Source organism: Ciconia boyciana, chromosome 14 (genome assembly GCF_034638445.1).
Source record: "Ciconia boyciana chromosome 14, ASM3463844v1, whole genome shotgun sequence".
Classification (NCBI taxonomy): domain Eukaryota; kingdom Metazoa; phylum Chordata; class Aves; order Ciconiiformes; family Ciconiidae; genus Ciconia; species Ciconia boyciana.
This window is the reverse complement of record NC_132947.1, coordinates 2,524,320-2,658,065: the sequence shown is the minus strand read 5'-3', so window position 1 is coordinate 2,658,065 and position 133,746 is coordinate 2,524,320. Positions and strand designations below refer to the sequence as shown.

Here is a 133,746-nt window from a genome sequence, read left to right as displayed (position 1 = left end):
TGCCACCCTCCACCCAAAAAAAAAAAAAGCAGGCTCTGGCCTTTCCCCCCCAAAAAAAATCGGGATCTGGCATCATCCCTCCGACGAAGGCTCCAGCATCCCCCCCAAAGCAGGCTCCGGCATCGTCCTCTAAAATCAAGGTCTGACATCTTTCCCCTGCCCCCAAGCCAGGGCCCAGTGTCCCCTCCCAAAACCAGGCTCTGGCATCCCCCCACAAAATCACCACGAGTGGGCTCCTTCTGCAAAGGCCGGGTAACAGCCTGCGCCGGGATGCCCATCCCCGCGGCTCCGTCATGGTCCCACTGGCAGCGGGCGCAGACAGTGCCGCAGGTTCACAGAAGTCCATGCCCCATCTCCACATGCCCACTCAGCCACCAGACCTGCTTAACCTCACCACAAATCCCCTTCTGCAAAGCCATTCCCTTTGTCCACGCTTCCCCAAGGGCCAGCTTGCGCTCTTAAGACTTGGAAGTCCAAATTCAGCTTACTTCATGCACTGAAACTCCACCGTGATGCGATCACCACGATGCACAGAGACCAAGCTCCCAGCATAGGACGTCCATGCCCAGATGTGCTGACCCAAATCGGTTCTTTAACACACCCTATTGGTTATGGTCCAGCATTACCATTTCCCCCCCATACACCACGACTAGCTTCTGCCCCAAGGAATATTTCCTCCTGATACACTTTCACAAGACTCAGGAGAAGACACATAGGCTGCAGGAGCCTGAGATAAGACAGAGCTACCAGCCCCACACAGTTATGCTCCATGGAAAAGGGTCACTGTAGTGCAATGGGAGGACCTGCAACCAAACAAAATCAAGCCCAGGACCATCAGCTGCTACTGCAGTGAATTTTCTATCCCTTACAACCCAACAAGTCGCGGATGATCTGTGAACTGCACGCTTCTCCGTGTTCATTGTAAGTAAACAACGCTTTAGGACAAGGCTTTTTGTATGTAAATAAAACTGCAAGCGCAGATAGGCTGCTTCTTTCAACACAAAGTACTTTGCGGCAATATGGTTATTAGGGAAGCAGCAAAATGGTTGCCCAAAGTTTCCCGGCGTGCAGGAGCCACGCAGGGCTGTGTTACAGTTCCCTCTCTTGCGAGGGGCAGCAGTTGGAAAACCAGTCCTGCCGTTCTGTGTTGTTGACGTGCTTTTCCTGAAATTCATATTTAAATGAGAAAATCAACATAACCTTCCAGAGTGCATTTCCCAAGTCCTGGCTTTTTGGTTCTCTCCTTATGCCTCAGGAGAATCCCAACAGCAACTAATGGACAAGAGGAGCATTGAGACTAAAAGTGCTGCCGCTTACTCTCCAAATCCTACCATGTACGTTAAAAGAAGAGCCAGCGTGCAGCAGCCCTACATTTTTATGAACAGTATGTTTCCTGTGACCCATATTCTCTCCAATGCATGGCTAAAAGAGAAGTCATCTCTGCAAGGCAGGCAGAAAACTAAAGCTGGGTTAAATAACGAAAAAACAGATCTGCAAGTACGTCAGTGAATAAATTACTCAATTCAGCGAGGGGCCATTCTATTCATTATTTGTGAACATTTGTAAGATCATTAGTGCTCTTTAATAGGGTAGCCAATTACAAATGTGCCTGGCACTAATGTACAAAGTGCATTATTATAGATCCAGCGACGCAGTCCAAAAGCAGGAAATATCCCCCTCCACAAAAAGGCCAACAACAAACAGAGGAAGCAATTTTCAATTAACAAATTCAAGATTACTAATAGTCTGTGAGCCCTAAAGAAGAATCTAAATTCATCACACTCCTCTTTCCCTAATTAGTTGGTCATTTGCGGTGTCACACTGCAGCACAGCTTTGGGTATCGTGCATCTCCAAGACCATTAAAAAACAGGAGTGGGCCAAGGCAGGGGATGGGATTTCATCCTGTCCAAGCCACGGATGGGCTGAGGAAAGACACAGTATGGTTGTACGATGGTTGTTGCTTCACTTGGGAGGGAGGTAAAACCTCAAAGACAAGCAAGTCCTTGTGAGCAAGTGGCACCAAGAATGGTCTCCTTGTATAAACAGAGCAGGCCTTGGGAGGTGGAAAAGGCCTGAAATTGTGGATGAAGACCCACTCTAGCCTTGCCGCTTCCCTCTCTTCACCTTGAGCTCTTAGGGCATCTCTAACTCCTTCTCTACAGATAATATTTCATGGGTCAGCACTGAAAGTCGTAGTTGAGTGTTCAGAAGCAGCACGGCTGCTTGGAGAGGGCTTTGCCTTGGGTGGCAGGAGAGGGGGTCTGGGGTCCCTCCACCAAATCACGCTGAGACCCCGAGCACATGGCTTCCCGCTTTCCTTCCCGCCTCCCCAGCATACCAGCCTGCCAGCTCCCAGGAGCTCTCTCTTGATCCAATTTGCAAAGTGCCTGGCGAGTCGCAACTCTGAGAGGATCAGCGGCCTCTTGGGAACCAGTGGAGTCTAAACACGAATCAAGCTGCGATGTCCTGCCACGGAGTCTGCAGCAGGTAATTTCGAAGATGAAGTCGGTTGTGTTGCTGCTTCTGCTGGGGGGCGGAAGAAAAGGCACAGCCACTAACACTGTGCGAATTAATGAGGTATATAAAAGCAGTACTGGGAAGGTGCTTTTATCTGATCCAAGGACATTATGTCTCCACAAACAAACAGAATTACTGAGTCAGTTCTTTGCTTTCAACACTACTGATGGCTTTAAAACACGAATACCCTGGCAGCTAGCTTAGACCCTGAAGGTAAGATTAAATCTATCAAGCTATGTTAAGATACAGAAAGTCCATGCTCTGTCCCTTGGCAATTTTTGAGACGTAGTAAGAAATGACTGGTGTGAAATATGTAGAATGACTCCAGGGATATATTTCTGTTTGAAACACTGAACCAGAGCCCTTTCTCCATGCCCGCCCAGCTGGTGGTTTGCATGAACTGTGCTACCTGTACAATGGGTTTTGTCACTCACAGCTTTCTTCCAGTGCTATTTTCAAAACCTAACGCAGATGGCTTTATCTCCCCTTGTACGGGAGGCTACACCATCTGAACAAAACTAACCTGTCAAGAGCAAAGATGTGAACAGCTTGGTCTTTCTTAACCCAGTGTCCACCCATCTCCCTCCTCTGCTTCAGCTACCCCATGCCTCTCACCATCTCATCCTCTTCTCTGAGCAGCAAACAGTCCCCAGGAACCCATGTTTATTGATTAAATGTGTCTTCACTGCTTGGCTAACAGAGACTCTTTCAACACATGCCAAAGCATTTTTGGTTTTGAAACCAGGAGCCCTGACCCACGATAGAGGTTGGTTCATACAAGGAACTCAACCTGGAAGGCGATGCTTCTCCAGCATTAAGGTTTAAGCCCACAGGGGAAAATGCTGTAAGAAAGAAATTTTTGTACATAAATGGAGAAATCTGCAGATTTCCAAAGGAGAAAGATGAGTGTGACGAGGAGACGTACTTCTGGCTAGAACATAAGGCAATGCTCAGCAAAGGCTTCATCATTTGGGATGGGGAGATTTAGGCACAGCTGCAGAGAACTTCTGGGGTGGTGAAGGCAGCGTTTAGATGAGCGCCTGTCAAAGCAAACTGAAGGGAGTCTGCTTATCACCTCTGTCATTTGAACCCTAAGAAAATGGGGCTTTGGCGAGCGGCAGAAATCAGCTGAATAACCTTAAATTAGATTGAAGACCCATGCCCTGTTTATGGGATCGAGGCAGGGACTAAAAGCACATTATAAATCTGGAGTTGCTAAGGGGGTTAAAGGCATGGGGTTAAAGGCAGGTGTGGTAGCACTGTCTCACTGATCTAAAAATCTCTTTCCTGGAGCTACCCATGACTTGGCCTGAGCCTTCTGCTGTGGGCAACGCGGGGTCTGCAGCCTCCTGCTGCCACCAGAGGGGACGGTCACTCCAGCCCTTGGGGACGTGGCAACCAAGAGAAGAGGTGAAGACATTGGTGTGGAAGGACCACCTTGAGAACAAGAGGGTTTCAAATGGGACACTGGGCAAAGAGCAGAGGCCTTGGCACTCACTTTCAAACACACTATCACCACTGATTTTTTTTATTTTTTTTACCAGGCTAAAATGAAGATGCACCAGATGGTTGTCCAGTTTCAATCAAATCTGACAGTCATCAGCCTCAATGCTAATTAAGTTTGTGTCAATTTTCATGAAAACTAGAAGCCTAGAGAGAGGCAGAGGCTCCCTAATGCCTCCTCCTTCCCCCTCCAAAGGGGATCCTGAAGTGTAATCTCATCTTTATTAGACACCAGAGAAGATGTCCATGAGGAGACCACTCCTCCCAGCCACTAAAATGCTTCAATTAGAATTTGCAACCAATGCACTGGTAAGAAGCCAGGCTTCCTTCATCCTCGTGCTGACAGAGCTACTTATTTTATATTACATATTTACTGGATGCAAAATTTCTGTGCCACCATCCATCTTTCTGTCCTGTTCTTAGACAGCACCTACTTCCTTGGAGGCTGCTCCAGCAGAACGCAGGACAAAACATGCCGTACGAGATCAGCTTGAGCTGCAGCTGGAAGTGTCTGACTGCATGTACAGAAATCTCCCCAAGTTATGCTGAATTAACCCAGAAGGGAGACATACACACTCCCTTCTCAGCTAGAAAGTTTGTGGTTCTCCTTTCTAAGAGTGATTAATACTGCTGAGATGTAAATATTCATTTGTGCTGTGGAGGCCTGACTGTAAAGAAAATCAGTCACTGGAAGGAACAGCTACTTGACTGGGCGTGTGGAAGGAGAAGCAATGGGGAAAAGCAAAGTTAGGGTGAATTCTGTTGAATTAAACTGGGTTATGCTCAGAGCATCCACAAATCTAGAAATAAGCCCGTTGGTCACACTGAGACCAGTGCCCACCCCATTTCCCTGGCACCTCGCGACCACTCTGCTTCTGCCCCGCTCAGCCGCCCACAGCCCCTTCCCCAGGCACATTCCCCACTGATGAGGTCTCCTTCCCCATCTCCACTCCATGCGCTTCCTTCATTAGCCCCCAGCTCTGGCTCTTGCCCTAGCCTCCTTTGAGAGCACGCACAATTCCCTTTCTTCATTTGTATTATTACCTTGAAGGTATTTTTAGCCTGTGACCACGTTGCCCCTGAGCCTTCCTTTTCCCAGACTCTGTAAATTTAGCTCTCAGTCATTCCTCACATCTCCCAGTGCTCACATTCTTCCTCCTGACCTCCTTGGTTTTCTGCTTTCTCCTGCACTGCAAAGACCAAAGCCACACAACTCAAACTGCTGTCACCCCTGTGCTCTTAGAGCTCATTCCCCAAGACAAGGCTGCTCCAGGACCTCACCCCCCCCACCCCTAGGGCCACCACAAGCTCCTTGGGGGTGACCCCTCAGAGATGTGGATTGACTTAGAAGACTTCCCATCCCCAACCCCCTTCCAGTTTCTCCAAACCAGTGCTTTGCTCTTTACAACATACACCTTTATAGCAATAAAACTAACCTGGTTTTGTGTGGCAGCTCTTCCAGCCTTGCCAGGTCTCAGGGTCCAGCTCAGGACTAACTCTGCTCCTAGGACTCTAACTGCATCCCAGCTGGGACCCAGTCCCACAAAGCCCATTAGGTGCTTTGTTCCCATTCAAGCACCTGCCTCCCACCAACTTCAAAGCTGAATTGAAACCTGCATGAATATTTAGGGACTGGAGGTTGTCAACAGAAAGAAAAAGCCCATACTGAAATAGCTAACAACTCTGACACATCTGTCTTATCTGAGACATGAACAGTGCAGCAGCACAGTGAATTGCTGTGCTTTATTCTGCTGGAGGCAGGGTGGGGGGCAAAGCCAACTAAAATAAATAGGCTCCAGATGGTCCTGGGTTAGGAGGGGGGGACCTTCCAGGGCTGGGCTCCACTCCACTCCACTCCACTCCACTCCACTCCACTCCACTCCACTCCACTCCACTCCACTCCACCCCACCCCACCTTGGTAGGCTGCTGTGGGGGATACAAGGCAGTTTGGGGAGCAGGGCAGGAGATGCTGGTGCAGTGGGAATTCCTGCTCTGTTGGGGTGTTGCAGCACTTGGGGAGCTGTGCTGGGTCACAGGGGGTCTCCAGAGGAGATGAGCCCATGCTGTCCTGGTGGTGGGGGCAGCTGGGGTGGGTCAGCCCTTGGGGAAGAGCAGGGAAATGGGGTGTGATACCCAGGCTGGGAGGGTCCCTGCAAGCAGGAGTGGGGCAGCATGGGGAGTGGTGGCCCCTGGGGCTCTAAAAATATAATAGCTCCACACCTGCATGGAGGAAGAGTTTATCTTCTTTCCTGCTGCAAACTCTTTTTCTTTTACTTTTTTTTTTTTTCCTTGCTGAAATGTCAAAACCTCCAGGTTTGGCAAGCAAGACAACCAAACTCAATCACTGAAATACTGAAAAGCTTTAAAGCTAATTATTTTATTTTTCTCTTACTGAAAGAGAGATTAAAAAAACCCTTCCAAATGTAAAAATATGCTTTCCAATTTTTTCATGTAACTTTTTTCTTTTCAAAAATGTTAAAGAGGGAAGATTAGGTTTTGGTTTTAATTAAGAGGGTTGCTTCTGATCCATGTTACAGGTTAAAAACTGCAAGTATTCTGTTGGGAAACTGCTAGGCAGACCTGGCTGTCTTCATGCTCCTGCCTCTGTCACAGCATACAATGTGTTATATGCAAAGAAAAACTCTTGAAGTAACTAAATTCATAGTTTCTCTGCACCATGAGCTTTTGCTGCAGGCCTGCTTCAGTCTTTCAGCCTGGACATCTGGGAAATCAAGAGAATGTGAAAGGACAAGGGTTTATGATTTATTTATCTTTAACCTGAGTTCCTAAGGAAAGCTGGTGTATGTGCATCTGCTTCTCTTTTCCCTCCTTTAATAACTGTAGAGCTTATGGGCAATTTTTATCTTAGTTCATTAAAGGTAGGGGGGACATTTCAGATTGCTACAAGTGAAAATATGTGAACAGAGAGAGGACAGAAACCCTGAAATCCCCTCACTGAGGGAGATGGTGATGCATGCACACAACTGTACTGGACATCAGAGAACCCACTCACGACTTTTCAAAACACAAATCCATGGGAACTGGACCCCCTGGTTCTGCTGCTCATGAAACTGCTTCTTTGTGGTCTCCTTTTGGATCCCACGTGGGGAGCACCGGAGAGGCAGCGAGCCTCTGCTAAACATCTCGGTGCCCAGGTATTTGGCAAGGCAGGCAGGAGCCAGCCTGAGGGGCAGGTTCCCCTGGGCAAAGCCAATGCTGTGTCTGCAGGATGACACTTCCTCACTTTCAGCCTTATTTTCATGCAGCCCTTGTTTTGTTCTTGCAACTTTGTCTTGTGCACATAGGTCCAAAGGATGTTCCTGTCCTCTGGGCATCCGGATGCTCTGGCTGTGCCCGAGAAACGTCTCATTCAGCATCTCCGTGTACTCGCCTGTGTGCGCAGGCAGCGGGCAGAGCAGGGGAGGGCGGTTTTAAAAATGAGCTGTGTTTGTAGCCTGACAGCAAGCTGGCAATGGCTCAGCTGCCCAGGCCACCCTGCAAGAGGGACTTCACCACCACCTGAAGATGTGGTCAGCCCCAGCCACCCCTCCCTTTCCCCGCTCTCCTGCACATTTCCCATGGTCCCCATGGAGATCTATGGCTGGAGATGTCCTGAGGCATCAAAGCATATTGACCTGCTGGTGCACGCTTCCCTCCCAGCAATCGCTCTAATGGGAACCACTCAGACCATCCAAGATGCCGGTGCAGCTCCATTAATCACAGCCGCCTCCCGCCTGGCACGGGCTGCCCTCGCTTGTCACTGCGGTCCTTCAGGTCGGTGCCAGAGGAGAGGTCCACGCTGTGTCCTTGGAGACAGTGCACATCGGAGAGGATCTTCCCGTCATGTGAGCAGTGGCAGGAGCTGGCACAGGCAACGAACCCCCTTGTACTCCCACTCCACACCAAAACACAGGCTCAGAAACCTGCAGCCTTCGCTACGTAACTGCTGTCACCCCCATCAGCTCCCCACAGAGATGATACCTGGGGATCATCCTCTCCTCTTTCCCCTTCTTGCAGCCCCATCCCAAAGGCTGGCCACTTCCAGACTCATCACTCCTAAGTGCTCGGCGGGCAGGCGCTCGCTGCAGCTGGCCAGGATTGCAAAAAGCATTTAGCAGATATAAGGCATGAAAATAGTGCCAGGCAAGGGGTGATTAGAAATCATTTAGACTAGGCAAAAACAGGCCATCCTAAATTTGCAGGCAGCCTGACACACGGAAGGAGTGTTTGTGAACGGAGCTGAAATGAATTATTTGAAGATGCTGCAGTATCTCTACGTAAAACATCCGAGCTGTGGCTAAATGATACCCAAGCACTCGGAGGCAGGCGGGCAGGAGGGGGTGTCTGGCCAGGAGCTCGGCTCCGGGCTGTGTTACAGCTCAGGTTTCTCCTTCAGATCAGCAATATCTTTGCACAGGGAAGGGTGAAGGCACAGGCCAAGAGGAGGATGGGGCACAGCGCATCGCCCTGGCCAGAGCTGCTGCTTTGTGCTCCCCCGGCTGCAAACACACCTCGGGCTCACACCAAAAATGTGGATCTCAAATGGGGAGATGCAGAGGTTAAAGGAAATGAGTAAAACCCTCCCAGGTTTGGTCCTTGACATGGTACAAAATGCTGGCGGAGGGCCTGGCTTGCTACCCTCGTCCCTGAATTTGTACCTCTCTGGGCAGAATTTGGCCAATGGTGGCTGATGCACTTTGTGAAAGGGGCACGGTGTAAGCAGGATGGAAAGGTGAGACCCACCCAGGCATGGGAGGTTCTTCTCTGCCCTGATCAGCCTTTTTTACTCCCTCCTGATCTGGCCCATCATCTGTTTCCCGAGGAAGTTTACTCCAAGGGTCTTGTGTTAACAGCTTGCCGTACAGAAAGCCAGTCCCAAGGATGAAAAGCCCAGGGAGAACAAAGCTCCTGCCTGCAGCTCTCCTTAGTCCCGCTGGGCCAGGCACTGCCCAGGCTGGCGTGGGAGCCCCAACCCCGTCTGCTCGGACCTGGATGCTCCACACTGTGCAGATCTGCTCTGGGAAAGAGGCCAAGCCCAGCAACGTGGGCTGCGGAGCAGGGCAGCGGTGGTCTACATCCATGCCAGATGGAGAGCTACCCACTGGCTGCGCAGCTTTGCAAGGTGAAATGTGCTGCGAAACTGCCAAGGAGAAGGCAGGCGGCTGCTGTTGGGACACAGCTCCCAGGCAAAGATGTTGGTCAGTGACCAACATTCGAGACAGCCAACATGGCTTCACCAAGGGCAAGTCCTGCCTGACCAACCTAGTGGCTTTCTACAAGGGAGCTACCACATCAGTGGACAAGGGAAAAGCAATGGATGTCATCTATCTGGACTTCTGTAAAGCCTTTGACATGGTCCCCCACAACATCCTTCTCTCTAAATTGGAAAGGTATGGATTTGATGGGTGGACTGTTCAGTGGATAAGGAATTGGTTGGATGGTCACATCTGGAGGGTAGCAGTCAATGGCTCAATGTCCAGATGGAGATCAGTGACAAGTGGTGTCCCTCAGGGGTCCGTACTGGGACCAGTGCTGTTCAATATTTTCATCAATGACATTGTCAGCGAGATCAAGTGCACCCTCAGCAAGTTGGCAGATGACACCAAGCTGAGTGGTGCAGCTGACACGCCAGAAGGACGGGATGTCATCCAGAGGGACCTGGACAAGCTGGAGAAGTGGGCCTGTGTGAACCTCATGAGGTTCAACAAGGCCAAGTGCAGGGTCCTACACCTGGGTCGGGGCAATCCTCGGCTTCAATACAGGCTGGGGGATGATGTGATCGAGAGCAGCCCTGTGGAAAAGGACTTGGGGGTACTGGTGGACGAAAAGCTGGACATGAGCCGGCACTGTGCGCTCGCAGCCCAGGAGGCCAACCGTACCCTGGGCTGCATCCAAAGCAGCGTGGCCAGCAGGTCGAGGGAGGGGATTCTGCCCCTCTGCTCTGCTCTGGTGAGACCCCCCCTGCAGTGCTGCGTCCAGATCTGGGGCCCTCAGCACAAGAAGGACACGGAGCTGGTGGAGCGGGTCCAGAGGAGGCCACGAAAATGATCCGAGGGCTGGAGCACCTCTGCTGCGAGGACAGGCTGAGAGAGGTGGGGTTGTTCAGCCTGGAGAAGAGAAGGCTCCAGGGAGACCTTCCAGCAGCCTTCCAGTACTTAAAGGGGGCCTATGGGAAAGATGGGACCAGACTTTTTAGCAAGGGCTGTTGTCACAGGACAAGGAGCAATGGTTTTAAACTAAGGGAGGGCAGATTCAGACTAGATATAAGGAAGAAATTTTTTACAATGAGGGTGGTGAGGCACTGGCCCAGGTTGCCCAGAGAGGTGGTGGATGCCCCATCCCTGGAAACATTCAAGGTCAGGTTGGACGGGGCTCTGAGCAACCTGATCTAGTTAAAGATGTCCCTGCTCTTGCAGGGATGTTGGACTGGATGACCTGTAAAGGTCCCTTCCAACCCAAAGCATTCTATGATTCTGTGAGGAACCCACTTTCCAAGGTCACATAGTCATGGACTTTGTGCTGCATCTGCATCACTCCCTCCTCTACCATAGATGGTTCAGCACCTCCATCACCAGCAGGCGATGGCAGGACCCACTTGGGTGACGTTCCCTGGTGATGCTGGTATTCAGGAGACTGGAAGTGCACCTTGGCCTCCCTGGCAGTTGGTGACATCAGCTTCTAAGGGAGCAGGAACGGGATGGAAGGTCAGGAGATCTCTGCTTGGTCTTCCCCCGGGGGGTTAAGGTTCAGCAAAACATACTGGGAGACTGGTGACAGATGAAGGGAGCAATGGGAAAGGCGCTGCCTTAACTGGAGAGGCTTTCTCGCATGTCCAAGCTGCCACGCAGTGCTCCGTGCCGGCGTGCCGGAGGCTGGCAGCCTGCCTGGGGATGTGCTGCCTGTGCTGGGTTTCTGCGGGGACGTGCCCAGGCAGACGAGGGGTTGCGGCTGATGCTTTAACTCGTCTCCAAGCGCGGAAGGGCAGCGGGTGGCTCAAATTCACCCAGCTCAGCATCTGCAGCATGGATTCTACTTGCAGTCTTGCAAAAGCCTTATAAATTTTTTAGAGCAGGCCAAAGTGCCTGCTGAGTTGGCCGATCAGCTCTGGTGGATTAAGGAAACCTACTTTAAATTATTAACAGTGCACAGCCAGACACGAGGCCCGTGGGGTGGAGGTGGGAAAGGAGAAGTTACTCATTCCTCCTTCTCGTGGGTGCCACGAGAGCAGCCAGCACCGGGCTGGGGCTGGGCAGAGATGTCTGCTCACACCTTGGAGGATGGTTCTGTTTGTGGGTCTTCCCTTCTCCATCAGGAAACCCCAACAAGGCATCAGTGCCATGCTGTGCGCGAGGCGTGCTTGCATCCTGGAGGTGACATCCCTTTTGGAAACTGGATGCTGGTCCACATCCAGCCCCCCCGCCCCTCCCTCTCCTTCCCTCTTCTTCCAGATCCACTGGTTTCTCAAACACCCTCTTGAAGAGCTAATTGGCTGTTTGAGAGCAAGCCAGTCCTGATGATCTTTGACTTTCCTGCAACCTCTAGTAATTTTCCCCCCACGAGATTTAAATTTCAGGTAATATAATCACATTTGCAAACTCTGGTCTCCAAAGAAACTACAATAAGCACTTTGCAGCTCCCGAGGCTGTACCCTTCGCTTCGCTATGGATGTGCTGCCTGCCAGGGCCAGGCTTTGCAGAGGTGGGATGTGGGGCTGGATTTCCTCTCCTTGGCAGCTGCTCCAGAAGGACTTTGTCCCTCTTTCCACGAGATGGCATTGCTGAGACTGCTATGGAGGGGAAGCATCCGCTGCGGCGTCTGCAGGGAGGGCAGTGATGAAAAACACCTCCAAAAACCAAAAAGTTGCTAGGAAAAAAAGCCTCTGAGTTCTCGGTTGTGAGGTCCCAGCTCACCTGGCCATGACGGGGAGGAATCGGAGGAGAAGTCAGTGTTTTAAAATGCATCCCACCAGCACAGCCCTATATATCACCTGCCACGGGCCGCGCGACACCCACCTGCTTTCTCACAGTGTTGATGGCTCTCGAATCAACTTCAGTTCACTGCGAGGTTTGCTGAAAGCCATCTGTGGCCCAGTTCAGGGTGATGTTGGGTTGCTTATAATTTTGGTAGAACCCCAAAATAGGTCACCCACTCCAAACAAAGCATTGTCCCCAGTGTGCCTGCGAGCCCTATGGGGTCACGCAATGATTTGCACATGGTGGGTCATTGATCCAATCCCAAAACCCAGACCCACAATGAGTCTTCACACCCAAGTTTTGGGGGAAGGCAAGTCATGGCTTCATTTGATTTTGATTTGAGACCCCCAGAAATTCAGCATACTTGATTTTCTTTTTTGAACCTCACACTTTGAAGTGGGTCTAAATTAGAATATTTCTGTTAATTCTGTCTCTCTACAGAGCCTGACCCAAACCTCCCAAAACAGGGGATGCTGCAGCTGAAGATATCTCACTTCAGGGCCTGCCTCTTCTTTCTGATCCTGCAGATTACCTGGGGTACCAACTGCACTGAAATGAGGCTGAAAATCTGGACCTCCTGTGAGCCATGAGCAGGTTTGAGTTAAATCCTCTGGGTTTCATGGTTTTTTTCCTTTTCCACAGCTACACTGTTAATTACTGCACCACTTGTGCATCGCTCCCAGGGCATCTTTCACAGCTCCCCTGGCATATTTCTATGGAAACGTAGCTGTGGTTTTGTTAAACTTGTTTTTGCTTTTAAAATAGCTATGGAGGACCAGGTGCAGACTTTGCACCTGCTCTCCTCTGTCCCTCACCTGATGCCAAGGTTGTTTCTACTCTTGCTGTGCCAGAGACTGGCTTCCACTGGGGACCAGAGAGCTGGAGGTTCCTGCACAGCACGGGAGGGATGTTCCCACAGGAGTTCCTGTTCCTGCTGCTTTTAAGGATGGAGGAGAACCATGCACATTATCATGTTCTCCTGCCCTGCTTGGAAATACCCAGGAAAGGGTACAAGTCTCCCGTTCTGGCTCAAGGACAACGTGCCTTGGGAGCTGGGAAATGCAGGAGGAGCTAGAAGATGAGATTAAACTATCAGTGGGAAAACAGCCTTCTTCGGCGGTCGTGCTGTGCCTGGAGGGATCCCCAGATCCCCTTCCAATTTGTGGCATGCCAAGGACACGGCACTTCATAGAGCCCAAATGCTGCAAAGACCTTGGGCATCAAATCAATTTCTATGGAGGAAGCTGGTGGCTGCCGGGGGTGTGAAAAGAGACGAGGAGTCTCGGTGGCCTGTGCACACAGTTCTGGGGAACGTGGCTGAGTGAGCCGGTACGTGTCTGTCCGCTGTCAGACCGGGGCATGGGATGGGGACGGTGTTGGGGGAGCAGGCAGCGGTGGCTTCGTGCAGAGCTCTCTGTAATTCAGCTTGGCGTTGGCTCCTTGAGGCTCTGCCTGGGGGCACTTTGCACTGCAGAGCATCAGTTGTTAATTAGGATCATTAAGGGCTCCTGCAACACAAACAGTAATGATGCTTGTGCCCCTGGAGCTCTCCTGAGAAGGATCACGCATGATGCCATCCTTCACAGAGCCCGTGCATGGCATCCGCTCCCAGTGCTGTGGCTTCTCCTAAAAGCTGAGTCATGAGCACAGGCAACCTCAGGATGCCCCAGCATGCTGCTAACCCCACCTCCAGGGAGGAAATGTCCCTTGGAAATGTCCCCAGAAGCACCCTCACACCTGCTCCCTCCACCTCCTTGCCCCGCTGTACCACCTCCCGCTCCTCCCTGCGCTCGGTGCTCCCACCCTTTCCCCCCTCAAAGCACCCAGCTGTTGCATTTTGGTCAGTCCTAAACACTCGGCAACCACAACCACTTGGATTGGGACAGTGGACACCGGCTGGAGTGGGGAGAGGCGCAGACCTTGCCCCAGGCTGCAAGTTTGCAGCGGGAGCCAAGACACCATCCTGGGTGAAGACCATGAGTTTTGGGGCTTCTTGGGAGTCCTGAGTCACATCTGGCCTCCAGCACATGGCTTCAGTCAGGGAGAAACATTCCTGTCGTTGTTTGGAAAGGGCTGGAGGATCTGCCGTGTGTGAGGCAAAGAAATGTGTGAAGACAAGGCAGCCTTGGCCACTTCTCCCAAAATGATGGGGTATTATAAAGAACAGAAACGATGCTGCCAGCCCTTCAAGGAGGCATGGGGTATGGTATTTTCTCTCTTTAAATGGCCTAACTTTAGGGGGTTAACTTAAGCTTATTTTGCATGGAAAAAATGATAATAAAGGCCCTGATAATTGATATTGGAAGGTTGATCAGGTGAAGGACAATATCAAACCCCAGGATGCTATAAGAGCAGCCCCTGCTTTAGGCTGGGGGAATCAGACCAGACACCTGCATTGGTCAAGGGGTGAGAGCTGGGGAAGGGCTGGGCACTTGGTGACACCCTGAATATGGGTGCCGAGCTCTCCTCCTTCCCCCAAATTTCCATCCCAGCCCTGCCTGTGCCCGTCCCCACCATCTGATCTACGTGGGACTACAGGAAACCCATCAAAACCAGCCCCTCTCAATGACAGATGCACACACACAGCTGCACACCTTTTGGGTTGGTTGGTTTTGGTTTTTTTGTTTTTTTGTTTGTTTGTTTGTTTGTTTTTTTTCCACTGTGGATGTTGTACCAGTTTTATTGGTAAAATTAACATGAAGCCTCACAAACGCTGGAACATGCTTTTCCTTTTAAAGAATTTCCACTGGACCTTAATGGTGAGCATCCAGTCGTTGACATATAAACTCTTACAAGCTGATGTGCACACATGCGCCCGGGGGAGACGGTGGCAGCGTCCTGGTGTCAGGGATGGTTTCTGCGCGATGCACTGGGAGCCCACAATTCATTTGCCAGCCTTCTGGGCCTTCTGGGCAGACTTGGTGACTTTACCAGCCCCACCGCTTTTCTTCTCCACGTTCTTGATGACGCCCACGGCCACGGTCTGCCGCATGTCACGGACAGCGAAGCGGCCTGTGGGGTGGAGAGAGGGGGGACGTGAGTGAAACGCAGCTGCCTTGCCCTCCCTAAGGTCTTCTGGGTGGGTGACGGTGGGATCTACACCCACCACTCGTGGTGCCATCTGTTACCCCTGTCCTTGGAGCAGGTTCCTGCAGGAACGAGCTCTGAGCCACCAACGCTTGCTCTGACCACCAAGCTAGCCTCATGCTCCTCTCTGTTTAAATGGCTATTTATTAAACTTAAATCACATTTGCTTTCTGCAAGCTCCCAGCATTACTAAAGCTTCCAGATGTGCAAAATCATCCAAGGAAAGCACGGCACTTCCCTCCATTAAAAGGTGTCCTCTGCTGAGCAAATTTCCCTCTTTCTTAGAATCATACCATAGAATCATAAAATGCTTTGGGTGGAAGGGACCTTTACAGGTCATCCAGTCCAATGCCCCTGCAAAAGCAGGGACATCTTTAACTAGATCAGGTTGCTCAGAGCCCCGTCCAACCTGACTTTGAATGTTTCCAGACATGGGGCATCCACCACCTCTCTGGGCAACCTGGGCCAGTGCCTCACCACCCTCATTGTAAAAAATGTCTTTCTTAAATCCAGTCTAAATCTGCCCTCCCTTAGTTTAAAACCATTGCTCCTTGTCCTGTCCCAACAGGCCTTTTAGGGCAGAGATGGGGAAGCTGAAAAATATTTCTGCATTCAGAAATTAGCAGGGTTTAGGAACTCTGAAGGAAAGGCGCTGTTGCTCCCAGAGGGAAAACCCAGTCCTGCCTTTGGAAACCCAGCTCAGCAGAAAGCCCGTCCCACCCCATCGGCCCTAACGAAGTTCATGCATCAGATTTTGCACCCCCAGCATGTGGGGGAGCAACAAAACATGCTCAGCTCCCTCCCCAGTCTAACTGGTGGGGGATACTGGGAGAGGCTCAGCATGTCTAGTGTGAGCTCTACAATCATAGAGACTTCATGCTCCTCCACAGGAGACCTCAAAAGAGCCATTCCCTTACCAAGGGGTGGGTACTGGGAGAAGCTCTCCACACACATCGGCTTGCCGGGGATCATCTCCACAATGGCTGCGTCACCCGATTTCAGGGACTTGGGGTTGTCCTCTAGCTTCTTGCCGGAGCGCCGGTCGATCTTCTCCTTCAGCTCGGCGAACTTGCAGGCGATGTGTGCAGTGTGGCAGTCGATGACGGGTGAGTAGCCAGCGCTGATCTGGCCGGGGTGGTTCAGGATGATCACCTAGGGGACAGAGCAGTGTCAGGGCAAGGCTGGGAGCCGGTGGATGGTGACAAACCATGCGTGGTGGCACCACCAGCTCTGCTGACCTGAGATGTGAACTGCGCTGCCTCCTGCGGCGGGTCTGACTTGCTGTCCCCGCAGACGTTCCCGCGGCGGATGTCCTTGACGGAGACGTTCTTCACGTTGAAGCCAACGTTGTCCCCGGGCAGAGCCTCGCTCAGGGCCTCGTGGTGCATCTCCACGGACTTCACCTCAGTGGTGATGTTCACGGGCGCAAAGGTAACCACCATGCCGGGCCGCAGGATGCCGGTCTCCACCCGGCCCACGGGGACTGTGCCGATCCCTGAGAGACAAGGACAGAGCAGAACAAAATGTAACCTGCTTGGCATATTCCTGGGCCAGAGCCTGGCTGCAGCAAAAGCAAGATATCTCCAGTGGTTTTCACCAAAGACCACACTTGCTTCTTGCAAAACAAACCCCCCCAGATTTTAGCTGCAAGATCAACATTAGGGTCTTCAAAAATACCACAAGTCTGTCCTTTCTACCCAATGTTTTGTACAAAAGGAGTAACACCAGAATCAGAAGGCCCTGAGCAACGCACGTGCCCTGGAAGCTCTTCCTTTGCAGCAGCTGTGGCACCTCCTGTGTGGAGGACTGGGCACGTCACGGCGTGCATACAACAACACGCTCCACATCCCTGATGGCCACACCATTAGCATGGGATGAAGCCCAGCTGTGCCAAGGAACGAGGGTGGCTAATTAAATGAAGGGGACCTTTTACACCCTGTGTCATCAGGAGACGTCGGGAAAACTCACCTTTGGAGTCAGGTGAAGAATCATTAAGAGAAACAACCTTGAAAAGAGGTTGGGGAGGTTGGCTAGACCCATCCGCTCCTCCACATCCACCCTGCTGCCTCCACCTCCCACCGTCCCACGGCGTCTCTGCTCTCAAAGGACCTGCCTAATGGTAAAACCATATCTCTTCCCCCCAGCTGAGCTAAGGGAGGACACAGACCTGCTCACCACCTTTCATCTCCTTTCATCACCAACAAAAGACTGTGTTAAAAAGCCTGCTAAAACCCATGTTCGATCCCTGCCTGGTTTCTGCAGTGCACACGACCTTGGAAAAGTGTGGAAAAGGGCTGGAAACGGCTGTGCCTGCCTAATCCGGCAGCCGGGGAGTCAGCAGGGCTGCCCGCTGCTGCCAGCAGGTCAGAGAGCTCATGGGGTATTTATAGCTCAGAAAAGTGTCCCCATCACCGCTCCAGAGGGAAAGGGAGAGGCACTGACGGATGTGCTCCCTACATGGCTGGTGCCACGGTCCAGCTCGCCAGACGGAGGTGCTGGTGATGGACACCAGCATTTGGGAAGCACGGGCAGACCGCGGCCAAGCTGCCGCACACCAGCCTCACCGGTGACCCTCCCCGCTGGCCTTGTCCCTCATCCGGGCCCCAGCACGTTTTTGCTGTCTCCATCTTGCCCTGCCAGCCGTGACCTCTGGGACACCCAAATTTGCAGCCGTTTTGGCATCGCGTATTTCCTGGGGAGAGCTCACAAACCTGCTGCTCCTCTCCGATCCATGGGCACCTTCAGGCATATCACCCCCCAACCCCAGACAGCCCAGTCTCAAACAGGGTCTTTGCCCTGGCGCTAACACCCTTCTCTCCAACATGATCTCAAGCTTAAGTCCAATGCCTCCAGTTTCCCAGTACCTGGAAATGTCATTCCCAAATTCCCATGGAATGAAGACTCCAGTTACAGCAGAGGGACGAGGGAGAGTGGCAAGGCTTTTGCTCACCTCCGATCTTGTAGACGTCCTGGAGGGGCAGGCGCAGGGGTTTATCTGTGGGGCGGGTTGGGGGCAGGATGGTGTCCAGGGCCTCCAAGAGGGACACTCCGCTGGCGTTGCCTTCCTTGCGCTCCACCTTCCAGCCTTTGAACCAAGGCATCTGGAAACAGAGCAGCAACAACATGCACTGAGTGTGCCCGTCCTCAGCATCCAGACAGACGACCATCCAGGTGATCCCAGAAAGACGTCCCACCAGGACAACCTTCATGGAGTCAGTCCAACCATGTCCTGGCTTTATCTGAGGATTGGGGATCTCTTTTCACTCCACCATCCCTGCAGGCTTATCTGCACCCCCTTGCTCAATCTCCCCACTCTCTCCTAGAAATGTGCAAAACATCCCTTAACAGGAGAAAAAGGACGGAAGTGGTTAAATCCAGCAAACTCACAGTCCCCATTTCCAACACCAATCTGTGGATGTTGCCTTCCCATGCCAGCTGCCTGGATTCTGCCCTCCAGCAACAATGGCACAGGGACCACAGGGTCTCCAGCCACGTCACAGCTACAAAGCACCCAACCTTCAGTCCTGCAAACTGAGTTTCTTCAAGGAAAGCCCCAGACAGACCCTTCTCCCCGCTTGCTCCTGCTATCACCCCTCCAGGGTTTGGCTTTTAAACCCTGGCTTGGAAGGATGCTGGAAACCTGGCGCTTGCACTAGGGCTGCTGAGGGGCAGGATTGTTTTTCACAGACGCTTTCTGCTCCTGCCCTAAATTGGACCCTTGAAGCTAAAATTGGCCAGAAAAGGGGCAGAGAGGTAAGGAAATGTGCTCAGCAGAGGCCATGATTTGATGCGGGGAACCACAGTGCTTTCTTGGGGTGATACTGGACATCTGGAAGCTGTAGCAATGCCTGGGACTTGCTGGCAAGAAAAATTAAGTCCTGGGTCTGAAACAACCCTGATGCAACAAACAGAGATCAGAGTCTGCAAGGTCATTCCCCCTTCCTCTGCACAGAGAGCTTTAGACAATATTTTCCCACTCAGATGTAGAAATGCTGCCCATGTACCCCAGCTCCATCGCCCATGTTATGGATGTGGCTTTTCCCTTAGGCACTGACGTCAGTGGCACAGTGCATTGGGTATGGGGCTGGGGCTAGGGGTAAAAGGGGACCCCCAAAGTGCCTCTGGTTTCACAGCCGTCCCTGGAGGATATGGCTATGCCAAGGCTGGTTTCCCATCCTGCAGTCTGCACCGCTTTCGGGAAGGAGCGAGGGGAAGAGCCGGGTCCAACCAGGGAATTCAACCTGCATCGAACGTGTTCAGGTCAGCCTCCCTCGGAGGGTCACATCTGACACCGCTTGCCCTCCTCGGTGACAGCGGCAGGAGAAGCCTGAGGACACTTTTGCAGAGGGATCCTTCCCAGGGCACTGCAGCTATTGCCACGCAGCTGGCCCCAGCATCAGGCTAACAGCTCAGCGAAATGATAAATCCATCCAGCCGGTGACGGAGCCGCATGTGATGCGCAGGATGACTCAGACCTTCCCCCAGCCTGCTGTCGCGCGGGCCGAAACGCCGGGCGGGCGCCCATGCGAGCAGCTGCCCCGGCGGCTGCCTGCCCACGGGCTCTGCTCTCGAGGGTGACGGCCACCCGCGTGCCCACAGCTCCCGTCCCTCTGCCCCTGCATGGCCTGGGGACATGGAGAAATGGCAACCTCTGCCTCATGACGCCTGGCTGTCAGAGCCATGCTTTTTATTTTCGATGCTTTAACCAGAAAACTTCTGACATCCCAAGAATCAGATAAAAGATGCACTTTGACACCTTCTGGGAGCAAATTCACTCTGAGAAACCTCAGCAGGGCCCCAGGATGAGAAGCATTTGCAAAACTTGGTTTGTGCTGCCTCCTAGGGCCGCCCAAGTAAAACCTCTCTCATGTATTCCTCAAATCTGCTTCCCAAAGAGCAATTCCTATTCTACCACTCGTATGGGAAAAGCAGGATCTGACCAAACCCTGCAGCCAGACCGGCTAAACTGCAGGCTCAAGTCCCCATAAATAACAGCTGAGCTCCAACTCTTTTGCACCCCAAGTGCATTTTACAGAGCAGTCGCCTTTCTCTGACTTTACCCAGCCTGTGAGAATCCCAACGCACCCGCCCCGCACACCCCAACATTGAGGCTGCAGCCCTGGGCCACCGCGCTCCCTTGCACGGCAGATCAGGTGTGTTTGCATTGCAGCATCCCGTGGGGTGAAAGGCTCCCAAACCACATCGAACGGCCCAGTTCTGTTGGCTGCAGCAACAGAAAGCCAGCTTCACATAAAACCCCATTGCCAAAAAGCTCTCAAATGTCAAACTTTGATGCAAGCGCAGCCCAGCCGTCATTTTTTGCAGTTTGCCTGGGGCTGCTGTGCAACAGGGACATGGGTTGGAGTCTTCCACGCAGAGCTGGCCCCAGCCTGACGTACCACCACGCCTCCCCTCGCCCGGAGGTGACAGGAGCTGCAGGGACGTCACGGCTCTAATCCCCACTTTCTGATAAGTCCCCTGACAGACAGACAAGTCACTTGACTGCCTTGTGCTTTAGTGAAACCCTGCCAGAAATTACGAGTTAAAAAAATCAGAGCTTTTTCGGGCGAGGAATGAGAGGAGAGATATCTACAGTGGCTTCCTGCTCAGGCTTTCTTAAATGGGGTGCAATATGGGAAAGAGGAGTCTGTCCCAAGCTGCTGTCCTGGCAAAGGCAGGATGGGGACCTCCTGGGGACCACAGCATGGGGAGGACCCTGCACCCTCTCCAGTAAAGCTCATGCTGATCCAGACCTCTGGCCAGGCTTTATTGCCAATTCCCCAGCTCAGGCAGCTCCTGGAAGCCCACCCTGGAGCCAGCTGCCTCCTTACGGCAGAGGGGCGAGTTATTTCGGCCCCTGCCTTCTCTCGGCCAGCACATCACGTTGAGAACATGCTCTGAGACCCATCCAGAGGAAGGAGGCCAGCGAGCCCCATCCTGCTCCGTGCCTCCCCTCTGCAGCCTATTAATAGGGGAATTATTCAGGATCATCTTCCCGGCCCAGCAGCTGCTGACATTTGGAGCCGGTCTGATTTGAGGCACCCAGGAACTATGCGGCTGGGTTTGGCATGGCCGCGGCTGACCTTCATCCTAACTCTGCTCTGCAGGGGACAGGAATCTCCCAAGCACCCCCCAAAATTCCTTCCTTCCAAGCCAGCCTCCAGTGAGCTGCCTTTCCCGTGCAAGGCTGTAAGCTGCATTTCATGACGGTGTGAGCCTGCACGGCAGCACTCCTCTAGCTCAGGCTCCTGATCCCTGACCTCCCTCAATTGCTGCTATACTCATACATGGCCTCCCTCGTCATGGAGCCCTGACCCATAATCCACAAGTGAAGTCCTAAAGCCCCTTCAAGCATCAAATTTCCCATTGCTTCCACAAGGGATGGCTGGGGGTTTCTGGTCTGAGCAACTTGCTCCAGGTCACCCAGAAGCCAGCAGGAGAGCAGGGACCTTCCTCTGGCCAGAACTCTCCAGCTTATAATTTCTTTAGAAGTCTAAAACTGGGGTAGCTTTTTCTCCAAAAAAACAGTGTCAGAGTAACAACTGCTACTGGCAGCCTGCTGGCCAAGGACCTCCCATCCTTCTTCAGGCTCTTTCTCTCCTGCTGTCATATGAAATAATGGCAAGGGCCCACCCAGAGCACCCTGCCTTTGTGTCCCCACCATCCCCATCGCTGATGCACAGAGGGAGAGATCTTGTAAAAATCAACTGGACAAAGTCCAAACCTAAATAGATGCTCTAGGAAACCATGGTTTTGGCATGGGAAACTTGGTACCTCCCCAAGCCAAAGTCACCTTAAGAAATGAGATCCCAGCACTGGAACCAGAGGTGTGGCCGTCAGAGCGGCATACAGCACCGATGGGAAACAGCACCCGACACCCAACACGGGACAGCCCAGCTGCGTGGTGGGAGCCGTTAACAGCCTGCGACCAGATCGTGTTATTTCCCTCAGAAAACAATGCCCTAAAAACCCACACGATATTCCTGCTGAGAGTGACAATTGCTGCGGATGGCTCTAATGTCACCATGGGTCTGATGATGTGAAACCTTCAAATCACATCCCAGAAGCAAAGCCATCATCTCTTGAAGATGCTCATGTTTAGCCGATGGGGTGTCTGGCCACGGTACAGCAACCAGCGTGCCCATGAACAGTGCACCCATTCATCCTGCCTCGGCGCAATCAGAGCTACGTGACAAACACATCTATGCTGACAATGTGGGCCATTAGGCACAAGGGTGCATGAAACATGCCTGTGGTTTTCAGACCACGGAGGTCAGCTTCAGCCTGGATCAGGATAGTTGGGATGGGGGGAAAAGTCTAACACAACGTACGCACTTACATTGGGAGAGGGCTCCAGCATGTTGTCTCCGTGCCAGCCCGAGATGGGCACGAAGGGAACTGTGGCTGGGTTGTAGCCGATCTTCTTGATGTAAGCGCTGACCTCCTTGACGATCTCATCGTAGCGTTTCTCACTGTACGGGGGCTCTGTGGAATCCATCTTGTTGATGCCCACAATGAGCTGCTTCACCCCCAGTGTGTAAGCCAGCAGGGCGTGCTCACGAGTCTGCCCGTTCTTGGAGATACCGGCTTCAAATTCACCGACACCGGCAGCAACGATTAGGACAGCGCAGTCAGCCTGGGAGGAGAGAGCTAATGAATTGCTTCTGTCCCCAGAGAGCACCGCTCCTGGTGACATCCCTGAGAACTTCAAGTATGAAGATGAACACCACTCATGGCTTGGACAGACTCCCTGCCAGTTGCTACCCATAACCCTGCTGATCTACCTCAAAACTGACCTAACTCTGTTATTTCAAACTGGCCAACTGTGCGTGGTTTTGCAACATGGGTTGAAACCAGGGTGGGTCCCTCCAGGTTGCATGACTCTAACCAGGACCTCATCTTGATCATCTGGGGATGCACAGCCAAGGCCTTATCTAAAACCCTACTGAAGTCTTGCAAATAATCTCCCTGGGTGACGGATGAGACTACAGCCATGCAAACTGTGTTCCCTGGCTTCTGTACCTAGAGTCCACAGCAGAATCTGCCTGGGTTTGATGGAAAGTCATGCCTGGCCCAACCGGCATCACAATGGGAATGTCACTGGGCATGCAGCGAGGCTCATCCAGCACCCGTCAACCACAGTGAGACGCAGAAATGTCCTGCAGTGCGATGAGGGGAAACTGCCCTACCCTGGAAGGGTAGACCATGGAGTTTGGCAATGTGATGTGGTTTATGGGACAAAGACAGCTGTTTCGAGAAAAAGGAAGGAGAAAGGACCCACGGAGTCTCCTTTAGCCAATAAAACCTAAGGGATTGTTGGAATTTTCTTGTGTACCTCAGTTGGCTGAGTCTCAAACAATGTGGGAGACACCCTCACACAAAGGCCTGTAGGTCATAGCATCCCACCTCCCAGAGAGGCCATATTCATCCCCACCTCCTCCAAGTAGGGGACATGGGGTGGAGAAACCATGTCTCTGTGACCAAGGAGGCCCTTTCCCCCAGATGCACAGAGGAGGTGCAGGACCATGGTGAGCTGGTGCTACCCAGCCTCTTGCATGGACCCTGCTCAACGCCACTTGATGTCTGCTGTCTCAACTACCCACCTCCAAAATGACTCCAATAGCACCTACGTGACCCTGGGCTCATCAGCAAACCTCAGACTCCCACCTCTGGCAGCCCCCCACCCCCTGGCCAACATTTCTCACCTGGGAGGTCCCAGTGATCATGTTCTTGATGAAGTCCCTGTGGCCAGGTGCATCAATGATGGTGATGTAGTACTTGGTGGTCTCGAACTTCCACAGCGAGATGTCAATGGTGATGCCACGCTCGCGCTCGGCCTTCAGCTTGTCCAGCACCCAGGCATATTTGAAGGACCCCTTCCCCATCTGGCCGACACAAAGGCAAGAGCTGGTGAGAAACCGAAGCCCACAGCACTGGTACCAGCAACCCACCCTCCAGGGCACATCCCAGGCTCACAGAGGCAGAGGGTCACGTTGCAAAAACTGAAGGCAAAATGCCCTAAATCCAATGGCAATGATCTATTTACTAATAAATACAGGTGGAAGGAGATGTTGCTCTCAACATATTCCTCAACAGGATGAGGAGAGGCTGGAAGAAGAGCTGTGAAGTGAATTTGTGAGTGGATGGGGAGGAGCTGGAGCCAGTGACTCATGAGGTCTCCGCCATGGTCCTGCACTGCTTCTGGGAAATCATGGTGCTACAGTATTACACAGCAATGGTGGAAAGCTTCTTATGGTTGCTTCTTAATCTATTAACCAAACCTGTGAGAGAGCCTGTTAGTGGGAAAGGGCATTGCTCTATGAGTGAGCCCATAACTGACAGGGGTGTAGGAGGGGAATGGGTTAAAAGAAAATGAAATGCGAGATGGTTGCTATGAGCAGAATAGAAACGTGATTGATTTTTGCCACAGTGTGCGAATTCACATGAAAAGCTACTGTGAGCTGCAGCCAGACCAACTGTTGTTGCCAAATGGCCAAAATCTCAGCCAACAACAATCTCAGCCATGCATAAAATCATGCTAGGTGAGATTAGCTACAGTAAATCTCTCTCTCCTGTGGTAAAGCACATTCCTCGGTAAAACCCCGATGTCACTTCTGAACTGCTTTCTCCTTTGGGTTGGTGTCCTTTGATGTCGTGCCATCAGGGAGAGCCGGACTTCCCCCCCAGCACGGAGGTGATGCTCCCAGCCTGAGCTAGGATCCTGCCAACGCGGAGACGGGGCAGGACAGGACCACCCCTTGCTGACCACACTGCCTGCCTGCGCAGTCTGGGGAGCCCAGCCGAAGCAAAGGGTTAATGGGCATTGATCATCAGCTCTTGGCCTCAGATCCAAGGTTTTATTTAAGACGGAAAATGGAATTTAGGTCATTTGTGGATGATTTAATGGGCTCTAACCACTGTGCAAAGACAGAGCTGTGACACCCCGCTCCCATCCATCCATCCCGATGTTCTCTGCAACCGTGGTTTCTTCTGGAGTATCAATGTGTAAAATTCATTATGGCCAATTATAAATCACTGATCCAGAGGGAAGCACTTCCCGATCGCAGCGAACGCTTCAGCGATGCTCCTCGCCAAGAAGGCTAACGCAGCATCACATCTGAACCTGTCCTGCCCGTGCCGTGCCCGGGGGCTGGTCTGCCCCGGCTCCCGCACTCCAGCCCCGTGCCTGGGCAGCACCAGGAATTAACAGTGCTGGCCCATTTATGTAACAGCCGAGCGCTGCGATGACTTTGCAGCTTGCTCTGGAGGATTACGGGCAAAATCCTAAAGCCAGGGGCAAGCCTCCGCCTCCGAGGAGGGGACATCAGGTCGAAAGGGTGATGCCCCATCCTCATCTCAAGCCTGCAGGAAGGGCAGCTGGGGGGGTGAGGGGGGGAGTTGTGTGTGTGTGTGGAAAAATCCAGAATCAAATCTCTGCTCCTAAGCATCCTCCTGGCATGGGGACAGAGCAGGGGCTTGGAGGTTAACCCTTTCCAGCATGCACATCGAACCCCTCTCTCGGCAGGGGAAAAGGGAAGGGGTCATTAGAGCGTGCTCATTTACTGCTGGAAATGGCAGAGATACACCAAGGAACGGTGCATTTTGTGCAATGCATTAATAATGAGTAGCTCTCGGGCAGGAGCTCAATCAGCACGTCCCACAGCCTTTCACCATCGGCAGCCTATTCCTTCACTTCTGGATGGGGAAACTGAGGCACGGAGCAGACCCCTGGCTCTCCGAGGGAGCTGAGTGGGAATCAGCACCTTACTGCAGGCACCCGCAACCACGCACACAAATAGCCGGTCATCTCGTGTGAAAGGCCCCCAGAACCCGGCATCATACGTAACTTGAAGGCAAATGAGATCCTTTATTTAGCAAACAGTTTCCCTCCTTTCACGGGGTATATTCAGTTACCCAGAGCTGTTGTTGAAAAAAACCAGGGTATTATCTAGCTTTGCACAATACCTTCCCTGTTCAGTGCCAGAAACAGCCTGATTTTCCTTGATCAAACCCCAGCGGAGCGACAGCTTTATTTGGAGACCACAAATACTGATTTTTTTTTTTTAAATAGAAAAACTCTTCTTTTGGAGATACTGTTACCTCTGTCCCCAAGTCAAAAAATAATAATCCTTTCTCTTTTCTCTTAAAAAAAAAAAAAATCAGACCCTGGTTTTTTTGTTGGCTTTTTGGGTGCACACAGGCCTCCATTTCCTACGAATGCCACCTAATGGAAGAAAACCCTTCCCCAGCCCTGCATCAGAAAATGGAGTCTGTAAGCTCAGTCAATAGGCTATTAATAGCAGCTTCCAGTCCCCGCGTATTCTGGCGAGTCAGTGAAAGTGTCTGTTCAATTAAAATAGCCGCAATCACATCTGCAATAACCTAATCATGCCATATCCGATCTGTAGGTAAAGGGGGAAATATATAGAGGGATATCAGTGATCATTTTAAACCAGAGGGGAGAGATCATTCTGTATGAAGAAAGAAGCTCTTCACTAAAGGGCTGGAAAAAAGGGATGACAGTGAGGCAGGAAAATAGGTGGTTTAGCTCGGATGCTATGGGCAAATTCAAAGGGTTAAGACAGACAGACAGCAAAACACCTAATCAAGACTGGCAGCTCTGTAAACATTTTTTTTTCATTGAAATGTGGGATCTTGTCCAGAAAAAAAAATAAAAAAATCAAGGGATATCTGCATTAAAGATTCCTGGAACGATGACGACAAGCCATCTTCTGAGAGACCAGATCTACCCTATCAATAACACAGCCAGGCTTTTCCTGGCTCACTCACCTCTCTAGAATTTACCATCATTAATTTCTGAGAGCTTTCAACTCACGTTTTTCTCCCCAAGACTATTTCTTCCTCTTTAATCATTGTGTTTGCAACATTATAGGTATTGGGTGGTGCTTTACTGTGTGATCGCCTGCTAAACGCATGCACAAATATTGCTACAAATGTCACCATTATAAGAGCTAAACAAAAGGATTTAACTTAAATGCTCGTACTTCATGCCGGCTTTTCTATATTAAAGGCTACCAATCAAGCTACCCATCAGGCCATATGTTTGAGAAAAATGCGAATGGGGTTTTTAACAAACTGGATCAAGCGAGTGGTCCAGCTGATGCTCCACCTTGTCCCCAGTAGGCACTGGAAACAGATGCTTCAGAGTGAAATTCAGAGAGTCCTGCACTAGGCAGTGAAGGATTATCAGGCTTTCCTCCTCGTGCACAATATTTAGAAGGAATTTCATGCCCTGAAGCACTACGGTTTGTGGCTCTTCCAGAACCCTAACCTCATCGTGCAGACCTCGCCGTGCCCCTGCCCTCATTAACGGCTCGCGGCAGGGAGTCCCCCAGCTCCGGAGAAGAGGGTGGCGAGTGCCCAAATGGCCTATTTTCCCAAGGCCAGAGGAGTCAGGAAGACCCAGGGGTACAGAGGGAAAAAAAGAGATGGGAACAAAGGGAGAAAGAGAAGGTACGAGAAGGGCAGCAGCAGGAAAAGGGGAGTATTGCCCGTGGGACGCTTGTGGGGCATCCGTGCGGAGCATCCCTGTGGGTGGGAGCGTGGGGTGGGGGGCACGCTGGGGGACGGGCTCCTCACCTCGGCAGCCTCCTTCTCAAATTTCTCAATGGTCCTTTTGTCAATGCCCCCGCATTTGTAGATGAGGTGCCCGGTGGTGGTGGATTTCCCAGAGTCCACATGCCCAATGACGACGATGTTGATATGCGTCTTCTCCTTCCCCATGCTGGTGGGCTACGTGGGGCTGGCCGGGGCGGGCGGCAGCGGGGAGGGCTGTAGGAAGGCAGCTGCGTTTTTGGGGAGGCTGCAGGGGAAGAGGCAGGCGTGTCAAAAGACCCCCCCATGACAGCACCCTCCCAGCCCATCGGGGATGGCTCTCCTCCCCTCACCCCACCTTCCCGCTGGACCACGGGCCCCATCCCGGCCGGGGGTGTCCGGCCTCGTCTGGCAGCTCTGCCCGCGCTGGGACGGAGCCAGTCCACCCCCGGAGGAGGCCAGCCGGGCTATTTCTGGCCGCCACGTACAGCCTCCAAGTCTCAGCAAGATGCCACGTTTTTCAGCGTCTTGCTCTCCACCGCCCTCCTGGAGACCCCCAGTTCCCAGGGCTACGTCATCGGTGCCTCGAAGGTGCCCTTCCTCCCCAGAAAACCTTCCTCCGGCTCAGGGCTGCTACTGCTGCCTTCTCGGTCTTTCCAAACCCGAGGGCATCTCCTCCATGTTGTGGGTGCTCTGGGAGGAGCTGTGGGTGCCCATCCCTGCAGGCTGCCCTCGCCGCTCCCAAGCCGTGCACGGTTCGGGTGACAACATGGTGTCCGCAAAATGGGACGGACAAAAATAGCCCTCGCCCGCTCCCCCGAGAGGGGCTGCAAATAGCGGGGCTACCGAAAGCTCGGTGGCGCGGGCTGAGCCTGCAGCGGGGGCGTTTATTATATTTTGCTGCCATGAATCTGGATGAAAGACAGGGAGGAGGCTAAAAACACAAATCGATATATCCGGGGAGCTGTTCTGGCATCTCCCAGCGTTACCATGGCTCTGCAGCTGCTACACAAACCCGGCACAATTAGGAGCTTTAATTTGACGTCTAATAAAATCCAATTTTACGAATCTGCCCATAAAGGCAAAGGAGGTCAGGAGGAGATTGCTGCTCTAATAGCAATTCGGTCTCGCAGGCAATAATATCCTCCACAAGAAGCCTCCCTGGCAGCAAGAGCCCTGGCTGCCCTGTCCCTCCCCTGCCCTTGAACAGCTCCAGCCTGGATCTGGCCATTTTGCAGCCCCGCTGCGATGCCCGCTCCCCGGCAGCACCCAGCCCTGGGTGCGGGTCCCTCTCCCCCGTGCGCACCCCCAGCACCCAGGGTGCGAGATGCGGGGTCGCTTTGGGAACCGGGAATTTCTTTTTTTTTTTTTTTTTCCTCCCCTCAAGGAGCCAAAGGCTGGCGGGGGGGCGGCGGGTTATTTCCCACCTGCGGGAAGAGGCACCTGCGGGATGAAGGAATGGCCCAGCCCCATCCTCGCCCTCCCTACCCGGGGGTACCCCCCACCCCGGGGGCCGGCAGCACCAGCAGCACCCCACGCACACACAGCACACGGGGGGGGTGGGGGGGGTGTGTGTGTGTGCACTGAACCCCCGCAGCCCCTGGGGCAGGACCGACACCCCCCTCCCTCCAAAGCCCGGTCCCCCCCGCTGCGGAGCGGCCCCATCCCGGCGCGGCGCGGCCCGGCCCGGGGGGGCCCGGAGCTCTTACCGGAGCGGCGGTCGGGGCGGCAGAGGCTGCCAGCTTGGGCTCCGGCGGCTTTATCTCCCCGGGAGGGGCCCACCTATTGACGGCGGCAGCGCAATGCAGCGGCCCCCCCGCACTACGGCAATGCGGTACCGGGCGGGGGAGGAGGAGGCGCGCCGGGGGGAGGGGGAGGAGGAGGAGGAGGAGGAGAGGGAGGGAGGGAGAGGGGAGGGAGCAGGGCGAGGAGGGGGGGGGAGAGACACGGGGGACGGGGCTGGGAGGGAGGGAAGGTGGAGGGATGGGAGAAATGGAGGGGTGGAAGATGGAGGGATGGGAAGGAGGTGGAAGGATGGGCGAGGAAGGGATGGGAGGAAGATGGAGGGATGGGAGAAACAGAGGGATGGGAGAAATGGAGAGGTGGGGGAGAGATGGAGGGGTGGAAGACGGAGGGATGGTAAGATGGAAGGATGGAAGGCAGAGGGTGGAGGGAGACAGCAGGATGGAAGATGGATGGGAGGAAGGTGGAGGGATAAAAGATGGAGAGACAGGAGAGATGTAGGGATGGAAGATGAAGGCATGAGAGGGAGATGGAGGGATGGGGGAGAAGGAGAGATTGGAGATAGAAGGAAGGGAGGAAGATGGAGGGATAGAGGGAGATGGAGGGATGGGGGCAAAGGAGAGATTGGAGATAGAAGGAAGGGAGGAAGATGGAGGGATAGAGGGAGATGGAAGGAAGGGCTTTTTGGAAGAGAAGGGAAATGATGGAAATCCTGGTCCAGGGGGAGTGGGGTAGATGGAGGCCAAGTGGGGCTTGGACCCCCATGGGTCTCCCTTGGCAGCCTGGGGGTGAAGGGACAGACCTGTCACGGGACAGGGGCCCAGGGCCACCAAGCAGCACAGCCCTTGCTCTGCCCCCAGTGGGGCCAGTGGTGCAGAAGGGCTGTTTTCCCACACGTGCTGGGAGGAGAGGGGTCCCTGCATGGCACACGGGGCAAACGCCTCCCTGGGCAGAGCCCCGCCGGCCCTGACCCGCATTTCTGCCTCGGGGGAAATGCATTAGCCCAGGAGCAAACAGCAAAGCAAGGGACAAATAGAGCAAACCAGATTTCTGCACCTGCAACACGTATGTTGGCTGCTCAAGAACCTGTAGTTTATTAACATCATCTCATTTAAAGGGAGATGGGGTTCAAGTCCTAGGAGGACAAGGAAACCATAAGTAATCTCCTTCGGTAATACCACGAAACTTTATTTGCATTAAAAAATAACATGTAGTGGTCAGAATATTTATACCTGTGTCAGCTGTGCAATTACAAGGCTAATGCAAAATTTTCTGTGTCCCAAAGCCAAATATAGGTCAAAAGAAAGCTAATTTTGAATGAAGCAATGTAATAGTCCAGGCCAATTTTATGGCCCAGACCATCCTTCCAATGGATTTAACAACTAAATCAGGTATTCTTAGGTACTCTTATGAAGGTATTCTTACCTTCATAGTCTAAGGGTTAAAAACTTACACATCATGTAGATTAAAATGTTACTAACCTCTCATTAATGCTTAAAGGGAGACTTTATTTTTTTATGAATGTTATAGTTCATTGGTATTTTCTTAGAAATATGACAGGAAAGATATCTTTTACTTTTATGCAGCATTCCTTGTGCAACATAAAATGCACTGAGTGCCAGAAAAAATAAAAAGAAACTTCCAAGAGGAAGGCTCTAAGACAGCATTTAAAGGGATTGACCCAGCCTTGTTTTGGGACAGGGGTAGTAGCGTTACCCCAGGTCTGGATGTGCCGGGGATGGACACCAAGTGCGATAACACGTAGGAGGGATCGGGATTTAAATCCCTTATTCTTCCTACCCATATTTTAGTGCTTTGCCAAGAAATAATCTCCCCTTTTTATACAAGGGCTGCGGGCAGGCTGGGAACTGCCCTCAGCCGGGCAGAGGCTGCGTTTGCTAATGAAGACTTCAGCCTTCGCGGAGATGGAGTAAATCCCAGGTCTCTCTGCCACTTGGGCCAGGCAAGCGTATGATGGAGTTCTCCTCTCTCCGTTCCTTCTCCAGTAAAGAGAATTTGAATTTTCACCCCTTTTCCCAGGCAGGGAAAAGAAAAAGGGGCAGTGCACTGTGCTTTACTTCTACAGTGAAACAGAGCTTGATGGCCCATTGGACTATAAATAGTACGGGACAGGAGTAGGAGAGAGGGCTGTCAGACCTGGCTAATCTTGGCTCGGTTAAGCCACCTTACGCCCGGCCTCCGAGAAGCTTAAAGCCACAGCTCTGTGCCCAGGTCCGGCCAGTGTCCGGAGAAAAGGGTTTCATGAAGCACCTGCGGTCCCTGTGGACCATCAAGCTCGATTGTCATGCCTGAGTGGAACTGTTTTCCCTCCTGGAAAATAGTGGCAATCTGTCCTTAAATGTTCAGCTACGTAAAATAAAAGAGACCTGAGCAGGCAAAATCCGGGGGCGGCTGAAGTTTAGCGCCTCGTCTCCATCCATCTGGCTTCACATTCAGGTCCCAGCTGAAACAATTCCTCTACCTCTTATTTAGGCTTGATTCCTCCCCCCCCAAAAAAACCCAACCATCACCAAATGATTTGGGATCACTCAAGCAAACGGAGACCCCCAAAGGGAAGGGCAGGCTGCACACATGCATGGCAGGTGCCTATTACACCTTTCCTCATCACTTCAACCCCATCCAGCCCCACAGCCCCTGGGTGAGGATCTGATGCTTTAAGCTGTGCTAAAATTCCCGTTGGCCCAGACATCATAATTGAGATTGTTTTTTTTTTCAAAGAGGCCCTGCACGGTGTGACTGGGAGAGTGAATAATCCGCAGTGGCAGTAATTTGTATGTATCTGGGATGCGAACACCCCAGGCTGCCTGCCTGAATTTGCCTGCACGTTGCGGGTGTTTCTTCCCGTGAGTAACGCGTTCAGCTAACTGAGCGCTTGTGTTTTTGTCTCCATAAAATGCATCAGGTCTCCTTTGAAGGTGGGGGTTTAGGCAGAGCAGACAGCAGCCATGAGGGATGCCTACCCTGATATCGCTCCAGAAGCTCTGCTCTCGCCAGGGAAAAGTCGGGGCTGGACACAGGAATGGCTATAAATCACTATTTTCTGCCTTCTTCCCATGCAAAGCAACAGAGATATTTTCCCTGAAAGGAAGAAATGCAGGGCTTCATGCTGGCCACATGCAACAGCCGTCGGTAAAGCAGATGAGAGTGTGTAGGGCAGCAGTTGTCCTCCAAGGGGCAGCTTTACGGAAGGGGTGAATGCTGTTAGGTTTCCATCTTCCCATGGTCAGGGTTTCAGCTCCTTCCACACCAGTTTTAGAGGCTTTGCAGAGACTTTGCGCCCAGATGTTTCAGCATTTACCATCTGCTGGAAGTGATCAAGCTCAAAACACCAAGACATTGGCCATCCTCTCCTCATCTATACAACATCCCATGGCAATCCCAAGTGTCAAAGCTGGTGCACATAAAACAGGCATTCCCATTTCAGTTAAACCCCATCTTAACTGGGCTTAAGATGGGATGGGATTCCCCGCTGCATCTCCCAGAGGTTTCTAGAACATGTTTACGTGGGGTTGGCTTTGAGGTCACTCTTTCCAGGCCCCCGTGTTGACGTATTGTGCCTCTCTCTGTGTGTTTGCCTGGCAGCACTCCCGGCCCAAGGCACCAAACAGGAGAAGATTTCATGAAACTTGTGAGCAGGTTTCTCAGCTCGTGCTCATGCTGTAGACCTGGAGAGGGGAGATGAAGACAGAAATGATAGGACAGAAAGGCATGGGAATAAGGAGGAGGGGAGTATTTTGAGGTCCTGCACTCAGCGCACGCTGCTGATACCTTTAAATTGGAGCCAGAGGTTTAAAAATAAACTTTGGAGGCGATAACAAGATGTCCAAGCCCTCCAGCCACCTGGCCAGCTGGAGGTGGTGTCTGGTGTCATCCCTGATGGGACAGCAGCATGACTTGTGCAAGGCGGGCTGCACCAGGCTGCACCCAAGGACCCACCATCATGCTCGCACCACCGGGACCTGGCCCCCGGGGTTTCGGTGTAGCCACAGCCATTGGGTGCCCGAGGCGATCCGAGGTAGTAGTGCCGAAGGGACAATGCTTAAAGGCCTTTAAAACTGTCACCATCCATCCTGGGCGTGGGTGGTAGCGCGTGGCTCCAGGCGTGCCACGGGGATGCTCCTCCAGAAAGCCCTTTTCCACCAAATGGCTGAGTTACGGGGTCGAGACGGGGAAATCCCTCCACCCTACAGCAGCCATGCCCCGTCGCCGGTGTTTGTAGGTATTCACACCTAAAACTCAGCTCTGCCGTGGAAAGCCTCTGGAGCCGTGGGTGCCGAGGCAGCTCCTACATTGGTTCCCGGTGCCCACGTTCCCCTGGGAGCGCAGCAGAACAGCTTCTCATTTTAATCACTTTTTAATAACGGCTGGACATCACGCATTCATGAGGTGAAATCCCTCCTCTGGTGGTAACTCACTGGTCTTAATAACTCTCCATCCTTTATTAAAATACCACATACGAGCAGGGGATGTTGCTAAGGCTCAGCATTTAGACTGGAAAGCGAGGCAGAGATGTCCCCAGGGTGCGAGGCGCCGGGGCCATCAGGGCAGCGCGGGGAGCAGGGGAAGATCACCCCGGCGGGGCTGGGCCACCCCCGGCTCCATTACCTGACCCGGTCAGTGGCACCTTAAGCTGTGAATCCCGTTGCAACGACGCAGGGGAGCAAAATCTCTGTGTGTGGCATAAATCCCCGATGAGCTGGCAGCCCCGCGCAGCCCAGGGACCCATCCACCAGCTTTCGCCCTCCAGCCGGCCTCGGCGGGTGCTGATACAGAGATCAGCCTGGCAGGCTGGGCTGATTTTTAATCCCTTTCCTTAAGAAACAACAACACACGCATGGCCTATACCTCTATGTCCCCAGCAAGCAGCTTGCAGGCTCTTGACCCAAATTCAGCCAGGTTGAGAGAGGGGTGGTGGTCTCAGAGATAAAATCATCAGAAACTCATCCCTGCGGGACGCAGCTCCTCCAGCACCCTCCGATGCTGCTCCCTCGTCCCACCTCTCCGAGCTCAGAAACACCCCAGGGGTTATAAGACACCCTTGGGTGCACATCCCCGGGTCAAATGCAGCAGCTCCTGACCTAAACTCAGATTTCCTCTGAAGAATTTAACTCCTGCACTGCTCTTCACCTTCCCCACGGTCATTTTAATATTGCTACTCTATTTCTTCCTGCTCTCCAAGATGCTGCTGGCAGCAAGGAGGATGTGGAGGATAAAACTGCTCAGTCCAAACCACTGTCCATCTGGGAAGCAGCCAGCATGGGCACTTCCACGCTCTGAAATCTTTTTTAACTCCAGGGGAGGAGAAAAATACCACTTCTAATGCATTTCTTTAGGGACACCCTGACATTTCTGACATCTGGACGTAGCATCTGCGAGAGCTGCGAGAAGCTGATCCTGTGAATCTCCCCGTGTGCCAAGGAGGGGACAGACCCTGATCTAGGTCAAGCCCAAGTGAGATAAGACACCTCTGCCCTGTGGTTTAATGCTGTTTGCAGGATGCTAGGGAGCTCCTGGACCACACTGGTTTTACAGCAAGGGAGTCTGGTGCCGTATCAAGCTACAACAGATTGATGTGTTTGTTTTGGCAGCCATGCACATCTCCGAGTTAGGAAAAGCCTACATTAATCCTGGGCACAGCTTTTCATATTAAACCACGGCCACTGAGCGAAAAGAGCCCTGGCTGTTCCTACCTTCTGATCGCTTTAGTCAAAGGGCTGTTAATGGAGATACCTGGCTAACAGCATAAGCTTTGGATGCATCCAGAGGGAGAAATAAGGATCAGGGAACTTAATGAGAAAATTTGATGGTGAACCAACCCCCATCAAAGCCCAAGGGTTTATACAGGTGAGAAATTTGTTTGCATATGTTTTGAATTCACTGAATGGTAGTGAAATCTCCCCTGGTCCCACAAAGGAGATGCTGGTCTAAGGGTTTTCTGTAGAGAGATGGATCCTGCTCAGCACCGCTGCTGGTTTCTGCAAGATGATTTTCCAGTTTTCCCAGAGGAACAGATGGGCCAAAAGTCAGGAACCCGTGGGATCAAGTTCACCTAAAGCCTCAGGATTACAGCAAGCAGCGGTAGTCTCTCTTCACTGCTTCTTCCAAATTGGAGACATCCCTTTTGCATAGGCAAATCAGGCAGCTTGTGACTTTCTATCTAATTCTCTCCACAATGTGCATATTTGCAGGCATATTTGCATATGGCCTGCTGCCAATTCCCTGAGCCTTTCGGGAAATCAGCCCTGGATGCCTGCACCCCTTGGCACAAACTGCAGGCGAGGACAGCAGAGCTGCTCCCATCACCGCAGGGACACTGGTGCATGCCCCAGTCTGACTTCGGTTTATTCTCCTGCCAGGGTGGCACTTGGGTCACTTTGCTGCATATATCCCAGACAGGCAGAGCACAATTTCCAGCCGATTGGTAAAATACGCTGCTCATGTTGTGCTTAAGGAAAGTCACCCCTTGCATTTCCAGGACACCCCCTTTTCCAATTTAAACATGTGCAGGCAGAGGAAGATGCCCAGGCATCCGTGTCGGGCCACGACACGACCATGGGTTTGGTTTTGCAGCTACTCTTGCTCTGACCTCAGTGTGGCTGCAAAGGCTCTGGGCAGAGAGGAGAGGATGACCCTAATGTAGTGTCTGGGGTGAACATTTTGGCTTTTTTTTATCCATAGGTGGCAGCAGCTGCCTGCGCTGGGCAGACGCTGCCCAAATCCCAAACCTGGCACTGAGCAACACAGCTGGCAAATGCAGCGCAGGAGGAGCAGGAGGGCAGAGCCTGAGCACGGGTCATGCCTGCTCCCTCCTCTGCAGCAAGAGGTCCTCAACAGAGGGAGAATGAAGCAAAACCCTCAGTGGTGCAGGATCAGGCCTTGTGGAACTATAAGAGAGCTCAATTCTGCATTTCTGCTGTGCCGGGAGTAAGCGCTGCCTTTACCTGGGAGGAAAATTGCTGCGTGCTCTGGTGCAGGGTGGTGGGGAAGGGGCTGCTGGGTGACTTTCTCACCATTGACCACATTCCTGAAGCCGGTGGGATGTCACATCCCCAGAGGGAATCTGGCAGCAGCATTAAGCCTCATTGGCTGGGCATTGGGGTGCCCCATCGCCCCCAGCATTAGCTAACACCCCTCTGTGATGTCCCGTGAGTGCTGGCGGTGTCCAGAGGCAGCAGCTCCTTCAGCTCCGCAGCCTTTGCTGGCTTCCAGACGTTTCTGCCAAGAACAAAATGGGACATGAAAGGCGAGTTCCCAACAGCACACACAACCAGGAGATAACAAAAGCCAGTTGCCAGCTGTTAACATGGAGCCCAGAGACCCAGATTTAAAAAAAAAAAAAAGAAAGCACAGAAACCTTGCTCAAAAGCAAACTGTAAGGAGAGTCGTAGTCAACTCAGAGGCTGTAATTAGAGGAAAATCGAAGAGAAAATCTATCCAAATCTTGTCATCTGCTTGCTTTTAAAACAACTGATTCTTCATCAATACAAATGAAATTTGTCTTCCTCTCCTCAACACACCCAGGACAGGTTTCGTCCTGGGAAACCGGACTGGATGCTCCATCAATCCCCCTCGGCTGCTCTGTCCCACCGCCGCTGCTCCCGCTGCATCATTAAGGCGAAGTAGATTTGGCTTCGGGATGAAGAGCAGAGCAAGACACGTTTTGCTGGAGGCTGTAATCCATCCGTGCGGGGAGACTGATCTCCCCCGAACCAGCGAAGCCCCGATTCATCCCCCATTGCTATGGGTGCAGCATCGCGCTCCTGGTGCTGTCTGCTTAATGAGCTGATCCTTTAAAAAGCAGCCCCAAACGTGGGTGTAAGTGGTGCCGTTGCACAAAGGGACTAGGAAGTGTTTGTTCCTCTCTGCTCTATCATTAATTAAAGCAATTAGCCCACTCAGGCTCGGTGGGGTACAAAGCCATCCTGTACCCGCTGGGAAGAATATACTCTGTTATAGAATATACTCTCTATATCAATATACTCTTACTTCTCCATAGATTATTAGAGGGACTTGGGGTGCAGGGATACGTCTCGCAGGAAGGATTTGAGGAGGAACCTGAGAAATTACACCAGCTTCACTACAACAAAAGTGACTTTTCAGATCTGAAGCACACAATTTTTAGTCTTGATATCTTTCCCTTTTGGGCTAGAAAAATCTTCTGAGCCGGTGCCCTAGAGGTCTCCGTGCTTTGCGGCTGGCACGGCTGGGAGTGAATGCTCCCAGCAGGGCTGGCCTGGGGGTCCCAGGGACCCCGAAATCAAACCACTGATCAAACCTGATCATGAGGCACAAAAGCAAAGCCTAATGCTGGGCATGAAAACAACCACGTGGCTGTTCAAACTGCCTGTTGGTATTTGTATATTCAAAGTCCATCACAGCCTTTAGCCAATTCCTTCCCTGGAAAGCGCTGAGTCAGTATCATCAATGGGGAAACTGAGGCACAGCGGGAGCGACTTGGTCCCGAGCTGGCTCATGCATGCTCTTGTGTTGGTCCTTAAACCTCTGGGGTAGACTTTGAAGATAAAAAATTTATTTACAGCCTTGTGGTGCCAAGGCTTTCCCAGAAGCTGTCCCGGACGATTTTTCTGAGAGCGTGCATATGGGCTGTGCACGGGGGAAGGCGCCCATCCCATTGGTGATGGCAGGAGTATTGCCTTGGTGCCGTGGGCCAGGCGGGGGGATCTGGGGACACGGGTCACATGGAGTGTCCCCATGTCAGGGGGTCTTGCCCCGCTGAGAAACACAGCCCCAAGGGCAGCTCGGCCCTTTTGCAGCCCCATGATCGGCACGGGGAGATCGATGTCCTCCTGGAGCAACCCAGCGCTGCCTCCCCTGGAGCTGGCTGCTCGCCCCCCGGTGCTGAATGAACAACTCCCGCTTAATAACAAAAATCACAGACGGGAGGAGGAATGAACCCCATTGCATGAAGAGCTTGCACAAGAAGCGCCCCAGGCTGGGAAATGGGCTCCCTCCTATCTCCAAAGCCTAAAATGGCTTAAAGCATCACCCCCCAAAAACAACATTTCCCGCACCTGCACCCAAACTGCAAGACTTTACTGGAAACCCTCAGCGTGCTGGGCCACAGCACTCTGCTCTGAAGTATTACCGAATTCGGGAGAGAGAATAAATGAGTAACACTTCAGCTATAGCAAATATCAAAACCGCCTTTGCGGAGATAACGCGAGGCTTCGCACCTCTCCTGAGTGCTGTTTTGACACTTAAAAGTGGATTCACTTTGTGTTCTCAACCGCATTTCCATTCCACGCAGCAAGCAATTTTCTGTAAGGTTTCTGTATTCCTCTTACGTAGATAAGACATCGCCTTGGCCCTCCAGGACTCGTACCCTGCGATACCGCTGGTTTATATAACAGCATCTATACAGTATGATGCCGGTACCCAAATACGGAGGAGTTGTGTTTTGGCGTGGGTTGTACTTAGAGGTTGCTGCAGGCCTTTTCCTTTAAAATAAAGCCTTCTCCCCACACGTTGATACAGCCCAGCCCGCTCAGGATCCCTGCAAATCCGTATTTATTTATTTATTCATTTACACGCTAGCTTTACAGGGCCCCCTCTGCCCCCCGGTAACGCTGAAACCCAACGCGCAGCGCGGCCGTCCCGCCGGTGCTCGGCGCTGCGCACGCGCTGCCCGCGCAGGCCCCGCCCCTCATGGGGAAGGGGCGTGCCCCCGTCCTCCCATTCCGATTGGCGGCGCGCCCCGCGGGGGCGTGGCCCGAGGGGCTATAAGGGCGGGGCGGGGGGCGGAGCCGGCAGCGCCGCGGCTCAGGCCGTGCGGTGCGGACGGACGCGGACGCTGCGTTCCCCGGGCGGCGCCGCCGCCGAGCGGCCCCCGCGGCCCTAGTGCCCGCCCGCCCGCCCGCCCGCCGGACCCCGCCGCCCAGCCCAGGTGCGCTGCGACCGGGCGTGCAGCCCCGGCGGGGGGGGGGAAACGGGGCGGCCCGTAGCGATTTTTGGGGGTTTGCTTTGGAAAGGGTCAACTGCAAGGCTGCAGCGATTCCCTTTGGGGTGAAACTCACGGGAGACGGCTCTGTGCCTCAGTTTCTCCACTAAGGATTAGTGTATTAATGGGAACGTGTGGAAGACCTTTTGTAGCAGGACACCCAACAAGTGGGTGCATCATTAAACCAGGGCAAGCCTCATTGAGAACTGGGGAGGATGTGGACGCCCGGGGGGTGGTGGAGGTCCCGGGGCGCTGGGTGCCTCTCCTGTGCCTGGCTCATAGCCCAGGCCGGTGCGTTCGCTGTTCCTGCGGATGGCAGCGGGGCTCGGTGTCCTGCAGGCCCAGGGGACTGTGGCTTCTACTGGCAGTTGGCACCTTTGGGTGTCTGAGCCTTTTCGGAGCTTGGTTGAACAAGAAGGGCTCAGACCGTGGGGCATGGGAAGAGTCAACATCCTAGCAGGGAGGTGCTTTGTACCAGGAGGAGAAAAACACTTCTCCAGCTCAGAACTGGACATGTTGTGGCCCGGGGAGAGCAATTTTCTTGCCCGTGCTGGAAGGGGACGTTGCAGGAGGGGGACTGTGTTGTGCATGATGGTGCAGGGCAGGCAGGTTTGCCCCCGGCTCGGGGGTGGTGGAGGCACTGCTGGGGACAGGCTGGGGCTGGAACCCCTTGCACGAAAACCCTCGGTATGTGCCCCGAGCAAAACACTCCTTTGCTACTTATGCAATCTCTGCCTGAGATTTCATAACTCCCAACTGTTGATACAGTGAGGGAAGCTGGATTTCTGCAAGGAAGCAAAACACCCGTGCGGGGTTGGGGAAGGTGCTGTGCAGACTTGCCAGGCCTGCGCTCTGTGCAGGCAGTCGTTTTTGAGGGAATTACTTTGGCTTTGCACGTAGCTCTTAGCCAGAGCTCTACAGCTGCGGATTTAAACCGTGCGTAGCACTACGAGCGCTGGCCTCCGTACCCAGTGCAGTGCTACTGTGAAAGTATGCATGTCAAATCTCTTGAGAAATCACACCGGTACTATTTAAACTCCTGCAGCTTTCTCATGTGTGGGTGCAGGTCGGGGCCCAGGTGGGCTGTGGCTGCGGGGGCTGTGCTGCGGTCCCTTGGCAGTGACGGCTGTCCCCCTGCTCGCAGGTTTTAGATCTGCACAAGAACCAAGATCGAGAACCATGGCGTCCATCCCATCGAGCGGCTCGCTCATGGCAACACACAACTATTACAGAAGTAAGGGCGTGCGCTCGGGGCTGGGGTGGGCTGAGGGCGGTGGGCGAGCGGGCAGGGTGCTCTGCCAGGCTTGGGGGGATGTGGCTCCAGCAAAGATGAAGCTGAGCTCAGGTGTGTGCTTTCAGCTGAAGCCCCATGAGAGCTGGCAAGCTCCTTGCTGAGAAGGAGGGGCAGCCAGCAGCCGTCCCTCCTGCTGCTTGGACCCTCCCTTGGGCCACTGCAGCCCCTGCCCAGTTGTACCAGCTGGAGATGGGTCTCGCAATCTCTTTCACTTGTTATTAAGGTGGTAGGTGAGGGGAGGTGACAGTTTCAAATGCATCTTGCACTGTTGCTGTGGAAATGAGCTGTAAAACCAGTCTGGGCAATGGTAGTGATAGGTACATTTCCAGGGGAGAGACTTTCTGGTTTAATGGATTGCCTAAACCAGAGGGGATTAAAGTATTCCCCTTGAGCTGAAGCTAGTAACAGGCTTGTAGCAGTTGGACTAAAACTGCATGGATTATCTGCAGGAATCTGCATCCTCTTGGCCTCAAGTCATCTGCAAAGGCCTCCCAAGTGTTGCATACAGATGCAAAGCCATTAAATAATGTCCTTAGTTGCAGGTGTTTTCCTACAGAGGTGTTCAGGTGCTTTTCTGCTACCTGCTCTTGGCCAGCTTGTAATCTCGCCAGTGTTTCCTTCCCAGTGGTTTTTGACTTGGCACTAAAGCTGGGCAAGTACTGGAGCAATGTAGTGATGAGACTGAGCCGTGTCACCCCAGGGATGGGCACATCAAGGCTGTGTTCTGCTTTTCACGGCACGACCGAGAGTCGGTGGTGGCTCTGATGGCCGTGGTCTCTCCACAGGGCGCCTGAGCTCCACATCCAGCAACAGCTCCTGCGGCAGCTCGGAGTACTCTGGGGAGGTCATCCCCCACCCCCCGGGTAAGTGTCACCTGTCCCGGCTTGGGGCCGTGGGGGGACTCTGCTCCCGGCCCCTCCACTGCAAATCTTACTGGAGGTGACCCAGCCTCTCCTGTGGGATGAGACTGGGGTGGTAGCGGGGCTGCCCAGGTTGTGTTGACCCACGCACCGTCCCACAGGTCTGCCCAAGTCTGACCCCGGCCACTGGTGGGCTAGCTTCTTCTTCGGGAAGACGGCTCACCCAGCCATGACGACCGTGTCCGAGTCCCCGGAGAGGTGAGTGCTTTCCTTGGACGAGAAGATGCAGGCGAGTGCCAATGCAGCACCCAGGGCGGTGGGGGACATCTCCGCTGCATCCCCCGAGGTGCATCCTGACCCAGTGGGTGACATCTTCATGCCCAGGGCACCGACTCCTTTGCTGCAGAAATAAATGCAGAGCGACAATGAAACGCCTTGATGTCAGCCTGACCCTTTCTCTGCTCTATCTTGCAGCTTGGGAGCACCGCGGGTGACAACAGGACCGATGGCATGTGGCTTGGTGCCGGCCCCAGGAGCAGGACGGAGGCGCCACACCAGCGAGCCCAGCTACGGGCCCTCGGCGTGAGAGGGTCGGCGGCTGCTCCCAATGCTGGCGGGCACAGCCCCCCCCCCCCCCTTAGAGTAGGCAGGCTGCTCCAAGGCAAAGGTGCTGCTTTGTAATAAAAAGTGCAGCAAACCCCTGACGATTCCCGCACCAGCCTTTTTACTCTTTCTTAATGCAACTACGCCCTTTCCATGCAGACTTGGTAACATGTTTTATTTACTTTGTACTTGTACAATAGCAACTAATAAAGCCAAGCAGCCTTTTAAAACCTTGTGGGTTGTTCTTCATCTGGGGTGGGAGAGCAGAGCGGTGCTGTGGATGTCGGTGGGGCTGGACTGGGACACGGTGCAGTGTCTGACCGCAGCACTTCCAGCAGGGTCTGGTAATGCTGGAAGGCACGGTTGTGCCAGTGACTAACCAGTATGTGTGTGTTTTGGATGTGAGCAAGATCAAGCTTGACTTCTTCCTTACTTGGCTGCACAGCCTGTCCCTGCTGGCACTGAACTCGCTCTGCTCCCTGAGCACATTGCTGCCCTGCCCTGCCCTGCTCCAGTGCCTCGTGGGGTAGGAGTGAGTCCCTGGGTCTGCTCAGGGCTGGGGGAAGGATTTGGGTGCAAGAGTGAGCCTTCCGTGCTGAGGGGAGAGAGAAGGCTTGCTCAGGGCTTGCATTTTGTAGGTCTGATGTCAGACAGGAGCTCATGGTGTGGATGGCAGCTCGGGGGGTGTGCTGGGCTGGGCAGCCCTGGAGCCCGGCTGGCCCATGTGCTGCACTGCTCTAAGCAGCGTTTTGGCTGATTTTTGCCTTGAATTAGTCAATTTGGCTGTTTGGTTCATCTGTGATCAGCCTGATAGCTGGGCAGTGCTGCTCGATAAAGCGCTGAGAAAATGAGAGCCTGCAGGTGCCTGCGTGCAAGGGGGGCAAGGTCCCTGTTCCTGCTGGAGGCGAAGAAAACGCTGGCAGGGGTGGCTTTAAAGGTGCCAAATCTTCCTGCTCCTGTCTGCTTTCAGCCCCAGCAGGAGATATTGGATGGTCCATGCATGCACCAGGTGCTGCAGCCTCGGGGGCCATGGGACCCCTGAGCAGTGACTTTGTGCTGCTTGCATCTGGTGCAGGCAGGGGCGAAGGGCAAAGCTGAGTGCAGGCAGCTCCCCGCTGCCTGGCCCAGGCAGCAGCTGGGAGGGAGGTGGCTGCTCTGCTTTTTGTCTGTGCTGCAGAGGCATCCAGGGTCACTTCCAGCTTCGCTCCTTGTTTCTGGTAGGGAAAAACATTGTGTAAGCTTTGCCTGGAGCTCTGTGTCTCCAGGCAGGGGTCCTTGTCCTCAGGGCAGAGGGTCTGTGTCCCCCCCTGTCCCAAGGAGGGGCTGGGACAGGAGTGGGACCCCTACTCCCCCTGCGTAAGCGTGTGCATCCAAAGGGAATGGCTGCGGGGGGTTCCCCAGGGCCAGCAACGTTGGGCACACAGTTTGGACCCCTGAGGCTGCCAGCACCCTGTGGGTGACCTCCATGTCCACGGCAGCCCATCATCACCCCATGACTGATCTGACACGGCTTCCAGCCGGGCAGCAAACTGCTGGTGCTGGGCACTGCTGGGGGGGACTGCACCTACGTGCATGTGGCTGTGTGTCACAGGAGGCACGTGGCAGCCTTTAAACTTCACAAAACACAGGAAAATCAAGAAAAAAAAATCCTTTCTGAGTAAGACAAGATGCATGCTGTCTGGCTGGTGAGCTGGGAAGGGTGGCTGTGGCACTGGCTCGTACCAGCAAGCACGGCTCTGGGGTCTTCCCATGCCCCAGCAAACCCCTTTGGCTGCTGCTTGCCCCCGGGATGCCTCGAGGGAGCAGTGGGGTCTCATCTGCTGCTGGTTCTCAGCGGAAGCCCCAGATTTTGGAGAGACAAATGTTTTTTCCAAGCCTGCAAGCTTCAAGGGCTGCAGATTAAAGTGTGGACACACAAAGGTAAAGTCAATATTGCCATATTTGCTTCTTGGTCTCGTGATCGTGGAGAGTCAAACCCAGCAACTGTCCCCGGGCACCCGGGGGAGCCTGTGGCAGAGCAAAGGCACCAGTCCTGGCATCCCTGGTTTTCTGCTGGACGCTTTCCCCGGCCTGACCCAGCTCTGGGTGAGCTGCTCCGGCTGCCTGCTGCGATGCCACCAGCACAGCGATGCTCCTCCATCCTGCTTTTGGACGCTGCATGGAGGTTACGCTCATTCCCACATTGCTGCAAGGCAGGTTGGATTCACAGCAGGGATCACAGCATCAGTGAGTGGCTGCCCTGGTGCAGCGGAGCAAAACTGCCTGAAAAAGCCCTGCTGAATTAAAGGGGATTTTTCCAAATGTCTCTGAAGTCTCACAGACTCAGGCTGCTGCTCTGCTGCGGACCAAAAAAAGGGAAAAAAACCCACAGAGAGCCTGGCCCTACCAGACTGTGCTCCCAGGCAGCTTCATGGCATGGCCAGGAGCAAAGACCTCGGCAGTGCTTTGGTTGCTTTGGGTGCCTGGTGTTTGTGGGGCCTTTCTTGCCCCGTTGTGGCACTCAGCTGTGTTTAGGAAAAGCATCTGACAGCCAAGCATGTTTATTTTTGTGCTCTTTCCATCCCCACTGCTGTTGCCAGCTGATTTCCAGTGTCTTGGGTCATCAGGCTGCCTGCTGGGATGGGACAGCAAGGGATTCATTGGGCAACAGACGTGAGACAAGCAAAGGGGCTCTTTATATACCATACCCCTCCCTAAGCATCCCCCCTTTCCATTGGGCTTGCTATAGGAGGGGCAAGCACCCACCTCCCGTGGCACCAACCCCCATGGGGGACAGATGTCCTCCCCCGCCGCTGCCTCGTGCTGCTGGATGAGATGCCGCGTTTTGACTGTTGATTAACTCACATATTTGGGCAAAAAACCAGCCGGTGCTTTCCGCTCGCTCTCGGCCCTTGCAGCGGCCCTTGTGCCACCCCACTGCCCTTGGAGGAGCTCTCGCCGCAGCCCCGGCTTGAGAACTCTTTCCTTTCATTGCCTGCCTCTTGCTGCTTGGGGAACTTGGTTTTTTTTTTACTTCAGCAGCTTTGCTTCCCCTCACCCTTCAAAGGCCAATGTGGGACCTTAAAAATAAAAACAAACTGTGCAGCTCAAATACATTGCATTAGCCTGACACTGTTTTCAAATGCCACTCGGTCAAGTTGAATCCGCAAATGGGGCACATGCCAGGGTGAAACCAGAGCAGGCGAATGCCTTTAACAACAGTATTTGCAAAGGCCACCCTGGAGGGGTTCAGAAAGGACTGGGACCCCAGCAGCTCTGCCTTTGTGGGATGGATTTTGGGAAGAGCCCAGTCCCTGTAGCGGCCCCAGGTTTTTTTTTTGGGGGGGGCTGCAGTGCCCAGCCCAGGCTGAGATCTTGGGAGAAGGTGAGAAAATTTGGGCTCTCCCCACCCCCCAACTCTGTCTACTTTTAGAAAGTAAGTAATGACTCAAAGAAATGCCAAAACCCAGCAGACCGTGCTGGGGCGCAAACCCAAGCAGCAGATCAGCTTTTAATGCATCTGCAGAGGAGGAAGGAAAAGCTGCTGCGGGCAGACCATGTCCACCACTTACAGGGTATTGCTGCAGCGGAGTGAGCTGCTTTGGGGGGGCCACACGTGTGGTGGGGCTGGAGCGGGCAGGAGGGCTGCCTGCAGCCCCCCCAGCCCCGCTGGCTTCTTGAGGGACCCCGGCCATGCACCGCGGCTCCCCACGCCAGCCCCACGGCCCCGGTCACCCCACGCACACCTTTCTTCTCCTGCTTAATTTTTAGCTCCATCTGGTGGCAGCCAGACCTGCAAATTTAATATCTTTAGAGCTGCAACAGCCCTGCACCACGCGTGTCCCAGCCCTTTCCTGGCGTGCAATAAATCCATCGCTTGCCGGACACGGCTTCGGTCTTTAGTTTCTCACAGGAGGCGACCTGGGCTGTGCATACGTGTGCCCTCTGCTTGGATGTTTTATCAGGCTGCAAAATGCTTTGCAAGATGAGGGTTTCCTCTTGCAGCCACGTCCAAACACCGTGGCAAACCCAACCTGTTGCTTTTTCCAGCTGTGAACGCTCTAACCCAGAGCTGCCACCTTCCCGGGGCATGGCTGCAGCTGCCCAGGGCTCAGCAACCGCCTTGCCCTTGCTCGCGCTTCAGAGGAAGCATGGCCGGATCAGAATTTATCACACACCTAAACCATGTTCCCACCTCCCCTTTCCAGGCCCCTCGTACATGGAGACTTGCTCAATTAACAGACAGCTCGTTTCTGCTATTTTGCACAGCACGGGTGCTGCTCAGGCAGGGAGAGTGTTGCATAAACTTTATTAACATTATATATTCCAACCTTGCTGTTGTTTCAGTCCTACCGGTCACCCCTTCTCCTGCAAACAGGCAAAATGGGCTTGTCAGGAGGAAACCTAAGCCCAGGCAGCCCCAGCTGCCTTTCACCCATGGCATGTACTCCCCGCCACCGCTGCCCCAAGCGTGTCGGGGCTCGAGCAGCCCCGCTCGGGCCGGCCCCAGGGAGGCTGCCGGCACCAGGGCCTTGGCACTGCTCCCGGTGCTGCTTTTCAGTGATGCCTTCCACTGCTGCCAAGGACGGCCCGGCCTCCGAGAGCGTGCACGGGGGTTGGACAAAAAGTGCTCGGCCGGAGCAAATGCTCCCCCCAGCTTGTGGGGAGAAGGTGCTCAAGGTCCTCCTGTATTGCCATACCCCGGGACTGGCGAGAGGGGCTCGGCGAGGAGCTGGGGGTGGTGGGAGCATCTCTTGGTTTTGCACCGTGGGTGTCATGAAGAGCAAAACAGGGCGAAGCAGTGTTTTACTGAGCGCTGCCTGCACCTGGGCTAAGCAGGCATTAAATATTTGATCGCAGACATATATTTTTCTTGGAGTAACTACACAATGGTGAGCAAGACAAAGAGCCAGAGCGGAGCAGCCCGGGCAGGAGCTGGCTGTGCAGGGTCCTTGGGGCAAGCAGGGCTGCTGTCTGGGAAAGGGGTGGCAGAGGCACACGGTTTAATGCACACCTGGATGAACAGGGACCAAAGAGACACAGAGATGGTTATATCTGTGGTTGCAAGAGCGGGACTGGTTGCAAACCATTGCTTCCTGGGCAGGGAGCGGAGCAGTGTGGTGAGGGCTGAACGTCCAGCGATGCCCTGCAAGGACTCACGTGGATGGATGCACACGCATTTATTGATAAATACACTGGACACACACTACAAGAAAAATCAAGCGGAGCCACAACTGAACACAAACTGCAGACCTTCACGTTGGCGTGGGGAGCGGCAGGGACCTCCCACCCTACTGGCTGAATGAAGATGTAAACTCTGGGTGATGCCTTCACTACCATGGAGCTTTTCCAGACTGCTACACAGCCAAGCGCTGGCAATGAGTTCTCCACAACTCGTTGCCTTTTCCCTTGGCCACCTCCCTGCATCCTGACCGAGAGGGACCATGGGCTGTTTTTGCAGGGGATGTGCTTTCCTTGGAGCCCTGTCAGAGGGCAAACCAGAAGGAAGGAGCTTCTTGGCAAGAGCTGGCCTGGAGGGGCTTGTGCAGGAAGGATGGTGGGAAGGGGTCCCTCAGGAGAGGGAGCTGAGCAGCCGTCTGTAGATGAAGCCCAGCTTCTCCCGCAGGGCCAGGAAGGTAGGACGCTCCTCTGTGTTGCCATTCCAGCACTCCAGCATGATGCTGTAGATCTCAGGAGGGCAGGAGCTGGGCCGAGGAAGGCGGTAGCCCCTGGTGATTTGCCGTACGGTTTCTTGGTTTGTCATTCCTGCAAGGAAGGAGAAGATGCCCCTGAATCTAATGTCCCCAAAGGATGCTCTGAAGTGGGCCAAGATGTCAACGGGCGCTGCTGTGAAACGGTGTGCCACGAGGCTGGTAGAGGAGAGGCTGTGGGAGATCATCCAGCCCATGCCACCTTCCTGCCTCCAGCCCTGCACCCCCTCTGCAAGCACTGAAAATCCCTCTAGGCGATCCCCAAAGTGGACAATAACTTGCTCATGCTCTAGAAGCTGCTTGCACATCCCTTGTGGAAGGGACAATATCACAATTCATGGCATGTTGGCTTTTGGGGACCATGGGCAAGCTGCCCGGCGTGTGGGCGGAGTGGTGCTGGAGGGGGCTGGCAGCCCTACCTTCGTACGGGATCTGTCCATATGTGAAGACTTCGTAGAGCAGAATCCCGTAGGACCAGACATCGGACTTGAGGGAGTAGGTGCGGTAGTTGGCTGCCTCCGGGGCTGTCCACTTCACTGGGATTTTGGTGCTGCTGCTGGTGGAATAAATGTCATCCTGAAAAGCAATGGGAGATGGGTCATGAGGGATGGTATGATGAACACAGCCGCTGCTTTTGGGGCTTTGCTGGGGCTGTGGGCTGGGAAAGGGGACGGCGGGGGAACAGCTGCAGCATGGGGCAGCTTGGTGGCTGGGGGTGATGGGAGGGACCACAGCATCCCACTGACCAACCTTGAGGAGCCGGGCAAGTCCAAAATCTGCAATTTTGCAGGTGAGTTCCTCTCCCACCAGGATGTTTCTGGCCGCCAGGTCCCGGTGGACAATGTGCTTCTCCTCCAGGTACCTCATCCCGTCTGCCACTTGGCAGGCGATGTTGAGCAGGTGGGAGGTGTCCAGGGACTTCCCCTCAGGACCTGTTAACCCAGACGATCCAAGCGTTGGGCACAATCTAGCAACATCTATTTTGAGTGTTCTGGTTTGGAAGGAGACCCTGTGCCGGCAATGTGGGACCAGGGGAACATGTAAAACCTCAAATTGGAGGTCCTGCCTAACCGTCCTGGTTGTGCCACCTGAGAAGTTCAGCACAGCCATGTGCTCCTCAGGAATGGGACCGGGGTGAGCTCTGAAGAGCACCCTGCACGCAGGGTCTGTGGCTCGTTCAAAGCTAAAGGTGACCTTCTACCATGCAGATCTCCAGCCGAGCCTTTCAACCCGTCCCACCTGCAAACTCCAGCTCCTCCGGCACCAAATGCTGCTGGAGCCCCAACCAAAAATGAGGTCAGTGTGGGGGAGGACGGGGGTGTACCCAGTAGAAAAACAGGTCTTGGTGGGAGCTGTTTGTCTTGTTTCTCTTCAAGACTGATTACTGGGTCAGGAAAAGAAAGGCCAAGAAAAATAAACTGATGGCCAGGTGATGAGTAGGACCATGGCCTGTCACCAGCTCTGCAGGTGAACAAAACCATGCCGCCGGGCCCAGGGGGAGGTTCGGCCGTTTCATTCCTAACGAAGGCAGAGTTGCCCAAACACAGCAGAGGGGTTTCTGTCCACTGATGGGAGCTGGCAGCCCACTGGTGGGTGAAGAAGGATGGATGAAGGTCCGTACCAGCACAGTTGGGCTCCCAGGGACTGACAGGGACCCAACCCACACGGACACCAAAAGGATCACGCCAGACCGTGTCTTTGGGTCTTGGGGTCACCCAAAACCACCTCCACCAAGTGCCCTTGGATTGTTCTGCATTACCACTGATCTAAGTGGGATGGAAACCAGGCTTACTCTCTCTTAGGGTCCTCACTTGGGTTTGTAGGGCCATTCCAGGGCATGGAAAGCACCTGCAGAGCAGCACTGCCCCAGCAGCCCACTCCCCACGGTGCCGGCACCAGTACTCACTGTTGAGGTAGCTGTGGAGGTTGCCTTTCCGCATGAGCTCAGTGATGATGTACACGGGCTCATCCAGCGAGCAGACGGCATGCAGCTGGATCAGCTTCTCATGCCTCAGGCGCTTCAGGTTCTGAATCTCCTTGGTGAAGTCTTCTGCCTTCATGTCGGCTGGGGGAGAAAGCCAACACGGCCGTTGTGAGCTACTTTCTCACATGGATGTTGGGAGCTCAGCACTTCCAACTGGGATGAGGACCTTTTCCCTCCTCACAGCCCACCCCTGCTCTCAAAGTTCATGTCTGCACACCCTTTGTCTCAGATCCAAACACCCAAGAGATGTTTTCTACGGGGCTTTGGATCCCATTTTCAGGATCATAGTCCCATCGGGATTTAACTTATCACAAACCTATTGGACTTGACTTGATGTGACTTATCACAAACCCACTGAACAGAGCCATTTTATAAAAGTGAAGCCCAAGCTTAGGTGGGTACACAGAAGTAGTCCAGCGGCTACTTGCCAGCTCCTACCACAGTTTGCTCGATAAGACAGACACAGTGTCCAAGAGGACTAGGAAACAAAAAGGGGTGAACGATGTGGCAGTGAATGAGAGACCCAGTAGGCCACCATTAACATCTGCTCCTCCACCTACCTTTTATGATCTTGATGGCCACAGGCACCGTGTTCCTCCACAGTCCTTCCCACACCTCTCCGAAGTAGCCCTCGCCCAGCTTCCTCCGCAGGGTGAACTCCCAGCGCGGGCGCTCCCAGCCGTCCCTCTCAGGGGGGGTCTGTGAAACGGCCATTGCACGCTTGCACCAGCCGGACCGACCCACCTGCACCAGCTCTTGGTGCCCACCAAGGCCCGGTGGCCACGGCGGGGTGAGCAGGACGTGGTGCTCCACCCCCTGCATTGCACTGACGTTGCAGCCTGTGCATTGCTTTTCCCTCTGCTAAATGTTCGTTGGGGGCACAAAGCATGTGGGGCACCCTCTGTGTTACCCCTGCTGGGAGCCAGCGTGTGCAAGGGGGGAGATTTTTGGAGACTACATGACATACCAGGAATTCAAGTCATAATTCACTCCTCATCAGAGCTCAAAGGTGGCTTTTCTCCATTTCCACCAATAAATAAAAATGAGTAAATGAGTATTATTGCATATAATGGCTGATTTAGACTTCAGCTCATTAAGCATTTCTTTTATCTTACACTTTTCAATTTCACTCTCGAATTATTCACATGTTTAATTGTTATTTCTAAGTCATAATCGGTGGATGGAATTCTAATCAGGAAATGAGTCGGCAATTTGGGATTAATACTCTAATTGGATTTATGAGTGCCACCCTAATTGGCATGAAAACTATAAAAGCAATGTGGTCTTATAATACTCTAGGAAAAAAATTGGAGGCGCAGGTATTTCCAGATTCAGTATCAAAGGGATTTGTAACAACGCGGTTTCTAGTCTTCAACGTGGAGAAGACATTTCAGAAAAGCCTGTGCATTTTGGCCAGTCAAAAATACATATAAATGCCATGCCCCGGCCTTAACGTGGCTGAGAAAAGGTGATGCTGGCAGCTATCCTAAACGTGCATTTTAAATTTAGCTTAATAAAGCTCAAATCCCAAATGGATAGACTAATTATTTCTATTTTTCCCTAATTTCTCTTTCCTTTTTTCCACCCCGGACATCTTTGGGACCTTGGCCGCGCCGCGCCATCGGTGTACGCACCGCGGGGCTGCAGGGCTGCAGCAAGGGGCTCTGGATAACCTTCCAGTGCTGGGTGTAGAAGGCGAGGAGCTCCTCCATGTCGGGGAAGGGATGCCCCTTCTGTATGTAGAGGCTGCCCCCGGGGCTCTTGCAGATTCGGAAGTGGCTGACCTTCGTGTGGTTGCGCACTGCGGGGAAGCCCAGGCGGGGGGGGAAAACTCAGCTCGTGCAATCGCCGGCTCCTCCCCACCTCCCTGCTGGCTCTCACCCTCTCTCCCTTCCAGGCACCTGGTTTATTAATTCACCCTAAAGCAACCCAGCTCACCCCTGGGGTATTACATCCCACTCCCCCTCACCCCCTTTGCTCCCACCTCCTGGTTCAGAAGACTCCTGGCCGCAGGTGAGGGGGCTCGTTTGGACCGGAGAGGCGATGCTTTATTAGCAGGGATAATTCCCCACGCAAACCAACTGTCTGTGACTGAGGTCGTGACTGCTCGAGGTGGATAAACCAGCGGCGGCTGGATCTCCTGCAGGCGTGCCGCAGCCCGGGGCCCTGATGGGCGGGATGCGGGGTTTGCCATGAATTTCTTGAGGTTGTTTTTACGTGGATCGGACCAGCTTATAACAGCGCTGCCTTGTCCGAAACTCCCTGAATTCAGATTTCTGTACGTGGGAGCAGCCCAGGCCCTAGCAACCTGGAGTGGCGGCGTATTTTTAGACAACCCTCAGATGACAAAAGCCGCTGGAATGAAATCCTGGGAGTTAGTGCTACAAAACCATCATTAAGCTGCTGTGAAGTGTTCATGGCTTTCATACCCCGGACGGGAGCAACGCACTTTCCTTTGCCACAGTAATTCGGCAATCCATACCTGCATCTATTAGCTTTCCCCATTCTCTCAGAAAGCAGTCAATTCACTTTAACCAGATGCTGTAAAGCACTTTAAACATATTTCCGTGTTTTTCACCCCGTGCTGACCAAGCCAGGAGCTGCCCCTAAGGAACAGCCTGGTTCCTCTCCCTATGCTCATTTTCTCTGGATAATTGCCACAAAGTTACCTGAGAGAGAGTACTCGCCCTTGCTGCTCTCGCTGTCCCGGACGAGGAAGGAGCCGTGCTGGTTGGGAGGCGAGAGGAGGAGCTGCTCGGCTTCGTTTCGACTGATCTTGCTGAAGTACCAGCTGGGGGACAGAGCGGAGGGGTCAGTGCGGTGAAAGGAGATGGTGCCCGGACGGGGCCGCGTCCACCCCGGGGGCTCCTGCACCTTCTGAGCCAGGGAGGGGGAGCAGCTCCCTCCCACCATTTGCTCACCCCCGGCAGCCACCGAGCGAGCGGCACGGCAGCCAGCCCACGGCTCAGAGCCTGTTAACACGGCTGCCACGCACGCCGTTGCCAGCCTGCGTCGGAGCTGCTTCATTAGATTGGTTTTGCAGGCATTTGCTGCATTTTATTGCAACCTGCCGACTGCAAAACATTTCCTCCAGCACCGTCTGGTCACCCCCGTATCGACCTGGCCAGGTCTCAGCTCCGTCCCAACCTCAGGAGGTTTACACCCGTGGCTCAGGGCAGCGGGGAGGTGAGCGCCTGCGGTAAATGAAGCACCAACCACCTGGTGCTGCGTGGAAGATGCTCTGGCGGGGTTGCACCCGCGTGTCCTGCCACGAGAGCAACAGCTACGGGCACAGGATCACTTTGCACGTCTGGACCTGCAGCTCATGGGCACAACCAGCTCTCAGAGCCCATAAGCAAATTACATCAGTGAAAACATCTCTGGGAATTGCTCTTTGCTGCTCCAAACATGGCAGCGCTGGTTGGGGACCTCAGCAGCACCGAGCCAGGAGGGAGGAACTAGCCAAAGCCCTCTTCTGTGCCCAATCAGCACCGAGATTTGTCACCAAATCTCCAGCAAGAAAAGACAGGTTGGCTGGCTGGGCCCCGACTCAGCAGGACACATGGGAGTGTGGGGAAGAGGCTGTTCCATCCAGCCTAATACAGCTGGGACGTGAGAAGCTGAAGGTTTCGTCATTAACTGGGATTGCCAGTGTCTGAGAAGCCGTGCAGGAAATTATACGTGATGGGGTTACACAGCTGAACAAATTACCACCCAGCTCCGACCTGCGGCTCCGCAGAGTCTGCGTGCTCGCGGCTCACTCCGGCTGCAAAGCCGCGCGTGTTTGCTGCCAACCGCCCTCCCGCGCCACGGCATCCCCCTCACCTCCGTCCTCGGGCACGAGCTGCGCGCAGGCTGCACGCACACGTGCATACACGCAGGCACGCTCAGCTGTAGCCTGCCCAGCTGTTTTGTGCAACGGGACTAAAGCAGCGAGCCGGCCCCGTGGTCCGCACCGGTGAGGTCCCGGCATGGTCCAAACCAGACTGGATTTCCCTTTCTCCAAAGCACATGCAGGGAGGCAAGCGAGGGAGGGTGTCTCCCATCCCGCTGGCTGCAATCGCTGCCCCTGCACTTCGGGGCCCCTTCCCAGGCTCCCCCCGCTCCTTTCCTTTACCCTGCTCCCAGGCAGCACAGGGTGAGTGCCGGTGGGGTCTGCAGGCGATTGCACCCACCCCGTCCGTGCACTCGCTGTCGCTCAGCGTGACTCAGGGCCTGGCACAGAGGGAGCAGCGGTTTCTCGGGGCGCTTTGCCTGGCGTGTCAGGACCAGGCTGCCTTATGCAATGGTGAGCCTGGGCTTTCCCCAGCTGAGACAGGGCTGAGACATCAACCCGAGCTCCACGTCGGGTGGGAGAGGCAGGGAGGGAGCCCTCAGCCCTGGATGAGCAGGAGGCGGACAGCAGCAGCAGTGGCGCGGCTTGGCCCTACAGGGCTCCGGGCTTCCCGGCAGATCCCAACCCAAACTGCTTCTCCCCACGCTCCCGTTTTTTTTGGAGCTGGCAGGGCTCAGGCAGAAGCTTCCCCAGCTCCCTCCCTCCCTGCTACCTCCTCTGTAATGCAGGGCAAGAGGGAGAGGAGCCAGGACAAGCAGGAAAGTCCATTTATTCGGCACCGTAGCTGCACCCATGCGCACCATGGCACCCACGTCCCAGCCTGGAGCCACCTCACCCTGTGCAAGGGTGATGCGCCCAGGAAGGGGAACCAGAATCTCTGCCCCCCGGGGCATCCCCCAGCCAGGACGTGCTGCTGAATACCTCCACCCCACTGCTGTGAGCTGCAGGAGCTTCACGGCAGGGACGCTCGGCGGGGGGAAAGTCCCCTCTCAGTCCCACCACTGCTGGTGGCAAAAGCAGGGGACGAGGAGCCCGTGCTCCCTGCCAGAGCAGAGGGCAAGCGCTGCCTTTCCCTGGGCAGGGACGGGCTACCCTGGTCCAGCCTCCATCCCCCTGTGGGTGCAGAGCATGGGATACTTACGGCCGGTGAGCAGAGGTGCCCTGGCTGAGGTTGGCCACGTACGCAGCAGGAACGTAGCCCATGGCCGGCTCCCCCAGCAGCCGCCGGGCTAAGACATACTCTCCTTCTTCTCTGAGGACACGCAGTTTGTCCCCTGCGCTTACGCTCAGTTCCTCCGCGCTCCGGGCTGTGAAAGCGTATAAAGCGATAAAAAGAGAGGACTTGGGGATGAAGGAAATGGAGTTCGGCTCCGAGTGCAGCGAAACGGAATCGGAACCAAGATACCCCAGCGAGCAGCTCTCCGGCACGGAGCGGGGACGGAGCTTGTTCCAGAAGGATGTCAGGAAGGTCAAACGCTTCCGGACAAACTGCTCCATCCCTGGCAGATGCGGTGGTCTATGCCACCGTGCTTCTCGAGGCCAGAAGAAAGGGCGATCCCAGGCTCATGCTGCCGGCCGGGCGGCACATGCCGCCGTCCCACGTCCCTCAAACGCGTCTGGGCGCTCGCTGGCCCTTCCCGGCGAACTTCCTATTTCTGAAAGTGAAACTGGTTGATCTGGTGGGATGAGTCTGCAGGCGGGATGAGTCTGCAGGCGGGAGTCCCATGCTTAGACCCGCGGGCACATCTGGGAGACGGGCACAGCTGGAGCTGGGCTCGCCACTCTCGAAGAAGGAGAACAGCTTTTTTTTTTTTTTAATTACTATTTTAAAGTGTGCTCTCCTGCTTGTTACTAGAGCACCGGTAAACACAGCTCTCTGTTCTTCAAGCAGCTCTTGTGACAAGTGGCTGACTCCAGTTAATAGTCTTGATCTCACTCGTGTGGGAGGGTATTTTTTTTTCCATAGGAAAATAATTGCATCCACAAATGTGTGAGAGTTAAAACAGAATTAAGGAAATAACCTTAGAAGAGATCTGAAGTAGTTTGGCTATGTGCTGGGTGGATAGCGTGGGGTTTATAACGCAAGATCCTTTTTTCTTTTGGTCTGCAATGACCTCCCAGGGTTACCCCGCTGAAGCATTTGCTCCTGCCATGAATTCCCCATTGCAGAGGATCTCTAGGGAAGCCACTTCCCAGATCCACCAGGATCTGGTGCTTGCTCAGCCTCTGGCAGGGATGGGTCCCCCTCAGCATCAGCAGGTCCTCGTCTGGTGCAGGGTCTGGATCAGCCCCAGGCGTCTGCGTGGCATCCGGAGCCGAGCCCTGGCACGCAACCCCCAGCTCCTGCTGCCGTCAGCACACCCACGCTCCTCACGGTGCCAGTCACACTCGGATGCAGACATGCTACAACCCCTCTGCCAAACCCCAGCAACCACAGACATCAGCCAAAGGACGGAGATTTCCACTTCGCATCTTGCATGTGCACTTTAAGCCTCCTGAAGATTGCTGCTCCGGTGAGAATTCCCAACTCCAGCCCCCCCCAGCCCCTGCCTGGGTTTTGTCACTTAACTGTTCCATCTAATTAGTGGGAATTCTGTGCCTGGCAACTCCGCTCCTGGCCTTGAGCCCATTATTGCGATCCTCCTCTGCTTGTAATTGGTCTGAGTAGCTCATTTTGGGTGTGCAGTTGGGTTTTGAAAGAGGCTGCTTAAAAAAAGGAAAAGGAAACTTTATTGTAGGGGTCTAGGCTGCAGACTGCAACCGTATGGTGTATTAAGGACAAACTGGACCCATCCCTGGGTCAACAGCTCCGGGCTTGCCTTGTCCTGCATCCTGGGTGTCCCATGACACCCGATCAACCTGCAAAAGCTGGATTTCAATATCTGGGTTTGGGGTCAGTTCTTTCCCCACCCTCTGCCACGCAGAGAAGCCCAGGGCAGAGGGCAGGAGTACCCAGCGCTCCATGAGCGTGCTCTGCGCGTTGCTGCACAGATGGGAACTAGGAAAAAAGGGAGTCTTTAACAAAATGTTCTGCTCCCTACTTACCAAAGTAGCACCTGAATATACGGGTAATTCCCCCGAGGTCTTCCCCCACCCGCCCAGCACACAGCCTTGCTCTCACTGGCACGCAGGGATGTGTAATTTCTCTGGGTGTTTTTCCCACTTCAGCATGGGGTGAACAGAGGAGGGAGCGCAGAAGGGTTTGCAACACGTGAGGAAGGGACATCCCCTCTGCTGTCCTTCTGCAGCGCTTCTGACAAGTCTGCTCCTCACGTCACGCTCCATCCGGAGGAAAATGGGCTGCTTGGTTATGCATTTAGAGATTATCTGATTAGATCAAGCACCAAACGTTTATGCCTTACTGTTTTGAATGAGGACTTGGTAAACTTGTGGTTTGCAGGAGTCTGGGGACTGATTTACCTTTATTGACCTTTGCCAGATTAGGTTCTCTAGTGGTACAAGCGATAGACAAGCACAGATGATTTATAACATGCAAGGCTTTGGATCTTGATTTGCACCTAAATGAAAGAGTACTTCAAAATGACAAACATCCCTGAGGACTAAATACTGCCTCTGAGCTGAACTTACCAGACATGCATAACACACACTCATCACTGCAAACCTGGCTCTGCACAGGACACACACGCACAGCTCAGAGTCCCACACCAGGAAACAGCTGATAAATCACAACCTTTTTCTAGTATCTTTTTTATTTTCCTATTAAGTTCCAGGAGCATCCCTGCTGCTTTGAATCCCTTTGGTACTATAACACATCTAAAAAAAAAAAAGGGGGGTGGGGGGGGAGAAGAGAAGAACAAGCACGTTCACAAAAGTTTCTGGTCCTTGCACTGGGGGAAGGAAGATGGGAGGACACAGGAAAAGTGAGAAAGATAAGGAAGGCACAGATATCTAATGGATCAAGTATTTTCTCTGTAGTCCCTGGGACCAGCTTACAAGGATGTATTAAAAACCAATCTGTCCACAGATTTGGGGCTGTGGTGGATACACAGGGACTTTAGTTCTAGCACCACTAAAAAGCACCTCCAAAGAGCAACAAAACCAGAAGACCTGTTCAGTAGAGCTGGTTACATAGTCCTGGTTTAGTTGCAGAGCACCTGGGAGCAATAAACACAAACAGCACTTTGCATTCATCCGTATGTCAAATACTGCACATTGTGTTCTCCCGTACTAATTGACAGAAACCAGGAGCTCCCCTCCACTAATGAGAGCACCCATTACATCTAATTATCTGAGGTTCTGTTCCAGGTCCTGTTACGTTTACACTCAAAATACATCTCCCAGCAAAGAGCCTTTTGGGGAAAAAAAAAAAGGAAGATAAACTTAAATCCAATTAATCCCACAACGGGGCAGAAAGTTGGAGAACGCAGGTCATGCCGAGGAAAATGTTTTTGAGCACTGGGCACGTAACGGTAGGTCACTTGCAGGGTCACGTAACGGAGGATGAGCCACTCGTTACCCAACGACTGGCAAAGCACAGCGGCTGATCTCGGCATCGCGGGCGGCCACGGTCTGCTCGTCTGGCATCCCATCCTGAAGCACCCAAACAGCCGGGGGACTTCCCCGGGCCTTGGGTTCACCTCCTCGCTGCTGGTGCTTGCCAGGGCCCTGAGGTTCCTCTTGCTTTCTGTTGGCATGAGAAGATGGCTGGGGGTTTGTTTTGGGTTTCAAGTTTATTTAATTTTCTTTTTTTTTATTTTCAGATTTCTCCAGATGCTTCCTGGCACCACAGTGCATTTGAGAAAAGTTTTGCCTCTTAATGAGTTGTTTCGGTTGGGTGCCCATGGGACATTTCAGACAAGGGGTGGTGGATGACAACAGCATTGCGTGGGAAGAGGAGAAGAGCAGAACAGTGGCACTAAAGCAGCTTCAATTATTCTCCATTTCCTGGGAGCCAAGGAAGAAAGTGGCGTCTCGGCAGACTGCTGGTCTGTCACCATCAAAGAGGGCAGAGCCCATCCCCAGAGGCGAATGGTCCAGGGGCTGAGGGGCTCGTAGACAGTCAGTGCAGAGGGTTCAATACAGGCAGAAGTACAGTCGTCCTGGGACAGGGAGTGGTACAGGAGGTGTAAGAGGAGGCAGAGCATCGTGGGGTCTCGTGGCTGCTGTTTCTGAGCCCTGTAGGAGTGGGTTGGACTGGCTGGTGGAGAGCAGGAGTGCAGGTCACAGGGCACCTGAAATAGAACAGGAAAGCAGAAAACCTCTATGAGAGGCAGCTGGAGGCAGAGCGAGCTGTTTGTACAGCGCCTGGCAGGTCTGGGGCATGCGTGATTGCAGCATGAAAATAGCAACAGCCCTTTAAACCCACAGAAATACTTTTCAGGGACCCTGTAAACCCTCGGGTGCTCTTCGAGGACCTGCAAACGATGGCAAGGAAAAACCAACTCACATGCGTCACACTGCAATCTATGTCAAATTTCTAATGGGCATCGCTGTTCAACTGGAAAATCTATAAGGACCGACACACCAAATCAGACTGGAAAATAGTGTGGCCGGTCTACAGGCTTCCCCTTCTGCTTTCTGCTGAGATTATCAGCACAGACCAGCCTTCACTTGCCCTCTCCTGTAAACTGACTTCCAGAGGATGCTCCTTCTAGTACAGACTGCCTGCTAGAACAACACTTCTGCATAACTCCTCTGCTCCTGTCCCTGGAGTAATCACTTGCAACACATAAAAACCATTAAACACCTCCTCCAGACCAGCAGCTGCCAGCAAGTTGTTCATCCTCTCTTTCAAGGCTGCAGGGATCTCCATGGAGAGCGGGCTAAGGGAGCTCAGTCTGCGCTTTCCGTGCCCCTAAACACAGGGGCCAGAGGCCTTGCAGCTTTCTGCCAGCACCCTGCCACAGCTGAGCAGCAGCAGGAGTCCCCAGGCTGGCAGGCGCTGACAGTGACTTCAAACATGCACTTGAATGTCCTCACTCCCTTGGCTTGAGCTGAGCAAACAGAGGACTGGTGCCTTCAGAAGAGAGGTGCACAATGACTCAGAGGTTGAGGGGGAAATCTCGGCTAATATGTAAGCAAATGATGGATTGCTCCATCTGCCCAGATGTCCTTGTTACCCTGAGGAGGAACCAGTCCATCTACTCCATCACTGCGCTTTGTGAGATCTCTCCCCACAAAGGTCCTTTGGAGGCTGTTGGATTTGGGGTTGGGCTATTAAGTGTTGCTAGAAGAAACCTACCCAGAATCCCAGGAGAATAGGCCCGAGAGACCTCACCCAGTCCACCTAGTCCATCCTATACTTATGTCTTTCCCCATCTTTGACAAACCAGTTCTTAAAAGACCTCCAGGAATGGATACGCCGCAACGTCCCCAGACAACCCATTCCAGTGAGTCACTAATCATTACTGGTAGAAATGAGTGTCTAACCTGCTGCATTTAAGCCTATTACCTCTTGTCCTATTCATCACCGGACTGCTCCATTCCTTTCTGCAACAGCCTCTTCTATATGTGAAGACTGCTCAGGCGTCCCACTGCATGCTCAGCAGCACCACATTGATCCACCTCTTGGAACCCCAGCCCGGAACAAACACACTGACCTTATACGAACAGTCAACATGGTCATCTTTTCCTCCATTTGTCTCCAGTCTTCTTCCCCTGTCCATGCGTGCTGGTGTTCCTGTGGTGCCACCTCAGCTGGCTCTCTAGTGAATTCACCTGGTGGGGACAAGAAAACAGCAGCTCTAAGAGGAGTCTACACCATTGCACAGATAATCTTTAACCTGTCCCAAATACAAGATTAAAGTGCTGGCTCAAGTTACCTTCACCGAGGCTCAAACTTGCGTTTTACCCTCCAGTTGTAGAGGTCTGAGCAAACAGAGCTCTGTTTCATCTCTTCTTTCCCTACTCTACCTCTTCTCTACCTGCTGCTAGTTCCCTGTGATCGCATGGTTGCTCTTGGCTCTGGAGGACACAAGTCACAGAGGCTGCCTGTAGCAAATAGCTAAATCCTGCTCCTGGGGTGACTCCATGGAAGACAAACATTGGGCCACAAAGTTTTACCTGTTTCTGTAAGGAAGCAACTGTTTTCTCCAGTTCAGCCACAAGGGACTCGAGATGCTCTCCGGAGGAAGGGCTTGGAGAAGGCGCCTCATTTCTGGGGTCAGGGATAAAAAATGAAAGGGATTATGCAAACATCTGCTTCCTGGATGAGAGAATCCTCTTGCCTTCTCCAACATCAGCCTCCAAGTAAGTATCAAACAGACAGGCCCAAGCCCCAGATTCACCTGCCAAGAGATGCCAACCAAACAGCCACTCAGCCCAGATATTTAAATATCAGAGTCGGGCTCTGCATTAAAGTGTTGGAGGACTTTGACCGAGCTCAGCATCTATCTACTGAAACACCCCTGACCTCCAGACCTCTGCAGAATGCCACTTTCAAAGGCCTCAATGGACTGAGTTATTAAAACCTTTTCTTATGCTTCATAAAACAGAGGTAAAAGAAGTGGTGATACCACACCTGGGGAAGGCAGGCTTATGCTTGGCAGGGTTTTCTTCTGGGTAGCTGAAGCCAGGAGACCTCTTGCTTCGGAACCGTTGAGAAAGAGCCCTGAATTGCCCGCGTGTCCGGCAGTCTTGGGAAGGAAGGGAAAGTCTGCAGTGAGCATTCATGTTTAACCATGTGGACTGCAGGCAGCACAAGGCAGCGCTGCCCTCCTTCACCATCCACCCTTGACACATCTCTTATGCCGGAGGGGAGGAGGCAACAAAGGTGTGTAGCAGGGCATGCATCACGCATGGATTCCCAGGTCTCAGCTGGACATCTGTACCCAGAACATAGCACAAAGGGACCATGGCAGGATCTGTGGTTTAATGGCAGTTTTACAGACTCCCAAATGAATCTGTGAAGTGATACGTGCTGGGGATCACCATGCCTACGTTCTGTTTCAGTCTCTCCCCCAGGCATGAGCTATGAGCTGCTGCCAGACACAGAAGCCCTCAGCTAGGCGGACCTTCGGCCAGATTCAATGAAGCTAAGAGGCTTCCTAGAGAGGCGGTCGATGCCCCGAGCCTGTCAGTGTTTAAGAGGCATTTGGACAATGCCCTTAATAATTTGCTTTAACTTTTGGTCAGCCCTGAAGTGGTCAGGCAGTTGGACTAGATGATTGTTATAGGTCCCTCCCAACTGAAATTATTCTACTTTATTCTATTCTGTTTTGTTCTGTTCTATTCTATTCTGTTCTGTTCTATTCTGTTCTGTTCTATTCTCCTCCTTGAATCCATTTGTTGACACATGGTTCTCATGGTGTAGCATGAAAATAGCTCCTGGCATTTCATATAAGCTGATGGCATGTGACAAATGCCACCCAGAGCCATCCCCACGTCAGTCAGTGCTAGAGCAGCCTCCTTCCTTACCCTCACAACAGTCCTGCCACAAGCGGAGGTCCACCGCAGGAATCTCTTCACAGCCGACCATGCCCTGCGGATACAACGCCACCCGGAAGACATCTCTCTGGAGCTGCTGGATGTGGTCACTGTTGTCACAGATGACACGAGCAAGGGACGTCTGTCTGATCTGAGTCAGCTGCGCTGGCGTGAAGACTCCAGGATTCTCATACCAAAACCTGCAGTGGGTTGTAATCACAGCATGACTCAGGAGTAGGAGAGGAGGATGGGGAGTGAGGCTGCGAGCGGGAGAAGAGTTCCCCTACATCTGTGTGGCAGCACCCACACCCCTCAAAAAGAGCTTTTATTCTGGTGTCAGGCGGCTGGGAACACGGCCTGCCCTTTTCTGAACCCATGAGCCCCCGTGAGCTGCTGGCTGGAGCTGCAGGGTGCCAGCACCTGCAGGTACAGACCCCTGCAGGGGAATCCCAAGGCTCAGACAGCTCTGCTGTAGCAGGCTGGGACATGGGTGAACAGTGCTCCTGCCCTAAGTGCATCACCAGGCAAAGACGTGTGTCATTCACACAAGCAGCAAACAGGAATTAGAAGGAAGTTCCTGCGGATATTTTCTAGCATTTTCAGGAGAGATTGGGCACATCCTCAATGGTGCCCAGTGTCCTGCAGTGAAATGAGAGTCATTAAATCAGGAAAGGACACACTGACAGTAACTGTGGCAAGTCCTTTTTCAAATGCACTGGACAGAGGAGACCCTTCCTCATATTGTAAGACAACAAATAATCAAAAATTACAGGTTCTGTTCCTCCCTGTATGGAGCAAATCCCCCAAACAGAATACGAAAGACTTTGGGCTGACTCTGATGATAATACCTATCTCCATCCCTCAGCCTTCTGAACTGCGTTATCAACAGACACATCAGCGTTGGTCCAACTCTGGTACCAGGGACAAGATCCTCCACCATCAGCGCTGGAAACAGGTCAATATTTTTGGTAGTTCCATATAAACTGCAGGATAAAAGATATTAAAAAAAAAAAAAAGACTATCAAAGAGCAGAGATAAAATAAATCTGATCACATCATAGGAATTTGTATGCAAGGAACTCATCTGGACAATATTTATAATGGTCTTATCTAAAAGCCAATGGGATAAAGGCCTGCCTTGGAAAGAGGCAGCCAGTGCAGATAGGATGCAGTTTAGTCTCACTGGAAAATAGCTCCAAGGCTCAATCTGCTCCCAAACTACACCACAGCAGTCCCTGATGACATTCCACTCAGAACCAGACTGATCATTTGGAGAGACCTCATTTGTCTTACCCCATTCTTAAACCACAGCTATTACCCTATCTTAACATCTGTGGGTAGCAATATCTGGGAAGGTTATTTGATGGGTGTCCTGGGAGGAGCAGAAACTTTTCACTGACTGATCTCCAGTGATTTTGATGCTTCCAAGTCCAGGCTACAGTACCTCCTCAGCTTTTCCCTGATCTCCAAGTTCTTTATCTCATTTCTGAGGTCCTCAAACTCCTGTGCAGATGAGAGGTTGCAGAAGACCCTGAAGTCGTTGTAAGGTGGGATGCCATGGTCTCGCCCTCTCTGGATGTTGATAGCGGCCAAGTCCAGTGAGACAGAGTGTGCCATGGAGAAGAGTTTCTCCGTCAGCTCCATGTTGAGGAGTTCGGAGGGGACCCGCATTTTCCCAGGAACCCCAAACAGCCCACGGAGGAGGGGGTCAATCCCACCCTCCTGTGTGATCCTGAAAGGGGAGAAGAAGGCCTTGTGCAGGGGGATATGGCCTTGGCGGATGGGCTGGAAGGTTTCGTTCAGCCGGTACAGGATGGGGTTGATCAAGGTGTGCCCGAAGCGGAAGGCAGCAGTGGCAAAGGCGTTGAGAATACCCGCATTGATGTTGGGGTTGTAGCCTTTGTACTCACCCAGCATCTTCATCCCAGCTTCCCCAAGGACCTTGGGGAGCCACTGGGCATAGGTGATATGCTGCATCTGGGCACCCACAATCTTCCGTGCCTCGTGATACAGGAGGTCTCCATCCCAGTGGGGATTGAGGGCCGACAGCTCCATGGCAATGCGGTTGTGCTCCCTGAACCAGAGCGTGTGCATGGCTGTGAGACCCAGCTGCTCATTGGCACGGTGGTCTCCTGCCAGGAAGCACGGCACGGGGCTCTCGTTCTCATCTCTCATGCACTCAGTGGGTGGCCCTACAGCAAAGGGAAGGAGATGCTTCCCTGAGCTGGGCACAGCTTGCCCTTGCTTCAGCAGCCCATTTTGGCTGCTCAGATCCCGCAGCTCCCGCGATTCCTGCTCTGTGCTGCCATAAACATTGGAGGCATCGATGTAAGACGTCAAGTGGTTGATCTGCTCCCTGGCGTAGACGGAGTTCATCAGCAGGGAGGTCATCCCGCTGCCGCACACGGGGCTCGAGCGGACAAAGAACATGCAGCGCCCGTTCCTCACGCGGGGGTCATTGGCAGGGACCATGATGGAGAAGCAAGGCGGGTCATTGCTGCAAACCTCGCTGCAGGGTGCTCCATCTGAGAAGCGGGACATGCTAATGGCTGCCACTGTCTGGTCCATGTCGTGGTCCAGAAACTGCCCCCACTGCATGAGCATGTGCGTGAACTGGTCATCGGGGGTGATGGTCTCGGTCCCGACCATGGCGGTGGAGACAAGGCGCGGCAGAGGAAGGGGCAGGTCCCTGGCATCTTCTGCCAAGGAAAACCCCCGGGGGAGGTTAAATCCATTCTGGTAGGCAGGTTTGAGGAGCCTCTGGAAGGCTGTGAGAGATGCACCCCACATCGGGTGCTGGAGGTTGTTGCACGACCCATCGTGGGTCCTGTACTTCTTGTGGAAACAGATATCCGAGCAGTTTGGCGTGCGGCGGTGGGCAGAGCAGCCCGACAGGTTGGCAATCATGTTCAGGTAGTGAGGTGACACCAAGTCATTGTACCGATAGCCTGCAAAGGTAAAGGCAAAGCACCAGGTCAGACCATGGCCGCTGTAGCCATCCGGTTCCTACCATCCCGTATAAGGGCTCTGTGGGAAACCCGCTGCTGGGATTGTCAGGGTGGCACAGGAAGGCCAGGTCTGTGATCGTGGTGTTGCTATATCATTTATGGAAAGTTAAATGAAGCACAGCACCATAACAGGCCCACAGAGAAGAAAAGAAGGGGAAAAGAGTTTAGTATAAACTGCGCAGAGGCGGAAACCAGAAATGTTGTGACTGGCAGACCAAACTGTGGGGGTGGTCTTGGTCTCCATCCTGGGTTTATTTTACGTCTCTCTGGGTTATTACTGCAACCTCAAGCACCGTCGACCATCCAAACCCTACGTGACAAGCAGCAGGGAAGCTGTGGGTGACTGCCAGGGCGCTACGCCATGCGAAAACGCTGAATAATGCTGTGCTGTGTGGATGCTGACAGGGCAACGAGGAGGAGAGGCTGGCAGTCCGACCAGCCCAGACGAGACCTGCAGCCTGGAGAGAGACTCCTCGCAGCCTGGAATACATCCAGGCAGGCACAGATATTTACAGGCTCCAAATGTACATGCGTGCTACACAATGACTCACACGTATAGGTAGAAACATGCAGTGTATGGGAATGTCTGTTGTATATAAAGGAAGTCCCAGCTACCAAGTTTTGGAGTCCAGCTGCTGGATGCTTGGACCTCACTAGGTATTTTTGGTGTTGCTTTGCTTCGTTGCTTGCTATCTTGCCTCAATAAAAGGAACCTGAATGGCTGGAACCCATCTGAGTTTGTAGCTAAGAGGTCAAAGTAAGTAGAGAGACAGAGGAGTGATATCCCCCTTCCTCTGATACAGCACCCAAAATACTTCAGAGTTTTCGGTATTTTTCTCGTTGCCACTTGGAGGGCAGGAAACATCTCTGACCATGCTGCTGAGGGACTGAACCTCAGATCCACAAAGGTACTCCTTTGTGAGTTAGATGGCTAAATATTTTTAAAGATTAGGGCTTTCATAGTCAGTCAGGAAATCTTTAGCAAAACAGGGAACTGAACCACTTTCCTGAGTACGAGGTTGGTATGGTAACCACAAGACCAGCCCTCCGGCTGTTACGAAAACCACGAGATGTAAGAGAGCATTGCAACCCAGACAACACGTTTCTTGACATACCCAAATTTGCACTTTTTAAACTTTCTGGATGTCTACACATTGTTGTTGTAATTTAATCCTACGCACAAAGTTAAGAAGGGAAATAAAATCTCTCCTACCTGTGACATTCATATCCACGATTAGACCTTGTTGCACGTGTTCCTGAATCAGCTGCAAGGTCCTTTCAAAGATCTCACCTGCCCTGGCTGTTTCAAGGGTGTAGGGGTCCCGGGGGTAACGGAAGAGAGCCAGCAAGTCATTGGGCGTCTTGGGGCGTCTGTTTCAAGGAATTAGAAGCGATACAGCGACATTAAAATAAATAGACTCTGTTCAGAGCAATGAGACTCTGCAGGCAGGAATCAGGCTCTAAGCCTGGTCTGGTGCCTGACCGCCAAAACTAGTGTATCAGAATGATGTGGCTTGCCTGCATATTGCAGGTGATTAAAGAAAGGATATTTTTCCCAGGAAAATACACATATTTATTTCCTCAGCATCTCTGGTTTTTTCTGCTATAGTAATTTATTTTTCACTTTTCAACAGCTGAAACCCAGAGATTTTGGGTTTGTACAAACTACCTACTACTTAATACAAACTACCTATCTTTTCAATAAAAACATATATTGGGGTGGAAGAGGAGGGAATTACCATTCACTCAGGAAGTAATTTTTCATTGAGGAAATGGTTAGAATTATTATATTATTATTTCTGTTCACCCTACACAAAGTCAGTTGCATTTATAAAATGACTATGCTGATTATTTTCTTTTCTATGCGCTGTCTCTGGAGCCGACTCCAGCTGACAAAATGCACGTTGCAGATATAAGTGACATAAGAAGTGATATTCTTGTATCAGATACTCGTGTATCAGATTTTTCCAGAATCCCAAATGCCTGTTATGAAGCCCTATCACATCCTTACAGCTACGTGGTGCAGCTTCAACCTCCAGTACTCGAAACAATACCGTAGCTTTCATTTGCGGATTGTCAACGATAAAATGAGATTTGAGAAAGTTTCATTCATTGTCTCTTTTATCTCTTTTCTGCTTCAAGTCTCAGATCGTGGTGCTTCACACGCTTACTTGCTAAACAGCTCAGTGCGTGTTGAATTGATGGCGTGGTCCACGCTGCTGATGGCTTCCCGTATCGACGTGGCTACAAACGTGTCGCCGCTCCGACCGACATCTGTGGCTTTCCAAAGCAGAAAGAAAGAACAAAAAATTCTCAGTCTACTTTGATATTAATTTGTCTTTCAAGCTCAAGAAAATCTGTGTATCTGTACAAGCCCCATAGTAACTCCACTGCAGGTCGAACTCCGTTTCCATTTGCAACATAAACACCACGACACTTTTGTTTTAAAAAACAGATATTCTGAAGAAGAAATTAACTGCCTGAAAAAGAAGGTGACTTTTTCAGGAGATGGCTGTGGAACACATATTCAGAGTTTGCTCCTGTACAGCTTTGCAAATAAATGCCTGTTGTGGTTGGTGGTTAAACTGGAAAAAGAAAATGTAAAAAATCACAGCCAGTTAACCCAAAATAATGTATTTACTTCCCACAAAGGAAATTTCTAAAATTCATTAAATTCATTTGAATGTATTGCTCATACATTAATTTTCCATTTGTGGAACACCTCTAATTCAGTTCAAATTTAGTGTTAACACATCAGATACATCATTTTAAAGCAAAAAAGAAAGCCGTTGTTTGAATACCTTCATAAGTAAACACATGAATTCTTAAAAATTACTACAGAATGCATTTTTTAAGCCAGGGCCTTTGTCACAGCTGAACAAACCAGCTCCCATTTGGCTACTGGCGTATGCAATAGCCAGCTGGAAAATGAGGTACCAATCAAGAATAAATCACAGAAATTATCTTATGAATAATTTCAAACAACAAAGAAATTTCAGCTTGTTCTCAGCTCCTTGCACACAAACCCTGTATAGAAAATGATACTAAATTCACCTAATAAGCTACTCACTATTCATGCTGGTTATTCCTGCGTGCTTGAGGAATAGCCCTCTACTTATATTTTTAACCTTATTGCTTGCCTTTGATTTTTTTCCCTTGCCAGTTCTTCCTTACCCTCCAAGAAGTACAATTTCCACTCTTGACCTCTGGTTTGAGTGCTAGTCCTCTTTATTCATTACAGCTCCCCTAATGCACAGAGCAGTAGCTTGAAAACGAGTGACTTATTTCCCATCCTCAGGGGACTGAGCAAACACTTAAAACCCTGCATTTGCAGCGACAACGTTGTTCTCCTTCTCCCTCCCCTGGTGTGCGAGGTTACGGTCAGACGATGACTTGTGAGCGTGTTGGCACATTTTAATAAGTTTCTCCCTCCCAGCAGAGGCAGTAACTACACGCACGCCGACAGCTCGGCTTGCAGGAGGCAGTTTAAGACAACACCTTTGGCTTTGCAGGGAGCAATTGCAGCTCAGCTGAGAAAACAGCAAGGAGCAGATGGGAGGTGCATGGGCTTTCACAACTGAGCGGCTCCAATCACACCTGCGAGGGACCTGTTTGCAAAGAAGCTAAAGAAATAGGAGTTATCTGTTCGAAGTGTAGATGTCAACACAGCATAGTCCCTCCTTACACAAGAGCAAGAGAAGACTCAAGGGAACCACAGGAGATACCCTACCAGTGATGGTGAGCTGCATGGCGCTGGAGGTGAAGCCAAAGGGGTTTCTTGCTATGCATTCATATCTGCCTTGGTCAGCCACGCCGAGGTCTTGAATGGAAAGGGTCCCATCTTGGCTTACGTGGAACTTGCCACTCTCTGTGATCTGGATGCCCTCCTGTTGCACCATCAAAAGACAGAAAACGTGTCAGGCTACGGAAAGCTTCCCATCACCCCAGCCTTCAGCCTATTCAGCAAACCCACAGATGGATGCAATGAACCAATGTGGCCACCAGATGTTAGCATTGCTCTTCCAAAGAAACCAGAAAGCCATCCAAGGACATCTGCTTCTGCCTGGACCTACTGCGAGGAAGTCTTTGCTCAGCTCCTTCACCCTGGTCCACCTCCAGGCACACACTGCAGGGCACAGACATCCCATGCATTTCTCTGCACTTCTTACAGATGGGCTGGCTGGAGCGAGTGCTGTGCCCTGATGCTGTCACATAGATAAGTCTAAAAGTCTTCGGTTTTGGGACAACCTGAAACTGATGGATTTTTGCTGGCCTTGAACTGTAGATACCAGCTTTTGCTGGCTCTGGGCAGCATTGCTGATCAAAGTGCTGCGAGCAGCAGCTCGCTCAGACCCCACCTCTCAACCTGGCTGGTGGCTTCAGGTTTTACTTGTTTATTCTCCTATTTCTTAACATCTTTCTGCTGCCCTCCCAGGCTCTTTTCTTCTGCTCCCACTGTTGGCTGGAGCCCAAGGCAAGCTGCAAGGTCACCTTCCACGAGACCTCCGCAGGATAACTGAGGCTCAAGCATTTTCCCCTCTAATTTGTTCTGTGCCTGACTGTGCTCAAAGGCAGGGCAGGTCCCAGGGAAGGTCACAGGTATTGTACTACGGCACAGCAGGAAAAAGTCTGAAGAGCTTCATCTAATGAATTCTTCAAAAGAGCAGCCAGGCTGCAGCATGATTGTGAGGGATTGTGGCTTTGCCCCATCAAAGCTGGAGCCAACCAGCATCATCCAGTTCCACCAGTGGGAATCCTGGAAATAAGGACAAACTACTTAGAAAAAAATCCATTTTCAGTTTTTTCCAGGAATAGTCAATCAAGCGTTTCTAACATCCTGGAAGGTCACTGGCTTCAAGTTACTTGTTTGGAAGTAAGAACAAGAGAAAACAGGAATGTGCATTGCAAGGCTTCGAGCCTGAGAAAGAGCAACATTCTTTTAGACCATTAAAAACCCCAAATCAGTGGAAATGTTGGTCCTTAAATTTTCATCAAACACAATTTCTTCCATGTGTATTGCACAAACTGTTTTAACTAGTTGAGCTGGGAGAGGTGTTTAACGAGAGAGTTGTTTAATGCCCCTACGGAAGAGCCATCCTGCTTCCCGGTGTCTGTTGAGTACATGGTACCATCTCTTACTTTGACCCAGGTTATGGTGGGCCGTGGATCTCCTTGGGCGGCACAGGTAATGGCAACATCCTGGCCTGTCTCTGCCACCACGTCTTGAGGGGGATGAAGGAACACGGGTATCACTGTGCAACACGGGGAAAAAAGTCACAAGTGCAAGAAATGCATCAAGGAAAATAGAGAAATCTGCATGCAAAACATCTCAGCATGGGCAAACCAGAGCTGCTGGGCTCTTTCTGCTGTTGCAAGGGCTCTTCAAAGTGTCGGTTTACCCGTGCTCTCTGTCTCTCTACCAAGTCCTTTGTCATTTACGTTCATTATTTTCTGCTCCTGTGTGTCTCTACTCGGGGCAATTACATAGGAATGTGCTGGGTTCTCTGTCATTTAACATCGTCAATTCAAGGGCTTTCTAGAAAAGATGCTTTAGCTGAAACAAGGATCGTGAATTGATTCAGGAATTATCGGATGAGGCTCTCTGGCAAGTGTTAGTCAAGTCAGATTAAATCATTACATTGGTCTTGCTGGTCTTAAAATATTCTGTGAATTCTGTGCTTGAAGCATCACTAATTTCATGTTTCTAGATAGTTTCCTTCCCTTCAGTCTACTATTAGTAAAATTCTGCCACGTTTGTGAAGAAGCAGGGATGTTCGCTTATTTAGAGCGATTATTTATATGGGAACAAAAAGGAAAATAAAAACATGAAAGCATTCCTGTGCGCCTTGTATTTTACATAGGCTTGATTTTAGAATACCTAAATTTAGGTTGAACCTATGACCCGGTAGCTAATGTTTAAGACAAACGCATCTGGAGCCAGAGTTAAATCTTCCTGAGAAGGAATCAGGATTTTTTTCAGAATATTTCATTTTTAAAAGAATCTTACAATTCATTCTGTAGGAAAGCCAAAACTCAAAAATAGTAAAAAAAAAGATTACTAAGCATTTAATTAACACAATCTTTTGTAAGTTCTCAGACATAAATCCTTTGTTTCCTTATTTACCAAAATAATGTTCTTAATAACAACTCCCAAACACCTTAAAGGGCCCCATTTTTCTCTCAGACTGGCCAGCTATCAGAGCTCGTCTGATAGGCGTTAAAGGTCATTTCTGATCACATAACCCTGCCCTAGTGTTTATTTGTGCAGATGCCAACCAATACCGTCCCAGTCCCTGGCCACACCAGATGATTTTCATTCCCACGGTTATACTTTTTCTAGACTACCAGATAAATTTTCAAGGAAAACTGAAGCAGCTTCTTCCAATTTACAAATCTTGGCACTCTGGAAACCTCTTTAAAGTTTCCCACCAACTGATGGAGCTCTCGGGGCTAGATGTCTGCTCCCAGGCAAAAGCAAAACCCCATCCCATAGGAACCAGGGCAATTCCCTGCCTTGTCAGACAGTGTGTTATATACCATCATGTTGACTTAATAAACCCATCTGCCAGCCCTTATTTCCCCACAGCCTCACCAGCTTACCTCGTGGGGTCACCGACAGCTGCACCGGGAGGGTCCTCACTCCGATGGCACTGATGGCATGGCATTCGTACTGGCCTTGGTCATGCAAAGCAACCCTCATCACCCGCAGGGTACCCGTGGAGAGGATGCTGTGCCTCCGGTCATTCGGCAGTGGCCCACCTGGTCAAACAAGCAGTGTGATTTGTTAAATGTCTGTGAGATTTCTCTTCCCATCACTGGAGGTATCTGTGTGACAGTTAAAAATTTCATTTCCTTCCCAACATGACATCAGCCACCCGAAATACCACCTTCATCTTGCTAAGTGAGGAACAGGACAGATGCTGCTCTTCCCACACCCAGGATCGTGACTGAGTTGTCTCATCTAAGCAAACGGAAAGGAGCTGGTACCCTTTTTCTTTCCTCATAAGCCTTTTCTTAGTGCAAACTGCAGATTTACTGACACCTGATGGATAGCAAATCTGTGTTCAATTATCCAAACTGGCTGCTTAATCAAATAAATAGAAACATTTAGCATTTGGTATTTTCATTTTCTTTGGTTTGGAAACTGCGTTGTTTCAATATTTCCTCTATTTAAGGAGAAAAGTTCAAAATTAAAATGCTTTACCAAACCCAAACAAAATTATTAGAACTTCTCAGTTTAGCAACTTTTTTTTTTAATATTCCATTTTCCTCCAAATAAGGACACTATTCATCCCAAATAGCAAAAGGAATCTGAATCCTCCCCACACTGTCAAAAGAGGCTTTGGGAACGAGCGATGCTCCATCACTTCTCCTCCTCTTGTTCTTAGCATGCCTTCTGTGAAAGCACTGTAAAGCCTGGTTGCTCTTTGGATTGCTGAGTGACCTAGCAAACCTGGTTACAAAGCAGTTATTAACCTTACTTCTTGTCACTGTGCTCCTTTCCACATCTTTAAGAGATATCTTCTGAAATCGGGCAGTGGAGGAAAACAGGTTAAAGGAGATGGAGAACATGCTGGTGGAGGAGAATTTCAACTGGTTCTTCTTAACTCCGCATCAGGGCTATTGCTGTGGAAGCTGGAATACAATAGCCATGAATTCTCCACAGCACTAAACCATTAATTATGGCTCGTGAAGCATAAGGAAAAGTTGGAGGGCCTCTGGGCCAAGCATTACTGGCTTCTGTCCCAGAAAGTGTTGGATGGGATCAGTTCAGTGGAGCCAGCGCTAACACTCATCCGAGACTTTAAAAGTTCACCACCACCTGTTGGCCCAAAATGGTTTTTCCTAAGCTAAAAGAAACCTCAGAGGTGTGTCAGCGATGAACAATACTCTCCAGCAATGCACTCCCCAAGAGGAGCAAATCAATTACAGTGATGGAGAGCTGGTACATGGTGATACCCACCGACTTGGAGTGTCCAGACCCTGCCTTTTCAAAGGAGGTAGGAAGCCACCGCAGGAGGAAGTTTGAGGCTTTCCACTGGTTTCATGCTGATGAAAACCAACACACTCCTTCCTTCTGACATGATGACTTAGTGTGTCAAAGACCTAAAAGGCTCCTTCCCCAGTGTTTAACATCATCCTTGGTGATCTACAACATACCTCTTAGGGTGACTAGGTCTGTGCTGACCACCATCTGTCCTGTGTCACCACTCAAGTCATTGCCCTGGACCAGCAGCTCGACTGCTCTCACCCACACCCCGTGGATGGTGGCATGGGAGAGAAAGAAATTGCGAGTCAAGTGAGGCGGTACCTGCCCTTGTCCAGGCAATCACGGGTGGAGGGTGACCTTCGGCAGAGCAGGGGAAATCCACGCTTTGTCCCTCAGTTACTGTCTGATCAGTGGGGGTGAGGAGAAACCTGGGAGAATCTGGAGGGGAAAGCAATGACTGAGCAGCAGAAAAAACTCAGGCAGCAAGATCGGGTTAATTCTCAGTTCATGGGAGCAAAACCAGCCACAGGGCTTAAATACACCCAGAAATGTCATCAGCCTGGGACTCCTCACCTTGCACTATGATCCTTGCTGTCGCCTGGATGGATCCCTCGGTGTTGCTGGCATTGCAGTGGTACTGCCCCTGGTCTGAGAAGGTGACGTTCTGAATGAAGAGTCCTCCAGAGCTGGTGATAGCGAAACGGGAATCCTGTGGTAAAGGAGAGCCTGTGCCAAGGGTCCAGCTGATGCGAGGGTGGGGGTGCCCAGAGACCCCACACTCCAAGGTGACGCTTTCTCCAATCAGCACTTCAGTGTTCTGCGGCTGGATCACAAAAGTGGGCTTGGCTGGAAGGAAACGAGTGCTTCAGAAACCACAAGCTCTGCTGCCTGCTCAGTAACAGGCAGACATTGCTTGGACTCCTCATGCAACCCAGCTGACAGTCACCTGGCTCTTCCCTGACCTCCAAATCCTTGCTGTGAGCAATTCCCCCAGCGCTACTTCTTCCTATCACCTCCCTATCCCAGTCACTTCGTGCTAGAGCATCCCCACCCCTGTGTCCCCTTCACCCTTGATACCTCTGTGCTGCAGAATTCATCCCAGCCTCCAAACTCCCTCCCCAGCCACAAATTACCTTCAATCTCTAAACCCCCAATTTCCAATGCCCACAAAGGAACCCCCTTACAGACCACACTACGCTGTTAGCCACTCTCTTCCCCAGCACACCAAGAACATCTTGGCACATACAAAGCTGGGACTGACTCTGATTTAGCTCCACTCCCGGCCCCAACCCGAGTTGGTCCTTCAAGGGGTGCACAAGGCTCAATTACATGGGGTGCCAAAATAGCGCAGAACGACTTCTTGTGTCTTGACCTCCCCAGCTATGTTCTTGGCCATGCACTGGTAGATGCCTTTGTCCGACTCCTTGGTATTCTGGATCATCAGGGTACCATCTTGCAACAGGTTCAGGCGGTTGTCATCTTTCATGTCAATCTCGTTACTGAAAAACAGCCACAAACAGGCAAAATCTGAAAGGAGTAAAGACTGGTGGTCTTCCCCTGAGCTGCTGGGGGAGTGGTGGGGCTTTGCATGCATTGCAGTAAATTGGTGTTCCTTGGAGCTATTCTGAGACTTCATGAAATTTATAGCAAGAGTTATGATTTACAGCACTGAACTTCAGCTCCAGCTCTGATTTACTCCCTGGGTGAGCTACTTTTTCTCTCACCACTGATTACATACGACATTTACAGCCCATCAGGAGAGCATACTGTTCCCATGCAATAGCATTGTTGCTATTGTCAGGGCGTCTAGGCCCAGAAAGCTTGTTCCCATTATTTACTAAGTGCAAATATAATAATGAATTAATATTGTTATTGTGTGCAGCCATTTCTATTCGAACGGGCTCAAAGGCCTCAGGGGGGCAAAAACCTCTGAGTAAGTCACTGTGGGACCCCAACACAGCTTGGCCTCCAACCCAACCCGAGAGCTGTGAAACATCCTCCTTCTTTCTACAATGACCTGCGACTCCTGGATCTCAGCCCACGGCAGAAGGTCCCACTGCTGCATCCCATTTGTCCCAGCACGAAGGAATCTTGGATGGCTGCAGAGGATTGAAAAGGGAGAAGGGACCTCTCTCCCCCTAGGACAAAGGCTGAATCCACTATGCAAACTAATATGCTTGCTGGGCATTTATTTAATTCCCCTGATGTCTCCTCACTCTAGTCACATCTCGTTTGTGGAACATTTATTATCATTACCCCTCTTACAATGCTATCTTTGGGAGCCTGCCAGCATTTCCCTAACAAAACCTTCCTTCCAGGGGACTTAACTCAGCCATAAACTTTTGCTCTGTGCTGAAACTCTGCCTGCTGGGGAGTTAGCTGAAGAAGCATACATTGATCATTTTTATTAATAACAGAGCTCTGTTCAGGCTCCCACAGACAAGAAGCTCGTAAAGCAGCAAAGTAACTTCACTTCCACAGTGGGTAACTGCTTGAGCACAGAATATTTTATTGTGTAGCATTTCCCAGAATCACTTTGGCATCTAGCATAGCCATATATTTTTTCAGTGTTGCTGTATAGAATGATAATCTATACGCTGCTTTGCAAGGTCTGTCTTTCAGTGGAGACCAGTGATTTCTCCCTTTGACAATGAGCCATTCTCCCAGCACGCTAGGCCTTCAAGTGAGAAAAACGTAGAGACTAGAAGCATTTCAGCAGTTAATAAATGGCAAGCATGGTGGCTTAGAGCAACATGAAATACTAATTTTATTTTATTTTCTGATCAAAAGACAATTGCTTTCAGCCTGCAGAGTATGTTTATGGGAAAGTTATAAGCTCTTGGAATCCATTACAAATGCAGATGAAACATTTCAAATGCAGATGAAAACACCACTTGGATTACGTGGTCACCAGAGAATGCTATGAAAAGGAAGGTAAATACAACTCATGGAATATCCATTTCTTTTTTTTTATGTTGCGTGAAACAGCTTTTGTAATTACAGGCAGTCACTGAAAAGGCTCAGTGCTTGAAAACCTTTGCTACCCCAGGGCTCGTTGTGTGTGACTTACTTGTTGTGCAGCCAAATAATCGCAGGCTTTGGGTTGCCTTCTGCCCTGCAGGTGAAATAAACTGTGTTTCCCAAGAGGACGTCGACATCGTGGGGTTCTGAGGTTATGCGAGGCCTCTCTGCAAAACACCATTTTAACACAACCCAGTCTAGAGCAGCACAAAACCACCTACAGCCCAACCGGGGAGTAGTGGGTAACGCAACACCCGTCCTGCGACCCCTGCGCAAGCAGGGACCAGCAGAGCCCTAGGCACAACGGCATCCACTCAGAGCCACCAACATCAGCAAAAACGATGTCAGGGGGGGAACAGCATCATTCATCTGAGCTCGATAAAAGCCCTGGAGAATCGAAGTGGCTGTTCCTATTGCCAGGATGTCGGGCAGTGGATCAGCTCCCCACAAATCCCCAGGCAGCACTGAGAAAAAACAGACCTGGCTGTACACTGGTTCACTATAGCTGCCCTAAGGGTTGGTCCCTGGCTCCCCCAAAATAAGCGAAGAAGTCTGTGGCATCCTCACGTGGGTTGTTTTTCTGCCCCGGCAGCCTGCTGCTCTCAGCAACTGCCTGCTCCATCTGAACATAGTGCCAGCTCTCTGCAAATCACACCACTTCCCTTTCGACAGGATTTCATTCATTATGTCCCTAATTCATCAGCCGACCCCTGTTCAACCAAGCCTTTCGCTATGTGCTTCACTTTAAGATGTACTTAAGCACTAAGCAAGTTAAACATTTAAAGGATGTGCTAAAATAGGAAGGAATTTACGTATATGGTCTGGAGCACTTGATTTTGATTCAGCAGAATACTCACCCATCTAACAATCTGTACGCGCACCAGTAATCCAGTAAAACCAGCTGGATTATTCATAAGATTAAGTGAGAACCTGCCATTTTTTTCCAGTGGAAGGTCTGTGCCCTTACTCCTTAGACCACAAGCCAATGGGTTGGCAACCAGCCTCCACGATGCCAGCGCAGGACCAAACCCGCCACAGCCCCATGGTACAAAATACTGATCCAGTGCAGATTTGCTCCGCTGGTTCACATCTGCTAAAAAGTGGTGGGCTAACCTGATGCCAGCAGGCTTCGTACTGACTCAGATATCAGCTGCCTGCATCATTAGAGCTTTACGCTGAATTATGCGCCATTTGTCTTCCCCAGCTGGCACAATACCAGTGTAAAAGCCTAATGCCAGCAAAATATTCCCACCAGGTCCTCTGGCTAATTTGACAGACATCCCACTGTGCACCCATGCCTAAACCAGAACAAATTTACATTAATGGCTGTACTGTGGCACCGGGTGTGTGTCGGGGACAGCTCGTTGTGCAGCACATCCACTTGCAGCGGGTCCCCTCCACGTGTCCCCAGCTGCTTTCTCTAGACCATTCCTATTCCTCCCTGTCCCTCAAGGTTACAGACCCATTTCTGCCAATTCAACTCTTTGCATGGCTGTGCCCTAAACTAAGCTGTGAAATGGTCAAGATTTTTTTTTAAATAATAAAATCATAGGAGAAAAACAGAATGCAAGGGAGAGTTCTTCAAAATCGAGCTGATCTCACACATCTGGCTCACAGCTTGGCCACGCACACAGCTGGACTGGCATATCCAGAAGGGATGCTAATAGCTGGCCTGGGCGAGTGGGAACATTGCAATCTGACTCTACCAGCAGTGAATTATCAGGGAACCACAGCTAACGCTTGTGCCATCCTCTGCCGATGACTGCACTTAAAAGTCAGAATTTTGTCTTTTTCTATATGAAAATCTGGAATATTTAACTACGGAATTCCTATCTATAAATATCTATATTTAACTTTGGAATTTTTCAGAACAAAACCTTTCATTTCAAAATGGCATTTTTCAGTGAGAAATTACCTAAATTTAAAGAATAACAGCTTAACAAACACAGTACATTTCCACAGTCAAACAAAGCATTCAGCTACGTATCTACTAAGAGTTTGCTTAGGTTTTCAGTTGTATTTCCAGCCACTGCAGCTCTCCCAGTGTTCCCCTTCTGTTCAGCCTAATGCAGGACTTTTCCTCTGGTTGCTGGTTTAGCCACTGACCGCAGCAGGTCCTTTGCTGGCCCTACTCTGTCTAAACACCAAGACGACGCCTGCCAGCCAAAACAGAGCTGCTTTCAACTCCCATGCAACTGTCAGCTTGCTCTGCATTATCCTGATAACTTGTGTGACCCCACTGGGACTTTCCCATTTCAGCAGTAAAAGGAGGGAGAAAGCAGGGTGCCAGGACAGGGAAGAGGGAGGAAGAGGGTGGGAGGAAGCAATCGCTAGATGAAAGCCCAACTCCACGGACTGGGGGTGGCCGGTGGAGGGGTTTGACCTTGCTCACCGCAGTTAAACTCCTGGGTGGTCAAGGTGACGATGGAGCGCCCGTGCAGCTCCCGAGGAGCCTCGCAGGTGGCGGCTGTCTGGATACTGCCCTGCTCAGCGTATTTCTTCAGCAGCTCAGCCAGCCACATCAAGTCGCAGTCGCAAAGCAAAGCGTTGGAGTCCAGCCGCCTGCAAGACCCAAAAAAAGGCATTTCATTTCCCAGCCTCTGACTGCTGCCTCCTTCTCCAGGATGCAGGAGGGGAACAGTCCTCCGGTGTGAAGTGTCACCTGGCTGTTCCTCCCTGCATTTAATTATATCCCAAATGAAAATCTGAGATATTTCATTCCCACAATGTTTAAATAGGATGCTTAACCAAGTCAGAAGGATTTCGTTGAAAAACTAACATTACCCATCAGCCATTCCAGTTTCAAATGAAAATTATTCTGTTAAACTGGATTATGCATTTTTGGCTTAATTTGAGACAAAGAGAGACACTGAAATATTGGTATTTCCCACAGGATGAAGATTTCAACTTTTACTGAATTCTATAACAACAGCAGATAACACTGCCTCTGTTAGAGCTCCATTCTCTTTTAGCTCAAATAAACTCCCCCTTGATTTTGGTGTTCATTGGATCAATCTCTTTCTGTGACCAGCTGCTAGAGGTTGTAGCATTTCTGCACAACTGTAAAAACTTTTATTACTGCAACGTACGCCTGAACCATGCCGCATGGAGCACCAGTGACCTCCCAGGGCACCCATGCTTTTCTCATTCCCATGTGCAGTGCTATGCATAAGGATAAATAAAGACTATAGGGGGATTAGGTGATGCCTCCTTCCCCACTGACAGTTTTACAGTAGATGGGTCAGGGCCATGGAAAAAAAACATGGAAGAAAGGTCTAATGTTTCCAGAGACAAACATTTGAGAATGTGAGATTTCGCACGAGGCCATGACACAGCATTTTATAGACACCACACCTTTTTCTCTGAGACATACAGACAACGTGTTACAAGTTATTCCCTGTTAAAGAAAGGCGAAGCATTTTACCTGCTTGCAGAAATCACAGAGGGCTGCAGTGAGGAACACATTATTTTCTTGTAGTTTAAAATCGTGGCAGAATACCAAAATTCTTTAGTTTTTGCTTTTTTTCCCCCAAAACACATCATAGAACTTATTTCCAGAGATCATAAAAGACAAACAAAGCAAAGCTCTGGGGGGTTTAAGCAAGCAAGAAGTAAGTTTAAGAGACAGCCAGGTTATGTGGGATAACACACCAGGGCATTCCCGCATGGGAGGAGAATCGTGTATCTTGGCACCCCTCTGAGTATTTTCAATCTCTGGAAAAAAAGCCTTTTCTTTTACGACGATGATTTTTCCTTCCATGTCAGATACTGATCTGAAGACATGATCGAGGTCATATCTGTGACCTGGACTTCCTACATTTTTGGAGAATGTTTTATGGGTTCAAACTGTGTAGGACAGCAGAGGGTTGTGATGACTTTCCAGGAATGTTCATTCCTGTGGCATTATTGAGCTGTTAGAAGATTGTAGTCGGATTATAATTAGACACTAGCATGAAGAAACCACTAACTGGTTAAATCAGCTCTCATGTTCAATCAAAACTGTTTTATAAACTTAGCAGTGGCCTTAGAAGTGCAACAACTAAAAGCTTTGCCAACCAGGCACATTTTTCCTCAGGTCCTGGCCATCTGATCAAAGATAAACAATTGCTCTTTGCAGGCAATGTTTTTTACTTACAGCCGTTTGAGGGATTCCAGTTGAGAGAATGTCCCTGGATGAATCCTGGAAATCTTGTTGTTGTGCAAGAATCTGCAACGGGAGAACCATGCCAAAACATTATTCAGTATTTGCACTACGCAGATGATAACATCCCAGGTCAAAACTTAGTTTAAATACAAAGGCTGCTCATCAAAATGGAGCTTAGTTTTTAAATTTACTGTGTTTGTTTCCATGAGCTATAGGGATTTCATTCATTTGCGAGTGCAATGCAATGCACCAAAGCGGAGAGCGGGCGTGGACTGGAAACGGTGACTCAAGATGTGATGTAAGAGGTTTAAACTGGAACCTTAAAGTTAATCTGCTTCATGCTCTGCAAAGGGAGGAGAAAGGGCACAAAATCCCCACAGACTGGACCCACCCTGTGTTTTCTGTGCCTGGGTCAGCTCCAGTTTAGAAGGGACCTTTTCTTTTCCCCCCTGCAGAAGATATGGAAATTTTACAAGGGCAGCCATTGAAGTAAGGTTCCATCAGAAGACACTAGACAACTCATGCCCTAGACTCAATGTAGTTATTAACCCAAATCCATGAGTAAACCTAATTCAGACAACAACAGCCTAAGCTGGGCTTATCTCTGAACAAAGCTGAGGCAAATTCTCACTTCCAGAGTCTTAGCAGATAAGCAGAGAGATAAGACTCCCCAGTTCTTAGAAAAAAACTGATTGCACTAAGGGACCAGGATGGAGTAATTAACTCTCCATTCCCTTAATGAAGGGTGAAATTTAGTTATGTCAGTTACATCTAAAACCCAGAAAAGAACATTGACAAAAGATAGGAAGCAATTTTAGTAGACAGTGGAACAGGAAAGAAATACAAAAGCAGTACAGCTTGCGTGCAAATGTCTGCATACACACGTGTACACATGAGTTCAGCCTAGTTGCCCAGCTTGGATGCTGACAAACCTTCCTCTAAAATTTAAATCCAGAATTTTTGTTGGATCCAATACAGCGACTGAGATCAGCCGTGGTGTACTGATCCAGGTCTGAATTTTCCTAAGGATCTTTGGATCCCACAATTTTATTTTCCTAGCATGTATGGATATGAGGCACATTTCCATGCAGCATAGAAGGGTCTGTTGGTTTCACCACGGAGTGGGAACCACCATGTGAACTTTTGTCCTAGTGGCTACATTACTACTAGAAGCAATCCTGGGGAGCAGGAGCCAAAGGACTTCGTTTCCTAACTGCTTTCAAGAAGGATGCGTGTTTTTCTTGTTAGACTTTCCTCTGACTTTATTCCTTTTCCACTCCCTTTTTTGTATGCACTGCCCAACAGTGACTAATGTTGACCTTATGGTCAGACTAAAATTTCAGTTGCCTTGGCCAACTGTAGGGCCTTCTACAGATTTACCCCTACTTAGGTGGAAACATGAGCAAAACACAACACGGGAAATTCCCTTTATATTCTCAGTAACCCTTCTACTTGGCAAGTACATAAAATCTCCTTCTTCAAGGAACCTTCTTTTTGCATTTCCCTCCATTTTGAAGATCACACTTCATGCTACCAAAATGGTTACACAAAACGAAGGGTTTTTTCCCCTTCTCCTCACCCCCTTACTCACAAGAAAGGTCCCATCTTTACTTACAGCCTTTCAAGTTTAGGCAGGTCACTAAAAGTCTCCGGCTCCAGGCTTTCCAGGTTGTTGAAATGCAGGTAACTGTGACACAGAAAATCACAAAGGACAGGGTTACAGATTTCAATTTAAAAGACGGAAGATCTTTCCAGATCAATCCACCCACGCCCACCAATCCGTCACTACACATCTCAGGACAGATATGGAGAAGCCAGCATCCTCTTTAGTGTCTCCGCTTTCCACGTGCAAAAATAGTAGCCAACGCTGGCTCTTCCCTATTGTCATTTATTTACTCTCTCTCTTAATAAGAGGAGGACAGATTTGCTCTTCCCTGAAGCCTAAGACCACCACCATCACTGTCAATTGCCTGTTGCACTGTTAAGCGTCAGGATGAAACCGCTGGCCATGGAGAGCCAGCAGCAGCTGCTCCCATCTGAGAACTGTACGGGACTTTTCCCTGCCTTTCCCCTAGTGCCTTGGCACTCCCCAATACATCCTTGGATCGTCAGGGAGGAAGAAATAGCCTTACTCTAAGGTACTTGTTCCCAGCTTAGGAATTGCAACATTTCTGAATGGGATCATGAGTTTGCTGAGAATTAATTTGTAGAAAAAAGCCCTGAACAACCTGATAAAACTTTGAAATTGGTCCTGCTTGTTGCAGAAGGTGGGACTGGAGACATCCAAAGGCCTCTTCCAGCCTGCATTTGTCTCTGATTCTAACAGGGGCTCCCAGCGCGTGCATCCACCCAGTGAGAGCAGAACCATCTGGAAACGGCTGCCACCGGGCTATTCCGTTTCTGTGGAGGGAAGGCACAGTCTCCAAAGACAGAGCAGTCAGCTGGAACACTTGGATCTAAATGACACATTAACGCGAACAGCCCAGTTCTTGCTAATACAGGTTAATGGTTTTTGTTCCACTCAAAACTCAGGTGTGACCTGCTGTTCCAGAGGCCTGGGAGACCTTCTGCACTGCCCCAGGTCACCCCTTGCCATCAGCAAAGGAAACCTGGGGTCTGCAGAGCAACACCCCACGATACCTGAGCCTCCCTGTTCCCATTAGCTGTGACATTCACCGGCATAACTGACATGTTCCTGACCTTTAGATGCATTTCGATATGGTTTCAAAGTTGCCTAAACTCTTCCCCCTTATTTTACACAGGCATAAATTTCACAGCGGACACTGATAATCATGGATCTACAAATACTCATTCTGCTATTGTAGCTGACTGCATTGAGAAATAATTCCCTAAGCCGCCACATGGCTGTTTGATTTGTAACGGAAGGATTCATGATAAATGGTCCACTATCAGAGCACAAACCGAGAGACGGTGACTCAGATTCTGCAGTGGAGGGCAACAGTGGGGAGAGACGTACGTGTTTTAATAAGTCTCAGATGTCTGCTGTCACTGCTTTGGGCCTTGAGGAAAGCATCTGATACTGTCCATCAATGGGGTTATACTTTTTCTTGAAAAGCTGGCTTGTGGGGTACAGGAAAACGGGGTAGGATTTGAGCAAAGCTAATTCTTTTGGAACCATGCCTGCCTGAGATTGAAAACAGATGGGACTTTCAGAGGGTGGTTTGTTGGTTTTGTGGTTTTGTTGTTTTTTTTTTCTTTTATTCGTGACATCAATTCTGGAACGCTCATTGTTAAAATATCACTGTGGCCAGCATCATCTCCTCTCTAAGCATAGCTGAGCCGGTATCTGCTTCCTATGTTTTCTCCCAGGCATCCTTGCTGAGCTGGCTGATGAAAAAACATCTTGTACACAAGGTTGGTGGCACACCTATTATTAAGCTTGCCTGAAACTTCCCGTTATACTCTGTGCACCTCTGCTGTCAGCCTGGAGAACAAGCTGGATCCTATCCCTTTTACAGCAAAATCCTTAGTTACATTCCAGCCCTATAAATGCTGTCATCTGGCACAATCCATGAATTAGAACGCTTTCACCTTTGGTCCTAGTTCTCCAACGATGCAAATAATTCCTATACTTCAAACATCCATGCTCACACTCTCTCCATATGTACACATGTATTTACACACATGCACATAATATATCACGACCCCGGCATGAAAAATCCCAGTTTAGCAAGACACTTTAGAAGAGTCAGACCTCAGTCTTCCCATCTCACCTTGAGCATGGAGTGCTAAGAGTCAAAAACCAAAACTTCTTTGATTGAATAAACAGCACAGATTTGCAATACACAGAAGGGGTGCAAATAGGGACGGCTAGAGTGTCATTGTGATGGGCTCCAGCTGCCAGGAAAACACCCGAGGCTCCTTTCATCCCAGAGTGCCATACAGCTTGGAGGGAAGGTCATTACTTTCCTGTTTCGATCCACCACCTTCCCCCTGGTGCAATTTCCAGATGCTTTACAGCATGCAAGCACCACCATCCTGGTGGCTCCCACAAATACCCTGCTGCCTCAGCTCTCAGCCTGCCCTTCATCCATTCATTTTCAGCAAAGGTTTGAATAAGAGAGAAGCTCAATCAGCACCCTCAATTCAAGCAAAGGGCCGGATCCTACTCTCTGCTCCAGGAGTCCCAGCAGACATAAACACAGCAGGCCAGCTGCCTTCGGCTTCAAGCCATCCTACAGACCCCTATCTCCTCCCCATCGTAAGGTCCTTGGATGTAAAGGGAACCAGAAGCACAGCTGGGCTCTTCCTATGCTCCAGAGGTTTAGGATCAGGAGAAAACTTAGGGGACATCAGTAGGAAGAGACCTCAGCATTAACTAACCAAAACCAGTACTGATTTTAGGACCAGCTTTTTCCAAATGAAGCCAGTGTAGTCTTGCAAAGCTGGATGATAAAACAGTAGAAGCCTCATCTTACTCCTTGCTAAGTGTCTGGTACTCTCTACTACTGGAAACACAGCACTTGGGTTAGAGGAGCCAATAAATCAGCTCCTACGCACATCACATTCAGCAACAAACAAGGTTCATTTGTACTTACAGCTGTTCCAGGGAACGGAGCCCATTGAATGCATGTTGCTGGATGCTCTGAATTTCGTTTTTATAAAGGTAGCTTTCAAAAAGAGAGAAAGAAAAAAGCATTAGAATAACTGATCAGCAGTTGTGTTTTAAAAAGACACAGGAAACAGCTATGAACCTCAATCCAAAGCAGAGTTTTCTGCTTGGATTCAAGGGCAATGTTCTACAGCTGTGACATTAACATCCAGAAATTCTGACCACAGAAAATGACTGGCAAACATTAGAACTGGGCTGTTAAATTTCAAAGAGGTTAAGAAACTACTGAGCTACCAACTCACAGGTATTTCAGGTTCTCCAGATCTTCAAAGGATCTTCTCACAATTTGTTTTATCTGATTATTGTTCAGCAGCCTATTCAAATCAAGAAAGAAAAACACAACCAGTGAATTCAGCACGTGTGAGACTTGTGGCATTTGTGTTCCTGGATGTCCACTGAAAAATCCTGAACCTGTGTTTTCCAGAGTTTAAGATTTCGAGGGGTTAGAAGATCAAAGTTTGGGTACTCACACCAGCAAGTCAATGAGAAGGTTTCTCACCCAGAGGTGCCAAGTGCTTCCAATAGGTACAATGTTCAAAGACTTTACCTTTTGCCACGGTGGTTTTCACCCCAAAGTTACAATTTTGGCCAGGAAAGGGATGAGGGGAAGGGAGACAGGCAGAAGGAAGTGGAGGGACAAATTAAATCATTGCTGCCACTCTTGTACAACCGCAACGATTTTCGAAGGTGCATGGTTGTGTTCAACAACGTGTGAGCAGGAGCGTGCAGAGCCAGTTCTTAAGAGTACAAACACAGTTTAAAATGCCACTTCACAATGGAGTTATAGGAGTTATCAAACGGTAATGTTTTGTTCTAAACACTTTGTATACAAATATGTGCAAATGAAAAAAAAAAAAATACAGATCTGACTCCTGAGGCTACTCAGAGACAGCCTCTTTCGATCTAGAGAGCCTTGTGCCAGATTTTAATATAAAATCTATGGACAACATCACATTGGCAGGCAATCTCCGACTTGTATGTGTAGTTGCCATGACTGTGCATGCAAATGCTGGCCAGTGCCAATGACCAGAAACACAGCTCAACCTTGTAATAACCACGCTGTGTGCAACAGCGGTAACCACACAGCTGAACGCTACAAAAACCTCTTCTGCAACCACTGCCAAGCCCAACACCGAGAAAATGAAATAAATAACTTATAAATAGCTCTTTAATATACGATGTTTAACTATTCATCGTGGCTGCGTAACCGCATTCCTGTGGGCCTTTCGCCACGGTATCCCACCGATGTTCAGGTCTGGCAAACCTCACTGCGGCCGCAATGCTGGTGGAGCTTATAGCCCAAGAGCTCAGAGCAAGGATTTCACCGGCTACACTTATTTTTAAAATTCCTAAATGGAGATGTGGATGGAGAGGAGAGCTGTGACTGTGTAGTGCAAAGATTTGTTATTCTAGCGTTGTAGGAAAAACTGCTATTCCCTCTGCAAGCAGCCAGACCTTACAATGTTGGGTCAAATTCAACACGTGCGTTGGATGTGAATTTTGTATTTTACAAGCTCCTTTTTGTGATAGCTATGCTCCCAGAAACTATCTGCCACCAGACAGCAGGTGAGAAGACAGTTCAGCGCTTTCCCAGCAGTAAAGCCCAATCTTCTGCCCCACTTTGCTGGAGAAAATAGGGTAGGCAGTGCATCAGCCAGCCTCTGGCACTACAAGCAAAGGTCCCTTCCTGGGAAGAACAGTCTGTGCAGGTAAAGGATGGAGAGAAAAGACAGAGGTAGGGAGAAATGGAAGAAAATGTGTGGGAAAAGAAGATGAAGATAAAATCAAACGCCTAAGGAATGAAAAGATAAAAGGTGCCAGAAACACACACATGTTATGGCAGCTTCACAAGTTATTGCCAGGCACCTGAGCCACACCAGCTTTCCACCCACCTTGTTCTCAGGTGGAGTATTACATTAAGGGTCCAAAAAGCACGTAAGAAACTTGAGTGCAAAGAAACCTTTGGAAGTCAGAACAGTAAAGTTTTGAGAAAAATCTCAATATTCTTGATTTGACTGTCCTCTCTGGATTAGCTACCTTGATTAGCTACCCTGCTACCATGGATGAGGGTGCCACCACCAAACTGCACATTGCCAGGGTTGCGGACAAGCAGCCTGAAGAGGTTAAGGCAGAAAGTTGCTGGAAAGTTTCTGCACAGCTGGAAGCAATGGCTCAATACACACGGCTGAGGTTAAACAACCCGATTTCACTCATAAGGATGCAAAAATGATGTCAAGTCCTTGGAACACACTATTCTGCTTTGACAGCCAGATACGCTGAGTGGAAATACAGCCCCTGAACACCAACCCAAAGATTTATTGGATGATTGAACACCCAAGGACTGGAAATAACTGCTTGAGAGCAGCGCAGGAGAGGGCTTTTGTCTATTTACCCACAGGACAAAGACAACACAGGCACCAACCGTGCATGCTTCCTTCCCTGCCCTCTATCAGCGCACTTTCATCTTCAGCCAGAGGAGAACGCAGGCAGCTTGTTCTCTGTTATCTGATCCTTGGCCCCACTTCTGAGGATGCTAGATGGGCTGATAGACAGGTGCCAGCTCTGACGTCATTCCCATCGATGCGAGCACCTGTCCCCTGCCACACAACTGGCATCGGCCGCTCGTTTCACAGGGGGCATGAGATAACAACCAGGTGAGCAGGTCCTGCAGGCAGGGTCACACCAACAGCCTGAGCAGCCCCACGCACCACGATGGTCTGGACTCCGTCGCTGACCCTTTATCTTTAATGCAGCAAGTTCGGACAAGGACTCGAGTCCACGGAGGACTTCAAATTGCGACATGTTGTCTGACCGCACTTTGGTGCTATTTAAAAGCATTAACCTAGTCTGTTTTGTTGCCTTGGCTATTTAGGACAGTTCAAGGGGATGTAATCAGTGATCCAAGCCAAGTAAGACAAAATCTGGAAGTTCAGATGGCATGCAGTACGCAGGCCTCTTATCTCATCGTCTGATACTTAAAAATTTGTTCATTGCCCAATTAAAGGTTAAAAAGCGTATGGAAGAAGCCATCTCTGTTTCCTGTCTCAGGATTCCCCACTGTAATAGAAAGATGTGTCCTGGAAAAAACTCAAAACTGAGATAATTTATGAAGTCCATCATAGTCCAAAATGCTGCTTTCAGAGACATCCATAGAGAAGACAGCACATCTGGCTCCTAGAAAGACTTTAGATGGCTTGTGCACATCTGTCTGCTCCTTGACTTCTGTGCAATTTACCCACACAGAGAAGTGTGCAAAATCCTGGCATGACCTGGATATTGATCCCAGCTGCAATCAATAGCAAAACACCCAAATTCCTGCTAATGTTAAAGAGGATTGAATGCTAAGATCTACTGCTAACCAGATCTGGTGGGAATAAATGTGCTGGCAGACAGAAGCTGGAAAGATCATTATCAATGCAATTCTTAAGTATACCCTCTAGCAAAACAAGCTAAATTAAAAGTATCAGAAGTATGGTTCCTGGAGCTTATCAAATGATAGCAAAATGATGTGGCATTCCCCTTTGTGCCAGCTGGTGAACTGGGCTCCAAATGAATAGGTGGACTCAATCATACAGGTTTTATTCCTGAAAAATTCTTCTGGGAGGTTTGAGATGTACAAGCACCATGAGATCTGGCCCAGATTCACGAAGAATATATTTCATATTCAGGTTCCTTTAAGTTTTATGTCCTGACCGCCTATTCCTTCTCCTTCCCCACCCTCTCTCCGGGTTGCCAAGCACAGGCTTAAGTTGCACTTAATGAGTAATTTTCTGTTTTGAAGAATGTATTAAATGATGTGACAGTACAGAATTCAGATTCAAAACGTGCACTCTTTCCTCTTTTCGTTTGACAAACCACACGCTACAGTCATTGTGACATAACAGCTATTTTTTTCCTCCCACCATTAATAGAAATAATCACGTAGTGTATTTAAAGGGGGAGAAAAAGAGAGTTTAATGTTCAGCCATGCATTCTCCCTTGTTGACAGAATGATCTGGAATAGCCATTTCCCATGCCTGAGGGAGAAACTTTTATTCTGAGATCCAAGCAGGCTCTGACATCCCCTCCTTTATGCAGGAACACATCCTCTTAAGAGCTACTAGAGGGTTCAAGACAGAGCCTCCATGTTACTGCTGTTGTTCACCCTGAAAACCTTTACAAGCAGCATCTAAAGGAGAGCTGCAGAACTCACCAGAAGTGCCTTTTGCTCTCACCTAAGCAGAAAGAGAAACATGATGCGAGCAAGGACATTGGCAGGGCAAAGGCACAGGCAGAAGCACATACCACGACGTGGTCTCCACAGAGTCCCTATTCTCTAGGGTGCCCATGTCACAGGCAGAACAAAATACCTACTGGGGAAGTTAAATACTGCTTTGGTCCCAGGGTTGGACATTTCTATAGATGATGCTGGAAAGACCCAAGCAGCAGCAACCATTTGGCTGCGATGGTCTTGGCTTGAAAATATGGCAATCGATCAGTTGGGTCAACATGGCAGGGTGCTGACCTCCTGCGGGAACACGTAAGGGGACAGTCATGCAGGGATGTCATCATCCATCCCCACCCAAAGATCACCTAAAGGAGCAAAGAGTGGAAAGCAATGAGATGCCATGCCTCACCATGGGCTTGCAATGTGTTTGCTCTCTTCCACAGTCCACCACCTGCTGTGAGTTAATGTTGGGTTAAGCGATGTGGCCGGTGTTGGCAAACTCGGGCAACGTCAGTTGAGGAGCTGAGGGTATTCTGTGGATGGCATACAAGAGTTTTTTCCCCTCCCTCTCCCTGCTACCCTATTTTTTTTCACCAAGGGGACATATTAACAGTTTAAACATACACAAAGGAGATCCTGACACCAACATCTGCATGGGAACTGAGAAGAGGCAATAGGAAGGGATGAAGAAACCTTACAACTCTAAGGCCTTTGGCCCAGGAGGACTTCTCCGGCGCACAGTATGTTGCTAACAGCCAACAAGCAAGCTCCCAGTGGTCAGGATTTAGGATAATTGCTTATAACCTGTGGTGCTGTACCAGGAGTCCCCAGCCAGAAGCATATAATGACCATGCCTCTTCCACAGACAAATAGGGCTCCTGTTTTTAAAGTAGTGCTCTGTAATTTATCAAATCTCCGCACCAGGGAGAGAAAAAAAAGAGAGCAGACCCAGGGGAAGGTTTGAACTGTTGAAAAGCCCCACTGGACATTCATGGCAGGCTCCTGTTCTGTCAGTCTCACAGCCTACCTCCCCGCATCCAATGCAGGCTACAAAGGTTTCCTTATCAGGGTGGTTTATAAACTGTCAAACCTGGATATAGTACAGCCATCCTGCCCAAAAGCAGATGCAGAACAGAAGCTGCACCAGAATCTGCTGCCCTTCCTCTGCCAGGCCAAAGCACTGTAGGAAAAGGGTCTTTTAAAAGCATTTACTTGCTTAAGGAACATTTATTTAAGTCCCATGGCAGAAAGCTGCAAGCTCAGAGCTCTGCATATGGAACCTGAGCTACTCTGTCCTCCAAGCCTCTCGCTTCAAATATTCTGGCCAAACTTTTCCAGCAAGTCTCTCAGGGATTTTAAAGGATTTATTCTCTTTATCACTTTAAGACCTATGAGAGTCCTCAGGCAAAAGTCTACTATCTAAGAAACATCAGCAAATTCTTCAGCTCTTGTCAGTTTTGATGTGGGAATTGGACAAATCGAAGTTCCTGGAGAGAAACTTGCTTTGGGAGTATGAGGTCTGACATTCTCTCATTCAGTTATCAAGCTCCTCATCCATGGGAGTTAACTACTGTGAGTGTGAGAATAACTGATTTTTCGAGTTTGCTGGCCAAACCAAGAAATACAACCGAGCATATGAAGTACTATCTAAATGGAAAGGTTTCATTTGCAAAAGCTGTTGATTTTCAGAAATCAAATATAAAAATGCCTTACTATGTTAGAGCAGTGTTTCACCTACTCTAGTATTCCAGCTCTGATGATGGTCACAGGACACTATTTAGGGAGAGCCTGCCCACCATCTGTGCAAAGCCTGTTCCTCTTACTGTCCTGGCATCCATCATCATGAGATTAGGGATGTTAGGGGGTACATTCATGCCTATTCCCTTTAGGATCTGTTCATGGACTTGCTGTCCTTGATTTCCTTGTCCAGGAGGGTGTGGAGACAGAAAGCAAAAAGAATCGGACAAATTCATGGAGCATAAACAGGTATTATAGAGAGACAGGTCTTTCCATCTCAGCCAGGCTGCGTATCTATATCCAGCTTTAAGCAGAGTGGTAGGAGTCAGAAAGAAAGAAGCAAAAGTCTTGCAGATGTCAGGGACCTGCCTAGACCGAGGCACCGGCAGGGCAGGAACTGGGATCTCTTACAAAGCTCCGCAGGTTGGGTGGAGCGTCTCTCCAAGTGAAGGCCTGCCAGCATCCTTAGTTTCCCCAGGGTTCGGCTGAAACTAGCCTGGCGGTCCTGCCGTGCTGCCTGCCAAACATCTGTCTGCATCACACAGAGATGACATAATTTGGAACAGTTTGCTTTCTCGACTCAGGAGAGCTTCAGGGGTGGAAGAGCGGGTCCAGAGATCAAGATGCCTCAGCAGAGCTTTGTGATAAGGTAAAACCCTACGGACTTGGACTCTTATTTTCTCTCTAGATATTTTAGTCTTTTCTCACCCTATCTCGAATGACAGAAATCCATCGGTATTAATCTTCAGGATCTTTTCTCTCTATTATTTTTTGGTAATTAAGTACCACATGGTGCTGTTTGAGAGACTAACATGGGCTGTTCTTGTGCTCTGGAGGAACAGCATCATTGGCAATAAAGTTTTCTACCAGGCAACTGGTTGACCACTCATGTCCTACGAGCAGGGGCCTGGGCCATGGCCAGGGTAATTTGAAGCATCCTGCAGTTGTGGTTTGGCCAATTAGTCCCACGCACACAGTGAAAAACATTTAGCAAATTTTTATTTTTAAAAGATAGCTATTGAACAGGTCTCTATAATAAAGTCCTGCTGTATGCCCACTCTTCCTAAAACTTCTTACAATTGACTGAATTCCTTATTGCCCAGGTCTTCCTCCTTTCAGCGCTGCCATCTTTTACAGGATCGGGGACTTCAGATTTCTCAAGGTCAGACAGAAAAAAACAATCTGGACTTCCTCTTGCCATTTGGGACCATGAGTCTACGAACCCAGGAAGCACATCTGTTGTGCAGTGCAGGTTCCCAAGCTAGCTGGTTTGCCTCACAGAGCAATTCGAGCTTGGACCTGGAAATCTTCTAGCTGTTAGCGCCATGTTACAGCTTGAATAATCAGATCTGAGTCTCAACAGGCAAATTACATCCAGCACAGTGCTGCGCTGACACAGCTTCTGTTTCTGATTTGGGAGCTGGTTTGTTTTCAGCTTCTTGGCTATACAGTGCAGATGTACTCATATCCATCTTCAAACCCTCAGCCTTACAGCGGCAAGAAGCAGCAAAGGTTCCCACTATTTCCTTTGAGCACAGTGAGAAACTTGTTAGTAAGAGTAGTATATCATACCGACGTGAGATGTCTGCTCTGGCTGGGAAGCAAGACTAAAGGAACCGCCTTCTACTCCCATTCCTATCTGCAGTAGGGTAGGTGTAGGCATTTATTCTAGGGCAAGGCATAGGGAAAAGATGGCATTTGGAAGGATGCACTCTCACTTCAGTCAAAATCATGTAGAGCAACTAATGTGGTTCATGCATTTGAGGCGGCTGTGGAAAGGAAGAAGCTTTTAATGCATCCCTCTGCTACCTTGATCCCAGGCCAGAACTGTTTTTATGGGCTTCTCTAAAGCCATACCTGCTGAACCATCCTCAGGCAGTGACAGTATGCATCAGGATTTTTACTTTTTTTTTTTTTTTAAGACGGGTTAATTGCCAAAATGAAAGTTATTAAATCGCACATTTAATTAAAAAAGGGTAAGAAACATGATCCAGGGTAGAAGAGAGAGAATTTTAAAGCTTTAGTTGGATATGAACAACTTGGCTGAAATAACTAAAAGACCAAGGCCATCTTCAAGCCATTACGGGGGATAGTACTAACATAAGTAATAAATGGATATCCTTACTGCAGGATCACTGAGTGGAACTTACAGCGTGTTGAGGTTCTTCAGTTTCCTGAAGGCTCCAGGTTGTATCTCCTTGATGTGGTTGAAACGTAAATCTCTGAAAGCAGAAAATACAATCAGTGCGCTCATGATATAAACAAGCCATTAGCGATCAGCATCATCCATGGGAGGAAGGGAGGAGGGCTGCTGGGAGAGTCTATCGTACCAGTCCTACACAAAGTGGAGAAATGGAGACAAAGATCAGGGAAGGGAGCAGAGAAAGAGCGGGGATGATGGCTGGGGTCTACTGTTGTCTGTAAAGTCAGCCAACAGCCAGGACAAGCCTACATTTACAAAATTCATTTTAATTTCATAGGAAACTAAAGACTGAAAGGACTCAAGCGATCATTTCCATGAACACCGGACAAGGTCTGCTGCTCAACGCCCCAAGTTCATGTGCAATTACACTTGCATCTCATACTGATTTGTAGAGGAATGCACATCATCACATGCACCCATTTTTTAGCTCCCTAGCAAAATTATCTTTGCCCTAAAACGGTTAAATCTGATCAAATAACCTCATATAATAAGCATTTCACATTCTGCTCCGCAATGCTCCAAGACTCAGAACAGCTTATCGCTGCCTGCATTTCAAATTTGTGCCAACTTCAATTACAATTAGTGGAGTCCAGGGGATTCTGGCAAATTTCAAGGGCTGTCCATGTAACTACATCAACTTGGAGCCCTAAAACATGGGGGTTTGATTGCTAATGAGATAATAAAATAAAAGCTAAGTGGTTTAACCTGGTTAACCAAGTAGAAACACTTCTATAGGGAATGTGCATTGATTTGGCACCTTCCATGGTCCAGTGTATTATAACAAATCGCAAAAGACTGACAGATGTTTTTTGCTGCTAGTTTCTATCCAAAGCACAACAATGAAGTTGCTTTTTTTTCTCCTGCACTGCCTGATCTATCACATTTGGAGAATACGCAGCTATTTCTTCGTTTAAGGCAGCCTTTTAAGGGCATTTGCTTTAGGAGGAAAAAACACACAAATATGCTGAATAGCCCGTCATTCTGCTGGTAAGTTACAGAGCATTTGGAGGCAGAGTTTAAAACAAGAATTCTACAAATAGCTACAAGTTCAACACTTATTTTTAGAACAGGCATCAACAAGATTTGTTTTCATATAAAATTAAGATTAGAAAGAGGTGCATTCATTGCAGGTAGCTGTAAACTCAAACTGACAGTGAGTATCCAAGGGGGCTGAAACATCGTTGAGCAAGTACTCGAGAAGAGGATACACAGTATGTAAAGCTGATTTTATTTTAAGATGTAATGTTTCTTTAGCTTAACTGTTTGCAAAACTAGTTATTTTATGTTAAAAAATTCCCACTGCATTTTCTTACTTTTTAGGCAGAACATACGTGGCATTTTTAATTAACTCAAGTTACACTGAACTATTAAATCTCTGCCTTGTTACCCCTTTTTTATCACTGAATGCAATAGAACACACACCAGTGGAAATTGTCTTCTCTCCTTTCTGTTACTTTTCAACTCTGAACAAAGGAAACAGAAGACTAAGGTAGGGAGAAGTCTCTCCCCTTTCTTAGTGGTAAGTATTGCACAGAGAAGAGTTAGAGGGCAGGAAGGAACACAGCTTCAATATTTCAAAAAAAGTGTTGGAATTGTAATTTACAAGCACCATTTGTCCACTGCAAACTGCAGCCCCGAAGGATCACCCTTTGGAATTGCAGTTTTTAACAGTAACTTTACCTTTGACATTTTCTGGTGTGTTTAGCTTTACTTGCATTGCTTCAAACGTGCGTTTCTTGCTCTTCTTGCTGGAAGGTGTTACATATCCCTCTTCCCTGATGATGTGAATTTGAGGATATCTGTACGGATTTTTCAAGGCCATGGTTGACACCATAAAGCCAAATACAATTAAACATTGGCAAAGGTGATAGCACAAGGCGCTGACTATTCTCCATGGCCTCATTAAAAGGAAATGAGGAAAGACTAGACCATGAAAAAAGGTGAAGAAATGTAAACTTGATTTATACACTGTAACGCACAGACACCAACTCTGCCTGCCTGGGGGTCTGTAAAGAGCTGTGTAATTAGTCCAGGCAGCTGGCTACAGGTAATAGGGTACATAACAAATAAATGGAAGAAATACACAGGGGTCAGAACTGAAGCTGTTGATGCTCATGGAAGGCAGCGGGAAGCAGGCACTGAAGTGTAAAATACCACTTTGGGTCACAGGCTGCCGGTGGGGGAACAAAAAAAAAAAAATCAGACTATTTTAATGAACAAAGACAACCGCAATCCTTCACACCCCAGCATTCACACATAAGGGCACAGCTTCCACAAGTGAAACAAAAAGCAAAACCCAGAACCACAAGTGACTGAAAACACCTCTGAAAAGCCAGAAAAATAAAACACAAGCTCCTCTGGTCCCAGGGTTGTTTTCACTGACAGTTGCTTGCCGAAAAAAACTCCTTGGAAATGGTGCTGTGGAAGTTTGCACCTGGTCTCCAGCTCCCTAAGCAAGTCTGACCTCCCAGGCAGTGGGTTTCTTCACCTGCGAGAGCAATAAAGCAAACCTGGGCTGCAGAGCCTGGCAGGAGTGACCCTGTGTCACTAACAGAGGTCCCACAGCTGTCGCTTGGCTGGACCATCTCTCAGTAGTGCTCCTGCTGCTGAGAAGCGCATGGATGGAGAGATGCCTCCTGACAGAGCCCCCTGCTGAGCGAGCAATGGGGGTCTGGTTTCATGCAGGAACTTTTCCCCTACACCATCCCCAAGGAGCATATAATAAAACTTAGCTTATTATTTTAATGAAATATCTTCATTTTTCTTCTGTTTTCTGTTCCAGATAAGACCTTCAAATGAGTCCCTCGACCCCAGCTGTCTTGCACTCCTTTGGAAAGCTCACTCTCCGGTTTGCTCTCCATCACACAAAGGCAACAGCTTTCCCCACAGACAAAAAAGGTAACTGAAACACTGCATGTCTACTCTGAGCACTTCATTTCAAAAAATGAAGTGAATTAACTGGAGAGAATCCAGAGGAAAGCAATGGGAACGATCTGAAGTCTAGAAAACATTACAATGAAAAGAACTGGAATGGCTTATTTAGCCATAGATACAATAACTATGTCAGAACATTGCTACAAATAGAGAAGGGCAAATAGTCACTGACTAAAACTGCAGATTCTGGTTTTTGGTTTGTTTGGTTTGGTTTTTTTTGGTTTTTTTTGTTCCCCCCCCCCCAATATCTTAAACAGCAATGCTAATAAAACACAGGTGGACTGCAGGTGAGACAGACATTAGCCACAATATGGTTTAGGTAGCATGGATCCTGCCCTGGAGGCAGAGGGATGGACTAGACTGTTTTGCTCCCTGTATCCAAGAAAGCAGTAAAAAGACACCAGTGCAGATGTCCCTACACAGCAAAGAAAGGCCCTGGAGACACGGAGGAACCCATGTCTTCCTCCTCACCAATGCATTAAAAAAACTCCAATACTTTGGCTCATCCATAGTGTTTCTCCTCCAGACCTTGCCTTAGCCTGAAGCTTAGCTGGTAATGAATGCCATGTAGGGCTGCACTGGGAAATTCCTGGCTTGAATGTATTTGATTGAGAACATTCCCTACAGAGTTTGTCCCCTCTTACACAGAAACGCTTGTTTCTTTTTATTCCCAGGGCACGCACTCTGGTTTCTTTTCACAAACAAGTGTGCTTTTTACGGGGACCCACCACACAGCTTCTCCCATGCCAGCCCATTCCAGCTGCTGTGTGCACCGGCAGCTGGGCTCCCTCGCTCCCACCTGCTGCTTTCCACCTTGGAATCTGCAAAATGGGGGGGGGGAATCATCCCTTGTGATTTAACTCTCCCACATGTTTTCAAGGCCAACAGTCTGGGATTACAAGATACCTTTCCCCAAGGAACAAAGGGGATATCTGCTGCTTGAGGATCCCAGATCCTTTTCTACCTTCACATTCACAGTGCCTGGAGGCCTGGGACAGCAGCTGTCCTGCATCACGCAATACTGATCCCTCTGGACAATACCAGCTTGACTGGCTCAGCGGAAAATCTCACCAAACCCTCGTGCCAAAGCACCAGAGCTTTGACAGGAAACTGGGCTGGAATACGTGGATAATCTAGGATCTGCTATAAAATAACTCACCTTTTCTGACTCTGGGAATGCTTAACCCCATTGCAGAGGCTTACCAAGAATGCCAGAATTTGCAAAATGGATGGGGAAACAGGTCTTAGAATGACACTTGAATCTGATCTTCTCAGAACAATCATTCCTGAAAGCACGGTGTTAAATAATGAACACCGATTAGCATATAAAGCAATCAATGGCTTTTACAAGAGACTTCCACTTCTGTTTAACCTATTTAGGCTTTTACAGAATCATGTATTACTATGTTAACTAAGCAGATAATTAGCTACAAGAGGTATTTTACTGCACTTCCACAGAAATTACTGGGTTTGTTTCATCGAAGCATCTTTTGTGTTCAAAACGTTGTGCACAGCAATGATGCTGGCAGTTCTGGACCATTTCACCCAGAACTGGTTGAGTAAGTGGCAGCCACTGAATCATTGTCAACAAAGACACAAGAGCGAAGGCGATTTTACAAACAGAGATAAAACATTGAGGTTCCTTCCAGTGTTTGCTGGGGAATGGAGGGTGTGAAAGACATCCTAAACGCAATTTTTAAGTCAAGTTTCCCATACATAAGAAGAGCCAGGACATTTATCAGAAAGATGCTTTTAAGTAAGTTTCTCTTACTTATCCACAGAACATCGGAGTCAGCTCTGCAGGTTCCCCCATCCTGCCAAACAGCTCCAGTCCTGGCAGGAAGGGAAAACAGCCTTGCTGAGATAGAAATGAAGTCTTCCAGACTTACTGTCATCAGCTCCCCAACTCAGGAATGTCTCTCTCACACACAAGTCCCCAAATGGCTTTAATAAATGACAGCCTTCATCTCCAAATCCCTACATGGACAGCTGAGCATTGCCATCTCTGCTAGACAGATGAAGAGACCACAGGGAGGCTCAAGGCTGGGGGGTTTTCCAAGTCCTGGCTATTTTGGGGTGTACCGGCTTAAGACATCAAGATTTGACTGTTCAAAGAGTGAAGAGGAAAGAAAATAAGTTCAGCATGGGAATACCAGTAAACAAGATCATACAATCATGGATGAAACACTGAAGAGCAAGCAGATGCAGAGAGCCCCATGCTGCAGAACAGGCTGTTGTTCTCTGTTGTACTGCCACACTGTTTACATTTTGAAGTTTTAGGGATGGGCACACTAGATTTTAATTAAGAAATTACCACAGGCATTCCTGGAACCAGCTTTTTAAGATTTCAGCTCCCACAAACAGGGGTCAGATTTTCAAAAGGGCTCCCTCTGCTTCAGCTGGGGCAAGATAGTAAATTCAGCAGTCAACGTACCCAGCTGTTTTGATCCCACCTTTTCTGTGCACGTAAGCTGGCGTGAACACTGCACTTCACAGCCTGGCCCTGAAGGCAGTGCCAGGGCAGGAGGGGTCTGCTGGTGCTTCATCCCTGGTGGAATCATTTCGTCACCTGCCACAGAGCATCCCTTTAGCTCTTGCCAGTAAGGGCAGGAACAAGGAATATCTCCAAAGCATAGTTTTGGCCCTGGACACATATTAAAGTAGGGAGATTACACAGCAAACTGTTAACCCCATCAATCTTAGATAATTTGAGCTATTATGTATCATCAACTGGTATGGAGATTAGGCTCTGATCCTAATCAAACCAGCTAAGTCTATTCTTGGGCATTCATCTCAGCAAGGAGCAGGACTCTCTTAACCTAATGCATATTTCCTTTGTAGCATCTATTCAAGATATTGCCCACACCAAATGAAGACACCTTTCTCTCCTGCTGAACTGTGTTCTGACCCTGACCTGGAGGGAGTAAAAGAAAATTTCAGAGCGTAAAGATAGATATCTCTTTTTCATGGAGCCCAAGAAGCAGTAGCACCACCATGCCAGCGTAAATGAACTGCTGGGGAATTCTTTAATATCAAGTCTCGTGTAGCATAGGTGTCAGCTTTTTTCTTTTTTAAGAGCACGACCATTTAAGTCTTTACCCAGAATACACACACATTCTTCCACCAAAAAATACTGACTTCTCCTTAAAAAGCACAGGAAAAAATGCTGGTATACCTATAGGGAGAAGGATGTGGTGAGGCCAATGAAAATGCAAATACTCAAGTGGGAACCAGATGAAGAAGCACTGTGAAGTTCAGTGAAGGCAGGATTTCTAAACACTTAAGGTAGCTACAATCGCAAGAGTTAGGATGCTTTCATCAAAAGGTGCTGGAATGTTTCTAGAAGGAAAATATGCTTTAAATACCTTCCCTCCCCATTTTCCTTCCGATGAAGGGACTTCTATAAACAGAACATACAGAAGACTTTGGTCATGTCTAGAAGTTTTAATGAGGATTAAATACTACAGCAAAAGAAGTCAGAAAGAGATCACACCTGGCACGTTCAGAATGCGTGGGTGTGCGTTTAATGGCTGCATATAAGACTATCACACGCAGAGGAAATGAGTAATCCATTCTTTAACCCAAAGCGCACGACAGAGACCACAAAGGGAGCAGCATTTCCAAGAACTCATTTGCTCAGTAAACCTTTCCCCAACAAATGTATAAAGTTTCTTCTCAAAACTATGCTCCTTAAGATAGACTAAGAGAGCTACACCCTGTCCCTTCCCTACTGCAGTGCAACGACCTGTGGGAGGAAGAAAGGAACCGAGTGGCCACCAAACAAGCAGCAAAACGACGAAGGGAAACAAAACTTGTCAAGCTGGCCGTGCTTACACTGCCCAATTAGCAACCAGGTCTGTGAACAACTGGGTCACCTTCAGTTCATGCCAGCGATGCGTTCAGATCCCAGATACTGCGCCTTTGCTTGTGCCCTCAGCTATGTTTCTCTAGAAGTACTCATTCATTATGTGCTATGCATAATGCAGAAAGGAGAATAACCCATGGATAATTGGATTGCAATCCCATTAGCTGCCAGCCAGAGGGGAACTTCTTTCCATGGATTCCTTCTACTCGTGCCCACACGTTTCAAAGTTTATTGTTTTAAATGTCACACTGTAGAACAAATGACTTAGAAGGTTAAAGACCTATTGAAATTTTCTGAGTGTATGTTTCACAGCTGTTCCCTTCTTTGGGCTGCTGGTGAAAAGAACTGCTTGAATCCCAGCGGTAACCAGCAGATCACATCTGGATAATCATGTTCCAGTTGAACAGACAGCAGCCAAAATACGTTTGCAGTTATACACCATGAATTTTTACAGCTTACTTATCTGTACACGTGTAGCCATTCCTGCCATCCTTTTCTCTGCTCAGGATAAAACGAACAGACTTCATTACCAAAGATAAAGAGCCTATTGCTAAAACCAGACATTGGGCCAGATCCTCAGCTGCACCCAGCTGGGATTGGGAAGGGAGGAGGGAAATGGCGACCAAAGAGGAGCCAGTAACAGCTCATCAATCCTGGAACTGGTTCCATGCCAATCCCAGCATCGCTCAGAGAAGGCTATGGGCTGCTCTAAGTTACGCCAGCTGGCTACAGCCCCGAGGGGGCCATCTGCCAACAAGGCTTGTTGAAGCACAGCGTGTGCCGGCTAGAAGACTTCCCCACTCTTCAAGGATTGTTAGAGAGAGGGTGGCACGGAGTCACGGGGGTCAGAAAGTCCCAAACTCCCAACTTCAAAGCAAACGCCATCTGGAAACTGCAGCTGTTCTGCAAGGGAACCGAGCTGGAGCCTGGGATCAGTGTTTGTATCTGCAGTCACAGACTTGGTCCTATTCATACCAAAGGGCAAATGTGGAAAATATCACAATCCCACATTTTCTACTCAGAATACCTCCACAATCAAGACTATTCTTGCCATAATTCTAAATGTTCACTCTGACACAACGGTCCTCCCAGGAGAAAGATTAACATACCAAAAAGCTGGAGCAGTCAGGGGCTTGGTTAAGAAGCATTCTTTGATCTTTCACAATTAAAAAAAGTTCAATTATTCAAATGCTATTTATAACAGATACGATGGGATGCTGGCTGGCAAATGCATTTACATACATTAGATCTTCAAGATAGCCAGAAAGTCAGGATTTTTACTTGCCACAAACCATACAAAGGCACACGATCTGCCAACAGAGAACACTTACCAGGCTCATGTGTCTTTATATCTACGGGGATCTCTGCTCATCACTATGGGTTTTGCTTATGATAATACAGACAGAATTAAAAGAGAATGAACCAGATAAATCTCCTTAAAAACTACTGGTCTATAAAGACCATCATCTCATTTTGGACTATTACTACTTTTATATCTCACACCTATACCATTCAGTGAATGTTTAAAAACCCAGTTTCCCATTCAAGGCTGTGGCTATTATGTTAAACTAAATAAACCAGCTTTCCAAATGGTTAAGCAGGCAAAACACGGGCCATTTACAAGCAGCGTACATGCAAACTAGTTAGAGCAGAGGAAAGGCAATTAGGGTGACTGCATACACTGCACCGCAAAATCTGGTCACCTTTCTAGATTCAGTTTTACAGACAACTCAATGCCACCTACATTACAGCAGGATACCACCTGGAATTTTACTAAAGCTGCAAGGACAAGCCATGGACCAGAGTTATGTTTTGCCCCATGCAGCAAAGTGAAGTGTGCTATTGCCAGACAGCATTTAGAAATCCACCATTCCAGTACTGAAAAAAAGTTGGTGACCACAGTAAATTTCCCTCCCTCTGCACTCAAAGAATCTCTACAGGAAACACACTCAGGCTATCCAGTGTGACAGTAAATGCTGCCTCATTTTGGAAAGAGAACAGAAATTAAGCTTTACTGAGCTCAGAAATACGTCAGTTTAGCCAACAAAACAAACTTTTCCCCCAATAAAATCTATGTTTAAATAAAGAGAGACAAACTATTTTGCTAAAATCAAATAGCATAAGGGTATTTAAAATATTTTAAAATTTCAAGATGCAGACAAATCTATAAGGGGGGAAAAAAAAAAAGTTTTGTGACGATTTAGAGAGTCAGACTCTGCAAGCTGCTGTAGAGCAGATAACCACTACCCAGACAGTTTGCAACAAGCCATACATTACTGACCAGTTCCACACTGTAGAATAACCACTCCATCTCTAGCCTAGAGAGAGAGCAAGTCCTGATTCTGACCTGCCCCATGTCAGGGTGACTCCCAAGTAGCCCAGCTGCAATCAGTTTTCCCAACAACATCGCTTTGGCAGCTGTAGCAAGTGTAGACATTTTCCTGTGTGCCACTAATGCTAGAACCTCTGGGGTTTCCATCCACCAAAGCAGATCTGGATGGCAGCAACTAAAATGCCAGCATCCTGCCCACATCATGTTCCTTAGGCTGCCAGCAGAGAAAATGCCTTAGCGGTATTAGTGAGACGTTTACAGGAGAAATGCTAGTATAGATGTTCTGGCTGAGATCAAATTTGGTTTGTTACAGGCACAGGGAAAGGCTTCTCAAACTAGTCTTGAAGAAGTTTTACAATTGGCAGCAGTTTATGGAGGATAAGCAGAAAGATAAATTTTTGACAAATCTTTCCTACTATTTACAAAAAAAGTCTTCCAAACCAAGAGATCAGCTAAGAATAGCACAAAGGGAAGTATTTTGTCACTGCATCTTAAAGCCACCTTTAAGTTTAGGATTAACTACTTCAGAACCACAGGGAAGTGCTCTTCTGGCTCTATCAGAAAGAGCTGTCTAGAAGTCTCCAAGCGTTACATGTCCTTTTTCTCCACCTCTTCTGTTCGAATGGACTCAGCCAGCAGCTCCCTCCCCAACAGGTACTTTATTTCTCAAGGATCCGTGAATTGCCACAATTTTTGCTTTCCAAATAAGCCTTAAGTTTGGTTTGTATAGTTCAGATAGAAACTGGAAAACCAGTACTTAAAGTTTAGGAAAGGAATAGGGTTGTATTTATTAGAAAAGTGTCTTTTTCCAGTAGAGACAAAAGCCTGAACTGATGTATTTCCTCTGCCTCCCCTACACCCATATACAAAGCCTTCTCAAAGGTAAACTGTGTACTTTTCTATAAGCTCAGTTTAACATTTGTGACCTTTGATTCTCCAAAACTGTCTTCTAGTGATGGCCCTGACATTATTCTTATTAAACTTTTCAGTTCTCTCGATTATCCTGTTCACAATTAACTGATGCTAAAAGAAGCAGTTTCTGTTTCATGCTTTAAAAGCATGAAACAGTTTGTGATGCAGACAATTCTGCAGAAAAAAAAGGAGGATAAAAAGCATGCCTTTGGCCTTGGCTTTTTCTTTCTTCTTTCTAAAGACCAAGCAGGTAAGAAGGCAGTAAAATGAAATGGTTACTCACAGTACGTTTGTCTGGGGTGGGATATCGGGGATGGTTTCCAACATCAGATGCATGCATCTTACTGTAGTCCTGAAGCACAGGCAGCGACTAGGACAGGAGCAGGAGAAACTAGGCAAGAGGAGAAAACACAAAAAGCCTCGAAGAGCTGAAGATTTGATCAGCATGGTGTTTGCTGGAGTGTATTTGCCTCAATTCTGAACTGCAGGGAGCTGACAAAAAAAAAAGTTTCCCAGCCCTGAGGTCCAGGAGGAGGGGACTCATCAGCATGTGTTTGCAATTAAATTAAGGCAGTTTGACAGTCCAACCGCCCATCCTCTCTGCCATTATGTACATCGTTGAAGATCAGACTGTTCCCACCCCTCTTTAATTGTGGTGCTGAAATAGAAACTCTTAATTTTGATTTATTTTTGCCTTGTTTCTTATTTTGAACAGCCAGTTAACTCCTCACCTTCTCCTCAGGCATTTATCTGAAAGCATGCAGAATGCACCTCTGTGGACAATGACCAAAAAATGACCCTGTGCCTCAGGGCTGAGCTAGGACCCAGATGGCCCAGGGTCAAGTTTTTTATATCAAAATTTTTGCCTTGGCACACTCTGCAAACTAAGGATAGCATCTTATCTAACAGCCTGTCAAATGTTTCAGGCAGTAAGACTTTTAGGATAGAGGCTGTCTCTTATTACATGTAGTTATAACATCCAGCAAAAAATTTGTCTCCAGCTATTGATGGGAGCATGGAATGCTACAGATAAGCAATTTTAAAGGGGAGATCACTAACAGAGATAAGTAACTTGCAAATAGAGACCAAAAAACCCTGATTGTATGCATTCAGTAAAGTTTCTTATGCAGACTAAAAGCTGATTCATTTCAAAGACCTTTTAGCTAGTATAATTTCTTTCTACAAGGATGTCATTTGGAAAAATGTCAGGATTCTGGAGAAATTAAAGGCAATTGAGGGGTGAAGAGGGAAAGAAACAATGAAATCAACTGAGTTTGAACTAGAGGAAATGCAGACCTCAGTTTGTTTCTCCCATTGAATGATAAAATTAAGATGCAAAAGGGAGGACTTGTTTCCAGTCAAATTAATCACCTTTTACTGTTACAAAGAAGCTTGGAGTGAAAACAGCTTGTCTTTAGGTTTTAAGTTATTACTACACAAGATCCTAAATGTGTGGGTTTAGCATGAGTGTGAGGCATTAACACTCATTAGGATATAGAGGTACGTGAGGAATTCCAAACATGGCACCATTCCACATTACCTGGAAGATCAAACAAAAGCTTCCCATCAACCTGCGAGTCCGCTTTATACTGTAAACTACAATATAATTAACGTGACAAAACAGTACTTAACAAGAGTGACATTTAAACCTCCCTGGTTCTCTTCTCTTCTCCCTTCAGATTCTTTGTCACTTGAGTATTTGGGGAGAGAGTGTTGGATTTTGGGGGTTTCACTTAAAAATTTCACGTCATAGATGGTAAGAGCTGTATTTTTTTTTCCAGCTATAAAAAGGCATTACAATGCAGGTTTTCTGCATCTAGTCCTCAGGCAATCTGCTGTTTGTTTGCCCTGACATCACTTTGAAACCTAAGCAAGTTCTTCGAACTCCTCCCCGCTCCCCCCGCGGACCCGACTCATGGTTTTGAGCAGGGTGTCCTCTAGTGGCCACCCAACCCTGTCTTACAAAAACAGGTTGTAAAAGGCTAAATTATCTGCTCCAGCCTTTATATAACAATTGGCAGCTGAGAGTAGATTGTTCCAGGTGAATGACAGCTTTTAATTCCAATTTGAGAAGGTAAGTGCATTAGAAGTCCATCCTTCATGTGCATCAGAAGAGACAATGCAGGTTATGTCAAAGTCTTCAAGACTTAAGTCATATGTTCTTCCAGCCTGATCACTCGCCGTATCATCTCTTTCCAAAACACACTGAACTCTGTTAGGACAGAGTAACACAGCTACTTAGGAGCTGCTCTGTAAAGAAGCATTTCTAGGAAAACAAACAAAAATGCTCTCTTCAAACCATGCTTCAGTATTTAGGAAAGTCATCAACATCTTCCCTGGTACATCTGGCCACTTCACAAATACAAGGCTTTTGCCTTCTGCCTCTGATTACATCTTGGTGCATAAACTCTGAGCTCTAAACCAACCATCTGCAAAAAAAATCCCTTCCAGGTTTATTTATCTTGCTAACAGGAGACCTAGGTTAGGCATCAGTCGTGTTTCTGTCCATCCTGTCTTTGGAATCTTATTTCAGCGCCTGGCTGTGCAGTGGGTGGCAGCTTCTGGAAGGATCAATGGGTATTTGCTTACCACTTTGTAGGAATGGGGTCTTTAGCCCAGTCAGCAGATTTAACAGTGGCCATACCACAAGCAATAATTTGAGTGCAAAAAGGCAAGTTCTGCAAGCTATACATTTACTTAGAAGTAGATCTTCACTTGAACTTGAAACATACCTCTTCTACCTTGTTATCTCCCCTTCATGACAAATGGGATGCGAGATGTTATGAAACGCTAGCAATCACAGTTCCCTTGTTCTTGCATTAATTTATCTTATTTTCCATCAACATGACAAATTGTTTTAAAAGGAGTGTGCAGCTCTGAACAAGAACCAAAAGTTAACTCCTAAGCAACAGGAATGAAAGTTAACGCTTGTGTCCCATGCTTAAGCATTTCCAGCCTCTGCTAGACAGACTTTTTTTTACACCAGTAGAATGCAAGGAAGTTTGGTTTTGTTTTTCCAGGTGTGTGGGCATCATCCCCTCCCCTTTTTTGTTTTATTTTTAACTATCACTTCTGCCCCAGTTTAAAGATTTCATTGGAGTAGGTCCCCTGAAGAGCTCATCACTACTTCCCAGGGAACTGTGATGTTGTACATTTTACTATGAAGTGAACATAAACATTATCTGACAGATTTAATTTACTTGATACCATTTGTATGACACATCCATAGCTTTCCAAAGCAGAAAAGGATTTTTTTTCAGCAAGCATCACGTGAAGGAAAACATTAACACTGAACTAGTCTCATGTTATAGTTGGTAAAAAGACATCTATCATACACACAGATGACAGGAAGAAACACAGACTGCAGGTAATTATCCTGTGGAATAAAAGGTTAACACACACATTTAATTAGCAACAGCTGTATTTGCTATTATGATCAGTTTCCTATTACAGCTGAAGCCAAAATATTATTCTCAATACTAGTGAAATGGAAGCCTTGAACACCAGCTCTTACAAATCTGCATTAATTAAGCACTGAAACAGACCACAGGAGACAAGAGGGGAGCTGCAGTTCCGAATGCATTAAACAAGCTCCTGACATGTTTGGTTTAGGCAATTCCTTGAAGTACAAAAATGGACTAAATAACCTTTTGATATCTGTTGTCTACAGGTCTAACAGCCAAGGAAGTGAACTCACTCTAACCGTTCTGAGATATTAAATCTAGATCAGTGCCGTGTGTGCTAATTCCAAAATAGATCTTGCACAACTCCATTACATAAAGGTTTAGAAATCATCAGCTGGGCAGGTTGCTTTTGAGAGATTATATTCTGAGGAGTTAATCTAAAACTATGCACCTGCGCCATATTATTAAGTGCTTTTTCTAGTGTTCTAGTGTCTTAACCTTCAATTATGGAAATAAGTACTTATCTACAAAGTATTCTAATCACAACATGATACAAAGCCATGTTAAGAAGGCTAAAAAGTCTTTACTGAATTTATTGATACAGAAACACTTATTAATAAAGTTTAAATTGCGTAACACTTTTGCATGCCTCAGGCCAATTTGACTCTAGTTTCTACACAGATTTTTTCAACTTACACACTAACAATTAAAGCAGCTTGAAGTTCATTTCTTTTTGCAAATTTACTGCAGTATCGAAACCTAAAAGGAGTCACATACAATTAAAGACTACTTAGAACACAAAAGGAAACAGTCAAAGCAGGCAAAATCCTTAGACAGCTTACAGAGTATACAAAAACAGTTATGCTACAATTACTCTATTAGAAATGCATACAAAACTACAGTGCAAGTGCTTGTGCACAGGGAAAACGTATTTACAGTCCCCCTTCATTTACAGGCTATAAGCAATACTATTTCACAATTATATTACACATAAAATTTCTACTATGCGTTTGTTTGGATCTGTGGTTTTTTGGACAAGGGAACAATTTGACAACCTAGAACATAAATTTCCTGTATATATCTTTATTTATTCAACCTTATCCAGGAAAAATAGCAGTATTTTATGCATCTTATAGAAAGCTACAAAAATCTAGCAAATGTAATAAAAAAGGCAAATCTGGTGAAAAATCTGACAAAAATATCTTTTACAGCTGGGGGTGGGATGAGGGCAAAATCAAACAGGGATAAATGAAAGATAATTCTCCCTCAACTGGTCAGCTTTAACAGAATCTCAGCAAAGTTTACTAATACTAACCTGAAGTTTAATCTCATTTTTAAAGCAACTTCTTTTAAAGAAGTTTTATAATTAACAAACCGAAGGATGACCTAGTAGCCAAAGTAAGAGGCACCCTGTACTATGTAGGGGTATGGAAATTGTGCCACAATACAGAAAGGCACATATCTGCTATGACAGCTATTAAGCAGAAATGCCTAAAAAAATACAGAGGTGATAGCCTTTAGGGAAGCACAGAGAAATATTACACGAAGATTCTATTAAGCCTCCATTTACCGCAACATTCAGGATTTTCATTTGTAGAAAGAAATTCATTGTAGTTGCCAGAATTACAAGATGGGCACGTGTATGTTTACAGGAAACCATCAGCTCAGTGGCCACAGAACTGCCCCATTTAAAATAAAGAAATAAAAATCTGAGGGAGCAAGATAGCTTGGGGTACTATTTAGACCAGAAGTGGAGACTTAGGAAACCAGAGGCAAAACACAGCCTATGACTGTGTTATGTGCCAGCAGCCACATGACACCGTATTACCAGATAATATTCTCAAAGATATACAAAAAGCCTATTAAGCAAGGAAGAATTCTCCACCTCGGGCTTAGACGTACAAGAGTTATCCGTTTATTTCCAAAGCCGCACAGAACTTTGAAACACTACTTATCATTAAGAAAGTTGTGCAACTCAGTACCATTAATCATAGAATGGTTTGGGTTGGAAGGGACCTTAAAGCTCATCTAGTCCAACCTCCTCCCACGGGCAGGGACACCTTCCACTCGACCAGGCTGCTCAAAGCCCCATCCAACCTGGCCTTGAACACTACCAGGGATGGGGCATCCACAAATTCACCGGGCAACTTGTTCCAGTGCCTCACCACCCTCACAGTGAAGAATTTCTTCCTTGTATCTAATTGAGATCTACCCTCTTTCAGTTTAAAGCCATTACCCCTATCACTACATGCCCTTGTAAAAAGTCACTCTCCAGCTTTCTTGAAGGCCCCTTCAGGTACTGGAAGGCTGCTATAAGGTCTCCCCAGAGCCTTCTCTTCTCTGAAAACCCAGCGTATTTTTGGCAAGACAGTCTTAATCCATTCCTCCTCAGAAAATGAGGAGAAAGTGTAAAAAAAAAAAAAGATATCGAAGTGATACCAACTTAAGTGCTTCTGATGGGGCAATGCCTTAACATAGCTTCATTACCTACTAGGAGAGGATTTTTCACTCCCCCCAGCTTTAGGAGTATTCCACATGAATACAAGCTCAAGGGTTTCTTTCCAGCCTTTACCAGTCTGGGTCGATTTTTCAAACAGGCTGAACCAAGTAAACTTCCCCTTCTAAACAATGATATCTCCTTCCATCACCATTACAGGAAGACTTGGGAATAAAAATTAGAGTTCACATCCACAGAACTGCAGAGTGTAAAGACCTTCTATACGAGCCTGTTAAAACATCTACTTAATTGTTGCACGAATAAAATAACCTACCAAGTTGATCAACTTCATTCCACCTACCGTACGTGGACCGTGCGTACACAAGTTGTATTCTAGCCACCTTGCTACAGCAGGGGCACACACACACGAATACCTAAGAACTGCATCAATTTGGCTTTCTAGGCTGTTTTCAGGTTCTACATACCCTCCACAAAACTACATTTGGCTGAATTACCGGGACACAAGCCACTCCGCTCAGGCTCGTGCTCTCCACTTCACTCTGTTCAGCCCAGCAGACGTAAGTTCTCACACAACAGCAAAATCTGCAGATTCTGCTTTCACAGTCAGTTTTCACAAACTCACCGCTGCGCATCTCCTCTCTACCCTCTTCCCCATTCAGAATTACTCTGTAAACATTTCCAGAGATGACAGTCACAACCCTGACTACCCTAGCATCCTGTCAAAGCTAATCAGCTTTGCAACTCTTCACTTGCCTCCATTGCTTAAAAAAAAAAACAACAAAAACCACAAAAAACCCCAACTTTGCATCTCTATTAGACTAATTCACTAGAACAGGTGTTTCCCATTAAGAAAACCAATATTCTGTAAAACATATTTACCTTTTACTGAAAAATTATGTATCGTTTATAAGCAAAACTGAGACCAACCAAAGGGGAGCTGATGCTTTCCTTCTCATTCAAAACTTGGATGCCACAAGGCCAGATGCCAAAAATTCTTTCCTTTCATGTCTGTAGAAGTTGTGCTTTTTCAGATTACTGGAAGAAACAAGATTTGCCAGGTCAGTTTTTACTAATAATCTCCATCCTCCATTAAACACACACCACAGTGAACACATGGCAGGTTTAGTGGGAGAGAGCACAGACAGCAAAGGTCTTTGGGGAACTGCTTAAGAATATTTAAAAACTGCAATTCGGTAGAGCAGCCATGAGATTTTTAGAATATCTCTGTGCAGTTAGTTTCAGGGAATTAAATCCTCCTTTCCATAAGCAGCTGAGCATTTCACCAACTTGCTTCCTAAGGAATCCCTGCTGTAGGATAAATCTATAGCACACAACTGAGAAGAAAAAACTTAAAAAAGCTATAATGTTTAAGTATACAGCAGCCACATTCCCCAGCTAGCCTACTGCCTTGGGTGGTCATACTAGCAGGCAAGCAAGTGGTATACATTTGTCAAGCCCTAAGTAGTACTTTATTTTCTGCCTACTTCCCACTTTCTAGAAGAAGGAAATTACTTTTCCCTGTAATAAAGCAGGTAATACTTCAAGGGATCAGGCAAAGGCAGACTCAAGACCTTTTCTCTCAAAAAGTTTACAGGGGGATCTGGCTTTAGTTCAGAGGGTTTAGTTTCTTCCTCTTCTCGTCTCTCATCCTCGATATCCTCACTGTTGTTGTTATCATCTGATGGGTTGGAGATACGACTAGCGAAGACCTCTTTGTCCAAGAAAACAATAGTTTCCATGCGACGGCGACGCACACGTCTTCGCTTAAATCTTGGGGGGTTCTTCAGCCCATTTCCATTTTTGCTCATTGTTTCTTGATGTATAATTTTTTTAATGGTTCCTCGAATGGCTATGCGAGCCAGATCCTGGAGGCTGCGAACAGCCACTGGGGCTAAAACAAAATGAAAACCATGAACAGATATGGAGAAACTTCCCTCAAGAGTATTCATAGGAAAAGTTGTATTTGCTCAAATTAAATCAGGCCACTTGAATTCCCTGCTGTGATTACAAAAACAGCTCTATTCAACTCCTGTCAACTCGGATAAACTGTATTGTAACTTTCCAAACAAAATTTAATTATGCATTTCTCTCATTAACTGAGGAAAAAGAATGGGATGAAAGAAGAGTTTCATATTTTGATGTCAAGTCCTCACGATTATTTTAAGACACACACGTCTTAAAGATTATAAGAATGCAGACTTAGTGACTGAAACTGTGACTGTTTAATAACTTAGAAAAAGATATTTTCCTACCGTAGATAACTAGACCTGAAGTCTACTTAACTATTCCATAAAATGATTTTTCTATTGTGAAGTTACTTCAGCTTTGCCAAGTTCTTCACTTATAAAACATGAGTACTATTTATGCTCTTCAAAAACTGCTTCAGACTTAGTGGGTGAAGACTGGCTGGAAACCATTTGGTAAAAGTAATTACAGAAGCATACAATAAGTTATTGTATTAAAATACCTCCCACATTAATGGTTTGGAAGACCGTTCTGTCTTCTGCACTTATTTGCTGCCAGCCCGTAAGTGCACAACTTAACTCATGCAGCATAAAGAAAAAAAAAGTATTTATGCACACACATCCATGTGCTAAAACAAATTAAAACTGAAACAAACAAAAAACCCTGTCTTCTGCTGACAAGTAAGCATTCCTGTGACCTGAATGAAGGAACTGGGGGGGGGGACGGGGACACACACACATGTAATATATATGCAGGTCTCACTACAAAGCCACCATACAAAGTATGCTGAAATATGCATTTAGTGGACTTTATAGCACTGTATGGACTGCTTACTGAGCTGCTTTTTGTCATGCAAAGACACCTTTCCAGAATAAGAACAAAGCCTGACTAATCTCTTTATGGAAGTATCTCTGTCTTCATGTGTTCTTAAGAGGCCTCTCTACACTGAAGTCTTAATCTAAAGATTGAGGCCACTGCGTACGACCTGCATTTCAAACAGCTAACCAAAAGTTGCACAACTTCTATCCCTCAAGCGTTCCAGGTTCAGGATAATTCTGAATTGCTGGGCGGTGAAAGCCTTTGAGTAAATACAAGGTTTGTTCACAGGTACTGCTTGTGTATTTTCCATCACCATGGCACAGTGCCTGAGAACCATGATAGTATGCAATTCAGGATTGAAACAGATGTCTGCATATGCAAAAACAACGACCAAACATTCCACAAAGATTAGGTAGAATTTCACAAGAAATCATTTGTATTTAGAATCTATTTTATGCAATTCTGATTCTTGCACCAGGCCTCCACAGATATCCTCAAAGATAGACTGGGATCCAACACAAGACTTAGACAACTGTTCCAAGGAGGCAGCAGTTGGAGTAATTTTCCTTGAAAGGATTCATAGGGACATTACGTCTAAGGAAGCAAGGTACAGCTTATAGCCAAATAGCAGAAGAAACCTCCCCCATACTCAAGAATGTCTGTACTCACGCAAGTGAACAAGCCTTGATTTTCCTGAATCTGCGTGGTTAGGCTGAATCAAAGGAGCAAAAGAAACAGCAAGAATCTTCTTGGTCTCCCAGGCAGAAGGACCAGTACGAGTTATCTTAGTCAACTAAACCAAAACAAGGAGATTATTGTCCATTGTGTGAACTACAGTAAGATTTTTGGACAAAAACCAAAAACTTTTCTGCCTGGACAAGTGATTTAAGTACTAGAAGCTACAACAGTAAAAGTTAGGTAACAAGGAGAAACACTGGGGTTTTTCTGAGAAAATTCAGAACTCCTTACAGGATTAGCCCCAAGTAACTTCATCTGTTGCAACACAGTATGGGCACTGGCAGTTTGGGTCACCTTGCTTTCCCAGTTCTTCCTCAATTCTGAACCAGGGTAGCTATGTCTGACCACTGAGAAAACACGTCAGTCACCCATGAACATTCACTCTTGAAGGAAGTCTGCAGATCACTGGATTTCTGTTACAGCTCAAATCTCTTGCACTAACTCATTGCATAGCATCTCGCTGGGAAGAAACTCTGCACTCTGCTCATCTCAACCGCCCTGAGGTAAAAGGTCAGATACCTGCACCTCAGCCATACAAGTCCATTAAAACAACACACCTTTACACCAAAAAGATAATCTGAATTACAATCTTGAGTTCACACACAGGGCAGTTACCCACTTTTTACTAAAAAGAATCCATTAACACTTGTAAATAGGGACAACTTGCACGCTCTTTCATAAGCCAGTTAGGGTGTAAAATTTTGTATTTTACCACAAGTACAACACTAGATTATACAACTGCAACAAAGCCTTGCTGACATTTTTCTGCAGCATGAAGGTAAATTTGCAATTAACAACAAAAGATCAAATATGTGAAAGACTGGTAGAACTATGAATTTTATAAATATTATGAAGAGTGCAGAGTTCTGTTTCCCCTCATAGTAAACACTGGTGCACTTAATGCTTTCTCCAATCTACTGCAAGAAGGGCAAACTACAGGAAGAGCTATTGACTAAACTGAGATCAGAATTAAGAATAACTGAAAGAGAAACGTGAGTAGAAAGGCACTCAACCTTCTCTTCTAGAGGCATGACAAGAATTCCCCCAACTTTCAACAGGTTCTTCATGTAGTCTTCATGTTCCTTCTGTACTCCAGCACCACAGTAAACACGGTCATACTGAGTACAGTCCGGAGAAATCTCTAAACAATTGCCGGTAACAAAAGATGGCTCACAAAATTCAAATCTGAAAATGAAGAAGATGTGTATCATACAAGAATATTAGAATTTATGAAATGAATGATTTTCATGATTCTGAAAAAATGAAACAATGAAAAATACTTGGGGAAAAAAAAAAAACCAAACCAGTTTCACAGGATCTCTGCTCTGAAGCCTGTATATTCTAGACATTATCGGAACAGACCACAGCTAGAAGTCTCAAAACCACAGAACAATGAGGTGAGAATTCATATATGAAAATCTCCAAAGGATAAGGATGCATAGTTTCATACCCGAGTTGCATATAACTCTTCAGAACGAGCTATTTTTAGTCACCTGATGCTGACTCAGTTATAATACACAAATATAAATATTAGACCTGCAATTCCAAATGTTAAAGTCTTTTAAAGGACTGCACCAGGGTTTTTTTGGCATTTTCAAAAGTTTTTAAATGGTTTTCAGATGTTGTGGGGAACTATATCCTGATGCTTCAGAAATATGCTTTGCTGATGCCAATGGTAGTTTTGCCATTAGCTTCAAAAGAACTGTGATTTCATCCTTCATAAAAAGAATTTTTGCCTTTAGCATTTCTGATTCAGTTTAGAAGAAAAATGATTCTGTGATGCTTCTGGTTTTCTTACATGCTCCAAATCTACATAAGCTTTAAGGCCCACATTTAAGGGCTGATTTTGATCGAAGTTGTATAACATATCCATTCTTCTACTGGTATCTTGAGAGGCAGCTCAATATAGCACCTATTTATTCCTAAACACTTCCTGAGGCTTTCTGCTTTTGCAAAGAGAGCTAGACATTCAGAGCAGCCAGCTAACAGTTCCTGCACACGGTGTTCTAACAGCATAACCCAGCAGCCATGTCTCTCAGCAATGCCAATTTTCCAGTCATGTTGATTTCTGAATTCAGCTCACTTTTGCTCTATAGCTATGTTTGTCTGGAGAGAGGAAAAAAAAAAGTCTTCCTTAAAACACCTATTCAAACAATAGCAATGTGACTCTGAAAAAAAACCCAGTTATCTATGTGCAAGTACCTTTCACGCTGAAAACTTTTGGTCTGCTGCCAATATCAAGAAAATACAGCCCTCTCATCAGCAGCTTTCTAGTACAGCACCAACAGCACAAGGCTGAGTAGTTTAAATTCTAGCATGTAATGGCTTTAATTTTCTTCCTCCCACGAGAGGAGAACTATCAAGCATCCAGAGATGCTTTACTTCCGTGTTTGAACAAACTGTGAGACAGATCCAAAAATATGACAGCTCCAACTTTTATTGCTGAGGTTACTATTGGCAATGGTTATCTTGCTGGAAAGTTGTTACTTGTGACAGCAGCAGAATGGAGGTTCTAAAGAAGAACATAAATCAAATCCCAAGCAGTTTTAGTACCAACTTAATCATCGTAAAACTACCTTCATATTTTAAAACACCATTTTTCTTCTTCTTGGATAAAACATACTAGGCCGCCACAGAAATCAGTTCTTATTCTTCTGATAACCATGCATGCTCTCAGATTACAAGCATAACTATTACTGTTATTTGCAAGTTTCAAGTTGTTACCTGCAAGCACATTTTAAAATAAGTAACCTTTGTCAACTTCCCCTAAGCTCTGCAACAGCAGCACTGCTATTAAAAACACTGCAAAAATTTCTGAAACTCCCCCACGATACACATCAGCTTAGAAGGTCACACACTGCAGCTCAGCAAGCCTAAGGAGCCAGAATCCTCAGATTACCCTGAATCCAGAGCTGCCATGACTAAAGCCAAATGCACAAAATGAATCCAAACGGGCATTCCGCATTCTTACTTGTCAAAGCTGTCACTTGTTTTAATGAAGAAGTCCAATTTCTGCTTCGCATATTCGATCACATCGGAATGAAGCTCCACACCGTGGTTAACACCAAAAGGACCTGCAAATTTAGAACACTAGGATAATGGTAACAGGCAACAACACAAAATCCAGCAGGATTGAATACTGTTGTGGTTACTTCCTGTAACAGATTGCTCCTTGAGCGTCAGACAGTCAGTGCTTGTGTAGGGTCAGCTATCTTAGTACTACAATGGGAATTGCAACCCTATACCTGCCATTTCTGGCAGCAAATGAGGATGTTTTGCACAATTGATTTTGAATCATTTGCTCTTAACTATGCAGGAAATTCCTCTGTAGGAGGGAAACACTGATACTCAAGAAATACTATTGCTGTAAAACTGACCAGCTCGAAAAAATTCCAAAGCAGAACAATAGCCTGCATGTTTTAATAAATCCCTCAGAAAAATCTTTATGTTATTTTTACAACCCCTTGCTGACATGCTAAAAATCTCCTCAAAAGAATCAGGAACAGTCATCACACATTGTACCTCCATTAACAGCAACAATAAATTGGAAAAGAAAGAAGCTGTTCAGCACTCACACTTTTTATTCAGAACTGACTTGGTAACTTTTCCAAAAATTCAAAAGCATTCAAAAGCCCTGGAGTTACACGTTGGCATCCCAGGTAATCTCGACAAACCTAGCAGAAAACCGCAAATGTGATTCCATGAAAAGCCACGGGAGATGGGAGTGAGGCTCTATCCTGACAACAAACACTTCAGCAGTTAAAATTATTGACACGCCCACAAAAGGAAAATACATACCCTATAGTCATTTGCTATCTATCCTGGCAGCTGGAAGAAGCACAATTGTCAACTGAAATACTTTAGGGCAAATTGCAATTGTATAACTGCACTTTGATGCTTTGATTTGTGCCTATCGTAGATGTGGTCACAAAGTCAGTTCTGATGCACTAACTGCTTTGCAGAGACTGTTCCCACCTGTATGTTAGTAAGAGTCAAAATTGGATCTCAAACACGTTTCAGTCTAGACAGGACAGTGTAAAAACAAACAAGGCACAGAGCAGATACGGTCACAGGTTTCTGCAGACATGCTCAATCCTAGTTTAAACATGGCACTCCTGTTCCCGAGCTGGGTTCTTGCTTAAGGGGCAACAAACCCAGGCCTGCAGGAATCTGCTACAGCCACCTGTGGAATTACATCGTTGCCTGTTCTGAACTGCCACAGAAATCTGGACCCCATCCAGTTCTAGAGAGAAGGCTGCAAGAATCCTGATAAATTAGCCAGTTGGATTAATGCATTCTTTATTTTCCTAGCTATTTTTTAGTTTCATTACTTGAGGAATGCTTCATTCCCAATTTCAAAACTTTTTTTTTTTTTTAATCTCACATAAACAGTTAACATGATCAAAAAGGTATTTACCCAAGATGAGTCCAACCATAGAACTCAGATAACCAGTGCCACTGCCAAGGTTCAAAAATGACAGCCCTGGTTGCAGATCCAAAGCTTCCATCACCTCAGAGTAAATGCACGGTGCTGAGAGATGAATATTTCCATGCTTCCACGCCAAGTCCTTGTAGGCATTGTCTTTGAACTCTTCCAGATAGTAATCTGCTCGATCAATGGCTCGGAACGCCTGTTCTACCAGTTCTGTCCGGATGTATTGTGCCTCCTTCAGGTTATCAATTAATTCATCATTATCTTCTCCTGCACTCACTGCACCTCCCATCTTCAACAGTTTTCTATAAGCACTAAAACTAAAAGAATAATAAAGGAAGGTGAGGTATAAGAGCATGCACTTGAACACCACATTATGCTGCTGTATATGAAGTACTTGGAGAGATCTTTAGGTACTTGAAGGAAAACAAGCAGCAGAAAAACACTACCACCACCCGCCAATCAAACAATAAAAAACAAAATGCAGCAGATCTGGCATGTAGTACCTGACACTAGCAGGGAAAAAATCACAATAGACAATTTAAACGTGTAATGCCTGTCTTCAAACACTACCAACATTTTACTAGCATGTCAGCTTTTTCACTGAATCCTTTTATATAAAGGATTATTCTAGCTCCTATGCTTGTAGGTCATTTTTCATTGCAAATCCAACCAACAGTGCAAGCCTGACTTGCCTGTCAGAATTCTTGCCACACATAGACTTTCTATCTCCAATAGTATCAGGGGGAAATTAAGAGACTAAGACACAGGCAGCAGGAACCAGAAAAATCTCAAATTACATTTTCTTTGAACATGCATCAGGATGCTGATTTCACAGAGGCTAAAAAAACTCTGACCTAGAGTACAAGCTTACTTACTTTAGCAAACGTAGTTTCACACAGCTCATCTTTAGAGCCTGAGCTGCCATCATCAGTAAAACACTTAACAATACAGACAGCAACTGCAGAGAGAATTTCCACTGAAGCCTGGGGAATTTCTTAGGTCCTCTTAAGTCCTAGATGAGCTAACCCCCAACAGGGAAACTCTTCAGTGACACAGATCTATGAATTACAAACACTTCTGACTTCACCAGCATGATCATCTCCAGCAACCTATTCAGGTTTGTTGGTGTGGGGGGAAAGAAAAGCAAGCACCTTCGTTGACTGTGCATTACACTAAGCATGGCTATACGCTTCATGTAGTAAAAATATCTATATGTTTTAAAGAAATCGGTATAGGGGGAGAAGAACATAGAAGAACTTACCACTCAAAATTAATTTAGCTTTTCTTCCCTACCCATATCTTAAAAAAAAAAAAATCATTTTCAGAAAACACAACTTTTTTTAAAAATGCATTTATTTATAATGCCTTTTTCTGCTCACAATAATAACCACAGAAGCAGCTTTAGAGTTCATTCCTGGGATCAGAAGATCTGCCTACAGCTAAATTGTTGGGGTTTATTTGTTACTTTCAGCAAGAGCAAATTATACACTTTCATTTTCAGAGGAAACAAAGGAAAGCTACAGGAGTCTAAGGAAATTTCACAGTTACTCAAATAACATACCATTTGGATTACCTGTAGAGACACACAAAATAGGATATACTTAGGCAGGGAACTCGAGCCAGTTTTTAATACATTCATGTCTCAAACACATCAATCCAGTTTCACACCATTAATAAAACTTAAAAAAATGCGACCCCTCTCCTTTCTACAGTTACTCCTTCATTTTCTCTACAAAAAATGATTGTGTTTTATTACTTCACAGTGGAAACACATCAAGTTGAAAGCTTAGGTGGGTTCATCAGCCAATTTGATTCTTTTTTTCTCCTCTTACATACACATCAACTCGTTGCATTGGCACATATAGGGTTGCTATATCTTTGGTCAGCATGCTTTACACAACATCCTGCATTAACATATTCCCTTTCCTGAGGGTGTTGATCCCCTTGACTTTCTTTTGTATATTTTGTTCTTAGGCTTGCTTCTTTCTTCCACTTAAGCTCCTTTTGGTATTAAAAATCTACATTTTTAGATTTAAAAGTATGAATAAAAAGTTGTGGCTTTAACAGTCTTCCACTTTGGATCCCCAACAAATTATTTCTGATGCATGCAAGCCCCACTGGGACAACTGGCTCAACCTGGTTTTAGCTCACCTTTATGATCAACAGGTGTTCTTCCATGTTGTAGAACATGAAAGACATTTTTCTAACAAGATCAAGGAATCTCCAAGTTGTGACAGGTGTCAGTTACTTCTGAAATTATTACTTTTACTGGACACAAGCTTACTTCCAATAAAACTTCTGCATGTTTTATATGCAGAACATAGAACTCTGACATTTAAATTCCTCTTCGGATAATTCCACATCTTTGTTTAACCTTGTTTCCCTTCTCCTATTGGAAGTGGGAACCAAGACTATAAGTAGGACTTATTTTTAACAAACTTTTTAAAACAAGATCCTCTCCCTCCACAATTAGCACAGTTGCACTTTTCACGCTTCTAGGTAAAGCACTGATTTCCACAAATCTTAGCAGGGACAAAGTCCACATGCAAAAATTATGATCACAACACAGGTATCAAACCAAGCAGCCTTTTAGTGTTGAAACATCCCTTCAATTGCACGTTGCCATCTTCCCCTTTAAGAAAAACAAAACAGAAAAACAAAAAAACAAGTGTGACATGAGAAGCTGCATTCAGACACCTGAAACAAAACACTGAAATTACAGCAATTTCTTCCAAGGCAAACGCCAGCAGATGCACAGGGGAAGACTCAAAACAATGCTCAAGGCACAAAAATGCAATCCTTCACCCCAATGCATTTCCAGGGTAATCCCTGCTCTGACATAATACGCTCCAGAAGGAATAACAAAGGTGAGGATGTTTAACGACAAAAAAAAAAGTTACAATTGGCACAGCTTTCAATCCGACCCCTTCTAACCCTCTCAAACAACAAATTAAAAAGCCCCACGCCGTATAGCTCAATCACTACCTGCGTTATCAGGCTGCTGCCGAGGAAAGTGACGGAGATGAGAGAGCGGGAGGGAGGTCTAGGAAAGCCTGATATTGATTCCCTCCGCCCCCGGCGCTTTAATTGCAGCCGGGTGGCCCCGGTCTCCACACAGCATCACTGCCTCCAGCCATGCCCAGAGCCCCGGGGCGGCCCTGTGGGAGCCCAGGCCGCCCTGACGGGGAGGCAGCGTTGGGGCGGGGGAAAAGCCACGAAAAGGGCCATGCCCCCACCGCGGGGCACCCCCGGCAGGAGCCCCAGTGCCGGAGGAAGGCCGCAGGGCAGGGCTGAGGGGGGCAGCGGCCTGAGGAGGCGGCGCGGCTCCGGCCCGGGCTGAGGTGAAAGGAGGTGGGGAAGCGGGGGGGGAGGCTGCAGCGGCCCGGTGAGGTCGGGTCAAGCCGGCACCGGCCGCACCTCAGCGGACAGGGTCTCCTCGCCCCCCGGCCGTACCTGAGCGGCGGGTCGGGTCGGCGCGGCCCAGCCCGATGCGGCCCGCTCCCCTCCCGGGCCCGGCGGCACGGCCGTCCCGCCGCGCTCCGGAGCTGTAAACACTGCCCAGCTGAGCGCCGGCCGCGCCACTGCGCACGCGCGGCGTGCACCACCGCCGCGGGGAGGGGGGGCGGGGAGCAGACCACTGCGGTCCGGCGGGGGGCGCTGTCTGGACTGTACCATGCAGGCCGGACGCGGGGGAGAAGACTGTACCACTGCGGGGCGCGGGGCAGCGCTGGTTCCCTGAGGGGAGAGCCGGCAGCGCCGGGCCCGTCCCAGGGCGGGGGCGGCCGAGGGGCTCCGGTCTCCATCGCTGTGTGAGCTCGGCCTTCCCTGGTGGCACTGAATACTGACTGGCCTAGGTATGGGATCTACTTATGGGCCCTACTTATGGGCCCTACTTACGGCACCTACTTATGAGGCCTATGTATAGGGCCTGCATATGGGGCCCACAGACCAGGCCTTAACACAAACCAGGCCAACACACTGGGCCTACAGGTCAGAGCTAAATACAGGCTGGGCCTAAGTACAAACTGGGTCTAAATACAGCCTAGGTCAACAGGCTGGGCCTATAGGCAGGGCCTGAAGATGACCCGAGCTATAGATTGGGGCTACATGCAGATGAGGCCAACAGACCGGACTTAAATATGGCCTGGGCCAGCAGCGCAGGGATATCAGCCAGGTGTAAGCATAGACCAGGTCTAAATACAGACTGGGCCAACAGTCTGCCCCCACAGATCCAGCCTAAATATGGACCAGGACTAAATACAGACTAGGACTCTCTTCTTTCCTCATCTGTCCCATTGCACAGCTCCTGGGAACATCTCCCTGTGCCATGTGGCTGCCTGCCCCCAGCCCCATACTCGCTGCCCTGCCCTAATTTCTGGCTCCCAGCACAGGGCTGTATTTCCACACCTGCTCCTTCAGCTCAGCGCCCAGTTGTCCCAGTTCTCCCAGTCCTCATCCCCTGCAGGACACCTCCGCAGCACGCCCCGCTGTGACAGCACATTGCCCTGGCTCCGGGTGGGATCGGGGCTTCCCAGGGTGCGGGAGCGGATGCACGGAGCAGCCTGGCAGCAGGAACCGGCGAGGAGCTGGGGAGATGCCAGTCTCCAGCTGGCACACACAGTCCTCGCGCTGTAGCTAAACCTCCCGTGTGAAGCGTGGCCAACACCAGATGTTCTGATATCGTTAGTCAGGCTTGGGAAAAAATCATGGGAACTTAGAAAAAAAACATTACTCTGGGAGCTAATTGATATTCTGCGTTTTAGGCCCATGAACATCCAACTTGAGTCACATGCTTGGAGGGTTGTTGGGTTTTTTTTTGCTGCAACCATAAATGCCAGAAATAAATTCACTGAGAAGAAAATAAGTGAGATGCATATTCACCTGACTCCAGGGGCTGGGGCTTGAAGAAAACATTCAGTATTGGGAGACTGCCACAATGTCTGACATGCCATTTGTGCAGTGGAGGGATCCCTGTCCCCTGACGTGGGTTAGGCATCTAACTTAGATTTTACCCACCCACGTAGGCTCCTTCAGTGGTCGTAACCGACATGGCAGGGCCTGACAAGACATGGGGGAAAGGTGATTCCTCTCACCCATCTCAGAATGAGAGAAATTATCCTCTAAAAGTGCATGTCTGTCCGCAACTGTAAGTGACCCACACAGTGTTAGCTGAGGCTACGCGATCTGTGTGACCTCTAAGGCTACAGATCAGACAGAATTGTCTGGATCGGCCTTAGATCCAGGACTTGATACTACGTATGGCTACAAAATGAGAAGGAATAACCAGATCTAGACAAGGGGCTTCTTGATTTAAAGTCGTCTGGAGATGAATTGTGAAAAAAGAAATAGCTATCTTTCCAGACACAACAAGCCCGCAGTGGAAAAAAATAAGAATTACCCTGGTAAATGAGACTCAAATAGGAGAAAGTGAATCAGCATCCAAGATGTATTTATGCTTTAAGGTGATTATCTCAGCTCCCTTCATTAACATGATAACAGCAGACTCTGCAAACAGGCACGGGGTAATACTGTAGATGTCTGCACTTTCGTTTCGCAGAAGACAGCTGCCTGGGAAAATGGGATTATTCGTGGAGAGTGAGTGCTGAAACTCCTCTTTGCTGATTCAACCAAAACAGGACGTGGTGATTGCGCTCGCCTCGTCTTGTTTAATACGGAAAGCACTCAAGCATAATGGCAACGCAGTTGAAATCTGCAAACACAGAACAGACAAACTCCTTACACATGTGATTCCAGGGCTTCCATTCAGCATCTGCTCCCTTTCCTGCTAGAGCCGCTTGAAAAATAGCAGTTTGTTTATTTTTTGCACAAAAATTGTTAAAATAAAAGCTGGGTAAAAAAAAAATTCCCATTATTGCTAGGGCAGCTGTGCGGTAGGCAGAGAGCTCGCAGCAGCAGGGGTAGGGGAAGCACTGCTGTGCCTCTCTGCAAACTGTTACTAAGGCAGAGAGGAAGATTTGGCAGCAGCAGCTGCTCTTGCAGCAAGTCCCCAAGAAGACCAGAAAGAGTTTGAGGAGTGGTTTAGGGATTCCCAAATACCCTGAGCCCTTCCAGGTATATTCGTGATTCCTTCCAGCCTTTCAGTGCCAGGATCGGTGAAACGTGCTGCCCCTCTGTTTCCAGACAGAGAATTACAGGAATTAGCCAGGAGAAGGACGCAGGGAAGTCAACTTGCCCACTGCAAGTCCCCACCTCATTGCCTGTACCCCAAACACGTCAGGCAGCAGAGCCATGGGGAGGGACTAGCTGAAGGGAGACGGTCACCCCCAAGGGACAGGTTATTTTCTGTACCTCCAACTCATGCACATCTCTGCAGTACAGGGCCCAAATCACGCGCTAAGGGGGGTGATTAACAGAAGAGGCATGCCAAGCTGTGCCTGCGCAGGCGTGCTTTTGCTGCTGCATGGGCTCACCCCCAGCTTCCCACTGGCACCCGCTGGTTCTGCTCCCCTGGGAGTTTTTTCCTCCTCTGGGTTCTTTGAAAATGTAGTTATTGCTGAAAACACCTCCACGTAGGTGATAGCACCGGGCTCCAGCTCTGGAGGAAACCCAAACTTGTCTGATAATACTGCAAAAATACCCACATTTAGAAAAACGGAACGGTTGGGTATTTCATGATTTCATGGGTCTGCAATTGCTGATTCTTTCCACCACTTCTTTCCCTGCACTTTAAAAAGCCCTTCCCTTCATCCTTACGGCTCACCTGGGGCTTTGTTATCCATGAGTTATAGTCAGCAATAGATTAGTAACTAACTCCTGTGTCCACGTTGTCCGCAAATGCGTGTGGGCAGCTCCCACTGGCTTGAAGAGCCCCAGCAATCTCCGAGAGTGGAAAAAGCAAAGTGGGATTGGGAAAGCAGGGCCTGGCGGCACTGGTTAAATCCCAGCATTATTTGATTTCTCAGCCATGTACCACAAGGTGTCTCCAGCAGTACAGGCATTGCTGCAGGGTTTGGAGGTTGCACCTCAGCATCTTCCCCTGGGCCGGGGCTCAGCAGGGACCCTCACAGGCGCAAGTGCAATCCCTGTCCCTACTCTCAGCAACCCCCAGCTCTACAATCTTACCAGTGAGAATCAGGTCTCCATCCTTCATTAGCTGAGATACTTAATTGCTGAGAGCAAGCAATTTTCCTGAGGGTGAGCTGAAGCCAAGATTTTTCTTGCTTTTCCTGGTCTTTATTTCCCTGTGTTTTACAGTTTCCTCCTTCCTTTTCTTAAACCAATTTCTTTTACAAATACTTTTAAAACACCCGTCAGCATGAATTAACTTCTGAAGTCCATCTTAGTGATGGTCAGTTAAAATGGGATGTTTTTATTTATTTGAAAGAGTAAATAGTAAAAATTCATTTTAGCACCCATGTCAGGGCCCGGCAGGCTGAGCTCGTGCACTCCGGCAGCCTGACCTGCAGCCTTGCAATACGGATGGCTGTTTAAGTCAACATGGTAATTTGTGGGTCACAGGATGACTCACATAAATTAAGAGCTGGAGGGGCATTAATTCTTAGGGTTATATTTTCACCATTTCCTTTTTTTAATTTTGCAAAATATGCTCTGTTGCGTTTTCTGGTCAGTTTGGCACCGTACCACTTTCAGGAGAGTATCCTATACATGCATACATGCACACATATACATATATATAGCTACATGCAGACTTACACATTTACTCTAGTATTACTATTAACACACTGATGGCAAATCACCTGAGATCCTCCTTCCCATGCAAAGGGGGTATATATATATATCTCTCTCTATATATATATCTCTGTATGTGTGTGTCTCCTAAAGCTTTCCTCTTGCCTCACTTCATCAAAGGGCTCTTGTGAGTAATCGCAGAAGCAAGAGGAAGAACATATGTCTTGATTTCTGCTGTATTGCACTGTGCATAACCACTGCCACTTGGAAAAAGGACCCATAAAGACCTGGATTCATCTCACTTAACTGCGTCATCGAAGAAGAGCAGCCAGGAGAAGGTGCAGCCTGGCTGAGAGTGGGAGGAAACGTCACCAGAGGTCCCTGCCATTGGGGACATACAGCAGCGAGGTGCTGCTTCTCTTCTTGGTCCTGCTGGGAGCACTGGCGAGCCCCGTTCAGTGTCCTGGCTCTCTCCTGTCTCGTTGTGGCCCGTCTGCCACGATTTAGGAGAGGGTTGCCAAATAAAAATTTCAAAAATCAAGCTTTTCATATTTATGGGGGAAGAAAATGATTCCTAATCTTTCAAGTGATTCATGGATTAAATAAAATCAATGTATTTTATGGATTCATAAATAATAAAAATACAATAAGACAGCAGCCATATCATATTTTCCTGCTATAGTTTGGTAGTCCTACATGTCCTGCCTGCAGACTAGTCTGTCGGGCTGCACCAGCCACAACATTTGGCCATCTCCCCTTAGAAACCACGGGGGCCAGCCATCCTGCTCAGAAGGCCTTTCCAAAACCTCCCCCCTCCAGCAATAAGAAAACATCTTCAGATTTCCAATGGAAATTTATTCCTGGCCGAGATGCGCCTTATTTGATCTCCTACATGTATTATCCTCTAACTTAAATCATTCCCCTTCCTCCCACCCCGAATGTATTTATGAAGAGTAATCATATCCCCTCTTAACCTTTGTTTTTCTAGGCTAAACAAGCCAAGCTCTTTTAATCTCCTCTCCTAAGATAGGTTCTCCGTTCTGCTAATCACCCTGCCAGTCCTTCCCCCCACCTGTTCAAGGATAAATTCATCTTTTCTTTTTCCAAAGAGAGATCCCAGAACTACACACGATATCCCACATGAGGTCCTACCGACGCCGGTACTAATACGTCTCTGTGTCTACCGAATAAATGGTTTGTTGCATGAGCCTTTTTGCACAGCAAATGGATAATAGATACAAATCCATAAACTAATAACCGTAACACAATCTTACTCAAGGAGATTGCTGTTTTACTTGGAAGGGCATTCTGCTCCTTTGCATTTGTGGGTCCTGGTCCTTAGCAGGCCTTAATCAGTGGTTTCCCATATTTCATTTACCCCGGATCAGGACCTTGTGTTAACGGAGGCACTGAGGGAAGTCTTGACTGTGTTTCACTCAGTCTTTGCTCTGGCAAAACTCTCTTTGAAATCATGGCTGAGGGTTTGAACTACGAAGATGCAGAGTCAAATGATGAAAAGCGTTTTGCATTCGTCTCTTCTCTTTTCAAAATGATTTTCCAGTTTTACTTGGGGTTTAATTAAATTTCTGTGACCCAGGCAGGGAGTTCAGCCTTTCTTGATTAATGCTCTTTTAGGTGGCTCTGATAAGAATTTAGCATCAACAATTGAGCTAACAAGCCCCAGTGAACAGTTTATAGCAGGAGACTAATTCTATTAACGCTTTGCAGTGTCAGGACTCCACTTTGAGCTTGCAGCTGAGAGGAGGGATGGGGGAGAGGGAGCAAATGTAAAATTTGGCAACTAAATCACTGAGATTCAGCTTCTTTGTGGGCAGAGCTCATCTGGAAACTATTTTAGCTGACAACATCAGAATTTCACCTGTTGGGTTGTTTTGTTTGGTTTTTTTTTCCCCTCCTGGTTGATGCTCTGCACTTTCTTGGCTCATTGTGATAACGGCTGGGAATAAGGAGTGGAACTGAATGGTGGCGTTGATAAGAGAAATGAAAGGGTAATGCAATGACATGATACTGGGGTAGGGCCTCTGCGGCTAGCCCTGCCCGTGCTGGATGTGTACCGGAGTACAGGATGGTCAGGACAAAGATGCTTATGCTGACAGTTGCAAATTAGTCTGCTGTGAGGGAAAAATTGGGGTTAATGCTCTGCAGAAATGTTTCTGTTACTTTTTGGTGACAACAGAAATGTCTTGCAGGTCTGTCATGCCATTCAGCACTGAAGAAGCCCCTCTGATTCACAACTATTTTTTGTCTCTCTTTCCTGCTCCTCCCTAGCCTGCTTAAGGTACCACTAAAATCTCACTCTGTGCTAAAACACAGCCTGATGTCATTAAACCATAGTGCAAAGTCCTGGCCAAGACATCACAGTTGATCCACCTCTACAGAGCTTCTCATCTCCAGTATCTGGAGACCCAGCTTCGTACTTGTCTGCTTTCAGCTGCCCACAAACCTCACGCAAGCCTCTCCTTTGTGGGAGCTTGCAGAAACCAGAATATTATTTCAGGGATGTTGTTTCCCTTTCTCTCCTGAGCAGTCATCAAGGATAATTTGAGTCAACCAGATTACCTGGGAATTACCTGAAAACAAGGGTACTTGGTGCTCTCTGGGTTGGTAGCAGAACTACGGTTACAGCAAATGGTGCGAGGGAAAAATCTGTGTCCATCACCGTGTGACCCGCAGGCGCTTATCAGTGCTTCTTGTGTTAACGGAGAGCACAGATGCCTTTCTCCATCGCTGGCCACTGTGTTTCCTGTTGACCTTACTCAGTTACTTCCTCAAGGCACCGCTTAGGGGTCCCACTCCTTTCTGCTTTGCCTGGTCCATGTGGCTCTGCTGCCTTCCGAGGCTTTAGGAGGACCAGGGATGCCCGTGGCTAAAGGGGCTCTTCCAAGGCTGGTGGCTGAGCGAGGAGTATGGGCTCTACAGGGGAGCTGCAGCTCCGTCGGGACAGAGCTCTCCAGGAGCCATCCAGCACCCTTCAGTGCTTTCCGAGCTGTTTCTCCTGCCCTCTTCAAGAACAGGGACGGGCACTAAGTGCTGCTGGAGCTGGTCCCCCCCAAGGAAGGCTGCAGCTGGGGGCTGCCCAGCAGGGCTGGGTGGCTGCACCCGTGTATTCATCCATGCTGTGGTCTGTGTCCCATGCTCACAGTACATGCCTGTTTTAATTTTATTTATTTTACAAAGCGGGCTAAAGAGTCAGTTAAATTATTTAGGCAATTCGATTACCTCCGCTGTCAATGCGGTCGTCGGGGAGGATTAGCAGTGTCTCAGCCCTTCATCAGCAGGAGCTGGTGCGGGGCACGCGTCCCACATCACAAACTGCCTCCTGCTCAAACCTCACCCCCTGTGCACTTGTTTGGATGACAGCTCTTTGCTGTCCCTGGATGAAACCGATGACAAAATATGCCAAGGGCACACAGACACCCTCCCTCACTCCCCCACCATGACTTTTGCTGCAGCATCACTGCAAATTGTAGTTGTCAGCAGGGGAGCACGCTCATCAGGGGACTCCATCCATAATCACTGTAAAGAGGATGCATATATCTAAGTCCTGGATGCTCCCCAATATCAGATCACAGCAGGGAATGAACTGATACCCATGTTCCCTCTCCTGAAAATGTGAAGACCCGCTGAGAAATCACAGACGAGGGAGGCTCTGACAATGCTCCTGACCTCTCAGGACAAGATGCAACCAAAGCATCAGTCCCCGAAGGTGCCTGTCCTCACGATGCTGCTGGGGCCGGGCTCGCTGTGGGAGCCACGTCGTGAGCAACCGGCAAGCGCCAACAAAGATCCTCCTGCCTTCATCTCTACAGCTGTTGAAAATGGCCCTGCGTACAAAGGGTAGCGTCCTCATTAAATTTCGCAGAGGGTTGCCATGTGGCCAGCAGAAATTTTGTTTTGTTTTATTTCGGTAAGCGGCACGGTAATATATTCACCACCTCCGAATGTAATGGGGTGACAGATGGGAGCTGGGCTCTGGCTTTCATGGGAAAGGTTCCTCTCAGCAGGGAGGCAGTAAGTTTCCCACCTAATCTGTAACCTTCAGGCTGCTAACAACTGTAAGAAGCAAAGCAATGGGTAGTTATTAAATTAATGACTTCATCCCCAAGCTGGTAATAAATATTCTACAGTTTTATCTCTCCACCCTGTAGACTGCTCTAGACAGACTAGACTGTTTATTAATCTAGCTTCCAGATTTATGTTATTTAATTGCTAAACAACCTTAGCATGGTTGAGCTGGATTATTAAATGTTGAAGCCTGAGAAGGAGTCCTCTGGCAAATGGCAAAACCTGAGGAGCTGATCCTTGATCTTGGACTTGATGAGCTTCAGACCAAAACCAACTCCCCTGCAGTGCTAAGGCCAGGTTAGCGCCTGTTTGAGTCCAAACCATTTGGCCATTGCCTCGTGCTTAGTTTGGGTGGACTCTGGGACTCGCTGGAAGTAAGGAAGAGGCAAGGGAAAGTTTTGGCACATCCTGGCTTCAATAAGGCCATGCTGGAGTTACCCGTGGCCACGATGGTGCGAGGTCAGACATCATCTCTTTAGCATGGACCGGTCATCCCAGGGTGGTCCAGCCATTCGTGCTAGTCCTGGAGCTCAGGCAGAGCATATGTCCTTGCTCTATCCCTTCATGGCTTGTGTTTCTTCAGATCATCACAGATAGTCACTGACACTCAAACAAGAGCGTTGCAGTTATATAAATGAAAGTAGGCTTTAATGGCTGTTATACTTCCTTGTTAACAGGGTCGAAAATGTCTTTAAATCTGATACTACCACTTTTACAACAATTGGTGATTTATTCATCCCACTGAAAGAAGGGGATGAAGGCATCTGGAATAACGAGAGCTATTTGTCTGAAGAATGCATCATCCGCGTGCTTTCCTACAGCCTCAATCCCACGAGCCCTTCTGTACAAAGCGGAAGGTCGTTTCAGGATATATCTTCTCATAAAAGTGTAGGAGAAGTGAGTGTGTTAACAAGTGCGGGCCAGAGCCTTTAATCCAGCCAAGCTGTGCTCAGTGCTGGTTGGGAGGGGAGCAGCTTCCAACCGGGGGCTGCTCCATTGGCTGCAGTGTCATCTCCAGCCCATCCGATTGCTCCCCAGCTTCAGCATCATCTTCCCGGGGCCCAAGGGGGGTGAATTCGAGGCCAAATGGCAGCTCTGAAGAGCAAAGTTGCCTTCTCTCCCCAGTAACCTGATGAAGAACGAGGCAACCCCTTCCTGACCACCCAGCTGTGTGTTTTTCAGGACCCATGGGAGCAGGGTGAGATGAACCGAGCCTTAAGACTTCACCCAGAGGAGCCCTGGGGCAGGGGGACCAAAAATCGGTAAAAATGCACAAGGCTGGGAAAGAAACCCCTTTCTGCGCCCGCTCGAAAGCCATTGCTGGAGCTCGTGGCTCTCCGGGAGAGGCTAGGTAAATGTTGACAAGTGGAAAGTACCACTTGAGCAGGAGATTTGAGCAGGTCGTTAGCAGCTTTTAACACTTAACAGTGGCATCAGTGAGGCCAAATGACACTCTCGTTGGTCAATGATTTATGGACATGTTTAGAAACAACCATATGCTGACAAGTATCTTTTCCCTTGCATCCTTGAAGCAAAAGACCCGCTCTCCTCTGCCGTTCAGCTCTCACCCTACACGTGTTGGAGGAGGCTTAAGAGCTCTCCTAAGCACACCTATAAACTGACAGTGTACCATCTTAAACCAATTCAATTCCCTTCCCTGCGATAAAGGACGCCAGTTCAGAGAAGATAACATCTCACGATGATGGCTCCCAAAGCTGCAATTTAACACAAACCTAACCACTCTATTATGCAGCACAGCCAATTCGTTAAGAAAGGACAAGCGAGCATGTCTATTAGCTCTATCATCATAATCAAATATTGGCACAAGGAACTGCTTGGCGGTGCAAAGTCTAGCGAAATCCCCCATAAAACAATTATCTGCCCTTCAGAAAAACAACATGCCAGCCAGTTTAGGTGAACCGTTGCATGAGTCACCCTGATTTTCTCCTTTTAAGATGTGCAGCCCTTTGTGGAGGGGACAAAACCCCATCGACTCTAAGTTGTGTCCAGCAAAGCCTCAGAGAGAGCTTGTCCTTGGGGCTCGTGCTCCACAGCTCCTGGGACTGAGATGGCTCCTGGGCTTGATCTCCAGCAGTCCTCGCTCCTGAGGGTGTTTCTGCTCAGGCATTTGGGACCACATGGCTAGGGGATCCAGAGCAGGTCCTAAAACTGACCGCTCAGAGAGAGGAAAGCCAGATGCTGACAGAAGCTGGAGAAGGAGCTTGGCAGAGGCAGGAGGAGGCCGCTTGCTTTCAGCAGAGCCAAGAGGGCTGCAGCGAAGTCTCTGCTTGTCTCACCATGAAGGTAAGGCAGGATGGCTTGTGTCCCAGGACATCTCCTGTGCCAGGAGCTGTGGCTGCAGTGGGAGCAGGGGGAAGGTCTCTTACTGCTGCGTACGCGGGGTCAGCGTGAAGGCTCTGAACCAAACCGTCCCCGGTGTCTCCGTGGTGGCTGTGTCGCTTCATGGCTCCTAGTAACTCCTGATTTTGCTGTCAGTCACAACTGGGGGAGACTGTGGGCCCCCTTGTCCACCACACTGGCCCTGGAAACCCACCAGCACGAAGCAAGAGCATCTACTGCAGCCTCTCCAGGAGGGATGTCCTCTCTTCCACCATCGCCAGGAGCCTGTCCGAAGCCTCTGCCAGTTGTCCTGCCCCAGGACAGCTTGCAGACACCCAATGAAGACAGAAAAAACTTTCAATGACCACTCATGGCCATGTACATGCTTGAGGAAGGGCTTTAAGAAATCTTCTTTCTACCCAAAACTTTGCTCCAAATTTTTCTGGCTACAATTCTTACCCTTTTGGCTCCATTTTACTCTGCCTTTCACCCTTGTGTCCTTGCAGCACAGCCACCACCTTCTGCCTTAACCCAACAGCGCTGGTGCCTCTGCACGGGGACGGTCAGGAAAGTTCAGCTCAGTTAATCAGAGAACTGAATTTCTTGGTGATGCACCTGCCTGAGATTCCCATTTGACCCAACTCACGCAGCTCCAAATGGCCTTAATATGATTTACCTTATTTCACCTTGGAAGCTACAGCTACAGCAAAGCGAAACTGAATTTTGGCAACTTCAGAAATGATGTCTCCAACACAGAGACCAGTGAGAAATTCTTTTCATTGCCACAGCTTCAAAACATAAACTCTTTTGCTAGTGAAAAAGCTCCATTCTTCCAGCAAGGTAATCTGTGAACATGGCAGTCAGGCAGATATAAGTGAGGAAATCTTGTTGTCAAACACACACCGTCTCCCAGCAGTATAGCTAAACCTCAGAGATCAATTTGGCGAGGCTTTTTTGTAAATCCAGGAGGGGAAAGTGTCTGTCTCTGTGTCCCGTCCCAGGGCTGGCATCTCCTGCACCTCCCCTGATGGCATCTCTGCTCGCACCCCGCCTGTGGGAGCACGAAGCCGCGAAATCCCGGGGATGCTGCGTGCTGGGGGTGCAGGGTGCGAGCCCTGCCTGGAGGAACGCTGCCTGCAGCCCTCCTGCCTTGGGAAAGGGGCTCCGGCAACCGACTAAAGAAATACATACCTTTGCTTGGACTTGTGATTCTCCCTGTCATGGGACTAGCGGGATTTTAGGCACCTGCTTGGCCAGATGGTGCCAGCTCCTTATTCTTCAAAGCCTTCAGAGATACCAAACCTAAATTCCCCCTAAATCCCGCAATTTAGTAGGCGGGGAGAGTGAGGTTTGGGGTGGGCAGTCCCTGGCTGCAGCTCCGAGGGGGGGACGCACGCCGACCCTCCAAGCCACAGTGCAGGAGCAAGGACGAAGCCCATCAGGGACCCGTTGGGGACGTTGGCAGCAGCTCGAAGAAAGACCATAGGAACTAAAGTCACAAACAGAACTGGGTTTTATTACGAAATAACCCTGCCATTACATAAGGAAGTTCTGTCTGCAAAATACATTTCCTGAGGAAAGTAGATCACAGTATTCGTTTTCACAGAATAACATGTAGCCTGCTATAACTTTCAATGTGACTCTTTATTATTTAAATATTAACAGTATTCCTTCACATAAACAAGTACTCAGTCATCACATAACTGACACACAAACGACAAAATAAATATACAACAAGAGCACAGTTCGTTTTTTTTTCCCGACTTAAATATTAAATAAATAATAAATACAGAATATTCATTTCCTGTTATCAGTGCCTGAAACAATATGAATGAAAAAGAAAAGAAAAACTGAAAAAGTCTCTCTTCCCCCCAGTGCCCCTGCCCCCGCAAAAAAACAAACCAAAAAATTATCAAAATGTCTCAGTTATAAAATATCTTTAAAAAAATTCCCATCATTAAAAGAATAAATAACAAAATATATAAAAAATAACTTGGTTGCATCAAAATTACAAGTAGGAGTTGTAGATAGGGGTTTTTTTCTTTTTTTTTTCTTTTTTTTTTGGAATATCATTTTTTATGGTCAAAAGTTTTAATTTTTAACTTTTTTTGCTTCTTTTATCTTCTCTTCTATGGTGCGGTGTCCAGTTTAAAATAAGTATAAAATTAATAAATAAAAAAGTTAAATAAATAGCAAAAAGTTAACATACGGTGTTGTAAATATAAATTACATACATCTTGCCAAAATTAAATAATTTACAGGATAATTAAACTAACTACTTTTTTTTTTTCCTCTCTTTCTTCCAGGAAGTGCAATTTCTCTACTTTTAAATACTAACTGAATTGCAGTCACAATCAATTTGGACTCTATTTACATGTTAAGAACATTGTGTTTTTAACACCTCAAATTATTTTTTTTTTCCCCTTTCTTTTGTATTTTTGCACTTGGAATGGGTTCTAAAATAAGTGAACTCATGGAGTCTGATCCTGCAAACACTTAACTATGTGAGCAAACCCACTCACGCCAGCTGCCGTACCGAACTCAACGGGGGAACCGACACGAGTCGAGTCGTTCGTGAGCTTTGAGGCCGGATCCAGTGGCCGCTGCAGTCGCTGGGAAGCTTTCTACTGACTTCTCCGAATCGTGGATTATGCCCTAAATATCTGCAGGATTGGGCTCGAAACGACACCACAGTCTTGCCTTTAGTATGGGTCAGCAAAATCCTCCCCAGCTCTGCCCGCCCCGCTGCCGGGAGGGATGCGGGATGCGGGATGCGGGATGCGGGATGCGGGATGTGGATGCTCCCTGCGCTAGGACCCCTCGGGAGGTTTTGCCCCCCTCTGCTTCCAAAGTGTT

At 48.7% G+C, this 133,746-nt stretch overlaps 5 protein-coding genes across 10 annotated transcripts; 1 reads left to right on the top strand and 4 right to left on the bottom strand.

The window, feature by feature from the left end:
• Positions 1 to 14,657: 14,657 nt before the first annotated feature.
• Positions 14,658 to 29,487, bottom strand: EEF1A2 (eukaryotic translation elongation factor 1 alpha 2). The gene is made up of 8 exons (XM_072879089.1): positions 29,347 to 29,487; positions 27,683 to 27,905; positions 23,788 to 23,967; positions 22,422 to 22,718; positions 18,033 to 18,183; positions 16,321 to 16,577; positions 16,000 to 16,234; positions 14,658 to 15,007 (listed from the first exon to the last, which is right to left on the bottom strand). The coding sequence occupies exons 2-8, from the start codon at positions 27,824 to 27,826 to the stop codon at positions 14,880 to 14,882; spliced, it is 1,392 nt and encodes a 463-aa protein (XP_072735190.1). The 5' UTR covers positions 27,827 to 27,905; positions 29,347 to 29,487; the 3' UTR covers positions 14,658 to 14,879.
• A 9,682-nt stretch (positions 29,488 to 39,169) lies between these two features.
• On the top strand, positions 39,170 to 42,347 carry PPDPF (pancreatic progenitor cell differentiation and proliferation factor). The gene is made up of 5 exons (XM_072879371.1): positions 39,170 to 39,305; positions 40,504 to 40,593; positions 41,439 to 41,516; positions 41,675 to 41,771; positions 41,988 to 42,347. Exons 2-5 carry the CDS (start codon positions 40,539 to 40,541, stop codon positions 42,097 to 42,099), a joined length of 342 nt encoding a protein of 113 aa, XP_072735472.1. The 5' UTR covers positions 39,170 to 39,305; positions 40,504 to 40,538; the 3' UTR covers positions 42,100 to 42,347.
• A 4,113-nt stretch (positions 42,348 to 46,460) lies between these two features.
• LOC140659573 (tyrosine-protein kinase Srms-like) lies at positions 46,461 to 56,603 on the bottom strand. Its single transcript, XM_072879370.1, has 8 exons — positions 54,767 to 56,603; positions 52,460 to 52,581; positions 51,425 to 51,591; positions 50,351 to 50,489; positions 49,713 to 49,871; positions 48,557 to 48,738; positions 48,226 to 48,382; positions 46,461 to 47,861 (listed from the first exon to the last, which is right to left on the bottom strand). The coding sequence occupies exons 1-8, from the start codon at positions 55,120 to 55,122 to the stop codon at positions 47,668 to 47,670; spliced, it is 1,476 nt and encodes a 491-aa protein (XP_072735471.1). The 5' UTR covers positions 55,123 to 56,603; the 3' UTR covers positions 46,461 to 47,667.
• Positions 56,604 to 57,021: 418 nt separating this feature from the next.
• On the bottom strand, positions 57,022 to 109,868 carry LOC140659560 (peroxidasin homolog). Of its 3 annotated transcripts, none has more exons than XM_072879344.1 (24): positions 109,737 to 109,868; positions 103,279 to 103,386; positions 92,900 to 92,971; positions 85,048 to 85,119; positions 84,732 to 84,803; positions 81,788 to 81,859; positions 80,164 to 80,235; positions 78,421 to 78,590; positions 76,078 to 76,195; positions 74,337 to 74,506; positions 73,581 to 73,853; positions 73,329 to 73,445; positions 71,618 to 71,776; positions 70,157 to 70,269; positions 68,748 to 68,904; positions 67,189 to 67,297; positions 66,231 to 66,388; positions 63,454 to 64,957; positions 62,859 to 62,993; positions 62,002 to 62,210; positions 61,106 to 61,220; positions 60,649 to 60,742; positions 60,186 to 60,303; positions 57,022 to 58,817 (listed from the first exon to the last, which is right to left on the bottom strand). In XM_072879344.1, the coding sequence occupies exons 2-23, from the start codon at positions 103,329 to 103,331 to the stop codon at positions 60,208 to 60,210; spliced, it is 4,110 nt and encodes a 1,369-aa protein (XP_072735445.1). In that variant the 5' UTR covers positions 103,332 to 103,386; positions 109,737 to 109,868; the 3' UTR covers positions 57,022 to 58,817; positions 60,186 to 60,207. The 3 variants fall into 3 exon arrangements, with proteins under 3 accessions (XP_072735445.1, XP_072735444.1, XP_072735443.1); XM_072879343.1 differs by lacking the exon at positions 109,737 to 109,868 and adding an exon at positions 103,727 to 103,770; XM_072879342.1 differs by lacking the exon at positions 109,737 to 109,868 and having other exon boundaries at positions 103,279 to 103,560.
• On the bottom strand, positions 106,174 to 120,406 carry PCMTD2 (protein-L-isoaspartate (D-aspartate) O-methyltransferase domain containing 2). 4 transcript variants are annotated; one of them, XM_072879348.1, is made up of 8 exons: positions 120,268 to 120,406; positions 118,966 to 119,446; positions 116,797 to 117,131; positions 115,351 to 115,453; positions 113,393 to 113,564; positions 112,311 to 112,434; positions 110,429 to 110,748; positions 106,174 to 109,892 (listed from the first exon to the last, which is right to left on the bottom strand). In XM_072879348.1, exons 3-8 carry the CDS (start codon positions 117,101 to 117,103, stop codon positions 109,890 to 109,892), a joined length of 1,029 nt encoding a protein of 342 aa, XP_072735449.1. In that variant the 5' UTR covers positions 117,104 to 117,131; positions 118,966 to 119,446; positions 120,268 to 120,406; the 3' UTR covers positions 106,174 to 109,889. The 4 variants fall into 4 exon arrangements, with proteins under 4 accessions (XP_072735449.1, XP_072735446.1, XP_072735447.1 ...); XM_072879345.1 differs by having other exon boundaries at positions 106,174 to 110,748; XM_072879346.1 differs by lacking the exon at positions 118,966 to 119,446 and having other exon boundaries at positions 106,174 to 110,748; positions 120,268 to 120,392.
• Between the last annotated feature and the right edge of the window lie 13,340 nt (positions 120,407 to 133,746).

Coding starts and splice junctions, on each gene's coding strand:
- EEF1A2 (XM_072879089.1), bottom strand. CDS start 27,826: ATGGGGAAGGAGAAGACGCATATCAACATCGTCGTCATTGGGCATGTG. Junction 18,184..22,421: donor TGCTGGAGCCCTCTCCCAAT/GTAAGTGCGTAC, acceptor CTCTGTTTCCAG/ATGCCTTGGTTCAAAGGCTG. Junction 16,578..18,032: donor GGACGTCTACAAGATCGGAG/GTGAGCAAAAGC, acceptor CTTGTCTCTCAG/GGATCGGCACAGTCCCCGTG.
- PPDPF (XM_072879371.1), top strand. CDS start 40,539: ATGGCGTCCATCCCATCGAGCGGCTCGCTCATGGCAACACACAACTAT. Junction 40,594..41,438: donor AACACACAACTATTACAGAA/GTAAGGGCGTGC, acceptor GTCTCTCCACAG/GGCGCCTGAGCTCCACATCC. Junction 41,772..41,987: donor GTGTCCGAGTCCCCGGAGAG/GTGAGTGCTTTC, acceptor TCTATCTTGCAG/CTTGGGAGCACCGCGGGTGA.
- LOC140659573 (XM_072879370.1), bottom strand. CDS start 55,122: ATGGAGCAGTTTGTCCGGAAGCGTTTGACCTTCCTGACATCCTTCTGG. Junction 49,872..50,350: donor GGCCATCAAGATCATAAAAG/GTAGGTGGAGGA, acceptor TTTCTCCCCCAG/CCGACATGAAGGCAGAAGAC. Junction 47,862..48,225: donor TGGACAGATCCCGTACGAAG/GTAGGGCTGCCA, acceptor CCTTCCTTGCAG/GAATGACAAACCAAGAAACC.
- LOC140659560 (XM_072879342.1), bottom strand. CDS start 103,442: ATGCTGATCAAATCTTCAGCTCTTCGAGGCTTTTTGTGTTTTCTCCTC. Junction 73,854..74,336: donor GCGCTATTTTGGCACCCCAT/GTAATTGAGCCT, acceptor GTTTCCTTCCAG/CCAAGCCCACTTTTGTGATC. Junction 67,298..68,747: donor CATGCAGCTCACCATCACTG/GTAGGGTATCTC, acceptor TGCTTTGGAAAG/CCACAGATGTCGGTCGGAGC.
- PCMTD2 (XM_072879345.1), bottom strand. CDS start 117,103: ATGGGAGGTGCAGTGAGTGCAGGAGAAGATAATGATGAATTAATTGAT. Junction 113,565..115,350: donor ACAAGTGACAGCTTTGACAA/GTAAGAATGCGG, acceptor CTTCATTTTCAG/ATTTGAATTTTGTGAGCCAT. Junction 110,749..112,310: donor ATCAAGGCTTGTTCACTTGC/GTGAGTACAGAC, acceptor ATTTTGTTTTAG/CCCCAGTGGCTGTTCGCAGC.